This window comes from Mustelus asterias, chromosome 20 (assembly GCF_964213995.1).
Source record: "Mustelus asterias chromosome 20, sMusAst1.hap1.1, whole genome shotgun sequence".
In the NCBI taxonomy this organism is placed as follows: domain Eukaryota; kingdom Metazoa; phylum Chordata; class Chondrichthyes; order Carcharhiniformes; family Triakidae; genus Mustelus; species Mustelus asterias.
The window spans coordinates 11,896,393-12,040,571 of NC_135820.1; positions in this window are offsets into that span (position 1 = coordinate 11,896,393).

Below are 144,179 nucleotides of genomic sequence, written 5' to 3' on the forward strand. Positions count from 1 at the left end.
ACTTGCTCTCAGGTATTTTGCCTCCGTTCGGCGTGTGTGACCTCTAACGTTAACAACAATACATCTGCCGTTTTTTTTTCCTTTGCAATTGAGTCCAGAAACTTTGGAACAAAACTTTTTGCTATGTTTGACCCCCCTTTTAAAGTATTTATTTTTTCTCAACGGACGCACTTTGCCTTAGGTACAAGGCTAGCTGACATTTTTCTTACAAAGAACAAAGAACAATACAGCACAGGAACAGGCCCTTCGGCCCTCCAAGCCCGCGCCGCTCCCCGGTCCAGGATTGAATCCTGATTCCAGGATCCCCGCCCAATTTTCCAGCCTATCTACATACTATCATATCCTGTCCACCGAGCTGTCCCTCACAGCTATGATGCTTTGTTCATCACAACCTATTAACTCACCCCCACCCACCATTCCAGACCATGTGATCTCCAGGGAGAGGCGAAAACCCAGAGTGAAAACCCCAGGGCCAATATGGGGAAAAGAAAATCTGGGAAATTCCTCTCCGACCCCCTGAGGCGATCGAAACGAGTCCAGGAGATCACACTGGCCCTGATCGGAAAATGCTTCCCAACCCTATTCATTTCCATTTCCACGAACGCCATATGAATTCTCTGCCCCGAGACAGGTTCCCAACTATCCGCAGTCTCGCTCTGTACTGGCACCAGCAAGATGATCATAGAATGGAGCCTTGAAACGAGAAACAAAGAACAATTAGCCCGCGCCGCTCCCTGGTCCAAACTAGACCACTCTTTTGTATCCCTCCATTCCCACTCCGTTCATATAGCTGTCTAGATAAGTCTTAAACGTTCCCATTGTGTCCGCCTCCACCACCTTGCCCGGCAACCCATTCCAGGCCCCCACGACCCTCTGTGTAAAATATGTCCTTCTGATATCTGTGTTAAACCTCCCCCCCTTCACCTTGAACCTATGACCCCTCGTGAACGTCACCACTGACTCGGGGAAAAGCTTCCCACCATTCACCCTATCTATGCCTTTCATAATTTTATACACCTCTATTAAGTCTCCCCTCATCCTCCGTCTTTCCAAGGAGAACAACCCCAGTTTCCCCAATCTCTCCTCATAACCAAGCCCCTCCATACCAGGCAACATCCTGGTAAACCTCCTCTGTACTCTCTCCAAAGCCTCCACGACCTTCTGGTAGTGTGGCGACCAGAACTGGACGCAGTATTCCAAATGCGGCCGAACCAACGTTCTATACATCTGCAACATCAGACCCCAACTTTTATACTCTATGCCCCGTCCGATAAAGGCAAGCATGCCATATGCCTTCTTCACCACCTTCTCCACCTGTGACGTCACCTTCAAAGATCTGTGGACTTGCACACCCAGGTCCCTCTGCGTCTCTACACCCTTTATGGTTCTTCCATTTATCGTGTAGCTCCTCCCTACATTATTACCACCAAAATGCATCACTTCGCATTGATCAGGATTGAACTCCATCTGCCATTTCTTTGCCCAAATTTCCAGCCTATCTATATCCTTCTGTAGCCTCTGACAATGTTCCTCACTATCTGCAAGTCCTGCCAGTTTTGTGTCGTCCGCAAACTTACTGATCACCCCAGTTAATCCTTCTTCACGATCATTTATGTAAATCACAAACAGCAGAGGTCCCAATACAGAGCCCTGCGGTACACCACTAGTCACAGGCCTCCAGCCGGAAAAAGACCCTTCCACTACCACCCTCTGTCTTCTATGACCAAGCCAGTTATCCACCCATCTAGCCACCTCCCCCTTTATCCCATGAGATCCAACCTTTTTCACTAGCCTACCATGAGGGACTTTGTCAAACGCTTTACTGAAGTCCATATAGACAACATCCACGGCCCTTCCTTCGTCAACCATTTTGGTCACTTCTTCAAAAAACACCACCAGGTAAGTGAGGCATGACCTCCCTCTCACAAAACCATGCTGACTATCGTTAATGAGTTTATTCCTTTCTAAATGCGCATACATCCTATCTCTAAGAATCTTCTCCAACAACTTCCCCACCACGGACGTCAAGCTCACCGGCCTATAATTACCCGGGTTATCCTTCCTACCCTTCTTAAATAACGGGACCACATTGGCTATCCTCCAATCCTCTGGGACCTCACCTGCGTCCAGTGACGAGACAAAGATTTGCGTCAGAGGCCCAACGATTTCACATTTTGTCTTCATCGGTCCCTGACCTCCTACAGTCAAGGCAGTCTGCGACATTACGTTCATGTAAATATCAGAGACGAGCTTACTATTTAACACAATGCATTCGGATTCATTTCCAACAGTGTCCATATCATGCTTGGCAAATATTCCTAGTTGCCAATTATCATTGGCAGTACCTCCTGCTCCCGCTGCTCCAGCACCTATTTAAACTACAAAATGGAGTGCAGTCTCAAATTTTAAGGTTGAAACAGCAATCTGGATTGCCTCTTTAGCTATGAGTATTCTTGCACAGCTACCTCCAAAAATGCTTTATTTTCCAGCATTTTCGCTTTCATTTCAGACTTCCAGAATCAGTTGTATATTGTAATAAGTATGGTGTAATTTGCATGTGCAAAGTAAAAAAAAACATTGCTATCATTTGGGCAGAACCTGTTTCCGTCTAAATATAGACTCTTTTTCTCAAAACAAAACTTAATGACATTCATTTTCTGATTGTGATTGTATACAAAACTGCGAAAATGAATGCAACAATGTCAATCATAATGGGATTTGGAGACAACTATTCCTGAAGTCGACGAATAGACATCTGCTTGGAAATCGCAGCATCATTTTCCGCTGGCACAGTTTCTAAAAGTGCACGTCCCATACTTCTAAACGACTGTGCAAAAAGGGAGAGCATTTTCAAAAATGTTCGCTCAGCTGAATCCTTCATCTCATAAATTAATTATCTGTAAACGGAGACGAATGCTACTGTATGTATATTCCCTTACGGTGACAAATACTGCAGGCAACACACGGGGTCTGGTCTCAGTAAGGGCGTGCATAACTTTCATAAATTCTCAAACATTGCATTCCATTTCATTTGTTATATGAAACACTGTTCAGAAAGCATATTTTCTAAATTTGCGTTCTTTATTGGCGATTCCTTCACAAGGTTGACAAGATCTGTCATGGTTGTTCCATTTACGATCCCAGTAGTCTCCCCTCATTCAGCAGAAAAGAAATTCAAGGTATGTTGGGATGAGATATTAGCCGACTCTTGCTCCTCAATGATCAGTTGTGTTGGCCCAGATATGCTCAGCACGATCAAGGAGTTGCCCAAATGTAAATGGAAGAGCTATATTCCGCAGATGAACAAAGAGTGATTGAAGAATGAATGCACATTCATTATTTTATATCTTATTTTTTGCGAACTAAATATTTACATTATATGTGTTTCCTTCTTGACGCCATAGCCAAAGTGTTGGATGATTGTAAAAACGGTAAATATGTTATATTACTCTGGTATTTGTTTTTAATTTGCCCTATAGAATATCGTGCAATTTGATTTTGCAATTAAAATGAAACGGTGGATATTAAGGCACCAAAAACAAAACTTCATGCGATCGGTCCTGGGCCAATTTGCAAAACGTGGCCCGTCTGACATCGAAATTAAAAATGGAACGAATGTCACTTGGTTCTATGGATCAATTAATCAAGTCGGATTTTGAAAGCTTGATCTGACGGAAATGGACATTCCATGCATGCAACTGAAAATATTTAGAGATCTGAAACACATTATGTGGTAACGAATAGCCAACTTTGCTCTGGCACAAAATTGCATTCTGTTAGTTATCGTCAAAGCTACTTTGTACTTCTTTCCATTTTACGTGACTTATCAAATCACTTCTTCCTTACAAGGCCCATATAATAACAGGCAGGCTTGATTGTGAGTGACTGCAATCCCTCAACATTTTAGAGCCTGTAATATTTTGAGTGGCCGCTGACTTGTTTGATGAATCTCCCCAGAATCTGCTGGAACTGGATAATATTCGCGGTAGGACGCTTCTCATATTGCTGCGCTGAATAAAATGCTGGATGTCCTTCGAGCAAACGAATATTTTAATGCTGATGACGAAATATAGTATGTCAATTCACATTGGATTTTGCTCAGGAGTTCAACACGGCGAAATTGTTCTGGAAATTTTCATGGTGAACTCTGTTCGGCTGTATTGAGGACAACTCGTCAAAATATGAAGAAAGAAGGAGGCCATGGTGGCAGCCCCCATGCTGCGCCCAGCCGACCTATCTGATAACTTTGTCTCCCTTCAGTCAAGTACAGCAAAAGGAAGGGCAGATAAGTCAGGACTGTTCTCTAGAGAAGTTACATGACTGGATTTAATTATTTTATTCTTAATGCATTATCTAAGACAGCCACATCGTGTGATCACATGTATAGCTTACAGATGACCATGATGAAGCACTTCACCAACGACATTTGAAACAGTTCTGAGTAACGAGTACAAGATAAACTGAGAAGGTTGATTGTATTGTTTCAGAATTTGAAAACATGCAACAAGATCGTTTGGCTAAGGGTAAGAAAATACATTACCTTTCTAAGAGCAAGCACATGATTGCTGCCAATGCTTATATTCGTGAAAAGCAGTAAATATCATTCATCTATTAGTGCCTCAAAGAAATGGAACGGTCACCTATAAATCGGGCAGAGCATCGGGCGGCACGGTAGCACAGTGGTTAGCACTGCTGCTTCACAGCTCCAGGGTCCCGGGTTCGATTCCCGGCTCGGGTCACTGTCTGTGTGGAGTTTGCACATTCTCCTCGTGTTTGCGTGGGTTTCCTCCAGGTGCTCCGGTTTCCTCCCACAGTCCAAAGATGTGCGGGTTAGGTTGATTGGCCAGGTAAAAAAAAAAAATTGCCCCTTAGAGTCCTGAGATGCGTAGGTTAGTGGGATTAGCGGGAAAATATGTGGGGGTAGGGCCTGGGTGGGATTGTGGTCGGTACAGACTCGATGGGCCGAATGGCGTCCTTCTGCACTGTAGGGTTTCTATTATTTCTATGATCAACTGCAGATTCTGGTCAAATAGTTTATTTGCCAAAATATTGTCTGTCATCGTAATAACTTCCAAGCTAACACAGTAGCTCTTTGCCGTGCTGCACACCTGCCTATACTGTACTTATATTTGCGCCGCTGCAACATTGGAGTGCAGCACACCAGGACTCACGTGGCCTTTCACGTCTCACGATTCCTTTCGAACATTCAGTTTCAATTCAGGTTTTTCACCTTGCTTTTGCGCTTCCTAACTAACAAGTAATTGCGTTCTCCCTTATCGACGAACGACAACTGTGTAGTAGCGTGCATTCATGGATTGCTGCGACAGTTCTCAGTAAATACTTCTGATTCCTGATTTCAGTCTTGGTCCTCAAAGAGACATGTTTATTGTTGCTCCGACATTGACGTTTCCAGTTATTGTGTTTTAAATATGACAACATTAAGCGGAATTGCATAAGTACTTGATTAGCAGATAGGTCTCAGATTATATTTGCAATATTAACTGCAAGCATGTCTGGCTCAGAAACACACATCAGACGAGATTATGTCGACATGTGCAAAGGGAGGAAAATAGGCCTATTTATTTACTTTCAAGATCAAGACATTGTTCATTACTTCCAGGAAACAGTTTTTAAAAATTTAGAACAAATTACTTTTTTAAAATATTGCTCCCTGTTAACACAGTAACCAACATTACCTGAATTAACGCAGGAAGTTTTTAATTGCCTGGCAAGAAATCGTGAAATACAGGATCAGCTGTTCCACTCATATCGTGCTGGCTCAAAAAAATTAAATATATATAGTTTAATTTTGGAAATGAGAAACAGCACAATTATAACTGCTGTCCGAACATTATTGACAGAGTGCGATCTTCCATTAATCATTGTGTAGCTCAGGCTCCAACTCAAATCCATCTTCAAATAACGGTTATACTATTTTCTTCCAGGGAGCATTCCACATTTCGGACCACGAGGTGAGAAGCTTCAACTCTTGTTTAACACATATCTGTCTGTTTGCAATCTCCGAAATACCTGGTACTCACGTAATATGTCAGAATGAGAAACAATAATATTTTCAATCGATTTTACGTTGACGGGTTGTTATGGCAGATTCGTAAATTTCACAAAGCTTCAAATGCATTGCTCCTCAGTATTCATATATTAACACGCTATTGTCAGACAAGGGATGAATGCGGACTGTTTAAACTTCCACGTGGAGTACAAAAATGTTCGTGGCACGAAACTGCATTGGACACCAGCAATTATTTCAATCTATCTAACTGAAACACTCACCACCAGATGACCCGACCTCAACAATTTCTGCACTAATACCGAAACAAGTGTGACATTGGACGGAGTGAAATGCAACGCAACACAAGGGATGAATTAATGACTCTCGATGGCTTGCACCACGTGTGGTCAGTTGAGGAACTGCCGCTTGGTAAACTGTTCATTTGAGCTGTGTTGCAACTTGAGAATGACTCCCTGACGGCGCCCCTTCGCTTTGGGAGAGGAGTATGGCAGAGCTGCCCCTTGTCCGGCCAACTGTATTCCGTATGCGTGGAGCCATTCCTGCGCCTCTTGCGGAGGAGGTTGTCAGTTTTGGCCCTGCGCGGACCGGACGTAGGGGTGGTCCTGTCAGCTTATGCCGACGACGTGCCCCTCATGTTCACGGACGCGGCTGACCTGCGGAGGATGCGAGAATACTAGGTGGTGTACTCCGCCGCATCCTCCGCCAGGATCAACTGGGCCAAGTGCTCCAGACTCCTTGTCGGTCCTTGGGAGACGGACCCCCTTCCGGACGAGCTCAGGCCTTTCACCTGGAGCAGGACCAACCTCCTCTACTTGGGGGCCCATCTCTGCCCAGCCGAGGAATCCTGGCCGGCGAACTGGCGGGAGCTGGAGGCCAAAGTCTCCGCCCACCTGAGTCGCTGGACAGGACTGCTCCGAGTGCTGTCCTACGGGGTTCGCGTCATAAACCAGCTGGTCACCTCCATGCTGTGGTACCGGCTGGTTCCTTTGACCCCTCCCCCTGGCTTTGTCGCCGATATCCAGAAAACCCTCCTGCAGTTCTTCTGGGACAATCGACTGCACTGGGTCCCTGCTGCGGTCCTGTATCTCCCGCTTGAGGAGGGCGGACAAGGTCTGGTGTGCCTCCGCACTCAGATAGCGACCTTCCGCCTCCAGGCCCTGCAGACGTAACTTTACGTTGAGCCCCCTCCACAGTGGTGTGCCATGGCGACGTATTTCTTCCGCCAGTGGCACGGCCTCAATTATGACGTGCAGCTCCTGCATATCGAACTGGGGCGTGTTCCGACCGCCCTGCAGGAGTTGCCCGTCTTTTACCAGGACCTCCTCACTGTCTGGAACAAGGTCGCCTCGCGACGCAGCTCTCCCCCGTCAGGAGTAGCGGCTCTCGTGTGAGAGCCGCTGCTCAGGAATCCACTCCTCCAGCCGGAAAACTTCAGGTGGCTGGCGGAGAGGAGGGCTGTTGACGCCGGGGTGACCAGAATCGGGGACGTGCTCGATGGCGGAGGGGCGGGCTGGATGAGTCCCCGCGTGCTGGCTGAACGCGCGGGGACGTCCGTCTGGCTCGCGGCCAAAGCCATCCTAGATCTTAGGACGGTCGTGCTCGGCCCCGAAACTGCACGCAAACTTGAGACGGCGCAGGCGTGCAGTGGGATCCCGCCCGAGCGTTCCCCTGTTCGGGCGGAATTCCACATTGGCCCAAAGCCTCAGCCCCCTCCCCTGGGTGAGGTGCCCCACAGCCTGAGCCGCCTCGCGGAAATGCCCTCCTTGCCTTTTTCTACCGCGCGGAGGCGTTTCCTGTGCGGGCTGCTGCTGCACACCTTCCATCACTGCCTCCTCGCCTGTCGCCCGGATACACCTTGGCGGGCCTTGTTGCCGCCGGGCGGCGGAGGTCCCCGCTGGAGGTCCCTCTACGGAGGGATCTCCCCCAATTACGTCGGGGACCTGGGGTGGAGGGTGATGCATGCAGCAGTTCCGCACAACCGTAGGGTTCACTGGTTCACGGGCTCCGAAGACTGCCCTTTCTGCGGCCTTGTGGAGTCCGTGGACCATGTCTATGTTGAGTGTCTTAGGCTGCACTCCCTTTATGTTTTCCTGAAGAACCTTTTGTTGATGTTTTGTCTGCACTTCAGTCCCACACTCCTGATCTACGGACACCCGGTGCGGAGAGGGGAGGGTCGGGATGGCGACCTCCTCGTGAGCCTGCTCCTGGGCCTGGCGAAACGCGCCATTTACCGGTCCAGGCTGCGGGCGATCGAGGGGACCGTCCATCCTGACTGTCTTCCCCTCTACCGCGGCTACGTTCGCGGCCAGGTGTCCCTGGAGAGGGAGCATGCGGTGTCCACGGGCGAGGTTGACGCTTTCCGCGCCCGCTGGGCACCGCAGGGGTTGGGGTGCATTATTGACCCCAATAATCACATTTTAATTTGATGTTTTTAAGTTTCCTTTGTACTTTGATTTCTGTTCGGGCTGTTCCTCCTCCTTTTTGGGGAGCTGCCCCTTTTACTTTGTCCTGATTTAATCTGAGTTTGTTTACTTGTTTTGGTTTGACCTAAAAAGAGGGCAGCAGTTCCGCACAACCGTAGGATTTACTGGTTCACGGGCTCCGAAGACTGCCCTTTCTGCAGCCTTGTGGAGTCCGTGGACCATGTCTATGTTGTGTGTCTTAGGCTGCACTCCCTTTATGTTTTTGTGAAGAACCTTTTGTTGATGTTTTGTCTGCACTTCAGTCCCACGCTCCTGCTCTACGGACACCCGGTGCGGAGAGGGGAGGGTCGGGATGGCGACCTCCTCGTGAACCTGCTGCTGGGCCTGGCGAAACGCGCCATTTACCTGTCCAGGCAGCGGGCGATCGAGGGGGCCGTCCATACTGACTGTCTGCCCCTCTACCGCGGCTACGTTCGCGGCCAGGTGTCCCTGGAGAGGGAGCATGCAGTGTCCACGGGCGGGGTTGACGCCTTCCGCGCCCGCTGGGCACCGCAGGTTTTGGGGTGCGTTATCGACCCTAATAATCATATTTTAATTTGATGTTTTTAAGTTTCCTTTGTACTTTGATTTCTGTTCGGGCTGTTCCCCCTCCTTTTTGGGGAGCTGCCCCTTTTACTTTGTCCTGACTTAATTTGAGTTTGTTTATTTGGTTTGACCTAAAACGAGGGCAACTTGAGAATGACGCGATCAGAGCACTGTTGCTTGGGCATCACAGGATCATTTTTACTGATACAGGATTCTGCGCTCTGAAGTAAGGTGGTGAATTGAATTGGAAAGCGGCTGGAAGTTCGGCTCTATGGTTGCAGACTGATCGAAAGTGTTCAAACAAGTTACCAGAAATTCCTTGCTTTGGACCATGTAAGTTCGAAAATACAAGGTTTTGTACAGCAAATGGCAGTAGACTAAAATTAAGTGGGTGCAGGCAGATGTACACTTCATTCGGAAGGGAAGGACCCGTTTTCTCAGAATTTGCTTTCTCCTCGAAATTATACGATATGATTACACTTCTCGTGTTGCAAGCGTTAATAATGACTGTACTTCGCAGTATTAGGCCGAGCTGATGTTGAACACGAGAAAAGTGAGAACACTTAAACGTTATCACCTCGAATTTCCCAACAAATAACTGAGGCAAAGTTTCATATTTGTACACTTCGTTTAGCTGCAGTAGATTGAGTTCACCAAGGGCTAATATGTGGGGAGATTGGATCACGAATTGATATGTGTCAATAAGAGGGTCTCCCGATGGCGCCGCCCAAAAAAATGGCTCCTGCCATGGCTATGCCTCGTAAAAGGCAAAAACAAGAATGTTATAAATCTAAAATATTAGCAGCCAGCAGAGCATTATAAACCATCTGACAGGACGTGAGTTTCAATGACGAAACTTATAGGTCTATAAGTGTGGAGGCTGGGGACGAGCTTGGGGTTGGAACAAGGCTGGCAACGAAGAAGAGCACTCTGGGGAAGGACGACCTCACTGGGCCTGGAGGTCTGGAGTGCTTATACTTCAATGCAAGGAGCGCAGCAGGTAAGACAGACGAACTTGGGGCCTTAATGCGCACGAGGAATTTGGATGTGGTTGCGGTGACAGAGACTTGGTTGAAAGAGGGACAGGACTGGCAGCTGAATATTCCCGGGTGCAAGTGTTTTAGGCGAGACAGAGGAGGGGCCAAAAGAGGTGGGGGAGTAGCGGTATTAGTTGGAGCGCATATTACAGCGGTGCAGAGGGAGGACAATTCAGAGGGGTCGTGTAACGAGTCACTCTGGGTGGAGCTTAGAAACAGGAAAGGCGCCGTCACTATGTTGGGGGTGTACCACAGGCCCCCCAACAGCCCAAGGGAAGTGGAAGCATGGATATGTCAGGAGATACTGGATAGGTGCAGGAAAAATGGGGTTGTTGTAGTGGGAGACTTCAATTTCCCTGGTATAGACTGGAAATCGCTGAGGGCAGGGACTCTGGATGGGGAGGAATTTGTAAAATGTGTACAGGAGGGTTCGTTGGAACAATATGTAGACAGCCCGACGAGAGAGGGGGCTATACTGGACCTGGTACTGGGGAATGAGCCCGGTCAGGTCTTCAAAGTTTTGGTAGGGGAACATGTGGCAAATAGTGACCACAATTCTGTTAGCTTTAGGATAGTGATGGAAAAGGATGAGTGGTGTCCCAAGGGTAAGGTGTTGGATTGGGGGAAGGCTAACTTTATTGGGATCAGGCAGAAATTGGCAGCTCTTGATTGGGAGAGGCTGTTTGAGGGTAAACCCACATCTGGTATGTGGCAGTCTTTTAAGGAACGGTTGTTAGGGCTACAGGACAAGCATGTGCCTGTAAAAAAGAAGGATAGGAAGGGTAGGATTAGAGAACCGTGGATAACCAGGGAAATTGAGGGGCTGGTCAAAAAGAAAAGAGGCGTATGTTAGGTCCAAGCAGCTAAAAACGGAGGGAGCTCTGGAGGAGTACAAAGAAAGTAAGAAAGTACTCAAACGGGGAATTAAAAGAGCAAAAAGGGGTCAGGAAATGTTCTTGGCAGACAGGATTAAGGAGAATCCCAAGGCGTTTTATTCATACGTTAGGAACAAAAGGGTTGTTAGGTAAAAAATCGGACCTCTCAGGGACAAAAGTGGGGAATTATGCTTGGAGCCCAAAGAAGTAGGGGAGATCCTAAATGAATACTTTGCGTCGGTATTCACAAAGGAGAGGGATGTGTTGACTGGGAGTGTCTCTGAGGGGAGTGTTGAACCGTTGGAGAAAATCTCCATTACAAAGGAGGAAGTGTTAGGTTTGTTAGAGAATATAAAGACTGACAAATCCCCAGGGCCTGATGGAATCTATCCAAGGCTGCTCAGGGAGACGAGAGGTGAAATCGTTGGGCCTCTGACGCAAATCTTTGTCTCGTCACTGGACGCAGGTGAGGTCCCAGAGGATTGGAGGATAGCCAATGTGGTCCCGTTATTTAAGAAGGGTCGGAAGGATAACCCGGGTAATTATAGACCGGTGAGCTTGACGTCCGTGGTGGGGAAGTTGTTGGAGAAGATTCTTAGAGATAGGATGTATGCGCATTTAGAAAGGAATAAACACATTAACGATAGTGAGCATGGTTTTGTGAGAGGGAGGTCATGCCTCACTAACCTGGTGGTGTTTTTTGAAGAAGTGACCAAAATGGTTGACGAAGGAAGGGCCGTGGATGTTGTCTATATGGACTTTAGTAAAGCGTTTGACAAAGTCCCTCATGGTAGGCTAGTGAAAAAGGTTGGATCTCATGGGATAAAGGGGGAGGTGGCTAGATGGGTGGATAACTGGCTTGGTCATAGAAGACAGAGGGTGGTAGTGGAAGGGTCTTTTTCTGGCTGGAGGCCTGTGACTAGTGGTGTACCGCAGGGCTCTGTATTGGGACCTCTGCTGTTTGTGATTTATATAAATGATCGTGAAGAAGGAGTAACTGGGGTGATCAGTAAGTTTGCGGACGACACAAAACTGGCAGGACTTGCAGATAGTGAGGAACATTGTCAGAGGCTACAGAAGGATATAGATAGGCTGGAAATTTGGGCAAGGAAATGGCAGATGGAGTTCAATCCTGATAAATGCGAAGTGATGCATTTTGGTGGGAATAATGTAGGGAGGAGCTACACGATAAATGGAAGAACCATAAAGGGTGTAGAGACGCAGAGGGACCTGGGTGTGCAAGTCCACAGATCTTTGAATGTGACGTCACAGGTGGAGAAGGTGGTGAAGAAGGCATATGGCATGCTTGCCTTTATAGGACGGGGCATCGAGTATAAAAGTTGGGGTCTGATGTTGCAGATGTATAGAACGTTGGTTCGGCCGCATTTGGAATACTGCGTCCAGTTCTGGTCGCCACACTACCAGAAGGACGTGGAGGCTTTGGAGGGAGTACAGAGGAGGTTTACCAGGATGTTGCCTGGTATGGAGGGGCTTGGTTATGAGGAGAGATTGGGGAAACTGGGGTTGTTCTCCTTGGAAAGACGGAGGATGAGGGGAGACTTAATAGAGGTGTATAAAATTATGAAAGGCATAGATAGGGTGAACGGTGGGAAGCTTTTCCCCGGGTCAGTGGTGACGTTCACGAGGGGTCATAGGTTCAAGGTGACCCCTCGTGAACGTTTAATACAGATATCAGAAGGACATATTTTACACAGAGGGTCGTGGGGGCCTGGAATGTGTTGCCGGGCAAGGTGGTGGAGGCGGACACACTGGGAACGTTTAAGACTTATCTAGACAGCTATATGAACTGAGTGGGAATGGAGGGATACAAAAGAGTGGTCTAGTTTGGACCAGGGAGCGGCGCGGGCTAATTGTTCTTTGCTTCTCGTTTCAAGGCTTCATTCTATGATCATCTTGCTGGTGCCAGTCCAGAGCGAGACTGCGGATAGTTGGGAACCTGTCTCGGGGGCAGGGAATTCATATGGTGTTCGTGGAAGTGGAAATGAATAGGGTTGGGAAGCATTTTCCGATCAGGGCCAGTGTGATCTCCTGGACTCGTTTCGATCGCCTCAGGGGGTCGGAGAGGAATTTCCCAGATTTTTTTCCCCATATTGGCCCTGGGGTTTTTTCACTCTGGGTTTTCGCCTCTCCCTGGAGATCACATGGTCTGGAATGGTGGGGGGGGGGTGAGTTAATAGGTTGTGATGAACAAAGCATCGTAGCTGTGAGGGACAGCTCGGTGGATAGGATATTAGTATGTAGATAGGCTGGAAAATTGGGCGGGGATCCTGGATTCAGGATTCAATCCTGGACCGGGGAGCGGCGCGGGCTTGGAGGGCCGAAGGGCCTGTTCCTGTGCTGTATTGTTCTTTGTTCTTTGTTCTTTGAAACCAGCAGCAATTGACAGACGGTAGGCATATGCCGTCCTGCAAATGGGAAACACCTTAGTCACATAATTTAATTTATCCAGGGGAGATATGAATATGATAATATTTTCGAGTCGCAGAAGTAAACACGAAGAAGACTTTGTTTTGATAACATCAAACATCTTAATTCGACCATTGAAACAATTAAGGAGAGGCATGCATATGTTAATCTATCAGCACTAGAGGTCCAATGCATATCAGTATTAAATCTTAATATTCCCGTTCGTGCAAGTGCCTTTTATTTATCGCATAGAAGGCTTTGGACAAGATCTCACATAACAGACGATTCGACGAAGTTAAAACACATGGAATTCAAGGTAATGTCTTGAGATGGAAAGAAAGCTGGTTAGAAAATTTGATTTGGCATAAATGGTTTCTTTTCTATTTGGCAGTATCGAACTAGTGGTGTACCGCAAGGATGTATGCTCGATCCCCATCTGTTCACGACATCCAGTAATGATTTGGAAGAGGAAACTGAATGCGTTATCTCAAAATTTGCACATGACACAAAGTTGGATGGGAGGGTTACATGTGAGAAGTATACAAAGATGCTTGACCGTGACCGGACAGGCTGCATATGTGGGCATCTGCATGGAAGGTGCAGTATAATGTGGATACATGTGAGGTTATGCACTTTGTTAGCAATAACAGGAAGACTGATTGCTTGAATGGGTATAGATTGAGAGAGGTGAGACTCAAATAAACTTGGACTCCTTCTGCATCAGTTGCTGAAAGTGCGGGCGCAGGTACAGCAGACAGTAAAGCAGGCCGAGGTTCTATTGGCCTTCGTATCGAGAGGATTTGAGTATGGGGATAACGATGTTTTGCTGCAAATATATAGAGCGTTGGAAAGAATAGATTTGGAGTAGTGTGTGCAGTATTGGTGTCCTCACCTGAAGAAAAATGTGGAGGGAATACAGCGACGGTTTGTTAGACTGATTCCTGGTATGGCAGGTCTAACATGTTCGGTGAGACTATGTCAGTCCGGATTATATTCACCGGAGTTTAGAGGAGTGAGAGAGGATCCCTTAAACGCTTATAACGTTCCAAGACGTTTATGCAGGGTAGATTCAGGAAGAACTTGCCCAATGATGGGGAGTCATGCTCCAAGGATCATAATTTAACGACAATAGGTAAACTTTTTAGAACGGAGTTGAGGAGAAATGTCTTCACTTCGAGGGTGGTGAATATGTGGAATTCACTGGCATAGAATGCAGTTGACGCCAAAATGTTGTCTGATTTCAAAATGAAATTAGATATAGCTCTTGAGGCCAAAGGGATATAGGGTGAATAGAGGAAGCGGGATACAGAATGTTGGAATCGATTATCAGCCATCATGAAGATGACAGGCGCAGCAGGCTCTGATGGCAGAATGGCCTATCCTGCTTTTAGTGTCTTTGTTCCGATGTTTTTTTTTCTGTTGCTTACAGCAAACATCACCTGCATTTTCCTTTTTTGCAAGTCCTGCGATGAATTTGTTTTTGCCCGATAAATCAACAAAATTGTTTTCATGAATGTTGAATTTTGTGATTAATATTTTTTTATTTTGAATTGAGTTTCCATTTCCATTGCAGATCTGTCGCAGATCGATGCAACTCTCGGTAAGATGTCCTGCAGTTTGAATGTCTCATTTATATATTACTAGCAGTCTGAAGTAAAGCACTGGGGGCATCTGAACAAATTTATATAAAATAAAAAAATCTTAAAGGTGAGCAAATTTTTCATAATTTCTGTTCCTTTTATTTTCTTTTTATTTAGCATGCTTATTCTTACTGTCGACTATATAATATGCAACGATTCAGTTTTTAAACGCCAGATAAAATATGCTTCACACCAAACTGAACGGACACGCAGCTTTATGCGATCATATTCGTGATGATGAAACGAAACATTTGGGTTGCCATTGGCTTGTGTTCAGTTTACCGGATTGCAACAGCTGAATCGAAAATAAGATATTCTGGCAAGTTCTCCTAACCTCGGTGTCCAACAATGGTCACAACGAAAATGATAGATTAAATTAAAAGATTTCAAAAGGCTTATTCAATAAATCCGTTCAAGAAAAATGTATTTCTGCTTCAAGGAATGTCCTACCTCTTGCACAAGAAGAACTGTGATTAATTAGTAACCTGTCCTGAAGTGGCCTTGCAAATCTGCAACACAGGAACATAGGAATTCCCAACTGGAATAGTCATTTCAGCCCTTCGAACCTGTTCCGCCATTTTATATAATCCTAGCTTGCTCCCTCTCATCCAAGCTCCACATCCCTGCCTTTTCACGATAGCCATTTAACCACACTTCGAATAAATATTTAACCATCACTTTCTCAAATTAATTCTCTATCCACTGCAATATGAGGAAGTGTGTCCTGAAGATTCACTACCCTTTGGAAGAACGAGCTGCTGCTAATCTCAGTCGTGACCCTACCCCACTTACTCTACAACTGTTACCTCTTTTCTGAGACTGTGTTAGAAGGGGGAACATTTGTACCTGCCCACGCTACTGAACTGCTCCTCATAAGACAGCCCCTTTAAATTTGGAATTAATCTGGTGAACCTCTTCTTACCCGCCTCCAGTGCCACCACAACCTTCCTCAAAGAAGGTGATCAAGACTGAACACAATACTTCAAGTTGGGATATCACAAATGCCCTGTGCAATTGTAACACGATATACATACTCGAGATCCTTTGCAAAAACTGTCAAGATTCCATTAGCCGTTATTATAACATTCTGCACGTTCATGTTCACTTTCTGAGACACATGCGCAAGGACATCCAAATCCCTCTACACAGACGCCTTTTGAATTTGATTCCCAAATAAATACTAACTTGCCCTTTGATTTGTTTTTTTTATCTGGCCAAAATTGACTACCTCGCATTTATCCACATTAAATCTCAGCCAAATCCTGGTCCATTTCACCTTCAAAATCACTTTATAAACATGTTATCTCCTCATCACAGCCTGTTGTCCCACCTAGTTTCGTGTGGTCAGCAAATTTTGCTCCGCTACAATTTGTCCCTGTTTGTAGATCATCGACAGAGAGTATAAATAATAGTAGTCCGATAACTGAATCGTGCAGGACCCCATTGGTTACAGATCGCCAACTGGCAAAGGACCCATCTTTCCAGCCCTCTGTTCTCTATCAGGCACCCAATCCTCAATGCAACTCAGCACTCTACTCCCGACCTCTTGGGATCTAACCTTATGGATCAGAATCTTGTGTGGCACCTACCAAATGCCTTATAGAAGTCCCGATAGATGACATCAGCAGGATTCCCATTAACTCCCTTCCTGCTTACATCCTCCATGAGTTCCAGGAGGTTTCTCAAGCAAAACAACACAAAACTATGCTGACACTGATTCATTGTATTTTGTTTCTCCAGATATTCAGTCACTTCCTCATTGATGATTGACTCCTGAAACTTTCCCACCACAAACTTACTGGTCTATAATTGCCCACTCTTTGCCTCTCTGATTGTCATAAATAAGGGTGTCATGTTAACAGTTGTCCAGTGCACCGGGACTTTTCCAGAACCCAGGAAGTTTTGGAATGTAATAACGAATACATCCAGTATCGCTGTGAACCTCTTTGATACTCGAGGGTGGAGGCCATCAGATACCCGCGACTTTTCTACTTTTGAACACTTCATTTTACTGACAAACTTCTCACTGCTTATGGTAATTTCACCAAGTTCCACTGTATTCATTTCAGTTTTTGGGACTGAGTTATTACCTTGTGTTATGACCACGTGACAAGTTAGTGCTACAGTGCGTCTGCCAGCTGCGAATTTAATATCGATAACCCATCAATTCTATTCTATTCTATCACTATTCACTTCCTCTTGAGGAATAGTGGGCGGCACAGTGCACATTCGTTAGCACTGCTGCCTTACAGTGACAGCGACCTGGGTTGCTCTCCTGGATTAGATCACTGTCTTTGTGCAGCTTGCAGGTTCTCCCTGTGACTGTGTGGGTTTGATGTAGATGTTCTGGATTCCTCGCACTGTCCACGAATATGCAGACTTGGTGCATTGGCCATGATAAATTGTATATTGTTTTCCCGCAATGTGTAGGTTGTAGGGAGTAGTGGGGTAGATATGTGGTCTGGTGGGGATTTGGCCGAGGTAGTGTTGTTCTCTGTGCAGGCTCGATGAGCCGAATGTCCTCCTTCTGCACTTCCAAGATTCTAATATGGTTATCGAAAGATTCAGAATTAATATGTGTGTATTCAGCTATATTCCTATCAGTGTTCATTTTTAGCATTTTCCATCTTGTATTTAGTCACCATTTGTTGCGTTTGAACTTCCCCAGTCCTCCCTGCTGCCACGAGCTTTTGCAGTACTATATGCGCCCATTTCTGCCCTCATTTTATCCTTGGTTTCCTTACTAAACTGGATGTTTTTTCACCCTTTTCAATTCGTTTTTCTCTCAGGAATGTACCTTTTTCGAGATGTCTTTAACATCTCCCTGAAAACAAATGCCACTGTATTTCAACACCTTTAATGCTTTTGCCCAATCGACATGAGACAACTCTTTTTCTGGGACCTGAAGACTTAATCTTACCCAATGCGATGACTCGAGTACGTGATTCTATCCTTTCCCTTCCAAACTGAACTTGAAAATCTGTCATACCGTGATTCATCCTTTCAAGTGTATCCTTAATTATAATACCATTAGTCGATTCTTCCTGATTCGGAAATACCTGATCTCAACTCGCCAGTTCTATGGTTGTCTCAGTAATATGCTACTCCAGGAAACAGTCCCTGATACACTCGATCAACACTTCCTCAAGGCCACTCTTGACAAGTTGTTTAACACAGTCAATATGCATGTTAAAGTCACCCATAATTGTTCTTGTGTTATTTTCTCAATCCGTCCTCACTTTCAGATTTTTGCCATGTCCTCATTCAAAGTACTGTTCGAAGGCCTGTAAATTGTTCCTGACAATATATTTCGTTCTGTGCTGCAATTTCTACCCAGAATGATTCAGCATTTTGTCCTCAATTGCCAATAGTGTTTCTGAATGCAGCCTTGATGAACCCTTGACCAATCGAACATCTCCATCTCCTATTCCGTTTTCGTCTGTACTTCTGGAATACTGAAAATCTTGGGGCATTCATCTCCCAGTCCTGATTATCTTGTTGTTACTTTTCAGTGGTCCCCACCGTCTTTCTCTTTGGCTACTATGTGTACTGTCAGCTCAACAACTGTGTTACAAATACTGCATGTATTTAGGCATAAGGTCTTCAGATGCGTCTTAATTTATTGGCTTTCTCTCTGTGCATCCATATTTGTTGATCCTTGATAACACTGAACTTCACCGCGAATAGCTAATGCAAATTTCTTTGTACATTTTGTCTTTTTACGTTTCCTCCCTCCTTCTACTTTTTGTTTCGATTGAATGTTACATCTGTTCACTTCTCTCTTTTGCTGACTTGCTGTCCTGCCACTTTGGATCTTACACCCTGCCTTATTCGTTTAAATCCACTCAAACTGCATGATTAAATCTTCCCACTTTCATGTCACTACCCTTTTCTGTTTGATGCAAACCTTCCTTTTTGTACATATCTCATATGCCCCGGAAAAGGTTTTGGTGGTCTAAACATTTGAAACCATTCGTACTGCACCATTTCCCAAGCCATTTGTTAAACTGTATTGTCTTCCCATCATTTGCCTGGCTATGACGTGGCACAGGGAGCATTACTGCGAATAAAACACTCGAGGGCATTTCAGCTGCCTTCCTAACTCCCTGAACTCATGTTGCAGAACCGCTTTTTCCTTTTCACCAATGTTTTTAGTTCCAAAATGGGCCAGGTCCATTGGCTTTTCACACTCCTGCTTCAGTATGTCCTGTGCCCGCTGATAGACATCCTTATCCGTGGCACTAAGGGGGCAACATAAAATGCAGGAGTCACTACCACGGTCTCAGGAAAGCATGACTGTGTCCCTACATATTCAAATGCAGACGACTGTGATGTGTCTATAGTTTTACTATCCCTGCTGTACAGCACAGCCAACACTGGTGCCACCGTCCTGGCTATTATTTCTTCATCCTCTGATATGATGTCCTCCCCAACAGCATCTAATCCGATTGATCTGTTTGGGAAAGGGAAGGTGACAGATTCAGGAAGCTCCTGCAGTGCCTGCCTTCTCATTGTGACTGTGAGCCATTTATCATACTCAACGTTGTGTGCGGTCACCTCCCTAAAACGTTTGCCTTTGACACTCTCCACCAAATGCATTATTCTATGTTCGCCCACTTGCCGCTCCAGTCGATATAAGTGATCTCTGAAGAGTTTATTTTGCAGGAAATTCCTGCAAATGTAGTCGTTTGTGATAGTTCCATTGTCCCAGATTAATCACATGTCACAGATGGAACATAGAACTTTTGTGACTGACATTACCCTCCGTTAGCGAATTCAATAACATATACATAAATTTGTATGGACCTACTATTTTATGTAATAACTAAATTAAGTTCGTTGGTCAACAAATGCAACATGCATTGCATGGATCAAAAGGAATCGACAGTATTTTGTCGAGGCAACTAACATTTGACTTCACAGTGGCAGTACATAAATGGATTACTGTGATCACCAACACCTTAGAAATGTTGAAACGATCATAAGCATGCATGTATAAATGCAAAAATGTGTTGACCCAATAAAGTATCGAACAAAATAAATATGGGAACGACCTGCTCACATAATTTGAAAGTGTGGCTTGCAGCTGCATAATAAAAATAGGATAATGGTTCCACATTATAAGATTCGCAGCCTCGAGAGATTGCACATATTGACATGATGCATACTAATCAATATAATATCATACTTAATACAAAATGGAAATCCAATTTTTTTAACTCTTCCATCGACAACGTGAGCAAAGCTTCAAAAGAACCCAGAAGTTTTACAATCAATTTGCAAAGTTGCATCATCAGAGTCTTGCTAATGTTGGTGGTGATAACGTTGCAAGATGGGAGGCATGGTGGCACAGTGCTTCGCACTGGTGCCTCATGCCGCTAGGGATGCAGGTCCAATTCCTCCCACAGTCCCAGATATGTATTGGTTAGGTTGATTGGCCATGCTGAATTATCCTTAAGCGGACCTGAACAGAAGCCGGAGTGTGGCGACGAGGGTATTTTCAAAGCAACTTCATTCCAGTGTTAATATACTTCTAATTGTGACACTGACAGAATAAACTTTAAACCAATTACATAAAGGGGTGTATTTAAGTTGCGAATGCAACGTCAAAATATATTCAGCAGGGAAAAGTAAATTCGCAGCTGAATCATAATTAATAGAAAAAAATAACATGGAGACCGTGAAATAAATCTATTTGACGAGTGAATAACGATTTTCTTTCCGTACAAATGACATACAAATAGATGCGAAGTGCCAAGACTCAGACAGATAATCTCATGAAATGCATCGCGACATCGAAGGGAATAGGACTATCACAGATCATTAACAGACACAAAGTTGACTGTCAGGTCTTGAAATTGCATGAGGTATAGGAATGTGTATATGTGTGTGTGGAGGAGAGAGAGAGAGCTATTAAAATAACGAAGGAAATTCTCCATACAAATTAAAATAATACATGTCGCATTTTTGATGAAAAATGTCGTGGATATAACAACGCAAGGCATTGTTTTTTTGGCAGGAGTAGGAGGTGGGGTGACAAATTGGGAGTGATGAAATTCCGCAAAAGTCTGTTAAATGTTTAATAAGTATATACGGTGCTTCAAGCAAAGACAAAAGAGAATTTTGTATACAATTCGGATGCAGCTACGAGAGAATGTGGGATTCTTGAAATCAATCCCAAGGAATACACGAGGTGAAATTAACATGGCAATAGTATAAACTTTAGAAGTTGTAACCTCAAGTGATTCCACGAAGTTAATGACTATGGTTTTGAACAAGAATGTGGATCTGCGATCGCATCATTATTCAACTTTCCCTGGAATGATGGCCGGTGAGAAGTAATGGAAGATTGCTAAACGCACAACTTTCCATATTCTATACATACATTTCCAATGGATTTCAGCATTGCTTTCCAGGTGATGTACATTCGTGACTGTCAGTGAGAAGGTGGGGACGTACAGCTTTCCTGGACAGTCCATTCCATGTCATAGATCACACAGCAATTAGTCTTTTTTTTATGTCCGGTATTTAGTGAGATAACGATTTCTGTTTTTTTTTTAATACTAGAATATAATTCTTTGTTTATCTTCTTCTTTTTGGCAGAGAATTCGGTACAAGCTCTAATTGTTACAGTTCACATCGGAAACTCGCAATTTTGAGGAAGGACGAACTGCCTCCCTCCCACCCCCATTTCATTCAACCCTATGTGATTGATGCAAACGAAATGCCTTTGCAAACAACATACACAAAGGTGCAATACATTTCATGTTTAAACAGGGTCCGAAGAAGCGTGACACATATACTTTATATTTAATCAGCCCAAAGTCTGTCGTTTTTAGAATGGCGGAGCTGTGGAGTCATGGGCGGCGATGTTCGTCTTGCGAAGGTACATTTGATGCAATATGATTGTTACTGTTAGAGTCAGACTACAATCGAAAGCATGTGATGCCAATTGTTTATTTCTTGAAATGACTTTCTACAGAAATGTGCTCCGATATCCTTGCCCTCTCTCCCGTTTTCACCCTCTCACTGAATTTTTGATGTCAGTTTACACAGAGCCATACCGACACGAACTTCAAGTTTCAAAAAAGATGCAAGAAAGCAGACAATAGCGAAACACGTTACAAAAAGTCAGTCTTATTTGTCTACATTTCTACCTCTTAAAAACACGTCTCTTCTGCATTCCAATATATCTCTATCTTTCCATGAAATGTATACAAATGCAGTAAGGATTGACATTGCAGTCAGTTGACTGAGTGACATGGACGGGGCAGCGATACACTTCCAAAGCAGATGATATGTGAATTGAGCAGAACATCTGAGTGATTGTTCTTGCATGCATCTTCTAGAGTTGTCCATCCTGCTTGTCGAGCATACTGATGCGGATTCTGCTTTAGAATTGGCATTCATGAGTTGTTGCAGTGCTTTATGATCGAACATTTCTCACTGTCTCTGGGAAGTGCAGGGAGTGATTGTTTATTGTGCTGTTTTCGTTGCTAATAGAATCGAAATTTCCCCATGTAAATTGCCCAGCGTTGTAATGCTGCAGCAGCTTCATTCACCCAGACAAACGGAAAGTTTTCCAAACATTGCCTCGGATGTACATTTTGGATTGAGAGCAGGGAACATCGAGTTAGGTAACGAGCGATTTCACAAGATATCCCAGATCCCGATCTGCCTTCGCAATCATTGCATTTGTACAGCTGGCTCAGTCGAGCTTCTGCTGAGCAGTGTCTGCCATGAGGTTGGCAAATGGATACTCAGCCATGGCAATGCGTTTTATTTTGAACGGTGATCGGAAAATTTTGTTTCACAGGCATGATCACTGCCTGTCAGTTACATGATGCAAATGTGACTCGTCAGTTATCATACACATTTGAAACTGTATGTGACATGTTGCATGTCGCAGATTGCTTCTTTGTCTGAGTAGAGGATTGTACTGAACATTGCGCTAGAATTGGCGGAAAAAAACACATTTTGACATGAGATTTGCGAGAATGTCATGAGTGAGGTTGATGAGTAAGAACCCAAGAGATTAGCCCGAGCAAATCTGCATGTATGCCACGTGGCTGACTGTTTGAGTTACAAAAGACTTAAATGCATTGCGTTGTGCTCAGCTTAAATCCAAAATATGGAAGATTGCACTGATTCCCTTTGAATTCTCATTCGTTGCAGCTCTTTATTGCTACATTTCGCCACATGCTGACTTGACTGATTCGGTAGTTTCATTCACCTCACACATTGTGCCCACCTCTTTACTCCATATTCGTTAAACATCTGCAATCTGCTCAGAGTTCGAATGCCCATAGTTGGCAGTAACAGAGTGTGAGTGAACAGGTTATGTGACTCATGAATAAATTTCTAATTTTCATGGAGACGTTTGCTCTCCATTCCAGACAACAATCCGCCAAACTGTTCCCGGTCAATATCAATAGACGCCGATTGCACTGCTTTCTCAGTATGAGAGTTGTAACTCACACAACCATGGGAGAGATAAAATACCTGTCGCACTGCTCTCTTAAAAGAATGACCACAATTCTTCATGGAATACAACATTTCTCACACACCACGTAAAGAGCATTCACAATGCAATGCAGTTAAAATAAACCAAGCCTCAACGTTTTGAACTCCAGTGGGAAGCAACATAAACTGCATCCCGTCGCCATATGAAAAGAACTAGGCTGACCTGCCTCCAAGTAGTTGACATGTTCCCTTCAATATGGAGAGTATCTATGCACCAAATGGCTGAAAAGATGACTCAGCATGTCCCATGTGACTGAAGTGGAATATATTTGTATTTGTTTTCAGGCCACTTAGAAGGAAGTGTACCGTTCATTTAGCTTGCTTTAGTTTATGTTGCAAATTTCTGTTGAAGATCAATGTAGCCGAGAAAAAATACAAATGCCGAGACACCTTTGTTATTCATATCTCTGCAAATTTCTCCTCTCATTGAAGTATTTTCTCTCCACACATTTCATCACTTGTCTTTTGGTGACAAGCCATGTTTATTTTTTCCTTGTTTGGAATTGGAAATATTTTTTGAAACATGATAGTATTCCATATTGCAATGGCGATGCCAGATGTGCAGTTGCACTAATCAGCTAACTTGCTTGCACGTATATTCTGGAACAGAAGACTGGGTTTTACTGTGCAAACTGTTTTTGTGCGAATGCCATGAGCCACCTTGGTCTGTTGCCATGTGAAGGAAAACCCAAGTTAACCCATCCCTACTTTTTAACATTGTGCTGTCACCGAATGTCGTTTGGTAACATTCATGCTTAGATGGCTGGAACACTGCCTGTGAGCCATGATTCTGTGCGTATGACAATGAAATGCTGTTGCTTCAATAACCCATTTTGCAGCTCTGCAGATGCCTGAAGAATTGCAGAGATATTTGGAGGGAGGACTGGGCAACATCAGCATGACTGTGTGCGTGCATCTGTTTCTTCGACGTTCACAACGTGCTTACCAAAACACTATTAGCGCGAGTGGGCGAACACGATCACTTCGGACTCAGAGTCAGATTCAACAGCGGGACATCTTTATTAATGTCGACGGAGGTGCAATCAGGAAATACAAACAGCACTGTCCCAAAAGCACCCTAAAATCCCGCCGCAATGGGCTACAGTTATACTCGAAATCTGACACGTTGTATGATTCAAATGTCAATGTTTTATTTACAGTATTTGAATCTGACCATTCTGTTTTGATGTTTTAAGTACAGTATCGACGTTTAAGTATTCTATTCTTTTCTGTCCGATGAGTTTATCAATGGACTAGAATCTCCGGGAATTCTTGACCAATGGGTGTTTGGCTGATCTCAGGAAGTCCTTTGAGGCCAAGAAGGCTTCTTAGTTATGTTAATCCTCTCCTTACGTGTTTCTATGGAGACATCCTGATAGCACTTGATTAGGTCAGTGGTGCTGATTTGATGAGATGAGGGAGTACTTTTAATTTAGTTTCCTTTGGTGCCACGCTGTCTGGCTCCCTTTTGTGTGTTAGACCTTATTTGCACTTTAAAAGCATGCCTTTTGCCTGCTTGTCTGGATCTGTCCATTTTAATCTTTAATGGAGGGGTTCTGAGTGCACTTTGGCCTTTTTCGTATTATATACGTAGCTTCATAAATTTGTTGTCCGCTAACAGTTCCCCCCTGTCGGTCGGGAGCGGACTTGTCTCGCTTCGCTGATACCGATTTTCCCCTTTGACATATTTTGTGTCTGGTGCTCCCTGCATTTGCACGCTGCAGTCATGCAGTTTAGGGGAGCCCCGAGGTTTGTCAGATTAGGTGGACGCGGGAGAAATCCTCCCGATTTGTCAGTCGCCCTACCTCGCCAATCGTTCTGATTAGGTTTCTTCGTGCTTTAGTTTTCTCACGTTGGCGGTATGCATAGCACGTCAATATTCCCCAAGATATTGCGAGGAGAAGTTGGATCGTGACTAGTGACTAGTAGTGAGATTATCCGGAACCAGGGGTGAATGTCCACGTTTAGGCCCCAGTCCCATACCCTCTGTGCCCATGTTTGACTCTGTCGGGCTCTGGGGTTTTGATATTTGACTGTAATTGGTGGTACAGCCGAACGGAGTGTCCTACTTTGAGGCGGAGCTCCCTCAGCACTTCGGCTAGGTGTGGGATGGGAGCCTGTTCTGGTTCTCGGTAGTATTTGAGGTCATGTCTCAGTGGGTCCATGGCATTAAGTATCAGAGTCTGCCTATTTCGACTGTTGGTGATGTGGGCCTGGCCAGTGGTGACTGGTCTGTGAGGGGTGAAGTAAAAGTTTGGGCTGTGGATCGGACACGTCAGCCCGTTATATACAAAGGGTGTCGTTGTTGTGGGTACGCAGTACCTGCCTCGTCCTCCATATCCTGCCCGGGCAAAGTGTGGATCTGTCGGTATGATTTCTAGAGTACAGCCCTGCGTTTGATTAAACCCACATTCAGCTGCCTCTCCATGTCCCAGTGGGTGAGGGCAAATGGTTATCTCTCCCCATTGTTTGCATCCCGAGAGGGAGGCGCTGGACATAACGCCATGCCTTGAGATCGCCATGACTTCGGTTAGGTGGTAGCAGAGGGAAGTATTGCCCCTGACAACGCCAATGTTCTCGGTCTGGAAGACAGGGAATTTTCCCCAGTCTGGAGTAACTATCGGAATAAATGGAACCATCCCTACTCCTGTGCCCTCGGTCACCTCGCAGTCGGGGATTAGTGGATACAACCGCGTCATTCCTTTCAGGGTGCGGTTATCCAGCACCACCTTCTGATCTGCGAGTTGTGCCAGCTGGGCGCTGTCAATCCAGTCGGGCACCTCCCCACTGTGTACCTGGTCCAAATTATGTCGTAATTGGGCTATCATCCACAGACCATACGCATCTCACAGCTGTCCCTGTTGTACCCGCTCAGTGTTCTCTCTCTCTCTATCTATGAGGCGGTTAATGGTACGGGGGTGCGCTTCCAATATCGTGATCCCATCTAGTTGGATATGGGCTCCCTCCTCCCCCAAGTGAGCCTGTTCGGCCTGTTGGTCTAGTGAACGCTGAAGATATCTTTCATCACGCCCTTTAATTGTTCGATTTTATCATTGAGGCCCTGTATGTCACTAGAGTTGACCACTGTGGATCCTGTGTTTATTCCTGTGAAGATGTCGTTGACTATGTCCCCTTTGCTTCTGTGTGTGCGTGTGTGTTGTCTCTATAGTGTGTTGCTTCCATTGCATCTATGGACAACTTTATGGTTTCCCTACCCAGCATCTGATACATATTTTGTGTCTGTTCTGAACAGTATCCCGGCACCTGGATTCCTGAGATATCGATCAGAACAGGCACGACTTCGTGTCTTACATTGTCGTACACAATTTCCCCCTCCTTCCACAGCACCAGTCCTCCCTCCGGCCCCGAGCTCTGCAATGGGCAGGGTAAGATTTCGGGTGCTGTTCTCGTGGGGGCCCGCGTTGTAGGAAGCGTCAAACATACATACAGTGAGACTGCAGGAGCCTCAGCTAGTCCGTAATCTCCGCAAATGTCAATGTCCGGTTTAAGAGTGTCACTTTGTAGTGGGGTCTTTGGATCTTCAGGGAGGGCGCAGATGGTCCGGAAGGTGCAGCGAGTGTTGCTCAGAGAGTCCGACAGTTGGATGTATGTTCGGAGCATATCTAGTGTGCAGGTGAGGCAGATCACATCAATGCCTGGATGGACATGCAGCCACGCGTTGAAATGCGTCCTACTGTCCTCCAGAAATGGTGCGGTCGGCACGCACATCGCCTCGGATGTGTTGAACATTATTCCGTGGGATTGTTGATCGGTGGCGTAGCCCCTGAAGGCGACACTCATTAGGAAGGTCGCAGTGAGGATCATCCACCAGGCGGTCCGCATTGTCCTGGCGACGGGGTGGGAAGTTTACACAAAACCTGGTGGCCGCCAGATATTAGGATTTCAGTATTAACAATATTTTTAACTTGCTTAAGCACACACACACAGCTATATATATATATATATATATATATATATATATATCAGAGCCATGGTTGGCGCGCGGCCCCCTCTGTGCTGGAAATGAAGGTTGTTTGCTTGACCTCCGCTGTGTGGACTCGGGGAAGTGTGGTGGTGTGACTGATATCCTGCTTCCGAGCCTGGTCCTTTATGGCTTGTTGGTCTTTGGCTGTGTGGTGCAACTCTGAGTTGGTGGTCTAACTGTTGCACATACCTCTTCATTTTATTCCGAAGGTGTGCCATTTCTTCCCCTCCAACAGCTAAGTTTTCTGGGAGTCGCATTACCCTCCCCGTCATCAATTCGAATGGTGTCAGTCCCATGGTGCGACATGGGGTGGCCCGTAGGCGCGGCAAGATGCAGGGGAGGACATCCAGCCACCCCTGACCTCTCTCAGCGATTGAGATTGCGATTGCGTTTTTGAGCGTTCGGTTCATTCGCTCAACCATCCCAAACCTCTGAGGACGTTACGGGATGTGGAATCGCCGTTGGATTCCCAAGGCTTTGCAAGCTTTTTTCATTATTTTGCCTGTTAAGTGTGTCCCCTGGTCGGAGTCTACTTGTAGTGGGACTCCCCATCTTGGGATGATCTCATATGTTAAGATGCGGGCTGCACTGACGGCTCCGCAATTCCGAGTTGGAAATGCTTCTCCCCAGCGCTTGAATTGATCAATGAAGACTCCGCAGCGTTTCTGCGCACGGCTAGTGGGTAGAGGGCCTATGAAGTTGATCTGGTGGTTCTCCCAGGGCCCCTTTGGTCTGGGTTGGTGGAGCAATTTGACTAGTTCGGTGTGTACAAATGAGGGGGCGGGTGCTTGGTGCCCTCTGCGCCACACCCCATCCTTGTCCCTGGATGTCCCTGCCTGTTCCCACATTCGCACTTCGTCTTTGTTTGTATTGCCCTGAAGATTGCAAATGTCACCTCTTCCAGGGGCGGCGTTGTGGTGACAGCTATTTGCGGGAGGGCTTCCTCGGCTGCAGCCTTGGTGGCAGTGTCTGCTAACTGGTTCCCCCTCTTTTCTGCAGTCCTCACCCTCTGGTGGGCTTTTATCTCAATTACGGCTGCTTCTGAAGGTAGCCTGGCCGCTGCTACCAGGTCTCAGACTATATTCTCATGTTTTATGCGGTACCCCCGCCCTGCTGCAATGAATCCGCGCCTTTTACAGGCCATCAAGTCGTCGTGGACCAATCCGAACGCATATTGGCTATCGGTGTACACGTTCACTCGTTTTTCCCTTCCCGCTTTTCGGGCTTCCGTGATGGCTCTGAGTTTGGCCACCTGGGCGTAGTATCCCCAATCATGGCGTCCCTTGTTATCAGTGTCCCCACTTGCTCTACTACTGCCCAGCCTGCGCGGTAATGTCCCTCCTCTTGTCGTCGGAACCCGTCTACATAGAGTGTGAGGTCGGGTTGTCTCGGGGTTGGTCGTTAATCCCTTCCTCCGCTTTTGCGTCTGGGTTCATCGGGCAGCGGCGTGGGCTCGCCTCTGAAAGGAATCCTTCTGCTGGGTTCTTTCCAGTCTCTCGCACGATCTGGATCGACTGATCCCGGGGGAGGAGCGCCGCTTCCGAATTGGCTCTTCGGGCGTCCGAAACAATGCGGAGTCGGCCTGCATTCAGTAACTCGACAACGTTACGTTTTGTGTGCAATATGATTTGGTCTGACATGGTGACCGGCTCGCACACCCTGATCGCCCAGGCGGCGCAATCTGGAGCCGCCACACATTTGTGCAGTCTGTGGCTACCGGGGACTGTCGGGTGGAGTAGTATGCTACCGGCCGCATGGTGCCCCCGCATTCCTGGGTTACCACGGAGCTATAGAATCCTTCTTCTGAGTCATAGAAGACGTGGAAGGGTTTAGTTATGTTGGGCCGGCGTACGGCTGGGGCTCCGAGTAGATACGATTTTAGGTAGATGCATGCTGCCTCTTGTTCGTGTCCCCACTCAATCCTTTCTGCCCCTGGTTTTCCTGCTTTGAACAGTCGCTGAATTGGTTCAGCAAGGGATGTGAACTGGTCAATGAAATTCCGGCAGTAGTTAAATACTCCGAAAGCTCTGCGATCCCGTTTGACTGTGCTTGGACGTGGCATATTTATAATCGCAGTCTTCCGATCGGAGTGAAGGGTTTTTTTCCCCTGGCTTATATTGTGCCCTAAATATCGGACTTCGGGTCGTGCGAGTTGAGCCTTGGTTGGGTTAATTTTAAATCCCGCGGCCTGCAAGGCACGCAGGATTACGGACAGGGCTCCTATGTGTCCCGTGGGGTGAGTCAAAGCGATGAGGATTACGTCCACATATTGGAGAAAGGTGCTCCGATAGGGGGACAGATTGCATTTTTCGAAGGCTTCACTCATATCTCGGTGGAAAATGTTGGGGCTGTTGTGGAACCCCTGGGGAAATCGTGTCCATGTATATTGTTTTCCCTCACAGGTAAAGGCAAAGTCTCTTGGGAGTCCGTGTAGTGTGGGATGGACCAGAATCCGTTTGCTACGTCTACCACGGAGAAGATGCAGTGTTCAGTTCATAGTCCATTGAAAATGGTGGACGGACTCGCGACTGTGGGATGTTCCTTTGGCGTTACTTTGTTTAGGGCAGTGTAGTCTATAGTCAGTCGGTAGCTTCCATCTGGCTTACGGACTGGCCACATCGGGGAGTTGGTGTTGGATGCTGTGGTTTTTAGGATACCCTGGGCGACCAAAGCCTGGACAATTTCTTCAGTGGTTTGTAGTGCCTCACGCTTTATGGGGTATTGGTTGTGGGGAGTGTGGACAGACACTTGTAGGTGTAGGGGAGGGATTCTTATGAGGCTGCAGTCTTGTTTTCCTGCCGCCCAGACTTGGGGCAGTGATTGGCATAGAAGCCCCACTACTCCCTCCCTTTTCCAATCCCGGGTTGCGTGGGTATGGGCTTCTGCACGGACCGGAGCCACACTTCTATTGGGGACCCAGTATCCCTGGACCCCACTCTTATGTCCCTTCCTCACTGTCCACGGCAGGTGCTTATTAAAAGCGTCCACCACTGACCCAAGCTCCTCCAGAAGGTCTATCCTCAGGATCGTTCCCTCCTGGTTTGGGCATAACCAGAAGTGTACTGGGAGTAAAATGATCTCGAGTAGGACTGCATCGCTCTGATAGGCTGTGGTCCTATTTCCCCCTACCCCTGCCAATAAAATGGAACGGTGGGTCGTAGGAAGTGAGGGGTATCGATGCCCACGTATGTATTAATATCTTGCACCGCTGGCCCCCTAACGATGCGTTAACCCAGATACGGCGGTCGGCTCCCGGCTCCCGGGGTGGGGCCGACGCAATCCATGTGTTCTTTTGTTCCGCGAGGTTCTGCAAAATGTCCAGCAACTGCTGGTGGCAGAGCTATGCGGTATCGGAGACGACTTCGCCCTCCCTTGTGTCAGGGGCGCTTGCCGCTTCTTCGTGTCTGAGGGGCGTTCTGTCCCTCCTTGGGAAATTCTTGCTCCGACAGAATGACTCATTATGTCCAGATTTGCCGCAATTGCGGAATGTATGGGAGGGATGGGGTGCCTGAGCTCTACAATCTTTTTTATAATGGCCAGGTTGCACACACATGTCGCCGCTCCCTCTGTCCGTTCCCAGGGCGGATACCCCTACCCTGGCGCTTTGGATCTTCCTTTGTTGGTTGCCTACAGTAATGGCCCATTTTCTAGCTCATCAAAAGTGTTAAAGTTCACCTGTCCGGTTTTTAGAACTGCTTGGTGTGTTGAGATCAGCCTGTCCCGATATAACTGGAGGAACGCGGTGTTCTGCCTATCTGCATCGGGCATTCCCCCATGGGCCATAAAAGCGTCGAATTTTCGTCGCCCGTATTCCTGGGCTCCTTCCTCCTTCCACTGCACGACCCCTACGATTGCGTTCCAGCTCACTGGATTCGCCCCATGGTTGGGTGATATCAATTTCAAAATCCGCGAGAGTCTTGCTCTCGGCGGTTCTAGCATCATGGAATCATAGAATCATAGAAACCCTGCAGTGCAGAAGGGGGCCATTCGGCCCATCGAGTCTGCACCGACCACAATCCCACCCAGCCCCCCCCCATATTTACCTGCTAACCCCTCTAACCTACGCATCTCAGGACTCTAAGGGGCAATTTTTTTTAACCTGGCCAATCAACCTAACCCGCACATCTTTGGACTGTGGGAGGAAAACGGAGCACCCAGAGGAAACCCACGCAGACACGAGGAGAATGTGCAAACTCCACAGAGACAGTGACCCGAGCCGGGAATCGAACCCAGGACCCTGGAGCTGTGAAGCAGCAGTGCTAACCACTGTGCTACCGTGCCGCCCTATTTTATTCTCATTCAGGTTCGCGCACCAGGCCCCGTTCTGGTGCTCTACCTGGTGGCGGGTCCAATAATTTTCTGGCATTTTGGCTCTTACGAGCCCTGCTATGTCTCGATTGTGTAGATTGTGACATATTTGCATCTCCTTGAGCTTTTGCCAGAATATTGCGTTGCGGTGTCTGGGCTGGAGGGTCGGGACTCTGTATATTAGTTTCATTGTGTCTCCCGGCGTGAGAGATACATAGGTCATTTTTATCCGTGCCTGAGCAGGTCGCCCTCGCCCGTCTCCCCCATGCCCCCTGGGGGCGTATTTAATTTTGATCGGAGCTGCCATGGCGCTCTGGGGCGGAGGGTTGGCGGGTAATGGGATGTTCCCCACGGTTGGGAATAGTGGAACTGTTTCGTCCACTGGACATTCCCAGTTAGAACACTCCTCACTCGGAGTTTCGCGTGAGAAGTCCGACAGAGCTGGCAGCACGGGGTTAGCAGTCATCTCAGCGGCGTGTTGTCGCTGTGTGGCTTGCTCCTGCTTGCCTTGTACGTAATTGTGAACTCGTCCTTCAAGGGTGACATGGCCCTTTAATATTAGGATCCAGGCCTTGGCGTCCTTGTTCCTTTTCTCTTTTGCCCACCACTCTCGCTGGGTTTCAAGCGGGTCGCGGGGCTTCCACCCTGCCTTTATCATGTTTTTAATGAGGTTCTTGTTTTTACCTGCTGGATAGCGGATGAGGGACCCTTCTGGTCCCCATTCGAAGGGTGGTATCATAGAATCATAGAAACCCTACAGTTCAGAAGGAGGCCATTCGGCCCATCGAGTCTGCACCGACCACAATCCCACCCAGGCCCTTCCCCCACATATTTACCTGCTAATCCCTCTAACCTACGCATCTCAGGACTCTAAGGGGCAATTTTTAACCTGGCCAATCAACCTAACCCGCACATCTTTGGACTGTGGGAGGAAACCGGAGCACCCGGAGGAAACCCACGCAGACACGAGGAGAATGTGCAAACTCCACACAGTGACCCGTGCCGGGAATCGAACCCGGGACCCTAGAGCTGTGAAGCAGCAGTGCTAACCACTCTGCAACCGTGCCGCCCCCGTGCCTCATTGCTATCCATGTCGGGTCTCTTAACAAGGACCAGTGATATACTAATCCTGACTCTGGTGCTTCTCACGGATACTTCTGTGGGTATCTCTGATTGGGTTACCGATTTGCTGTTCCCACTGTCAGGACGTTTAGACATTCAGTGGCAACACGCAGAGCGCGACCTGCGTGCAGCGGGGAGATTCCCGCTCTCAGAGGCAGGTGAGCTCTGTACAGCTTCTCCGCAGGGGCCGCAGCATACGGAGAGACTATCGACGACAGGGGCCGGGGCCGCTTCTCCTAACCAACTCTTAGCGCTAAGTCGACTCTCAGGGGCCCGCCGTTTCCCTATCTCCTCGCGAACTCGGTTGCGGACAGACGTGTAGTTGACCGCGTGTTAGAGTCTCCCCGGCGTGTAATAGTTTTTCACGCTCCCAGTGGTCTCCTGCTTGTCGTGTTCGAGGCACTCAAAGAGGTTCCAGACTTAGTAGCGCCCGGGACATGTAGCAAACTCCTCGCGGAATTTTCCCCCAGTGGCCCAATATTTCGTGCCTGCAGAGGCCCTCCCGACTTGCAGCGCCCGGACGTGCACCAAACTCCGCGGAGTCCGATCCCAGTGGCCCTAAGCTTGGACGTCCTGCCCGCCTTGATAACTACTGGTACGTATTTTGTCGCGTCCCCAGTGGGCAGTCGGTTTGTGGTCGGGTTCGTTGTCGGGAGTCAGCATTATGCAAAAACAAAACAACCAATCACAGTTCGCGACCCCGATCGCCCGCCCAATGATGAATTTAAACACTACTTTACCGCTGTCCAGCTATTGAACGGACTCTGTTCACAGGTTTAGATCGCGGCAGCCGAGAAACTTCGCTCAGACACTGGGAGGCGAATGTGACGCGCATTTAATAAAATGAGTAAAGATACTAACCCAGTGCCAGGGGACGGCGTTCCAGCGACGGACGCGATCCCGGACGAGCCCCCCGTTGTTAGCGCGAGTGGGCGAACACGACCACTTCGGACTCAGAGTCAGGTTCAACAGCGGTACAGCTTTATTAACGTCGACGGAGGTGCAATCAGGACATAGCAACAGCACTGTCCCAAAAACACTCTGAAAGCCCGCCGCGATGAGCTGCAGTTATACTCGAAGTTTGACACGTTGCATGATTCAAATATTCATGTTTGGTTTACAGTATTTGGCTCTGACCATTCTGTTTTGATGTTTTAAGTACAGTATCGATGTTTAAGTATGGTAATCATTTCTGTCCGATGGGTTTATCAATGGTCTAGAATCTCCGGGGTTTCTTGAACAATGGGTGTTTCGCTGACCTCAGGAAGTCTTTTGACGCCAAGAAGGCCTCCTTAGTTATGTTAATCCTCTCCTTAGGTGTTTCTATGGAGGCGTCCTGACATCACTTGCTTACGTCAGTGGTGCTGATTTGATTAGATGAATTTAGTTTCCTTTGGTGCCAACCTGTCTGGCTCCCTTTTGTGTGTTAGACCTTGTTTGCATTTTAAAAGCATGCCTTTTGCCTGCTTGTCTGGATCTGTCCCTTTTAATCTTTAATGGAGGGGTTCTGAGTGCAGTTTGGCCTGTTTCATATTGTATACGTAACTTCGTAAATTTGTTGTCCGCTAACAACACAGGGCAGTATCATTCCCTTCAAAATACTCAGCACAGAAGTTAAAAAGAGCACGTAAAGTAGTAACGGCAGTGTCAGTAATCCTAGTACCAGACAGATCAGGCAAAAGCAAGTCAGAGAACAAAGGAATTTGATAGTGTTGTATTATAGGCCCCAAAATAGTCAGCGGGAAATTGAGGATCATATTTGTGAGGAGATTGCAGGTAACTCCAAGAACAAATAGGGTGACAACAGTCGAGGATTTTAACTTTCCCAACATTCACTGTGATAGCCATGGTAGTAGAGGCTTAGACAAAGAGAAATGTGTTGAGTGTATTCAGGAGGTATTTCTCATTCAGCATCTAATTGGTGGACGAGAGAGGGGGCAAAACTTGACCTCCTCCTGGGAAATAAGGAAGGGCAGGTGACAGAAGTGTTAGTGAGCGATCACTTTGGGACCAGTGAACATAATCCTATTAGTTTTATGATGGCTATGGAGAATGATAAGCCTGACCTAAAAGTTACAATTCTGAATTGGGGCAAGGCCAATTTTGATGATATCAGGGAGGAATTTTGAAAAGTTAATTGGGAGAGTATGTGGGAAGACAAGGGACATCTGGTATGTGGGAGTCTTTCAAAGCTGTGTTAACCAGTGTTCAGGGCAAGCACATTTCTCTTAGAGTGAAGGGCAAGTCTGTTGGAATAGAGAACGCTGGATGACTCGGGATGTTGAGGCCTTGGTCAAGAAAGGAGGCACATGACATACATAGGCAGCTGGCTTCAGATAAATTCCTTGAAGACGATAGGGGGTGTAGGAGTAGAGTTGAGAGAGCAATCAGGAGGCCAAAAAAGGGGACACGAGATTCTTGTGGCAGTTAGTGCAAAGGGGAATACAAAGAGCTTCTGCAAATACACAAAGGGCAAAAGCGTAACAAGGGAGAGAATGTGGCCTCTTAAGGATCAACACGTTCATTTCTGTGCAGATCCACAATAGAAGGGTGAGATCCTAAATTAATATTTCTTATCAGTATTTACTGGTGAGAAAAACATGGATGTTTGAGAACTTGTGGAAGTAAATAGTGGTGTCTTCGGGAGTGTAAATATTACAGATAAGGAGATTCTGGAAGCCTTAAATCGCATCAACGTATCTAAATCACAGGGACCTAATGAAGTTTACCCCAGGGCATCGTGGGAGGCTAGGGAGGAAATTGCGGTTACCCTGGCAGAGATATTTGAAGAATCGATAGTCACAGTTGTGGTGCCTGAAGAGTGGAAGTTGGAAACAGTTGTGCCTTTGTTTTAAAAGGGCTGCAGGGACAACCTGGGAACTAAGAGCCAGTGAACCTCACATCTGTGGCGGGTAACATGTTGAAAGGCATTTTGAGAGACAGGATCTACAGAAATGTTTTTACAGAGAGTTACAGAACAAAGAGACGGAGTATATGTCCATAGCTTCTTGAAAGTGCAGTCACGGGTGAACGGAGTGGTGAAGAAGATATTCAGCACGCTTGGTCAGATCATTGAATACAGGATTTGGGACGTATTGTTGAAATTGTACAAGACATTGGTAAGGCCACACTTGGAATATTGTGCCCTGTTCTGGTCGCCCTATTATAGAAAGGATAATATTAAACTAGAAAGAGTGCAGATAAGATTTACTAGTATGCTACCAGGACTTGATGGTTTGAGCTATAAGGAGAGGCTGGATCGTCTGGGACATTTTTCTCTTCAGCGTAGAAAGCTGAGGGGTGATCTCACAGAGGTCTATAAAAACATGAGAGGCATAGATCAGCTAGATATTCAAGATCATTTCCCAAAGGCAGGGGAGTCTAAAACTAGATGGTATAGGTTTAAGGTGAGAGGGGAGAGATACAAAAGTGTCCAGAGGGGCATTTTTTTCACACAGATGGTGGTGAGTGTCTGGAACAAGCGGCCAGAGGTACAAGTAGAGGCGGGTACAATTTCGTGTTTTAAAAAAGCATTTAGACTGTTCCAGTGGTAAGATGGGTATAGCCTGTGTGGTGAACCATTGTTGGTTACCACCAGGAGTGCTGTGCCATGGTTTGGCCAGCAATATGAGTTTGTAGATATGTTACTGTTGGGGTTAGGGTTGGGCTGTTCTACCTGTTAATATAGTCCTTTGGTACACCCCAGTTGGCTCCGCCTTCCGGGAGAGGTATAAAGGTCACTGCTCTGCCTGGTGACCCTTTAGTCTGGGATTGTATATTGTATATAGTAGCTCCGTTATTGTTGGCAATAAAAGCCTTTATTTCCCGGGTACATCCAGCCTCATGTGTGATTTATCGCGCATCAATTTTATTGCCAACAATAAAAAAAATTTTGACCAAAAAAAAAGAAAAAAGGAAACCATGGAGCAAATGCTGAAACCCGAACGGCTTACGTTGGATCCACGTGCGGCGGGGGCATCGAACACTTTCGACCATTGGTTGAAGTGTTTCCAAGATTACCTCGACGCCTCCACAGTGGTCCACAACGACGCCGACAGACTGCGGGTCTTCCACGCGAGGGTAAGCGACGCTGTATACTTCGCAATCCGTGAGGCCCAAGACTACAAAGGGGCCATCGAGCTTCTCAAAAAGCGATACAACAAACCGCCGAATGAGATCCATGCTCGACACCTTCTAGCCACTCGACGGCGGCAGCCCGGCGAAATGACGGAACAGTAACTGTGTGAACTTAAGCGGCTAGCCAGAGCCGGCAACTGCAAGCCAGTGTCGGCAGCCCAGTATATGAGCGACCTCGTTCACGATGCGTTCGTGGCGGGAATCGGCTCGTCGTACATCTGCCTTCGGCTGCTGGAGCAAGGTAACCTCGACCTCACTAAAACCGTAGAATTAGCTGACGCTCTAGAAACGGCCTCCAAAAGTCTGGAGATGTACCCCGACGACCGCGTGGGGACATTGTGGCAGGTGCAGCCGCAGACTCCACTTTATTCAGCGGGTTCGAAAAACTGCGCGATTGCGTTTCCAGCCTCGGACCTGATGACGGTAGCAGCTCCAGGTGGCCCGCGGTGTTACTTCTGTGGAGGGGTGAAACACCCTCAGCAGCGATGTCCAGCTAAAGCGGTATTGTGCTCCACCTGTGGCAAGTAGGGACATTATTCCAAAGTATGCTGGACCAAACTACCCTCCAAACATTGTAGTGTAGCGTGTGATTCCCCGGAGCCGGCCTCCTTGTCTTCTGCATCTTCAAGGTCTTCCACCACGTGCGATTCCAGAGTGTTGCCATTCCTAACGACGGAGTCGCAAGACACGTGCGACCTGCAGGGGCCGCCGTTTTTGGCGCCATCGACCACGTGCGACCTATGGGGGCAGACATTTTGGTCGGCACCGACCTCAAATGACCAGCAGGGGCCGTCATCAACCATCTCAGCTGCCTGCAGTTGCACCCACGATCCAACGGTGGCGTCAATCATCCTGGACCAGGCCAAGCCTCACAGACTCGACAAGTCCATGATGGACATAGAGGTAAACGGACGCCAGATTTATTGTTTGTTTGACAGCGGGAGCACGGAGAGCTTGATTCACGCTGACACCGTGAAGGGGTGCGGACTCCAGATTTGGACTGTCAAGCAGACAAATTCGATGGCGTCAAGGTCCCGGTCTGTCACCGTGCTAGGGAGCTGCGTGGTCAACCTGACGGTGCAGAGCACGTTTTACTCGAACTTCAGACTCCTTGTGTTACCGCACCTGTGCGCGCCGATACTGCTAGGACTAGATTTTATGGTCCACCTGAAGAGTGTAACTCTGCAGTACGATGGGCCACTCCCTCAGTTTTCAGTTGGAGCACTGCAGCCTCTAAATTGCCCAACGCGCTCCACATGTAGTCTCTCGACGCTCAGGATTACCACACCCTCCCTCATAGATCATAGAAACCCTACAGTGCAGAAGGAGGCCATTCGGCCCATCGAGTCTGCACCGACCACAATCCCACCCAGGTCCTACTCCCACATATTTACCCGCTAATCCCTCAAACCTACGCATCCCAGAACTCTAAGGGGCAATTTATAACCTGGCCAATCAACCGAACCTGCACAACTTTGGACTGTGGGAGGAAACCGGAGCACCCGGAGGAAACCCACGCAGACACGAGGACAATGTGCAAACTCCACACAGATAGTGACCCGAGCCGGGAATCGAACCCGGGACCCTGGAGCTGTGAAGCAGCAGTGCTAACCACTGTGCTACCGTGCCGCCCTATTCCAGAATCTCGTGCCAGACTGCAAGCCCATCGCAACAAAGAGGAGGCGTTACAGTGCTGAGGATCGGATCTTCATTCGATCTGAATTTCAGCGGCTCCTAAAGGAAGGGATCATCCAACCTCGCGCTAGTCCATGGAGAGCGCAAGTCCTGGTGGTTAAGAATGGGAACAAACCCCGGATGGTCATAGACTATAATCAGACCATTAACAGATACATGCAGCTGGATGCGTATCCCCTCCCGCGCATATCAGACATGGTCAATCAGATTGCGCAGTACCGGGTGTTCCCCACCATCGACTTGAAGTCTGCTTACCACCAGCTCCCCATTCGCCCAGAGGACCGAAAATACACGGCCTTTGAGGCGGATGGTCGTCTGTACCACATTTTAAGAGTTCCCTTTGGTGTCACGTATGGGGTCTCGGTCTTCCAGCGTGCTATGGATCGAATGGTGGACCAGAACGGGCTGCGGGCTACCTTCCCGTACCTGGATAACGTCACCATCTGCAGCCATGACCAGCAGGACGTCGATGCCAACCTTCTTAGATTCTTACGCACTGCATCTCCCCTAAATCTGACCTACAACAAGGAGAAGTGTGTATTTCACACGCGCCGCCTAGCTATCCTCGGATACGTGGTGGAAAACGGGGTCCTTGGCCCTTATCCAGACCGTATGCGTCCCCTCCTCGAACTCCCCCTGCCCACTAGCATCAAAGCACTGAGAAGATGCTTAGGCTTCTTCTCATATTTTGCACAGTGGGTTCCCAATTACGCGGACAAAGCCCGTCCGCTCATCAAGCTACCTCCTTTCCCCTAACAACAGAGGCTCGCTTAGCCTTTGCAGGAATAAATGCCGACATCGCGACAGCCACGATGCACGCTATTGATGAGTCCATCCCCTTCCAGGTGGAGAGAGTGATGCATCTGATTTCGCCCTGGCCGCCACACTTAACCAGGCGGGCAGGCCCGTCGCCTTTTTCTCTCGCACCCTCCAAGGCCCTGAAATTCGGCATTCTGCGGTCGAAAAAGAGGCCCAGGCCATTGTGGAGGCCATTCGGCATCGGCGCCATTACTTCGCGGGAAAACGGTTCACTCTGCTCACGGACCAGCGGTCCGTGGCGTTCATGTTCAACAACACGTTACGGGGTAAGATCAGGAATGATAAAATCTTCAGCTGGAGAATCGAACTCTCCACCTACAATTATGATATCATGTACCGTCCAGGGAAGCTCAACGAGCCCTCGGACGCCCTGTCGCGTGGAACATGCGCTAGTGTGCAGGAGAATCGATTACAGGCTCTCCACAACGACCTCTGCCATCCGGGGGTCACTCGGCTCTTCCACTTTATAAAGGCTCGGAATCTACCCTACTCGGTGGAGGATGTCAGGTCCAGAACCAGAAGCTGCCAGGTATGCGCGGAATGCAAACCGCACTTCTACCGTCCTGACAGGGCACACCTCATTAAGGCCACTCGTCCTTTCGAAAGACTGAGTGTGGACTTCAAGGGCCCCCTTCCCTCGACAGATCGGAACGTGTACTTCCTCAATGTGATTGATGAGTACTCACGATTCCCTTTTGTCATTCCCTGTTCTGATATGACCGCTGCCACGGTTATCAAGGCATGACGGGAACTTTTCACCCTGTTCGGTTACCCCTGTTATATCCACAGCGATAGGGGCTCGTCGTTCAGGAGCGATGACTTGCGGCAATACCTGCTCTCATATGGGATTGCCTCTGGTAGAACCACGAGCTACAACCCAAGGGGTAAGGGACAGGTTGAACGAGAGAATGCTACAGTCTGGAAGGCTTTCTTACTGGCGTTGAGGTCTAAAGGTCTTCCAGTCTCCCGTTGGCAAGAGGTACTCCCTGATGCGCTCCACTCCATACACTCACTCCTGTGTACGGCAACCAACGCTACTCCTCATGAGAGAATGTTTTCATTCCCTAGGAAGTCTTCCTCTGGGACCTCATTACCGCCTTGGTTGACGTACTCAGGACCTGTCCTCCTGCGGCGGCATGTTAGGACTCGCAAGTCCGACCCTTTGTTTGAACAGGTCCATCTCCTCCACGCCAACCCTCAATATGACGATGTGGCATATCCTGACGGGCGAGAGGACACGGTCTCGATTAGAGATCTGGCGCCAGCAGGGGGCTTGGAAACCCCAGTCGCTCCCACACCCCCAGTTAGGGACCTCACGACCACTATCTCTTCTCCTGACACGGCGCGGGCAGTATCGGGACCACCACTTAACCCTCTTACTCCCAACTACAGCTTGCCTGAGTCCTGGACATTTTCGCCACCTCTAGGCGTGCTCGAGTCCAGCGGATTGTCACCACCTCGTGGTCTACCGGCCCGTGAGGAACTGGAGGAGCCACTGGACACCACCTTGGAGAGAAGGTCACCGCGATTGCCTGAACCGGCGTCATCGCCGGTGTTGAGGAGGTCGCAGCGAACATGCGGTCCGCCAAAGCTTTTGAACTTATAGACAGATGAACAGTTGTTCTGTTTTTTTGTGCCCCGCCGGTCTTTGTTTTAAAAGGAGGGGTGAATGTGGTGAACCATTGTTGGTTAGCACCAGGAGTGCTGAGCCATGGTTTGGCCAGCACTATGAGTTTGTAGATATGTTACTGTTGGGGTTAGGGTTGGGCTGTTCTACCTGTTAATAGATTCCTATGGTACACCCCAGTTGGCTCCGCCTTCCGGGAGAGGTATAAAGGGCACTGCTCTGCTTGGTGACCCTTTAGTCTGGGATTGTATATTGTATATAGTAGCTCCGTTATTGTTGGCAATAAAAGCCTTTATTTCCCGGGTACATCCAGCCTCCCGTGTGATTTATCGCGCATCAGCGCGATATGGGCCAAATGCAGGCAATTGTTAGCTTCGGAGTTTTAAAAGAAGGGCGGCATGGACAAGTTAGGCCGACGGGCCCGTTTGCATGCTGTAAATCTCGATGCCTCTATGACTCTACAACTAAGCATGAGTGACCTGGCGGACCATTTCAAAGGGCTTTTGAAATCCTACCCAAACCAGTTGGGTCTGGAGTAGCATTTGGACCAAACAGGCAGGGTCATTCCTTGGAAGACCTTGATACATGCTTTGATCAGCCACACATGGCAATGCTTTGATTTGATTTAACTTCCTAGTGTCACATGTCTTGGCACACAGTGAAATCTATTGTTTCTTGTGCACTATACACAGCTTGCCGTAAATTAAGAGTGTATAATTTAGTGCTGCAGTCATAACTGGTATATTTATCCATCAAACGTAGGCTTACCTTCACACTGCAATGAAGTTATTGTGAAAATCACCCAGTCACCACACTCCAGCGTCTGTTCACTGAGGAGAATTTTGAATGGCCACTTCAGATAAACTGCACATTTTTGAACGGTGGGAGAAACTGGAGCAACCGGTGGAAACCCACGCAGCCGGAGGAAACCCACGCAGACACGGGAAGAATGTGCTAACTCCACACAGACAGTAACGCAAGCCGGAAATCGAACCGGGGTTGCAACCGCTGTGAAGCAGTAGCGCTAAATGCTGTGCCAACGTGCCACTCCAGGTAGAAAGCTGGGGTACCAAGAGAGATGAATGTAATGCAAGAGATTGAATTAAAGCATTGCCAGAGTGTTTAAAGGAGTTCGGATGAAAGTTTGTGGAACATTGAATAAGGGCAGAAAATAGAACTAGAATTTATGCTTGGCTCAGCTTAGAACATAGAACATAGAACAGTACAGCACAGAACAGGCCCTTCGGCCCACGATGTTGTGCCGAGCTTTATCTGAAACCAAGATCAAGCTATCCCACTCCCTATCATCCTGGTGTGCTCCATGTGCCTATCCAATAACCGCTTAAATGTTTCTCAAGTGTCTGACTCCACTATCACTGCAGGCAGTCCATTCCACACCCCAACCACTCTCTGCGTAAAGAACCTACCTCTGATATCCGTCCTGTATCTCCCACCACGAACCCTATAGTTATGCCCCCTTGTAATAGCTCCATCCACCCGAGGAAATAGTCTTTGAACGTTCACTCTATCTATCCCCTTCATCATTTTATACACCTCTATTAAGTCTCCCCTCAGCCTCCTCCGCTCCAGAGAGAATAGCCCAAGCTCCCTCAAACTTTCCTCATATGACCTACCCTCCAAACCAGGCAGCATCCAGGTAAATCTCCTCTGCACTCCTTCCAGCGCTTCCACATCCTTCCTATAGTGAGGTGACCAGAACTGCACACAATATTCCAAATGTGGTCTCACCAAGGTCCTGTACAGTTGCAGCATAACCCCACGGCTCTTAAACTCCAACCCCCTGTTAATAAAAGCTAACACACTACAGGCCTTCTTCACAGCTCTATCCACTTGAGTGGCAACCTTTAGAGATCTGTGGATATGGACCCCAAGATCTCTCTGTTCCTCCACAGTCTTCAGAACCCTACCTTTGACCCTGTAATCCATATTTAAATTTGTCCTACCAAAATGAATCACCTCACATTTATCAGGGTTAAACTCCATTTGCCATTTTTCAGCCCAGCTTTGCATCCTATTTATGTCTCTTTGCAGCCTACAACAGCCCTCCACCTCATCCACTACTCCACCAATCTTGGTGTCATCAGCAAATTTACTGATCCACCCTTTAGCCCCCTCCTCTAAGTCATTAATAAAAATCACAAAGAGCAGAGGACCAAGCACTGATCCCTGCGGCACACCGCTAGCAACCTGCCTCCAATCCGAAAATTTTCCATCGACCACCACCCTCTGTCTTCGGTCAGACAGCCAGTTACCTATCCAATCGGCCAACTTTCCCTCTATCCCACACCTCCTCACTTTCATCATAAGCCGACCATGGGGGACCTTATCAAACGCCTTACTAAAATCCATGTATATGACATCAACTGCCCTACCTTCATCAACACACTTAGTTACCTCCTCAAAAAATTCTATCAAATTTGTGAGGCACGACTTGCCCTTCACGAATCCGTGCTGACTATCTCGGATTAATCCGCATCTTTCTAAATGGTCGTAAATCCCATCCCTAAGGACCCTTTCCATCAATTTACCTACCACCGAAGTAAGACTAACCGGTCTATAATTACCAGGGTCATTTCTATTCCCTTTCTTAAACAGAGGAACAACATTCGCCATTCTCCAGTCCTCTGGCACCATCCCCTTGGACAGCGAGGACCCAAAGATCAACGCCAAAGGCTCTGCAATCTCATCCCTTGCCTCCCAAAGAATCCTAGGATACATTTCATCAGGCCCAGGGGACTTATCGACCTTCAGTTTATTCAAAACTGCCAGGACATCCTCCCTCCGAACATCTATTTCCTCCAGCCTATTAGCCTGTAACACCTTCTCTTCCTCAAAAACATGGCCCCTCTCCTTGGTGAACACTGAAGAAAAGTATTCATTCATCACCTCGCCTATCTCTACTGACTCCATACACAAGTTCCCACTACTGTCCTTGACCGGCCCTAACCTCACCCTGGTCATTCTTTTATTCCTCACATAAGAGTAAAAAGCCTTGGGGTTTTCCTTGATCCGACCCGCCAAGGACTTCTCATGTCCCCTCCTAGCTCTCCTAAGCCCCTTTTTCAGCTCATTCCTTGCTAATTTGTAACCCTCAATCGAGCCATCTGAACCTTGTTTCCTCATCCCGACATAAGCTTCCCTCTTCCTTTTCACAAGACATTCCACCTCTTTTGTGAACCATGGTTCCCTCACTCGGCCATTTCCTCCCTGCCTGACAGGAACATACCTATCAAGGACATCCAGTATTTGTTCCTTGAAAAAATTCCACTTTTCATTAGTTCCTTTCTCTGACAGTTTCTGTTCCCACCTTATGCCCCCTAATTCTTGCCTAATCGCATCATAATTACCCCTCCCCCAATTGTAAACCTTGCCCTGCCGTACGGCCCTATCCCTCTCCCTTGCAATAACAAAAGACACCGAATTGTGGTCACTATCTCCAAATTGCTCTCCCACAACCAAATCTAACACTTGGCCCGGTTCATTTCCCAGTACCAAATCCAATGTGGCCTCACCTCTAGTCGGCCCATCCACATATTGTGTCAGGAAACCCTCCCGCACACACTGCACAAAAACTGCCCCATCCAAACTATTTGACCTGCAAAGGTTCCAATCAATATTTGGAAAGTTAAAGTCCCCCATGACAACTACCCTGTGACCCCCACACATATCCATAATCTGCTTAGCAATTTCTTCCTCCACATCTCTATTACTATTTGGGGGCCTATAGTAAACTCCTAGCAACGTGACCGCTCCTTTCCTATTTCTAACTTCAGCCCATATTACCTCAGTGTGCAGATCCCCCACGAAGTGCCTTTCCGCAGCCGTTAAACTATCCTTGATTAACAATGCCACTCCTCCACCTCTTTTACCAGCTTCCCTACACTTAGTGAAACATCTAAACCCCGGAACGTCCAACAACCATTCCTGTCCTTGTTCTACCCACGTCTCCGTAATGGCCACAACATCGTAGTCCCAAGTACCAATCCACGCCCCAAGTTCATCTACCTTGTTCCGGATGCTCCTTGCATTGAAGTAGACACACTTCAACCCACCTTCCTGTCTACCAGTACCCACCCTTGACCCTGATACCTTCAAAGTGTTCCGCAAGCCCCAGCGACATCTTATTTTCCTGGGTTTTATTAGGACTGAAAATGAGTCATCAACTTCAGATATATTGGTTGAATATCAATTCCACCAGCTGCAATTGAAGTATTTTGACACTGTTCCCTCATAACAATGATATTTGCCTCTATGTTCCTCGTGGAGCAAGATTGTGGCAATGTATATCTGCAACACGAGAAAATTATATGCCAAGTAAATTTCGGCAGTGAAACCAAATTAGGTTGGAAATTAATTCTGTATCACAACGTTAAAAACAAACGAGATATATCCTCATTTGCAAAGACACAGAATATTGCAGCTCAGCTACTAATGACTCGTTAAGTGATATTTGTGCCGGGCAAACGCATGGCAGAATGTATAAAGAAGTGAAATTGAGGATCAATGTAGTTTTTGCTGCATTTACACACATGAATGATGCAACATCATATATATATATATATGCATTTTATTTCATTTATTTATATATATATGTATTTTATTTAATTTATTCTTGTTACATGTATTAGCATGAAATGAAAAATCTGCAGACGAAACATTCCATACATTGGAAAGGAGAGGGCAGGAAATGAATGGGAAGGAAAGGAAACGGAAGGGAAAGGAAAGGAACGAAATAGGGCAGAATATAGTGTTACAGTCATCACTAGCGTGCACAGAAAGTTGAACTTAATGCGAAGTAGGCCCACTCAAATATTTGATGTCAGCATGGAAGAAACTGTTCTTGAGTCGGTTGTTACGCGGCCTCAGAATTTTCATTTTCCCGATGGAACAAGGCCGAAGCGAGTTTGCCCGGGTTGCGTGGGGTCCTTGATTATGCTGGTTTCTTTTCCGAGGCAGCGGGAAGTGTAATCAATGCCAACGATGCGACTTTTTTTTAATTTTGAGTGACAGACTGGACTTCATTCATGACCCTCTGTAGTTCATTAGGACTAGGACAAAGAAGGAGTCATACGATGTTGTGGAGCAACCAGAAAGAATGGGTTCTGTGATGCATCTGTTGAAGTTGGTGAAAGTCGTAACGGATATGAAAAATTTCCTTTGCGTCTTGAGAATGTAATGGCGTTAGATACCTTTCATGCAGCTTCCTCATCTGTGTCGAGGTTAGTTTCGCCGCCTGTCAACAGGGGGACCTGGGCGAGCTGCCAAGTTCCACAACACCGCCATGGCCGTGTTTGATGATAGGGGGCATGGTGGCACATTTGTTAGCACTGCTCCCTCACAGAGCCAGGGACCCGAGTTCGATTCCCGGCTTGGTCACTTTCTGTGAGGAGTTTGCACGTTATCCCCGTGTGTGTGTGGGTTTCCTCCGGGTGATCCAGTTTCCTCTGGCAGTCTGAGAGATGTACTGGTTAGGTGCATTGATCAGAACAGGCGTTGGAGTGTGGCGACGAGGGCAATTTCATAATAACTTCATTGCAGTGTCAATGAAAACCTTACTTGTGACTAATAAAAATAATTTACTTATTTATCAATAGCGTCCACATAAAAGATCAGGATAAGTTGTTGGTGATCTGGACACGTCCACCTCTCAACGATTTGCACTTCATCCCCATTGATTTGGACATGGACATAGCCGCCTCCCTGCCTCCTGAAGTCGATGACTGTCTCATTATGCTGTTGACATGGAAGGAGAGCTAAGTGTCGTTGCACCAGTTCACCAGATTATCTCCTTCCTGTGTTCCTTCTCGTCATTGTTTGAGATTCGACCCACAACGGTGACCTAATCAGGAAACTTAAATATCGAATTGGATCGGAATTTGGCCAGAAAGTCATAGGAGTAGATTATGGGACTCAAGACACAGCATTATGGAGCACCAGTTTTGAGGATGAATGTGGAGCACGTGTTTTGCCTAACGTTACTGATTGTGGTCTGTGGGTTAGGAATTCTAGGATCCACTCTCAGGGGAGGGCGCCGAGCCCGAGGCAATGAAGTTTGGAGATAAGCCTCTTCATGGTTATGAAGGCTATGCTGTGATCTATACTTTTGAGCCTGACATGCGTGTTTTTGAAATCTGAGTTTGAGTGTCGGGCCAGGGAGTGGGCTGTGGATCTGGTGTGGTGATAGACGAACTGTCGTGGATCCAGGCAGCCTGGGAGGTCAAATTCGGTTTTGTCATGACGAACCTTTCGAATAACTTCATAACGATGGATGTCAGAGCCAGCATATGTTCTTCATGAAGGCATCCTGCCTGGAATTTCTTTGGTAGCGGGATGACTTTCGTGTTGTTGAGCAGATTGGGACCTCAGATTGGTACAGAGATGGGTTTAAGATGTCTGTGAAAACCATCGCCGGTCTGTCCGTGCAGGGCCTGAGCATTCGTCCAGGGACCCCATCCACGCCAGTCGTTTTACATTCGTTGACTTTCGGGAAGGCTTCTCTGGTTTCTGCACTGGTTATCTCGCATAAAGATTAGTCCGAGGTTTCCGAATTGGAGGACGTGTTCTCGCTGAACTTTTGCTCAAAACGGACATAGAATGAATTGAGATCATCCTGGAGCGTGCCTCGGTGCCAGCGGTTCTACAAGCTTTCCACTTGTCGCCTTTTCTAGGTCAGGATCGCCTGGCCTGAACGCCTCAGACCTGGAATTTGCATCAATTGTTTCAATTGTATTGAAGTTTGCATAGAACAGAACACAACTAATGTGATGGCTGAAAAAAGTGCAAGTTGTGTCAAAATTCTTGCCAAGACATAGTTAAAAAAACAACTTTCCATGAAGACGTGGTGCACGGAAGAGTGTTTCAGGTGAAGCTTGATGCAATTCTATGTTCAACGTTTTCGCCGAGAAAAAGTATTACAGCATACAAATATTGAATAACAATTGAGGCGTTTCATAAAGGGAAAAAATGTACAATAACTGGCATTGGGTAAATAGAAGCAAAATATAAAAGAACCTCCTCATATTCAAAAGTCATTACACCTTGAGTCTCGTTAAACAAATGTACAATTTGGTAAAAAACAACATATCAAATCAAGAAATTCCTCTTTTATACAAGGCATATGATTGGCCAACACCAACAATATGGCAGGCCGATTCAAAATATGGGTTAGGCCAGCGTTAGAAAAGATTTTGCAGTTCCATTCACATTACAGAATGGCATAATTTAAATCGTTACGGAGATAAAAGACGAAATTTAGTCGACTGTCACCTGTCGTGCTGAACATGAAATATTATCAAACATAATGAGATTCTGCTGATTTCATTAAGAACCAATAGGCGGGGAAAGACGCTGATCCGAAAAGTCGAAAATGGTGTGTTTGCTGAAAGAAAATGCCACGACATCTGATACACTTGCTTCAGGGATAATTGTGGGTTGTTTTTTTTTTTGTCTGCCAGAGTTCTGGTGCCTTCGTCATAAATTCATGAACATTTTCAGAACAGAAAATCTTTGCATTACTTCATTGCACATGCATATTGACTGAAGAGGCATAGCGTCCATAGCTGCACTAAAGCCTATAAATGTGTTCAGCCCAGGTAGGTTCTCGGTGGGCTGCGCACTGTTTACGTGATAAGTGTTCCACGTTATGCTATAAGAGTACTTGCATTCATGATTGCTTCTCGAAGTCGAGAGAAAAATGTCGAAATTCCTATGGAGTGGGCATTGTAAACAGGTATATTGTATTCAGTCTTTTTATCTTCAGGATGGGCGAAACGGTACAGAAAGATGCAACAAAGGGGTTCTGCAGTTTTTTTAGCTTGATGAATATGAAGGGGAAACAATATAGCAGCAAGTATTTACTGGCCGAAACAGAAAAGGAACCTCAAAACAATGACATCTGCTTTCAGAACGAAAAACACTTGCAAATGACCTCAAAGAGGCAGGTGAGGTGGTCAAGTTGTTTTTAATGATTAATTATTTTGCAAAATGGAGGATATCTGATTCTCTGTTAATTTCACCTGTACATGCTTTTCCTTTCCAATCATGTTAATTCGAAGGAAACCGCGATTACTGTTGGCATGGACGATTAATGCATTCACTTCTGTGTTGTAAGAAAACTAAAATTAAAATAACAAAGTTATTTTGCATCAATTCATGCATTATGCATCACTGTATCCAGTATTGCAAAGCAATGAAAGATGATAACATTGGAGCTAACTGCATTATCTTCATTAAATACAGATGTTGGGAAAAGTTAATATTACATTGCTTCATGTCTACCTGGATCCACAAAAAAATGTTTCAACATGAAAATAATAGTCCCGCAGGCCAGCTTCTATTACGGTCATATTCCAGCAGGATGTTTTGAAGTTTTAAGTTCGATCATTATGTAATGCAAATATTGATTCAGTTACATTATCTGGATTGTTCTAAACGGGCTACTGTATTTATATTTTGACAATGAACTTGACCTTGGATGATATGTAGCCATGCAGGCAAGAGACTGAGAATCGATGAAGCCATTTCCAAATATTAACTGGGTTGAATCGATATAATGAACAAAAACATGTCGTTACTGAAAATAGTTGATGCCAGAACATTGAATGTATTCAAGAGGCGGCTGGATATAGCACTTCGGGAGAATGGAATCAAAGATTGCTGGGGCCTTGAGATAAATCTTTGTATCCTCACTTGCTACAGGGGAGGCCCCAGAGGATTGGAGAATAGCCAATGTTACTCCTTTGTTTAAGAAGGGTAGCAAGAATAATCCAGGCAATTAAAGGCCAGTGAGCCTCACATCAGTGGTAGGGAAATTATTGGCGAGGATTCTTCGAGACAGGGTTTATTCCCACTTGGAAATAAGTGGACGTATTAGTGAGAGACAACAAGGTTTTGTGAAGGGGAGCTCGTGTCTCACGAACTGGATCGACTTCTTTGAGAAAGTGACGAAGACGATTGATGAGGATAGAGCAGTGGATGTTGTCGACATGGAATTCAATAAGGCCTTTGAGAAGGTCCCTCATAGCAGCCTGGTGCAGAAGGTGATATCACATGGGATCAGAGGTGAGCTGGCAAGTTGGATACAAAACTGGCTTAGTCAAAGAAGAGAGAGGGTAGCAGTGGAAAGGTGCATTACTGAATGGAGGGCTGTGACAACTTACGTTCCTCAGGAATCAGTGCTGGGACCATTGCTGTTTGTAATATATATATAAATGATTTGGAGGAAAATGTAACTGGTTTGATTAATAAGTTTGTGGAAGACACAAAGATTGGTGGATTTGCGGATAGTGATGAAGACCATCAGAGGACTGAGTAGGATATAGATCAGTTGGAAACTTGGGCAGAGAGATGGCAGATGGAATTTAATCCGGACAAATGTGAGGTAATGCATTTTGGGAGGTCGAATACAGATAGGATTCATACAGCAAATGGCAGAACCATTTAAAGTATTGATAGGCAAAGAGAACTGGGCGTACAGGTACACAGGTCACTCAAAGTGGCAATGCAGGTGGAGAAGGTAGTCAAAAAGGCATACAGCATGCTTGTGTTCATCGGCCAGGGCATTGAGTTTAAGAATTGGCAAGTCATGTGGCAGTTTTGTGGAACCTTAGTTATGCCGCACTTGGAAAATGGTTTTCAATTCTGGTCGCCACACGACCAGAAGAATGTCGAGGCTTTGGAGAGGGTACAGAAAACATTTACCAGGATGTTGCCTAGTATGGAGGGCATTAGCTGTGAGGAGAGGTAGGAGAAACTTGGTTTGTTCTCACTGGAACGATGGAGGTGGAGGGGCGACCTGATAAAATTCGACAAGATTATGAGAGGCATGGACAGCGTGGATACTTAGAAGCTTTTCCTCAGGGTGGAAAAGTCAATTTTTAGGGGGCACAGGTTTAAGTTGCAAGGGGCAAGTTTTAAAGGAGATGTACGAGGCAGATTTTTTACACAGAGAGTAGTGGGTGCCTGGAAAGCGCTGCCGGGGGAAGTAGTGGAATCTGACATGATAGTGACTTTTAAGGGGCATCTTCACAAATACACGACTGGGATGGGAATAGAGGGATATGGTACCCGAAAGGGTAGCGCGTTTTAGTTAATTCGTGCAGCATGGGCGGTGCAGGATTGGAGTGCCGAAGGGCCTGTTTCTGCGCTGTAATTTTCTTTGTTTTTTTTCCATTATGGGGAAAAGCAGGATTAGAGTCGGATTGAGTACTGAGTTGGATGATTATCCATTATCAGAATGAATCGTGGAGCATGCTCAAAGGGCCAAATGGCCTCCTCCTTCTCGTGTTTTCTAAGTTTCTATGAAATGAATTGTTTTCAAATTATGGTCTTATAATCGTTTGGATATCCATATGTCTGAATGTGTGATCTATCTTTCTGCTTGCTTATGTCGAGTCCAAGTTAAACAAATTGAAGAGGATGTCATAGTCCAAATCAATCTGACGTGTATTTATGGTTGTTGTAACAAACAAATTTAGAATCGAAATTGGAGGCCTGTTTACAAGGTAAGGGAGGTCAACATCACAAATCTAAATAATTGCAAATATTTTGAGTAATTTTATAATAATGCTCTAATTATTATCTCAGAGCTGAAAGAATGTAAAAAGATTGACCGTGAGTGCATGTAAATTCCTTTAGTAGCTCTGTTCCATAGTAAAACGAAAGACTGTTCGACTGAATCAGAGGTATGTTCTTATTTCAAATAACAAAAGTATATACTGCAGGAAAAAAATCCTGAAAAGCAACATTCATCAAAGTCTGGGAAGTTGATGACAATACAATTTAAACTTAAACAGAATAGAAAATTATAGTGATGCCTAAAATGCTCAATGATGATCATCTGGGAATGGAGGGATACAAAGGAATGGTCGAGTTGGACCAATGAGCGGCACAGACGTGGAGGGCCGAGGGGCCTGTTTCCTGTGCTGTGCTGTTCTTTGTTCTTTGTTCTATTTCTCGAAATTCCTGCTTCTTGTTTATTTGATGCTGATGTCCATATTTACTGTTTCTTGTTGAACAATGCAGTTTTAAAAATAAAACAAAACAAAGATGTTCGTATTTTTTCACTTTTCAGAAGTTAGAAATATGCAAAAACTTCTGGGAGATTCAGGTGAGTTTTACTGTTGAATGCAGCTCATGTGTATCGTGCTTCGCTCAGAAATGTCACATTCTGCTCAAGGGAGCCAAATGTCGCACCAGGGCCGCGATTGGCCACAAAATACTAAATTGGCTGGAAAGCTCTTCTAGTTCCCGACTGTTTTGTTAGTTCAACTTCTCAGCCGAATATCCCCACTCTGTACACTGCAGAGGTCCCAATCGTAAATCTCATTAAAATCCCAGGGGCGACTTTTCGAGCCCGGGTCTGACAGTTCTGGACCCCTGCGCATGCACAGTGGCCCTGATCGATCAGACTCCCCGCTTGCTGACCAGCTCGGTTGCTGGCCAGCCGGGGACCCGCGGGGTGCTGCCCCTCCAGCCGCAAACCTCATCCCCCCTCCCCGCCCGGAAGCGGCCCCCGCAACAATTTCGGGCCACATCTGACCGCCCAGACCCCCGCCCCCAAATCCACCCCAGCGCACGGTGCACCCCGATGTCCAGCCCACACCCCCCAGCAGTGGCAAATACCCCTCCCCCCCGGCAGGCAGCCCCCCACTCCTCCCCGCACAACACCCCCAGCCCGACGCAATCCCTGCCTTCCCGCCATCCCAGACCGATCCATTGCCGAGTGGCAGCGAGAACCCCCAACCCCACCGATTCCTCCTACGCCCTGTCCACAACAGTGCCCGGTGGAACCAACCGATGCCCGATGGGCATGCGCACTTAACCCCTTGGGCAGTGGTAGGGGACACAGGCTGGCACTGCCACGTTGCCCATGCCCAGGCGGCGCCAACTCTCCGTCGCCCCTCCCCACGGGGGCCCCGTTTGCCACCCGCCCCCCTTCATTCGTGTGTGGTCTGCCGCTAGTTTCCCAAACGTGGGGAGCTACTCGAAAACCCGACGGAATGAAGTACACCTGCGGCGTGGGAGATTGAATCGAGACCGGTAAGTTCCCGAGTATTACATTTAAAAGACATTTAAAACATATGAAAAACAAATGACTGTTCTCCGGCACTGGGAGGTGCGCATGCGTTCCCGGCGCATGCGCAAATCCAGGACAAAAACCGGCCACTGACATCTCCCACTCTGACCCACCAGAAAATTTGCGGGTCGCAGGTTTCGAAATCTTTTGAAATGTGTTGAGCTGTTATCAAGGAAAGCACGTTGTTCACTGGGCAACACAATCAGGGCATTTATTTCCTACATTTTGTAAAGTTTACGTTGCCATTGCCCAACAAATGTGCTTCCTCAGCATCTAGAGGAATAAAATAATAATTACAAATGATTGCTTACATCAATTTTATTCATAATCGCGTTGAATAATATAAAGCTAAACTGATTTGAGACATTATTTGCAAGTCGTATTCACTGGAGTTCAGTGACTAACCCAGTGTTAATCAGGCAGCGGCAACAATAAATGGAGTAGAGCGGAGAAGGCCCTGGAATGATTTGTTATCATCCGTCAAAATAATAATGTATTGGATTAATCGGACTCGAATTAACTACAGGACTCGTTCCTTAGAACATACCTTTGATTTGGAAAGGTTTGAATTCATATTTCACTCAGGGACGAAATCAAATGATCACGGTTGCCATACTTTGAAGTAATGGCGAGGTGTTAAACTATTCCAGAAGATGCATTTTTTTCAACTTTCTCTAAAGTTAAGGCCTTCCTCGACTTCCTTTTTAGATGCAAAATATTATGCCCTTCAGTGGAGCTAGTGTTGCCTTTGTTTCTAAATTTTGTCCCGCAGGAAGTGCACATTTTAATTAACATGACTGAATGGGATCAACTGCTAACCTATGTAACACATTCTGATTGCCGGTCATCAAAGTGCAGAAATAATTTGTTTCAATTCCCTACAAGACGAAAATTCCCTGGACTGACACTGATCATTGACAACGGTGTGACAAGTTGGCATAAAGAAAGATGGAAACAAGACAAAAATATACTGCAAATTTAGTATTTAATTTCCAGTAAGCAATAGGTTACAAACAAAATGACTATTTATGATTAAGAGATCGAAATCACATTTTATTATTGCCATATTTAAGGGATAATTGAATAGCCATTTTTTTTGTTCCTCTGAGATCTTCACAATTATGCTCTTTTAATTTGGATTGTTCTTCATTTCAACCTATGAGCTAACGTTAATAGGACCTAGTCTTTGGCATCTTCACAGGTTGGCGCGAATATTGATAAATTTCACAAATGGATATCGGCCAGAAACTGGGATGCCTGACGCGCAAGAGGGCTCTTGAAATTCAATTGACATGTACCGCACAACCGAATCGGCTGTTGGCCGAGAATGGACGAGACACAATAATTAAGCAATTCAGGTCTTTGAATGAAATTAGCGGATTTTAAAACAAGCTTCCATGATGGCATGGCAGAGAGAAAGTCAGCAGGTGGTTTTATAGCTGCTACCCTCAAATGTACACCCAGGGAAGCAACATCGACACCTCAGAAAAGAGAGACATAAATTACCAGCCGTCACACGACACCACCACCCCCACCATACATAATTACACAAACACACACCGAAACACTCACATCCACGCACACAGCATGCAGGCTTGTGGATTGCAGAACCCGAACCCCAGAACCCGTTCTTGTACTGACAACGCGCCAAACGCCCCACTCCCCCGCCGCCCCCCCCTCCCCCCCCGCCACCCCCCCCCCCCCCCTCCCACACACACACACACACACACACACGCACTTCCTCCTGCAGATCCACACATTCTCCAATCAGACCAGCAGATTTGGAATTAACCCAGGCATCCGGGAGCCCTGCCATGAAATCCATGAACTGTTATATTGGATCATGAGTGGGTTCAAGCAGATAGGTCGATAGGCCAATTGACTCTCAGCTGCTGCGCGGCTTCAGAGTGAGGTCCTGCGTGTTGCGTGGGCTTGGACAGGTTTCCGAGAACTAACCTTGCCACTATACGCAATGATTGTGTTTTCCTGGCTGGACGTCCACTTCTGGCAGAGACCGTGGTATCTCGTAGTTTGGCGATCTCAGCAGTCCTGTGTTCAATATCTGCATAATTCCTGTCAGCGATGGAGACGAAGGATGTTTCGGTAATTTTAACATCAAAATACGTACAGGTTTGGTGGATTGCCCACAGTTTATTTTGAGTTTTTTGAGGTGCTCTGGAAAGTGGATCGTTTTTAAACATTTTGGATTCAAAATTAACCCTTTGCGTGGATTCTACACTGTCAGTGAAAATCAAGAATTAGGCACACATCCAGAATTCCTTTCACGCTTCCCCCCTCCCCCCACAGGACAAGCAAATCCTTGCATCACAGAACCACAGCCAACAGGGAAGTGAAATAAAACGCTCCCGCATAAATTTGATGGGATGCCAAAATGGTTACAGTTGGAATTCATCAGAGGAACACAGTCAATAATAACAGCACATTCCACTATCCAGTCAAGCTGAGCTTCGTATTGATATTGGCTGTGCTTTTGTTATGGAATGTCCGAAATGTATTTCCACTTTTTAAAAAAAGCTAGAGGACGCTCAAGTTTGACATAATGGCCGTGTGACCAGATGCTTAACAATGCAGTTATTGTTGCAAAAGTCGCAGATTTTGGTTAGCCATGTCAGTATTGAGTATAAACTTGGACGTGTGGTTTGACGGCTGGCAGGCAGTGAAACAAAAACAAAATCACCAGTTGTTTCGTTGTGCCGGAATATCCTCATTTCTGCATCAAAAGAGGAATGTAGGCCACTTGTAAGCACATCTGGGTCTGAATCAGACATTGCCAAAACATTTTTTTACGTCGGAAGTAGTCAGAAAACAAATCAGGCAGAACGTCTTGCAAATCTGTTGATGAAGGGAATCTAAGGTGTATGGACACTGACAAAATATGATCACACTATTTGTTTTTCAAATGATAGTTAAACAAGTACCTTCCCGGCTTCTCTGCTGAAGGGAAGTATTAATCATGGAATAGCGATGTTCTGCATAAAAAAACCCTCAAACCATATCAAAGAATCAACGTCAGGGAATTTATTAATGTGGTCGACACGAGTTCTTTTTTTTAAACACTCTGCCATCTTATTAGATTCTAATCTTTCAGCGTAATGTTTTTATTTTCATATGAACCAATGCTTGTTATTTAACTAACTCTTTTAATTTCTGATTGGAATGTAACATTGATATGTCTTAATTCATAGTGGCTAAACATTTTTTCTCGTGTAATTTTTTCCAGTGGAAAATTCATTTTGCTGTAGGCAGTTTCATCTAATTTTCCATGTTAAAGTAAACTGGCGTGTCAATCACACTGAAATTCAATAAATGGTGATTACAAATTGCAAAGCATAACAATCGTTCGTCGGCTGAAAAATGTTTGACAATTAACGCAATGCATCAGTTGCAAACTGATTAAATTATACAATCCCTATGCGCAGATTCCTCAGAGCAAATTGATTACTTTTCAAAGAGACTTCACTTCATTATCTTTCAAAATATTGGGAAGGAAAATTTAGCAAACGTTTCCGAAATGTCATCTGTCATTCTTAACTGTTATGGCGCAATGTACACAGCAATACCTTTGGCTTGTTAAAAAGCCCTCTGATATGCCCAGACATTCACTTCAGTTCAAAAGCAATCAGGGGTGGGCTACTGATGCTGATTCGAAATAACAAATTGCCTCTTTTGCAGAGTGATTTTAGCTCACTAAATACTGAGGTATACAGGGTGGAAACCATGAAGGCAAGGAAATAATTTACTTTCCTGCCGAGTGCACCAGCACGCGCTGAATCACGCAAATTATATTACAATTCCATATAATTTCGGTTCCGTTTTATTATTATGTTATTACGATGTTCGATTATTTATTTATTTTGTTTTATTCCTAACAGAAACTAATCTGATTAAGTGCCAATTGGGTAATATGAATTTAATTCTAAAATTAAAATATAGTACATGAACAATTCTGTACAATCTTCATATTTATTATGATTTTACGGTAGAATTTTAATGATTATTCTGAAATAAGAGCCTCAAAGTAGCTGTTTGAATCTGCATCCATTGGTCACGTGGACAAGGTGTTCAGAGGGCATTGAACGCCTCCAAAGGGATATGTATATATAGTATTAGTAAGTGAGCACGGGTTTGGCAGATGGAATACGATGTTGTTAAATTTGAAGTCATCCATTTTGACAGGAATGACATCAAAATCGACTGTAAACTAAATGGTAAAAATCTGCAGCACGCTGCTTTGCAGCGGGACATGGGCGTCCTTGAGCATGAATCACAAAAAGTTGGTTTGCATGGTGCAGCAGCTAATTAAAAAAAATAGTTTTGTCATTTATTGCGAGAGGGAATAACTTTAAAAACACGCAGGTTATTTTGCAGGTGTATAACCTGCAGTTGAGGCCATCTGCAGTACTGTGCACAGTTTTTGTCTCCTTCCTTGAGAAAGGATACAGTGGAACTGGAGAGGGTGCAGAGGAGATTCACTCGGCTGATTCCGGAGTTGAGCGGTTTGGCTTATGTGGAGAGGCTTTGTCGACGGGGATATATTCATTGGAAGTTCGAAGAAGAAAGTAGATCTTATAGAAAAACATAAAATTATGAAAGGAATAGATTGGATATAAGCAGGGAGGTTGATTGTGTTCTGGGTGAAAGGGGAACAAGGGGGCATTGAACGGTAGCATAATGGTTAGAGGTGGCACGGTAGCACAATGGTGAGTACTGCTGCTTTACAGCGGCGGGGACCCGGGTTTGATTCCCGGCTTGGGTCACTGCCTTTGTGGAGTGTGCACGTTGTCCCCGCGTCTGCGTGAGTTTCCGCCGGGTGCTCCGTTTTCCTTCCACATTCCGAAAGTCGTGCTGGTTAGGCGCTTTGACTCGAACAGGGGCCGGAATGTAAGCTTTACTTGTGACTAATAAATAAACTTTCCCTCGAAATGAGGTTGGCAGATTTTGGACTGAGATGATGAGGGCACTTTTCACCCAGATGGTTGTGAGTCTGTGGAATTCCTTGTCCAGTGAAGCAGTTGAGGCCACCTTATTTCATTTTTTAAGGCAACGATTGATAACTTTTTAACAGTAAAGGAATTAAGAATCATGGGAACGGGTCGTTAAGTGGAGCTGACTCCACAAAACCATCAGCCATGATTTTATTAAATAATGGAGCAGGTTCCAAGGGCGTAATAACCTACTCCTTCTGCTGGCTCTTATGTTCTTATGACATTTCTCACGTCAGGTTATTTGTAACATAATTTGACGTGGCCACAGTTATTCAGCATCCTTTGATGGCCTTGACAAGAATTAAGGAGGCGGCGCGGGGGGTGGGGATGGGGGGGGGGGGGTGCGTTGGGGGGGGGGGGGTGGGAGGAGCAAGCCATTCTTCTGTATCTTTATTTGATTCTTAATTGTTCTTTGCAAAGCTGAACAGCAGAGAGAGTGGTTTAATAGTAGTGTCACTGGACTAGTAATAGAATGACGCAGGACATTCTTTTGGGAACCTAGGAACAAAATGTTCCCTGGGAGTTGTTGTACATTGAATGCAATAAAATGAATAAAACCTAATGATAGCCACAAAGCCATTGACAATTGTCGTAAAAAGGAAATCTGCCACGCTTAGCTCGTCTGGCCCAATGGTGTGCTTTGTACCCAGCAATATTTAAGATTTATGAAAGATTTATGGAAAGCAGCAGTACTCAAAGATTGTTCATCGGTGGTGTAGCCCCGGAAGGCGACACTGATAAGGAAGGTCGCAGTGAGGATCATTCTCCAGGCGGTCCGCATTGTCCTGGACAGGGGCTGGGGAGGGTAAACAAAACCTGGTGGCCGCCTGATATTCGGTTCTCAGTATTAACAATATTGTTAACTTGCCTAAGCATGGACATACATCGATATACATATATATATATATATATATATATATATATATATACATGGGGCATGGTTGGCGCGCAGCCCCCTCTGTGCTGGAAATGATGGTGGTTAGCTCGACCACCGCTGTGTGGACAAAGGGGATTAGCTAGGGACGATGCGTGGCTCGTTTGGTATCGTCGGATTATCCTCGTCCCCGCAGTCGGTCTGTCCTGTCTACCCCCGCCCCCCTCACCCCCCCCCCCACCCCCACCGCCCCGCCCTGCCTGGGTGGTATGCCTTCAACTGTGACCAGTGTTTCCAGCGGCACTTCCTCCTGATATCGACACAGGCACATGTGTCGCTGTTGAGGATGATCTCATGGGGTCCTGTCCGTTTTGGTGAAAATTCTGTTTGATCGGGAGCAACTTGGATTCGGACTTCCTCCCCTAATCCGGGAAGTGTGGTGGTGTGACTGATATCCTGCTTCCTCGCCTGGTCCTTTATGGCTTGTTGGTCTCTGGCTGTTTGGTGCAACTCTCTGAGTTGGTGGTCTAACTGTTGCTCATACCTGTTCATTTTATCCCGAAGGGGTGGCATTTCTTCCCCTCCAACAGTTATGTTTTCTGGGAGTCGCATTGTCCTCCCCGTCATCAATTCGAATGGTGTGAGTCCTATCGTGCGACTTGGAGCGGCCCGTAGGCGCATGAAGATGCAGGGGAGGACATCTACCCACCCCTACCTGTCTCAGCGAGTGACTTTGAGATTGCGTTTTTGAGTGTGCTCTTCATTCGCTCGACCATCCCAGAACTCTGAGGGCGGTACGGGCAGATGGAATCGCTGTTGGATTCCCAAGGCTTTGCAAGCTTGTTTCATTATTTTGCCTGTAAAGTGTGTTCCCTGGTCGGGGTCCAGTTGTAATGGGAGTTGCGATCTTGGGATGATCTCATATGCTCGGATGCGGGCTACAGTGGCGGCTCCGCAATCCCGAGTTGCGAATGCTTCTACCCAGCGCGTGAATTGATCAATGAGGACCAGGCAGTATTTCTTCCCACGGCTAGTGGGTAGAGGGCCTATTAAGTCGATCTGGAGGATCTCCCAGGGCCCCTTTGGTCTGCGTTGGTGGGTCAATTTGACTCTAAGGGGTCGGCCGGGGTTATGTTGGGCGCATATGATACAGTGCTGGCAGTGTTTGGCGACATCCCGCCCCGTCCCTGGCCACCACCAATCGGCTGATAGTCGGGCCAGGGTCCCATCCCGGCCGGAGTCGTCCGGCTCGTGGTGGAGACGGAGTAGTTCGGTGTGGACAAATGAGGGGGCGGCTATTTGGTGCCCTCTGCGCCACACCTCATCCCTGTCCCTGGATGCCCCTGCCTGTTCGCAGTGTGTCACTTCGTCTGGGTTTGTATTGCCCTGAAGCTTGCAAATGTCCACCACTTCCAGGGGTGGCGTTGTGATTACAGCTCTTTGTGGGAGGGCTTCCCCGGCTGCAGCCTTGGCGACAGCGTCTGCTAACTGGTTCCCCCTCTGTTCTGCAGTGCTCACCCTCTGGTGGGCTTTTCTCTCAATTACGGCTGCTTGAGAGGGTAGCCTGGCCGCTGCTACCAGGTTTCGGACTATATTCTCATGTTTTATGCGGTCCCCCCCTGTGGTGATGAACCCGCGCCCTTTCCAGGCCATGCATTCGTGGAACTCCCCGAACGTATATTGGCTATCGGTGTACACGTTCATTCGTTTTTCACTTCCCGCTTTTAGGGCTTCCGTGAGGGCAATTAGTTTGACCACCTGGGCGGAAGTGTCCCCATTCATGGAGTCCCTTGCTATCAGTCTCCCCTCTTGGTATACTACTGCCCAGCCTGTGCGGTAATTTCCCTCCACTTGTCGTCGGGACCCGTCCACATATAGTGTGAGGTCGGGGTTGTCTCGGGGTTGGTCGTTAATCCCTTCCTCCGCTTCAGCGTCTGGTTTAATCGGGCAGTGGTGTGGGCTCCCCTCTGAAAGGAATCCTTCTGCCGGGTTCTTTCTGGTGTCTCGCACAATCTGGATCGACTGATCCCAGGGGAGGATCACCGCTTCCCAATTGCCTCTTCGGGCCTCCGTAACAGCCCGGAGTCGGCCTGTATTCAAGAGCTCGACAATGGTGTGTTTCGTGTGTAATATGATTTCGTCTGCATGGTGACCCGTCCGCAAACTCTGACCGCCCCGGCGGCGCAATCTAGAGCTGCGACACATTTGTGCAGTCCCTTGGCTACCGGGGACTGTCGGGTGGAGTAGTATGCCCCCGCATTCTTGGGTTAATACGGAGCTACAAAATCCCTCTTCTGAGTCATAGAAGCGGTGGAAAGGTTTCGTTATGTTGGGCAGGCGTAGGGCTGGGGCTGCTAGTAGTTCCGATTTTAGGTGAGTGTATGCTGCCTCTTGTTCTGGTCCCCGCTCAATCGTTTTTGGCCCCATGGTATTCCTCCTTCGACCAGTCGCTGAATTGGTACAGCAAGGGATGCGAACTGGTCAATGAAATTCAGGCAGTAGTTAAAGAGTCCCATAACTCTGCGAACCCCTTTGACTGTGCTTGGACTGGGCATATTTACAATCATGTTCTTCCGATCGGAGGGGAGGGTTTTCTTCCCCTGGCTTATATTGTGCCCTAAATATCTGACTTCGGGTTGTGCAAGGTGTGCCTTGGTTTGGTTGATTTTAAATCCCGTGACCTGCAAGGCACGCAGGACGACGGACAGGGCTCCTATGTGTGCCGTGAGGTTAGTGGAAGCGATGAGGATATCGTCCACATATTGGAGAAAGGTGCTCTTGTAGTGGGACAGATCGCATTTTTCGAGGGCTTCACTCATAACTCGGTGGATAATGTTGGGGCTGTTGTGGAACCCCTGGGGAAAGCCTTTCCATGTATATTGTTTTCCTCCACAGGTAAAGGCGAACCTCATCTGGGAGTCCGTGTGGAGTGGGATGGACCAGAATCCTCTTGCTATGTCTAGCACAGAGAAGATGCAGTGTTCAGGTCGTAGTCCGTTGAAAATGGTGGACGGACTCGCGACTATGGGATTTTCCTTTGGCATTACTTTGTTTAGGGCAGTGTAGTCTATAGTCAGTCGGTAGCTTCCGTCTGGCTTACGGACTGGCCACATCGGGGAGTTGGTGTTGGATACTGTGGTTTTAGGATACCCTGGGCGACGAAAGCCTGCACAATTTCCTCAGTGGCTTGTTGTGCCTCAGGCTTTAAGGGGTATTGTTTGTGGGGAGTCTGGACTGGGCCTTGTATGTGTAGGGGAATGATCCTTATGAGGCTGCAGTCTTGTTTTCCTGCTGCTCAGACTTGGGGCAGTGATTGACATAGAAGCCCCAGTACTCCCTTCCTTTTCCAATCCCGGTTTGCGTGGATATGGGCTCTTGCATGGACCATAGCCACATTTTTATTGGGGACCCAGTAACCCTGGACCCCACTCTTATTCCCTTCCTCACGGTTCACAGCAGGCGCTTATGAAAAGCGTCCACCACTGCCCCTTTCTCCCCGAGAAGGTCTATCCCCAGGATCGTTCCCTCCTGGTTTGGGCATACACAGAAGTGTACTGGGAGTAAAATGTTCTCGATCTCGTGGAGGACTGCCTCGCTCTGATAGGCTGTGCTCCTATTTTCCCCTCCCCCTACCAGTACAATGGAACGGAGGCTCGTAGGAAGTGCCATATTGGTGAGGGATATCGAGCCTCCCGGACCTATTAATATCTTGCACTGCCGGCCCCCTAACGATGCGTGAACCCAGATACGGGGCTCGGCTCTATGGGTGGGGGCTGACGCAATTCATGTGGTCTTTTGTGCCGCTGGGGTCTGTATAATGTCCAGCCACTGCTGGTGGCTGAGGTGTGCGGTATCGGACACGACTTTGCCCTCCCTTGTGTCAGCGGCGCTTGCCGGGTTTTGGTCGTATCTGGGGGGTGTTCTCTCCCTCCTTGGGAACTTCTTGCTACGACAGACTGACTCATTACGTCCAAATATGCCGGAATTGTGGCATGTATGGGAGGAATGGGGCGCCTGAGTTCGGCAATCTTTCCTATCATGGACAGGCTCCCCACACCTGTAGCAGCTCCCTCTGTCGGTTCCCAGGGCGGGCACCCCTACCCTGGCGCTTTGGATCTTCCTTTCTTGGTTGTCTACAGTAATGGCCCAGTTTTCTAGCTGATCAAAAGTTCACCAGTCCTGTTTTTAGAACTGCTTACTGTGCTGAGTTCAGCCTGTCCCTATTTCACTGGCGGAACGCGGGGTTCTGCCTATCTGCATCGGGCATTCCCCCATGGGCCATAATAGCGTCGAAGTTCCGTCGCCCGTCTTGCTGGGCTCCTTCCCCTGCATTACCCCTACGATTGCGTTCCACCTCACGGGGATTCACCCCCTGGTTTGTTTGATATCATTTTTAAAATCCGCCAGAGCTTGGTCTTCCTCTGGCCGGTTCACGTTCAGGTTCGCTCACCAGGTCCCGTTTTGGTGTTCAACCTGGAGCCGGGTCCAAGAATTATCTGGCATTTTGGCTCTTATGAGGCCTGCTATGACCTGATTGTGTAGATTGTGACGCATTTGCATCTCGTTGAGCTTTTGCCAGAAGATTGCGTTGGTGCTGTGTCTGGGCTGGAGGGTCGGGAATTTGTTTCGTCGTTTCGTTGTGTCTCCCGGGCTGAGAGATATATAGGTCCTTTTTATCCGAGCCTGGGCAGTTCTCCCTCGACCGTCTCACCCTTGTCCCCCCCCCCCCCTCCCCCCCGCCCCGCGGACGTACTCAATATTGATGGGAGCTGCCATGGCGTTCTGGGGCGGAGGGTTGGCGGTCAATGGGATGTTCCCCGCGGTCGGGCATAGTGGACCTGTTTCGTCCACTAGAAATTCCCAGTCGGAACACTCCTCACTCGGAGGTACGCGTGAGATGTCGGACAGAGCTGGCAGCACGGGGTTAGCGGCCATCACAGTGGCGTGTTGTCGCTGAGTGGCTTGTTCCTGTTTGCCTTGTACGTAATTGTGAACTCGTCCTGCAAGGGTGAAATGGGCCATTAATGTTAGGATCCACGCCTTGTCGTCCTTGTTCCTTTTCTCTTTTGCCCACGACTCTCGCTGGGCTTCAAGCGGGTTGTGGGGCTTCCACCCTGCCTTCGTCATGTTTTTAATGAGATTCTTCTTTTTACCTGCTAGATAGCGGGTGAGGGACCCTTCTGGTCCCCATTCGAAGGTTGTATCATTCCTATCCATGTCGGGTCTCTTGACTAGGACCAGTGATATACTAATCCTGGCTCTGGTGCTTCACACAGATACGTGTGTGGGTATCTCTGATTGGGTTACCGATTTGTTGCTCCCACTGTCAGTACGTTTAAACCTTCAGTGGCAACACGCTGATCCCGACCTGCGTGCAGCGGGGAGATTACTGCTCTCAGAGGCAGCTGAGCTCTGTACAGCCTCTCCGCATGGGCCGCAGCATACGGAGAGACTATCGACGACAGGGGCCGGGGCCGCTTCTCCTAACCAAATCTTAGCGTCCACTCGACTCTCAGGAGCCCGCCGTTTCCCTATCTTCTAGGGAACCACCCTCACCAGGCGTGTAGTTGACCGGGGGTCAGAGTCTCCCCGGCATGTAGAAGTTTTTCGCGCGACCAGAGGTCTCCTGCTTGGAGTGTTCGAGGCACTCACAGAGGCTCCAGGCTTAGTGGCGCCCGGACATGTAGCAAACGCCTCGCGGAATTTGCCCCCAGTGGCTCAATCTTTCGACCCTGCAGAGGTCCTCCCGACTTGCAGCGCCCGGACGTGTACCGAACTCCGCGGAGTCCGATCCCAGTGGCTCCTTGGACGTCCTCCCCGGCTTTATAACTCCTCGTGCGTGTTTTGTCGGGTCCCCAGTGGGCAGTCGGTTTGTGGTCGGGTTCGTTGTCGGGAGTCAGCGTAATGCAAAAACAACACAATCAATCACGGTTCATGACACCAGTCGCCCTCCCAAAGAGGAATATAAACTCTAATTTACCGCTGTTCATCTATCGAACGGAATCTGTTCGCAGGTTCAGATTGCGGCAGCCGTGAAACGCCACTCAGACACTGGGAGGTGAACGTTACGCGGATTTAATAAAATGAATAAAGATACTCACCCAGTGCCCGGGGTCGGCTTTCCAGTGATGGTCGCGATCCCAGACGAGCCCCCAGTTGTTAGCGCGAGTGGGCGAACACGACCACTTTGGACTCAGAGTCAGGTTCAACAGCGGTACATCTTTATTAACGTCGACGGAGGTGCAATCAGGACATAGCAACAGCACTGTCCCAAAAGCACTCTAAAAGCCCGCCAGAATGGGCGACAGTTATACTTCAACTTTCACACGTTGTATGATACAAATTTTAATATTTTGTTTACAATATTTGGCTCTGACCATTCTGTTTTGATGTTTTAAGTACAGTATCTATGTTTAAGTATGGTAATCGTTTCTGTCCGATGGGTTTATCAATGGTCTAGAATCTCTGGGGTTTCTTGAACAATGGGTGTTTGGCTGATTTCAGGAAGTTTTTGAAGCCAAGAAGGCTTCCTTAGTTATGTTAATCCTCTCCTTAGGTGTTTCTATGGAGACTTCCTGATATCACTCGATTAGGTCAGTGGTGCTGATTTGATTAGATGAGTGTGTACTTTTAATTTAGTTTCCTTTGATGCTACCCTGTCTGGCTCCCTTTCGTGTGTTAGACCTTGTTTGCATTTTAAAAGCATGCCTTTTGCCTGCTTGTCTGGATCTGTCCCTTTTAATCTTTAATGGAGGGGTTCTGAGTGCAGTTTGGCCTGTTTCATATTATATACGTAACTTCATAAATTTGTTGTCCGCTAGCAGCACAAGGAATGGCACATCTCTTTAAAAAAAAGAATGGGAACAGAAATAAATTACTGCTTTAAAAAAAGAGCTTTGGAAAATGCACTTTCCTCTGATGCAGAGTTGTGTACATTGGTGGGGTAATTGTAAAATTGGGAGACTGAATAAAGAAAGAAACAAAATCTCCAAAAAATGCTTATATAAAGTTATAAACACAATTACAATTGATTCAGGAAACACAGTCTAAATTATTTGACATGCATTCCCGAATTTCTAATTGTCCATTGTCAATGAAGTTGTTTTCTGGGAAACTACATGTTTTTAAAAATCACTTAATGGTACTTACAAAAAAAAGATCACAACGTCTTTCTGGTTTCAATTTGCTTTCATTTTACATCATTGAATTCATTTTGTCCGTGCAAAAGGGGTGAAATTATTCTTGTTTTCGTTTGGTGGTCCTTGCTGCATCAATGATAATGTTCTTAACCTTACAGGAGCATTTCTGGGGGTTTTGTTTCTTCCTTTCTTCAGACTCCCAATTTCACAATTATTTCACCAATGGACATAAATCTACATTAGATGGAAATGCTTTTCCGAAGCTTCTTTTAAACACTAATTCATTTTCTTTCCCATTCCTTTTTATGAAAAGAGATTCTTTGGTTAGGGTTTCGATTGTCGAGTAATTTTTGCATATTCAGCATTAATTATTCAAATTCTCCTCGCTTAAATTCGCCTTATGTTTTACACAAAACAAGTGAGCCTAAACTCTCGCCAGTAATTGCAAAAACATCGTTTGGCAAGACAGCTGCAAAGCAGATCATTTAACGTCAGTGGATTATTCGGCGAAATATACTGCTCGTGTACAGGTTATAGTCTGTATTACGTCAACATGTCAAGTATACTAACTAACCATTGTTGTTTTCGTGAATAACGCTGGCTTTTCAATCAGGAGCTTGACGTTTTCATGTCTGCTTTTATCAAACAGATAATGAAAAACTGAAGCAAGAACTGATAAAAAGAGGTGAAGGATGAAAAAACAATATTAAGGAAATTAGCATTAACATTTCTCACACCTTTTTTCTGCGCCAAATTAACATTTGATGAAACATGCAGCAGCTCAATTAACCGGATTGGGTATGAAGGGAACTTTGCTTAATATGAATAATTTATAATCGAACACACTGCGATAATTCAAGCTTAGATATGCTTTATTGACAACGAATTCTGGAATCAACAAAGGTACAGTTCTTGTCACCACAGTACACAGCGATAGCATTATCTTTTGCACGCCGTCGACGAGAAAATATAGCATACGTTACTGGTGTGTTTAGGTGAACAGAGCAGGATGGCAGTGACATGAATCTTGCCAATAAGTGCTTCAGAGATCGGATTGATAGGAAGACGTGTTTCACTTTAGCTGAAGGATCAGGTTTCTGGAAATTTCGATTCATGTTAATTTTTCGAATGATGAGAATGGGTTTTAGGAAAGGAAAACATTTTTTTTGCGGTCAGACTGTTGCAGTATTCTTCAATTTGTTACGAAGGATCGTGTTTGGCAGTAAAATAAACAACGGCACTTAGAATTGCATTTGAAATGTTGCAACTTGCGAAACGTTCCGCGAAGGCACTGGGGACTGGAACAAGTTGAGAGGCTAGTTTGGTGTTCTGTTCTTCAACTGATACCCACAGGATGGGCAGGGTTTTATGGTCTTACTCGACCTGAGACCGTAAAATCGCGCCTGAGGTTTACGGACACTTCCTTTGTCCGCACCTTGCCTGCTCCGTTACGCTGGCGGGTGGGGCAGTAGAATGCTTCTGCAACATAGCTATAACGTGGTGCAATGGTTTGATAGTTTTGAAACCCTCTCATGAACAGCAATAACTTTGAAAATGCATCCTACTTCATCTGGCACCCTGCATCATGGAGCTTCATCCATTATCAACTACGCAAACTTCTATGATCGAAATGATCGTGTAATTGTTGCTATCTTATAATGCCTAAATATTTCATTGTTAATGTCACCACTCAAAAGGTGTGGAAGGCTTCCAGCACGATCAAACCGGAAGATGTCCAAAAACTGAATTTTCACTAAACGGGGCGTGTCTTCTCAGTATGAATGGTCGCTGTGCCGGTGTTTCTGTGTGTGTGTGTGTGTTTGGGGGAGGGGGCATTGGTTGCAAAGCGGAGCTGTGCAAACAATGGTTGAACATTATATTATTAACATGGTTGTAAATCTGGGGACATGTCTGTTTGATTTCAAAGATCATCAGGTGCAGTTTTAAAGTTTTGCGGTTGTGGTGGTCGAATGTCAGCTGGTGGCATCGAAAGTCGGCATATGGGATGTGGGGTTTGACTGAGATGTCAGGGAGCGAATTTTCACGTGCCCGTGTGTTTGATCACAAGTGGAATGGAGACTAATTGTTTAATTTGGCCGTTCAGTTATGGTTCGAAATGTGAAGGAATACCTCGCAGTGGGAACGTAATTAGGCAAATTGTCGTCGATTTATAGAATTATTCCCCAAACCAAAACGGCATTTAAATTATCCAACCTTCCCTCATTCACTGCTGGTGGATGCAATGCTGGTGGAATTATCCGTTCTTCATGCTTTAATTTGCAATGTTGTATGTTTCAGGATCTGGTGCAATGAGCGTGAGGATAGTTGCAGTTTTTCACCAATTGGCTTGCAAAGTTTTACCTGTGAAGATCCGATGGGTGCTTCGCAGTGCCGTTTTGGGAGAGTGTCATAACTCCGTGACGCAGAAGCTCAGAGCTTATGGGTTAATACATTTTCATGAATTTGCGTTTGAACATATACCTCGTGCAGCAGCTTAGAAATGCATTTGACTGTTACATTCTTGGAAAGTTGTGTAAAAAAAAACACAAGTTATGGTGATCGTGAATTATGACATACAAAGATTTGACATTTCGAAAATGTTGTCCTCTGCACAGGCGTTGATTTGAGAACGTTATTCCCAGGTAATGTCAAAGTAGTTGTGTTGCCAGTACGTCACTGAGATATCAATACAGCAATCATAGAACAGTAGAGCGGAACTGCATGGAAGTCGTACATTATGCTGCATAGAAAACACCCATGTTTGAGTCCTGTTTTTTTTCAATTAACTGTGTTTTTCATGTCATTACGTTTCCTGTAAATTTTTTGACACAACAAAGTGTTAGAGAAATGCAAGACAAAACACGCTTTCTTTTTTCCAATTCACCTTTCATGCAATAGCTTCTTGGAATTACAGTATCGGAGGCACTGGAAATTTTGATCAACCGTTCATTTTATTTGTATATTCAGAGGTTCTGGCATTCGTTGGGTAGGCCATTATATATTAAACATCCCTAATTTGTCATCAAACAATGTTTGTGAACTGAATGGAAGTTGTGTCGAGGCTGCGCTGTTGAACTCTCTTCTTTCCCTTTCCTCAAATGTTCCCAGATTAAAATTCTGCAGTAAATTAATCTAACTCGACTGCTTCAGTTATCAAAATGTATCTGTTTTGCTGCAGCCTTTTTCATATCTGAGAATATTTCGTAACCCTTCCTGTCCTGTTTGAAAGAAAATGGAACGTTATTTTTGGCAGCACGAAACTTTTCCCACTCGATGATGAATCTATGACGGGCCAGAATCATCGAAAAAGAAATGATTTGAATCAGACCTTTAATTGTAAATAATTATGCCACACATATCAAACAATTAAGACCAGGAACATTGTTTTGAAATTCGCACGTAAATTTGCGACAACTAAATATTGAAATCTAATTTTAATTGTTTATTTGTTTTGTTATTATTGTAATCAATCATATTATTAGCTTGCATGCATTTTTCGTTGATTTGTTGAATATTGTTGATTCGACATAAACTTAGAATTTGATAAACTCTTACTTTACGGAATGAAAGACGAGCCTCTTGACAGAAACGAATTTATTCAAATCACATCATTACAAATATACGTGACTCTGCGACAGTATGGCATGCCACATACAATATGGGAGACAGAGACAGCCGGCAATTCAGTTTGAATTTAAAAAATGCAAATTGTGTATTTGTTTCTTACAATTTTAATATATCTGTGGAGACATTTACAACGTGTAGAATTCATGTATACCTTCAAGAATATAAGCATGTCTCTACGTTGATGTGTCTTGATGTGGAGATGCCTGCGTTGGACTTGGGGTAAACACAGTAAGAAGTCTCACAACACCAGGTTAAAGTCCAACAGTTTTATTTGGTAGCACAAGCCACTAGCTTTTGGAGCGCTGCACTTCTCCAGCTTCCGCCCTAAACACGTTAAAGAAGCCATCCCCTACCGATAAGCCCTCCGTATACACAGGATCTGCTCAGATGAGGAGGATCGCAACAGACACCTTCAGACGCTGAAAGGTGCCCTCATGAGAACAGGATATGGCGCTCGACTCATCAATCGACAGTTCCGAAACGCCACAGCGAAAAACCGCACTGTCCTCCTCAGAATTCCAACACGGGACACGGCGGGCAGAGTACCCTTCGTCGTCCAGTGCTTCCCCGGAGCGGAGAAGCTATGTCATCTTCCCTAGAGCCTTCAACATGTCATTGATGAAGACGAACATCTCACCAAGGCCATCCCCATACCCACACGTCTTGCCTTCAAACAACCGCACAACCTCAAACAGACCTTTGTCCGCAGCAAACTACCCAGCCTTCAGAGAACAGTGACCACGACACCACACAACCCTGCCACAGCAACCTCTGCAAGACGTGCCGGATCATCGACCCGGATGCCATCATCTCACGTGAGAGCACTCTCCACCAGGTACTCGGTACAAGACTTGCAACTCGGCCAACGTTGTCTACCTGATACGCTGCAGGAAAGGATATCCCGAGGCATGGCACATTGGGGAGACCATGCAGACGCTACGACAACGGATTAATGAATACCGCTCGTCTACCACCAGGCAAGCGTGTTCTCTTCCTGTTGGGGAACACTTAAGCGGTCGCGGGCGTTCAGCCTCTGGTCTTCGGTTGGGCATTCTCCGTGGCAGCCTTTACGACACGCGGCGACGCAGAGTCACTGGGCAGAGACTGAGGGCTTGGATCCGCACACGTGGGGACGGCCTCAGCCGGGATCTTGGGTTCGTGTCACGCTGTCTATGGCCCCCATGACTTGCCTGGGTTTGCAAAATCTCACTAACTCTCCCGGCTGGAGACAATACACATCTCTTTAACCTGTGTTTAACCCTCTCTCCACTCACATTGTCTGTACCTTTAAGACTTGGTTACCTGTAAAGACTCGCATTCCAATCATTATTTTGTAAATTGAGTTTGTTTCTTTATATGCCCTGTTTGTGAACAGAACTCCCACTTACATGTTTAAGGAGCAGCGCTCCGAAAGCGACTGGCTTGTGCGACCAAATAAACCTGTTGGACTTTTAGCTCGCGTTGTGAGACTTGATGTGTCTTGCCATAGCTTTGGGAACATTTTCATTGATTTTGACGTACCACTTATTTGTTCCACCGATCAATTAGACCGAACATTAAGATTCAGATTTAAAGAAAAACGTCATGGTTTCATGATGGAAAATTAATGATTTACGAGTATGGTACAAGGACGATTGATTCCAGTTATTAGCTGGATGGTATTATGTGTGATTATTGTAATGGAATAGGGACGTCTGTGTGGCAGCACAATTCGCCTCACAGTTGTTTGAAAGGTTTTACCCGTGTAAGGTGAAGAGAGTTATCGATTAGAAGATGAACCTCATGGCAGAGAATATAAATTTTACACTTTTGCCAATGATAAGAGCCGCAAGCTCAGGAAAATATTTACAGCGGGGTCAGCACAAAGTGGAAGATTCTACAATGCAACCAACGATGAAAGTAATGTCTAATTATTATGTTGAAAATATTAGCATATGCCTCGACATAAATGATACGCAAAATGCAGTTTTGGAGTGCTTGAAAATGGCCGTACATGAGAGACTGATTGTATTGTTTCATTTGTGATCTGCCACATTAACAGTGGTTGAAATGACGGACAGCCGTGTTGTCGCAGGAAATTACTTGACTTTAGAATGTCATGGTCAGCATTTACATTTCTAGCTGTCAAAACACTGGACCAGTCTACACATAGTTTGTTATATGGGAACATGCGTGATACCTGACATCCATCCAGCTGACATCTATATATTTAAAACGTTCAATTTTCCACTGGAATGTGATTAAAATGTCATTCAACACAGCACTTCGATCGGTCCATGAAAATAAATAACTGTGGGAATTCACAACAATCTTCAGGTCAACAACTTAAACCCATATGCAATTAAACTCTTCACCATTTATTTTGAACTTCCAGTTCTTTTTTATGTAGTTTGATATGTAGGTCCCATTAAAATGTTTTTTGCAGAATTAAGGATTGCAGAATCGAAAACAATATTTTAACTTAGATCGTCCTCTAATTTTCTGTCAATCCTGTGTAGCTATGTCAGTCTTGGTCTCAATCTCTTATTACATAGTGACGATCATAGGACAATAGTCAACATGTGATATATGTAGAACTGGATTTGAAGGTTATGATGACCATGCCATCCTGTTGTTTGATCTAATTGCTCACATATTTCAAGGTTCCTTGGTGCTTACGGCTCCAGTAAGCATCACCATGCAAATATTCATGAAACCAGTTTGGATATTATTATCTCGGTCATAGCATCGATTTGGTTAATTTACATATTTCGCATATCATTTCCAAATGAGGTCGAAACATCCGTGAGGCATTAGTGGCCACAAAGTCCCTCGAAAGCTGCAGCCTATCTCAAAGTGCAAGTCCATGGCCCGACATGAACTGCACCCGCCCATTAACATCACAATACAGGACGAAAAGCCTGCCAATGGTTAATGTAACAGGCTGAACCGTAAGGAATTTTTTTTAAAAGCACGACCAAAAGACAATTGATTAGGTGCTGTTACCTCAGCTAACTGGCCATTTATCAGGTTTTTTTTACCGTCCATTTTCATACCACAAAGGCAATTGTACTGCCATGATATCACAGCATTGTTCTTCAAATGGAAGAACTCTTGTCATGTTTGTGACATCGTGTACGTGGAGCTCTTCTGTTTAACATTTATTTGATGAGTTAACATTAAGTGTTTTTTTTTGCATTAGTAGCTTCTGTTTCAGTGTACTTGTTAACTATTTAATGCCGTGTCTCACTTTAAATAGGGACATTTACGAATGTGCTATGTACACATGTTAGCCTCGTTACGCATCTGAAAGTAATTTAGCCTGGCTCAAACGATCAGTAAGAAGTTTAACACCACCAGGTTAAAGTCCAACAGGTTTATTTGGTCGGAAAAGCCACAAGCTTTCGGAGCCTTAAGCTCCTTCTTCAGGTGAGTGGGAATTCTTTTCACAAACAGGGCGTATAAAGACAAGTGGAGAGGATCTCCAAGAAGATCGCGGATTTCGACACAGACATCAAGTCTTTTTACTGTGTTTTCCCCAGTCTAACGCCGGCATCGCCACATCAATCGATCAGCCCATGCTTTGTTTTGGAAAAATCATCTGCACAATCCACTTTTGCAAATGTTTCTGTTCGGTAGACCAGTCCCGCTCCGCCTGTCTCTTTTGAAAATGAACATTTATCCTTACATGGCCTTTAATTTAATATTCCTTTGATTTTGATTGTGGTGCATCATTTTTTTCTGCATTCACGTCAGAATTGCTTACGGGCTACGAACGCTTAATAAATCTTTTACCAGCAGAAATCAGTTTCATATTCTTTTTTTTTTAATATATGCGACCCGAAGAGCATCAGCAGTACAGCAGCGGGTTTCACTGGCTGCCCACTGATATTCAAACGTTTTATACGGGTTTTAGAAGCTATTGATATTGCAGGCAATGTAGTTAGGCCGAAATTATGCACTATTCGTTTTATTTCCAGTGAAATCATACAGTAGTTCGATCTCTTTTACGATAAATATTACATGTTGAGTAAATTCATGCCCTGAATGCGTTGATCCAGACGCATTATAGAAGCTATTTTAAGAGCTTGCAGCCAGGAAACGAAAAAACACAGCATTATTTAGTATACAGTATCATTTTGCACCCTCTTATCTCGGCAAAAATACTGTTTGATGTCTTTTTCATTGACTGAGAGTGATATTTTTCTGTCACAAAACTGTTCCGGGAAGGCATTCAAAAGATTTTCTTCAGAATTCGATCAGCGATGATGAAATTGATTCGACGGAGCATCACGAGGACTGTAATGATTTTCCACTATGCTTCTTGATCAACGCACTCAGAGCATTAATTCATTCAACATGGAATGTTGACCGTAAAAGAGATCCCACTGCTGTATACTTTCGCAGGAAATAAATTGAATAGTGGACAATTTCGGCCTAACTACGTTCATTGCAATTTCAATAGCTGCTCAAACCCATGTAAAAAATATCAGTGGGCAATCGCGGAAACCCACTGTTGTCCGGCTGATGCTGTTAAGGTCACATTTATTTAAAGAAACAAACTTCCCAAATGTGTTCATTACAGATGGTCATAATACCGAGGGAGCGTTTTCCGAACGTGACATCGCCACTGCAGACAGGACGGCAAGATATTACAGCTGATCAAAGAAATGACAAGGATATTGTAATGAGTGACCAATTTCAGCCAGGATGAGAGGCAAGATATTTTTTGTCGCTCCCTATAGAATGGACTAGCTTGAGGCAAATGCACTTGCAATGTTCATAACAATGGAAGATATCGAGGTATAGCGGTACACATGAGATATGATTGCACATGCGCCCTTTCAAACATTTTACCAACGTAAGTTTATTCTTGAATTACGCAGAACAACGCTAAGCTGCACATGTTTGAAAGTACGCATCGACAGTCACATCTCATTTCTGTCTGGATAGCTCGATGCGTATTTCCAAACATTTTACAAATGCACATGTATTCGTGAAATAAGCAAAACCACACTAAGCTGATTTTTTTCCTGTAAGTCAGTTGAACCAGCTAATGTAGTTGAAGTCTGAAGGAAGCACATGCCATACCAATATGCACAAATGAGTCGAATAATTACTTTTGAGACATTTTTATCGGATGCAAGAACAATTCAAGACTTTTGCTTTGGTAGAGCTAACAGTTTTTTTCAAGCTGACCCGGTCCATGTTCTTCGATTGACTGTAACTGTATTGCGTGATTTTGTGATTTGACCGCAATCTTTCAATGCAAGTGTTATGCTTTACTCTCTCCAGCATTCCCGGAAATTGACTTCATTGAGAAGGAGAACGGCACCCATTGTTTACTGTGCCATTTCCAAACTCAGTTTCCCCCACTACCTGCAATCACAATCGCAATTTATTTGTTTGGCATTCTAAATTGAATCATAGACGGCAAGATGTTTTTGGTAATCTGTTGAATCCAGTTGGGAAGACCCTCGCAGCTTGCAATTCTGCTTTTCCATTTCTTTTACAAATAATTGAGATCTCCAAAGACATTATGCTTCCATGCACGAGAATTAAACCATGAAGTAAATGGCAGGCTAATCTATTAAAGGTATTAGATACTCCATGCACGTTGAATAACTTTCCTTGAAAACGAGGTGATCGTTCAGAACAACAAGCATAAAGCCACTGCATCTTTAACAATATGATGGCAAGGAAAGACAGTGTCTAGTTTGGTCTCATGTCTTTATTTCATGTGAAATAAAGCAAATGATTAATTTAGTCGTACTTTCATATCTGAAGATGTTTTGTAGATTGAGAGGATATTCTTCACAATTTACAAATATAAACTACACGTAACATTGAGCAACATGTGCAGATACGTACAAGAACAATGAGGAGATATTCTGCTTCGAAGTGTGTGGTAGAATATGCAGTCGTGGATGTAATTTCGGTGACAGAATCAGATAATTTCGATGTCTTTAAGGGAAAATAGTTTATCATTCGAAGTGAGTAATTGAATGAAAATAAAAACTGCTTGATGAAGAACCATATGAAGATTGCAGATCATGATCTCGAGCGACCCTCGCAAATATCAGAGAAAAAAAACTATGAACAGTCCACTTTCTCTGGTACAAAGTACACGCACCACATTGTGCAAAGACCTGTAGGCTGATAATCATATTATGCTTGTATGCACATACTTGTTGCGGATGAATGCATAAACGTAAAGGTGATGGAAGCTGGGTGATGTGCAGAAGGGAAATGCACCTGAACTCCCTTCCATTTCCAAGATTAACTGAATTGATAAGCAGCATTCTTGCCTTGTCAGTCTGAAAATATCATAACATTAACGTGTCCTGAAGGCTCAAGAGCCTGGCTTCGTTTAACAAGCGAATGTGAATCTTCACTATTACATGAAGAAGGCAAATACTTCCCCGTTTTCTTAGTGCTAGCGCGCTGGAACGTTGGCATTCTATATAATATGCAGTCCGTGCCCAAACCTCGTTGTATCATTTCCTCGTCAACTTTTGTTTCTTCCAGTTTACGTTTTTCCAACGTCCACCCAAATAAACTTCCTTACGGGTCGTGCAGTAAATTCCAGCTTCTTGAAAATTCTCCTGCCCCCACGCAAATTCGTGCCATGTTTTATTTAATCGTCACTACTGTGATCGTTGACAACATACTGTAACACACTGCCGTGCTAGCTTATTTAGAAAACGCAATTCTGGTTTCCAGATCTTCAGCGGCGGTCCATCCTGACTTGCGGAAAAAATGTTTCATGGATATGTGGAATGCGCGCTTCACTGGATTTTCAGCATGCACTTCCCTTCGCGACCTGTCCACGTAAAATAATTTGCGAGCTCTCTTCTTCCACCGTCGCATTCATGTGGTTCATGTGGACCCGCAATGTTCTTCCATGTACATCTTGAATTAAGCTTCCCTTCCATTTCAGTATGATGAGGGACTTGCAGGGGAAGTTCACGTGTTTGTTAATCCCATGTGCCTGATATCCTCGATTGTGGATGATGCCGGCTTGCGAGGTAATGCGACCATTGCTGATATTGTGCAGTACATAGTGCAGGGGATGCACAATGTGGCCAATCTCCATCAGTACAGGGCACCCTGCGTGTTATTCATTTTCAGTGTGGCACGAAGCAAACAGGGTATTATTTGTTAATTTCTGCAGCAGATGAAAGCTGAAGGCTCAAAGGTGCACGCAACTTGAATATTTGTTGCGTGAGCCTTCAACGTATGTATCAAACAACAACTGATAACTGTACTTTTGGTTGTCTGGGAAATATTTCTTGGAATAACCAGAAAAATCTTCTCTTCCAGCAGCTCTCGTCTCCCTATCCAAAACAAAACTCCCATGCTCTGTCTTTGATTTGTTTACTCAACCCAGCACGACTGTTAACTCACTAAACTGCCTATTTTCAATGTTGGTTTCAGTTATACCTTTGTGGACAAATGCCGACTGAAATAATTTAATATATATATTTTTTTTTAGATGACAAATTGGCAAATGTTGTTACTGGTAACGAAAAGATTAATATTTCATTTGTTTGAAATTACCCCTGATGATATATTCACGGTTGCAATTGAACGATCACTAAAGCTCGGAATGATTTAAAACAGAAAGAATATTTGCTGCTGCTTCTCTAACCTGTGCTATGTTTTCCGCTGTGCCATGTTATTCATCTAATTTCGTTAATTTCCTTTCACACATCTCTCCTTAATTTCTAATATTTATTTGCTGCTTACATAAATTTTCTGTCCAACTTTCACAACCCACTGAGCAAAAACAAAATAAAGAAATTGTATGGCCTGTCTGGCTATGGCTTTGCTTTACTAGTCCCGCAGATAGACCAGTTCATGCCATCAGAGATGCCTGTATAATCTTTTTTTTACTTTTTCGGATCCAGCCAAAACTACCATAATTAATGTTGTCTGCCTCCATCCCTCAAAACAATATCTCTTTATTTCAGTTTCGATTTATTGGGCTGATAATTGTGATCCTTCTTCTATATATTGTCTGTTGCGGTCAACGAGGTTCATGTCCATCGAAATCATCAACCAATACTTTCATCCCAGAACCTAACTCGCCGAAATGTGGCATTAAGGGAAAGGGACTGAATTTAAGACATAGTCACACCACATATTCATAGCGCCATAGAGGTTTACAGCATGGAAACAGGCCCTTCGGCCCAACTTGTCCGTGCCACCCTTTTTCTTATAACACTTCAGCGAGTCCCAATTGCCCGCATTTGGCCCATATACCTCGATTCCCATCTTAACCATTTAACTGTAAAATGCTTTTTAAAAGACAAAATTGTACCCGTGTCTACGACTACATCTGGCAGATTGTTCCAGACACGCACCACCCTCAGTCTAAATAAAATGTCCCTCTGTATCCTTTTGTATCTCTCCCCTCTCACCGTAAACCTACGCCTCCAAATTTCAGACTCCCTTACCTTTGAAAAAAGATATTGACTATCTGGCTGTTTTATGCCCCTCATTATTTTATAGACCTCTTTAAGATCACCCCTCAGCCTCCTACGCTCCAGAGAAAACAAACCCAGTTCATCCAGCCTCTCCTGTTAACAAAAACCATCAAGTCTCGGTAGCATCCTGGTAAGTCTTTTCTGCACCCATTCTAGTTTATTAATACCCTATCTACAATAAGGTGTCCAGAACTGTACACAGTCTTTCAAGTGTGGCCTTACCAACGTTTTGTACAACTTCAACTACATGTCCCAACTCCTGCATTCAATGTTCTGACCAAGGAAATCAAGCATGCTGAATGCCTTCTTCACCACACTGTCCACCTGTGACTCCACTTTCAAGGAACCTGTACCCCGTGATCTCTTTGTTCTGTAACTCTCCCCAGCGCATTGCCATTACCAGAGTAAATCCTGTCCTGGTTCGATTGACCAAAATGCATCACCTCGCATTGATCAAAATGAAACACCATCTGCCATTCGTCAGTCCACTGGCCCAATTATTCACGATCCCGTTGCAATGCGAGATAACCTTCTTCACTGTCCACTATGCCACCGATCTTGATGTCATCTGCAAACTTACCAATCATCTCTCCGATATTCTCATCTATATATTAAATATAAATGACAAATAACAGTGGACTCAGCACTGATTCCTGAGGCACAACGCTGATCAAAGGAATCTAGTTGGAAAAACATCCCTCAAAAACCACCCTTTGGTTTCTATCATCAAGCCAATTTTTTATCCATTTAGCTACCTCTTCCTGGATGCCATGAGACCTATCCTTGTGCAACAACTTACCATGTGGTATCTTGTCAAGCGCCTTGTATAGTCCAAAAGGAAAACAACAACAGCACTGTCCTCATCTGCCTTCTTGGTTACCCCTTCAAAAATCTCAATCAAATTTGAGAGACACGATTTTCCACTCACAAAGCCATCCTGATCTCCTCTATATATTCAGTCCTTGAGTCTGTAAATGCCTGTAGATGCTGTCTCTCAAAATACCTTGCAACAACTTACCCATTACAGATATAAGTCTCACCGGCCTGCAGTACCCAGGTTTTTCCCTGCAGCCCTTTTTAAACAAACGCATCACATTTGCCACCCTCCAATCTTCAGGAACCTCACCTGTGACTATCGATGATTCAAATATCTCTGATGTGGGAGGCGCAATTTCCTCCCTAGCCGCCCAAAATGTCCTGGGATACCCTTCATTAGATCCCGGGAATTTATCTACGTTGATGGGCTTTCAGACTTACAGCATGTCCTTCTCGCTAATATATGCATCGTTCTCAAGACTTCACTGTGCATTTCCCCAAGGTCTCTTTCATCTGCGCTTTCCTCAACAGTGAATACTGATGAGAAATTTTCATGAAGGATCTCACCCATCACGAGTGGATCCGCACATAGATGGCCTTGTTGATCCTGAAGAGATCCTATTCTCTCCCTCGTTACTTATTTGGCATTCATGCATTTGCAGATGCTCTTTGGATTCTCCTTTGCCTTATCTGTCAAAACAATCTCGGGTCTACTTTTTGCTCTCCTGATGTCACTCTTAACTTCACTCTTACACCCCCTATACTCTTAGAGGGATTCACTTGATCCCAGCTGCCGATGTTGTCCTGTGCCCCCTTCTTCTTCTTAAACAGGGCCTCAACATCCCGAGGCATCCTGGATTCCCTACTTCTGCCAGCCTTGTCCTTCACCATTAGAGCAATGTGCTTACCCTGAACCCCGGTTGACACACTTTTGAAAGCCTCCCACTTACCAGATTCCCTTTGCATTCCCACAGACTCCCCCAATCGACTGTTTAAATTTCCTGCGTAATACCACAAAAATTGGTCTTGCCCCAGTTTAGAACTTTAACTTTTGGGTCAGACCTGTCATTCTTTATAGCTATCTTAAAACTAATAGAGCTATGGTCACTGGTCCCAAAGTGATCCCTCATTAATAGTTCTGTCACCTGCCCGTCTCTATTTCCCAAGAGGATATCAAGTTTTGCACCCTCTCTCTTCTGGCCATTCACATACCGAATGAAAAATTCCTCCAGAACACACTCAACACATTTCTCTCCATGCAACCTTCCAATAATCTGGCTGCCCCAGTCAAAGTTGGGAAAGGTAAAACCCCCGACTGTTACTACCCTTTGTTTTTCTTAGAGCTATCTGTAATCTTTTTACATGTTTGCTCCAAAATTTCCCGCTGACTATTTGAGGGCCTATAGTACAACCCTACCAAAGTGATTTTCCCCTTCTTGTTTCGCAGTTTTATCCATATAGACTCAATGGCCGATACCTCGGATATAACCCCTCTCAGTATTACCGTGATGTATTCCCTAATCAGAAGTGCAACTCCCCCACCTCTCTTACCCCCTGTTCTATCTTTCCTACAGCATATGAACCCTGGAACTTTGAGTTGCCTGTGCTGTCCCTCCCTGTGGAACACTTGTGTCTCAAATTATTAAACACGCCTTTAAACATAGAGTGAGGGGTATTAACTCGTTTTATATGCTCAGGCTCATCGTGAGTCTACTTGATCAGCACATCTCCCATGGAACTTATCAGCGTGTTCCGTTTGCTTGTGACATTCCTGCACATGGCTTGATGACTGCAAGACGAAAAATATCTAAACATCTGATGTTCAGCCATTTAAGTGTTTTGTCCTTCTAAATGGTAGGAGGAAAAAAAATAATTAAAAAAACTTCGTAATGCTCTGCAATTCTGCAGCACCAATTCTAATATTGCCTGTATCAACATGCAGTTCAGTTCTAACGCGACTTGCCAGTGGCTTGCACAGGAGAAGAAACACGATGAATTCGCTCAACACGATAACTGAGATTAATTTACACAAGATATCTATTGTGAGAGGTTTTACGTTTTTGTTATGTTTACTTTACATTAGATCCGTGCAAACTCTTCGAAGAAACGGGTAAGCAAAATTCTGTTTTGAATGTTTTCTTCTTCGATTTTCCGACGAGGCAACATTAAAATGAATGTAATTTTCGAGAGACTGAACTTCCATGTGCCACTATTTACCCCTGTTTTTTACACCAAGACAAAATATTGTCTGTGTCAAGTGAAATAAAGAGTGCATGCAGAAGACTGCAGTATAATGAAGATTAATAAGGACATCGAATTTAATTAACATAGCTGCTGCGAACTCTGAAATTTAGCCTCTACCAGATTCAATTACTGTAAAACTACCAGTTGAAGTATACGTGATGGAAATCACGAAACTTTATCTTTATGGCAAATATGACCTGCTGGCGGTGACAACAGTTCTTTGTAAGTTATTTGTAGGATAATGTATCCTTGCTGTTTCTGAGATTATCAGCCTTTCGGGGACAGGTTATCTATCTGCTATCTATCGGCTGCTCGCTATCTTAAGAGCTCTGTCTGAGTGGAAATACAAAATTTGGATGTAGAGGCCATCCATTTAATAATGGGTTTTGTAGGAAGTATTTCAATCAGAATGCAGCCAATCGTTCACTATCCTTTATTTATATGGTTTGAACATGAACAGAGCAGGATGTAATTCATACCTGGAATCTAACTTCATTAACAACCAATACGATGTATGAGGATCCTAAACTATCATCATCATTTAGATTGTTGGGACAGCGTTAAGCGGCCGAATGCCTACTCCTGCAGATTTTCTTATTTCATAATGTTTCATTTTATTTTTTTCTACATAAGCTGTTAGTTATAGGGAACTCGAACTTACCCTTGACATTGAACTTGATTCAGAGAGAATGTACACACACAGTGCAGGACAAAAAAACATAATAAGCTGGCAGATACATGGATTTGGAACAGGAATATTCGCTTTATCCAGCCTGTTCTGACGTTTAATATGTTCTTCACTAATTTTTACCACAATGCTACCTGCCTTCCTCACCCCATGACACGTACCCTGGTTAAGGAAGAACTTATTTTGTTCTGACTTCAGGAAAAACAAATGAACATTATGGTTCCACTCTTTTTTAAGGCCAGCATCGCAGAGACCCACAACCTTCTTCCAAATATAATTGTCTTCGCCTCCGTTTCACGTGAGCTAAAAGAGTGACCCCTCGTTACAGATTAATTGGTGAGAGGAAACATCGCTCTGCATTCACCTTTTGAAAGTCCCTCAGGATCAGAAATGTGACTATCAACGTCATTTTACTATTTCAATTCCTATTGCACGCACAACTGACCTCTCCAACATTACCTCAAAAGGAAAATCGCCCGTTCGTGCAATTGCTGTTTTTAAAAAAAACTTGTCTGGAATGATTATGACACTTTACTATTTTCCTCATTGAACAAGGCCTCAACTGCACATAGTGTTCCATTTCTGTTCTTATCAAAGTCCTATATTGTGGGAATGCAAATTGTGTACTTCGGTAGTCAATTCTCATTGCAGTAAATTATGCCATTCTATGATCGTGTCTAGTTGCTTGCTGCAACTGTAACCTATCAGTCTAGGATTCATGCACAGGGACACACTAATAGAGCTGCCCCCTCCCCCGCCCCCCTCCCACCCCATAGCCCTGCAATTTCTGAAAATTTAGATGGTATGCCACTCTTTCATTCAGACTGTTGAAATATTCAATTTGACCTTTTTGCTCATTATGCAATTTTTGCCAGATTTTTACCCCCCACACTTGTTCTGTTTGTGTTTCTTCAAGGCCTCCTGATCTCCTCTTCAAAAATTGCATTACCGTCAGCAAAATTAGCAACCCTTTTTTCACTTCACTCATGTCACTTATATCAACAGAAGTAAGAAAAAACATAACACGAGGCTCCAGCTCTGCTATCTGCTCACAAACTCCTGCGAAGCATAAGAAAACATTGATAAAACTGATCTGCTTAATTTTACCTAGAACATCTTCACACTCTGCAATTAAGCTACGTAATCCACAGGAATTGCTAGTCAATAACCTTTAATGCTGCAAGTAACAATTGCTTCTGAAAATTTAACTCTCGTGAATTCCCCAGTGACCACTGATGCACAGCGCATCTGTCTCTTTCGAACGGCGCCAGTAAAGTGCAGAAACGTGATTTTCCCTGCAGACGATCACACTAACACAACATGATTGCCATGCAAATTGCTAAGTGCCTCAGTTCAGGAAAGTATGACGAATGTATGATGAAGCTGATTGCAATGACCTTCAGCTGAACGTAAAACATATAACATCTGTTCAGGGTGAACATACCTTTCATATATTTAGCACTACATTTTATTAAGTGAATGGCTGAAGCTTGACACCAAAAGGAAAATGAGCAAAGTGAATGTGTGCATCACAGAAATATTGGATTCCCCAGCTCTCTTTGATGAAGAATTGATTCATCTTATTTCTATCATATTGTGTGCCTCTCACATCGATGCCAATGTTTTTCACAACTAGAAGAAATTTCACAGCCTCAGTTCATAGTTAAGCAAACAAATCTGATGACCGAGCAAGCCAATATATCTCATCCTAGTATTCGAGACTCGGCCCTTCGTGAGCCATTTCCTGTCTCTGATCTGTTGCACAAAAAAGAACAGGAAGAAGTCACGAGCTTTCGGAGCGCTGCTCCTTCCTCAGATGAGTGGAGAGTTGGGTTCACAGACAGGGCATATATAGACACAGACTCAATTGCAAAACAATGGTTGGAATGCAAGTCTTTACAGATAATCAAGTCTTCACGGATATAGAGTGGAGAGAGGGATAATCAAGGTTAAAGATGTGTGAATTGTCTCAGCCAGAACATTTAATAAACTTTTGCAAGCCCAGGTCAAATGGTGGGGTTACATACAGTGTGACATTAACATGTCCTCATGTGTGCAGTACTTGGCTATCACTTTTTGCTCGGATATTCTTTGCCTACGCTCACGTGATGAAGGACGAAATAAACCTTGTGGAGCTTGGTGTTGTGTGCCTTCTTACTGTGCCCACCCCAGTCCAATGCCGGCATCTCCACAACATAAAAGAACAAGGAAGCTGCATCTCATGAAGCGGGTCCGGACAGATATTCCCCGATAGAAACATATTGATGCCAGTGCTGCACGGCCATGCTGTTATCAGACAAATGAGATCGTTAGCGCCCTCATTCGTTGACTTTTATCACAGTTCCATATTAGAAAATCATAATCCGAGATCATAGAATCATAGAAACCCTATAGTGCAGAAGGAGGCCATTCGGCCCATCGAGTCTGCACCGACCACAATCCCACCCAGGCCCTACCCGCTAATCCCTTTTTTTTACCCGCTAATTTACCCGCTAATCCCTGTAACCTACGCATCCCAGGACTCTAAGGGGCAATTTCTAACCTGGCCAATCAACCTAACCCGCACATCTTTGGACCGTGGGAGGAAACCGGAGCACCCGGAGGAAACCCACGCAGACACGAGGAGAATGTGCAAACTCCAAACAGACACTGACCCGAGCCGGGAATCGAACCCAGGACCCTGGAGCTGTGAAGCAGCAGTGCTAACCACTGTGCTACTAAACATAGAAACATAGAAACCCTACAGTGCAGAAGGAGGCCATTCGGCCCATCGAGTCTGCACCGAACACAATCCCACCCAGGCCCCACCCCCACATATTTTACCCGCTAATCCCTCTAACCTACACATCCCAGGACTATAAGGGACAATTTTTAACCTGGCCAATCAACCTAACCCGCACATCTTTGGACTGTGGGAGGAAACCGGAGCACCCGGAGGAAACCCACGCAGACACGAGGAGAATGTGCAAACTCCACACAGACAGTGACCCGAGCCGGGAATCGAACCCAGGACCCTCGAGCTGTGAAGCAGCAGTGCTAACCACTCTGCTACCGTGCCGCCCAACTATGAGCTGCCATTTTCTCCATCACATACTGCATAGTATTTTGGTTCTCGCAGAATGCACCAGGCAGCCAGTTATGAATCCATAAGCTAAAGAAAAGGTGATGTAGGAAGTAGATCACTGTGGGGTGAATTAGAGATATATCTCTTTCGTTCTAGAATAAATAACAATTTACGAAAACTGTAAAACAAAGCCCATATTATTTTGGACATCTCCAGTCCCACAATACTTATCTTTTCTCCATTCGTTACGATGAAATGTTTTCTTTCCTCACTGTATGGATGTGAAATCCAGGACGTGGATGACCGTGTTCATTGGTTTAGCAATCTATGCAGAATTGGGAACACAATAATGTGAATCGCTGTCATTCTTAACAATAATAGATATTACTCGTCCTTGTCATGTCTCTTCTGTGTATTGTTAATTATCGAATCAACACAGCAGAAATCTTCTTCGGTGTCAAAATATGTTAACAGTCTTCCTTCCGGCTTCATGTGGAATTATTCTTGCAGGGAGTTTTCGATGTTGTCTGTCCTGAGAAAAGCAGTATTTTCTGTTTGGAAATTATGAGTTGAACAAATACGCTTTGAGTGACTTGCCTGGGAAGAGTGATTTCGATACCGTCACCATAAACAACAGCTCTGTACACCAGAGAAACGCAACGCAATTTGCCATGACTCCGGTACATGGTGCTTCATTTCAGCAACTGCAATTAGTAGGGATACACGATTATTTCCAATGGAACTGTGGAAGAAAAATGTGTAATCTCAATTTGACCTTCCACTGCCAGGCACATCCATTTTTTGATGCTCATTATCTTCTCATTGAATCAACTGCTCAGTTAATAGACACTGCATCAAGTTTTGCTTTAAATAGATAGGATCCGAATCTTCATTTCAATTTTGCTGCCCTCCATCACATGCTGCTATCTTGTACTTTCGTCAGAACGTTCTTGTTCACCGTGTTCTGTATTTTTCTTGTTCTTGCCCTTACCTTTCTCCTTCTTCTTCAAACTCTTCTTTTTTCTTCTTTACCTCAAAGCTGATTGATCTTGCGTTTCCTCTGATGCATTGATTTCAGCAATGAATTCCCTGTGTTGCAGCATTGTTGGAAGCAATCTTATTACCTTGTAAATGGTGTACCAATTTCCCAAAGTGTGCATAGTTGATGGAAAACATTTTAAATAAAACATCTACTGATACTAAATTTGTAAATCACTGATTTTTCTTCACAGCGAAAGCACTGTTGGATAAGGATAAAGGTAAAGTCGAACATCAGTATACAATATCCAGGTTCAATACACCATTAATAATATACACATGCATATTTTTGATATTGTTGACTATAGGCATATTTCCCAAAGGTTGCGAATGATTTTTGTCATGGCGAGGAAGATGACAGTTCAGGAATCTGTCATGGAATGATAATGTGATGTTAATGAGCCACACATTTTTCAGAGATATGTCATGTTGGGGAGGTAGAATCGTTTTTATGCTTACCAGAGTCTATTCATTTAAGAGCGAGCTGCATTTTCCTGCCAGAAATAAACATAGTACATTCAGTGTGACTTCAAATCATAGCGGAATAGCACTGATCAGGTTTACCACTTACATATGTGCTTTTGGAAATATTTAACATCGCTGAAGTGAATTGCATTCTGTGAATGGAAAACAAAGGAATTTGACAAAATAGAAACACAGAGATAAACGCTGAACGAAATGAATGAGGAAAATTGTGCCAAACTAATCCAGGGAAATACCAAAATAAGTCATGTCGGCTGAAAATGCTGATTAATAGAAGCAGTGTGAATTGATCATGGTTGCATTCTGAGCAATGCCGTCGGTTAAAAGACATATCAAGTTTCATTAAAGTAAAATATTATGATGACTCACTCCATGCCAAGAGCAGTGAGTATTCCGTTTTGGAAAGCTGCATGTACTATTTTCTTAACAGTGCAGAAAAGGCAATGGAGAACAATTTTGATTGAAAGAATGACAGATGGTGTCAGTTAAGTGGAAGAACTGCAAAGATTCAGCGATAATTATCTTCTAATAAGTCCACTTAAGGGCGGATTTCACAGACTTTTGCGAAACCACCGTTTGTTCATTGAATTATGCGGATATTTAGTGATTGGAGTGGCAGAATATACAATAAACAGGGGACACTGTATGTCATCAATTACCAAATTGGAAAAAAAAGGTCGAACGTGTTGAACGAAATAGCGCCTTTTCAGTCACAGGCGCTGTAAGGCTGTGCTAAACAAAGACAAATGGCGCGTTCAAATGTTCTTTGGTGCACATATGGAAATTCATTTGTTCGCGCTACGATTTTAAAACATTAAAGGGTGAAAGAATAGTATATGCTGTTTAAATCAAAAATCGAAATTGCAGTCGGACTTGTGTGTACTGCAGGTTCAGTCAATTTCTGTTCAGTGAATTAATCCATTTCATTGAACAGTGCATTTAAATGCTTGAAGATCCAGTCGCGATTCGAAGGATCACCAATGGCATAGTTTACAGGGTGCGCTTAATTTCAGGAAGTTACAAGAAAAAAGTCCGGTGAAAATATTTCAATCAAGGAACTTAAAGAGCAAAGTGCATTATTTCGTGGGAACGTGGAAATAATGATATGCCTGTCGACATTGAGCCATAAATTCGGTCATATTCATTCGAATGCAAGATAATTTACCCTGTGCTGATTTGAATGTCGACTAGAATGTCATGGGTTTCAAACAGAGATACCTGATAACATTTGTTCCCTCTGTCTGAGGTAAATATATTTCCACGAATGGATGTTTAATGGTAAATTCGGATTTCAGAAATACGCAAATTGAAAGAGGCACTGACCAATGCAGGTGAGAGAAAACATCGAGTGATATCCTTTATTTTAAACAAAAATATTGTTGAAGATGCCTGAAGTTGGATTTGATCAACGAATAAATGGTAGTCTTACCTTATGAGGCTGGCACTGTTTCTTCACTGCATCTGAGATAAGGGTTTGATTCCGGTTTTGCGTGCCTGTATTTGTGGAACTTTTGCATCATCCTCGTAACTTCAAATTCCTCTCCCGACAAAACAAAATGTGCACTTTAGGTGGATTGACCATGCTAAATTACCCCTTCATGTCTGAAGATTTGAAGAGTAGGGGGTTAGGACATTGTAAATGCAACGGATTATGCGGAGCAACTCGCAGGAAGGATTCTCTGAAAGTAAACTTGCAGGTTGAGTCCGTAATTAAGAAAGCAAATGTAATGTTGTCATTTATCTCAAGAGGCTTGGAATACAAAAGCAGGGATGTACTTCTGAGGCTTTATAAAGCACTGGTTCGGCCCCATTTGGAGTACTGTGAGCAATTTTGGGCCCCACACCTCAGGAAGGACATACTGGCACTGGAGCGGGTCCAGCGGAGATTCACACGGATGATCCCAGGAATGGTAGGCCTGACATACGATGAACGTCTGAGGATCGTGGGATTATATTCATTGGAGTTTAGGAGGTTGAGGGGAGATCTAATAGAAACTTACAAGATAACGAACGGCTTAGATAGGATGGACGTAGGGAAGTTGTTTCCATTAGCAGGGGAGACTAGGACGCGGGGGCGCAGCCTTAGAATAAAAGGGAGTCACTTTAGAACAGAGATGAGGAGAAATTTCTTCAGCCAGAGAGTGGTAGGTCTGTGGAATTCATTGCCACAGAGGGCTGTGGAGGCCGAGACGTTGAGCGTCTTCAAGACAGAAATTGATAAATTCTTGATTTCTCGAGGAATTAAGGGCTATGGGGAGAGAGCGGGTAAATGGAGTTGAAATCAACCATGATTGAACGGTGGAGTGGACACGATGGGCCGAATGGCCTTACTTCCACTCCTATGTCTTATGGTCTTATGGATGCATGAACAAATGTGCTACTGAATTCCTGAGCCGCAGAAAAACAAAACATAGATTATTTGAAGCAGAAGAGTGCAATTGAAAGAATGCGGACATGTCTCCTGGTCGTGACGACATGAATAAGGGAATTTCATCATGGATGATACTCATGCCGAATGTCTGCCAAAAAGATGTTGCCATTAAGGAGGCAATTCTGAAAATTCCACCTGCGAATGGGATGAGCAAAATAGATAAAGCATCTGTCGTGCAATATTGTTGGTACAGTGAACGTACTCTCACAGCATTGAGGGTGGGGAAAATGACAATTTTCAACCTAAAATTAGCACAATACACTTGGGGAAAAAACTGTTAAGAATGGATGTGAAACAACATAACGAGATGGTAGCGACTGTCCCTGAAATTTGGCCCGATGCCGTATGTAAGAAACAGAAAAATGCATTGATTGCATTGTTCATCAACTTGTAGCGAAAGACTCGCAGGAAATGAACTGTAGATTTGTGTAAGCGTCTCTGATGAAAATCAGAGATACTTTTATTTTTACTTTGAAATATACAATGGCTTTATGAATGGTTGTTTACTTTTACATGGAATATGTAAAGCGTGAACTTACAATGTCCTGAACAGTTTACTATTCGTTTTTTTTCATGACAAAACATTCCCCGTATTTGCGTGCAGTATGTATTTCATAATACAGAAGCCTATTTACAAATTATATTACGAAATTGAAAAGTAGATAATAAAGAGGTAACCCCATTAAAATGATTTTTGCATCTTTTTTGGAGTAGCGTTCTCCCACAAACCCAAAAAATAAAGAAAAAGTAAAGTGCACGACAGCATCACGATCAATAGCTATGATTTCATCATTGCACACTAATTAATTTAATATCCTTTCAACACAATACTATGTGTATGGTCGTGTTAGCTGAATTAAGGGCAAGTCAACACGTGGCCTAGCTGAGCAGTGCTCATATTTGTTCTATGGTCACCATGTTTGAAGGCATACAAAACTTATTTGATCATAATAATGTGTAAATTTATCAGTGAAAATGACGATTAGCTGAGAGGAATCAAAAGAACTCGACGGAAATATTGCCATTTAATTTGGAAAGTGAATTAATTAGATGGAGATTTGCGAAAAGGCTGAGGATGCTCTCCTTCAAATAAATTAATGTAGAGAGAAATAGAACACGCTAATTGTTGTAACGGCTTGCGAAAACATGCGCATATTTTTTTGTTTTGTTTGCACCCTGGAAAATAAGCTTGGCACAAAACTAATCATCCATATTTAAGGATTTTAGCTGAAGTACGAGAGGGTAGGTAAAACTTGTTTCATTAATACAACTAGATTTCAATTCCGAAAGCTGGAATAAAACACCTTTAATACGAATTTCCGAAACATGTTAATTGCTTAATTGTGCTGGACATATTGCAATGCCCTAAATAGGGATGGCGGTTGATGTCATTAACTGGATAGCGTTTACTTACAGAGAGCTCAGTGATCCCTGTAGCTATGGTTGCGCAATTCAAGATCAAATTGAGTTCAAATTATAATGGGACTCATTTTCTTTACATAGATGAAAAGCTTCGCATATGCCAAGAAGGTAAGGAAAAGCACGATTTTTACTTAGCATCAAAATACGAAAAACCGATACTATCATTTAAAATTAAACTACCTTAAATTGAAACTGAAACAAGAATATAACCTTTTTATTACAATCTGCTATATTCCATAAGCTCCCTGATGACTTAATATTGGAAGGAACTGCACATTAATGCAAGTTCATTCAAACTTTTTCACAGTTTTGCTGTCTTGCAATCCATGTACCTCGACCTTCAGAACGTCATACAGCAGATATTTCAAAAGTTATAAACCCTCTGTGAGACAGCAAAATATGCTTCGGATATCCGTTTTGAATAAACAGTCAGTTTTACTGAAAAGTCCATTAATTCTGATTGTGTACTAAGTAAAATGGTCTCTCAGAGCAAAATGTTTCATGACCACTACAATCGAATATTGGAAAATAAGACACTTTCTTACATATGATCCATGACCATTATGAGCAAATGAACTCTGATAATTATATTCCCAAAATGATTACCTTTGTTTTAAGAAAAAAATCCTGTCATTTATGCAGTGTTTGTTTTTGTTCCAAATAGAACTGGAGGACTATGCGAATAGTGACGGTGAGTAAACTAGGACAATTTAAAATGAGAAACTATATAGACACGTAGAAACATAGAAAAACTAGAGCACAAAACAGGCCCTTCGGCCCAACAGGTTCTGCCGAACACATCCCTACGTTCTAGACCTACCTATAACCCTCCATCCTATTAAGCTCCATGCCCTCATCCAGGAGTCTCTTAAAATACCCTATTGCGTTCGCCTCCACCACCACTGACGGCAGCCGATTCCAGTCGCCCAACACCCTCTGTGTGAAAAACTTACCCCTGACATCTCCCCTGTACCTACCCCCCAGCACCTTAAACCTGTGTGCTCTCGCAGCAGACATTTCAACCCTGGGAAAAAGCCTCTGAGATTCCAACCGATCTATGCCTCTCAACATCTTATACACCTCTATTAGGTCTCCTCTCATCATTCGTCTCTCCATGGAGAAAAGACTGGGATCCCTCAACCTGTCTTCATAAGGCATGCCACTCAATCCAGGCAACATCCTTGTAAATCTCCTCTGCACCCTTTCAATCTTTTCCACATCTTTCCTATAGTGAGGCGACCGGAACTGAGCACAGTATTCCAAGTGGGGTCTGACGAGGGTCTTATATAGCTGCTTCATTATCCCCAGACTCCTAAACTCAATCCTTCGATTGATAAAGGCCAGCACACCATACGCCTTCTTAACCACCTCCTCCACCTGCGGGGCCGTTTCTAGAGTCCTATGAACCCGGTCCCCAAGTTCCTTATGATCCTGTACCGCGCGAAGAGTCTTTCCCTTTATATTGTACTCCTTCATCCCATTTGTCCCACCAAAATGGACCACGACGCATTTATCTGGGTTGAAGTCCATCTGCCACTTCTCCGCCCAGTCTTGCATCCTATCTATGTCCCTATGTAACTTCTGACATCCCTCCAGACTATCCACAACCCCAACCAACCTTCGTGTCGTCGGCAAACTTACCAACCCATCCCTCCGCTTCCTCATCCAGGTCATTTATGAAAATGACAAACAGCAAGGGTCCCAGAAAAGATCCTTGGGGCACACCACTGGTGACCGACCTCCATTTAGGAAAAGACCCACCGATACCCACTCTCTGCCTCCTTTGGGCAAGCCAGTTCTGGATCCACCGGACAGCAGCCCCTTGGATCCCATGCCCTCTCACTTTTTCTAGAAGTCTGGAATATGGGTCCATTTCGAACGCCTTGCTAAAATCCATATAAACCATATCTACCGCCTTCCCTTCGTCAATGTGTTTAGTCACATTTTCGAAGAAATCCACCAGGCTCGTAAGGCACGATCTGCCCTTGACAAAGCCATGCTGAGTATTTTTGAGCATACTAAACCTCTCTAAATGCTCATATATCCTGTCCCTCAGGATCTTCTCCATCACTTTACCAACCACTGAGGTTAGACTCACCGGTCGGTAATTACCGGGGCTATCTCTATTGCCCTTCTTCAACATAGGAACCACATCCGCAATCCTCCAATCCTCTGGCACCTCTCCCGTCTCCATCGACGAAGCAAAGAGGCTCTGCAATGTCCTCCCTCGCCTCCCACAGTAACCAGGGGTACGTCCCATCCGGACCTGGCGACTTATCTATCTTGATGCCATTCAAAGATTCCAGCACAACCTCTTTCTTAAAGTCCACACACTCAATCGTTTCAGTCCACCGCACGCCCGCAGTACATCCACCCAGGTCCTTCTCCTCTGTGAAAACCGAGGCAAAATACTTATTGAACACCTCTACCATTTCTACTGGTTCCATACAGACTTTCCCGCCTTCACCTTTTATAGGCCCTATTCAGTCACGTCTCATCCTTTTACTCTTCACATATTTATAGAACGCCTTAGGGTTCTCCTTAATCCTACCTGCCAGGGCCTTCTCGTGACCCCTTCTGAATCTCCTAATTTCCTTCTTTAGTCCCTTCCTACAAGCCGTATACTCTTCTAAATCCCTATCTTCGCCAAGCTCTCTGAGCCTTCTGTACGCTTTCCTTTTCTTCTCGACTAGGTCCCACACAGCTTTCGTGCACCACGGTTCCTTAAACCGACCAACACCTCCCTGTCTGCTCGGAACGTTGTCCTGTAGAACTCGAGACAGACGTGATCTGTCAACAGATCATGATGATCGGACAACATCTCATAAAAGCCAACAATTCTTTGTCCGCCAGAGGAATTTGGTTAACTTTTCAATTTCAGGAGAAGAAACGAAGACTTTGATTCCATTCGATTTGATTCGATTTTTGATTTGGTTTATTATTGTCACATATATTAGTATACAGTGAAAAGTATAGTTTCTTCTGCGCTAGACAGACAAAACATAAGGTTCATAGAATATGGGGGAGTTGGGAATGAAAGTTTGCAGAATATAATGTTAACTTCATAGCTAGAATGTAGAAATAAATAACTCTGATGCAAAAGAGGTTCCTTGAGAAGTCTTATGGCAGCACGTACAGGTTTGTTTTGAGTCGATTGGGACATGACCACAGATTTTTGAATATTTTTTCCGACGGACGAAAGTGGAAAGATTGATATCCGGGGTGTGCGTGGTTGTCATATACGCTGGATGTTTGTTTGGAGCAGTGAGAAGTTTAGGCAGAGCAAATAGGGTTGAAATGGTTTGTGTGATGGACTGGGCTCCGTTCACACAACTTTGTAGTTTATTGTGGGCTTGGACAGAGCTGGCTCCTTGCAAGCTGTTGTATATCCAGAAATGATGCTTTCTATTGCGCAACTGTAATATGTGCTTTACATTACATCGAATATATTCAGGATCTGAAACATACATGGCATTTTTTGGTTCCACTTGTGCAAGTGCAGTCCTTAACACATAGATTCGTTCAATGCTGACGGCCAATCGACAGATCCCAGCAAATTCAAATTGATTGAAAATCCAGTAGCATCGTGGACGAAGATATTATGCACATTATTCGAGTGATGAATGATCATAAACTGAACACAGCAATGCATATAAATACCGTGGCGGCAGGTGTAGAAAAACATGGTTGAAAATTGTGTGCCAAGAAATAACACCCTGACCAATCAAAAGTATCCACAAGATAAGAGTTGAAATTTTGAATGCATTTTGCCCAACTCCTTTTATCAGCTCTGTTTGAACATCAGTCGAGAAGCATCACAATATCATTGACAAATCTGATGGAATGAATTACATACTTTCTCTACAATTGACATCAAGTCCATCCACCACACATACCCACACACACATTACACAGACTCATAATATTTACCAGACATTGCAGCATTTTCCCAAGTTATCTTTGACTCACATTTTCAAATTTCGAATTAAAGCAGCTGGAAGAAAAAGAACAGGTGAAAAGGGGACGCAAATAAAACGGCAAATTGCCTTCCAAGCCAGACAACATCCTGAGTTGGAGGTACATTTCCACTGCTTAACTGTCAATCGGTCTGAAATCTGGAATCCAAGAATTCCCCACCCCCAGGACACTGCAGATGGACTCAGTTCACAAAGACTGCCACACCTGTAAAATATAGCTCAGCAGAACCTTCTCCTTGGGACTTACCATTTGGAAATTAGTGGTGATCTTGCCAGCGATAAGTGTATCATATGTAATAGTTTTTTAAAAATGTATACGTTTTGTTCTCCCAATTACTGACCATTAATACTAATTTCTATGTGCTCAGGTAACCATCTGATGAATAAACGTTTATTGTACTCAGTTAAAATTCACTAATGCAACTAACTCGTGTCTGATTGTTCTGAGAAATGAGCTTTTAACGTGCATGGACGTACTTTGCTGTTCCAGAGCATTATCACTGTTCATTTGATTGGAACTATGCATGGAAACACATGCTTTGGTGCTTCTCCGCTGTTGGTTTCAAAATTGTAAGCTACGACGGTTTTCTGCCTTTTGACATCTGCCATTCATACGGTTGAATGCCATTTAAAAAAGAAATCTGATTAAGACCATCACTTTTCGTCCACCACTGAACCTCCTTGAAATTCTGCATCTGAACTATCTTTTGATAGTCTGCCATTAATTAGGTTGTTATGCAGCGAGAATTAAATACAAGTTTTTCCAATAAGCGTAGCGCATGCCTTGGCTGTGAACGAATGGAGTTTAATGTGTCTTTCTGTCTGCATTATCATAAGATTCGAAAGTAATCTCGAATAAGTTTTGGTGATTTTCTGCAGTGATTCTTGTTTATTTTGCATTTTGTTTTCACTGCGTGCCGTGTTGGATAAAATTAACACTGCAGGTTCTGAACTGAATGCCAACTATTACGGGAACATCAAAAAAGTTTGCAGTTCATTGATTATTCTTGGAGCAGCCCCGATTGAATTCAGTGCAGAGTGTGCTATGACTCTGCAAAAGTGAGTCCTTATAATCCCAGTGGTAATTATGCTGGCAGGAGTTGAGATGTTCATTGCCGAATTTCCTGCTCAGAGGTGTGCCCTGGTGCGTGCCCGGCTTATGTTTGGCAGGTATGTTTTTACTGAATGGTTGCCCAAAGAAGGACACTTTCTTCAGTGCTATTCGCGTTGACTAATATAAAGCGAGCTCTTTTGATTTCCATTTAATGGTGTTGGGGGTTGGGCTGGATTGTAACTGGGTGGATGGGTGGAGGGGTGCATTGCTCCCCAGTTACTCGTGAAATTGTTCACGAGAATTGAGATATTGAAGATAATTCAAGAATTCCACACGAGCTCTTTGTCCGATAGATACGTCCTTTGAGTCGGCAATACATTTTACAGCTATATATTCTTCATATAAATTCACCGTCAGTCATGGATTATGCCAATCAGCTTTGATCACACATTAGTTTTAATCATCTGTAATGTTCTCTCTAAAGACAAAACAATACAATAGGGAGCAACGCAGCACATAAAAAAGAAGGAAAGCATCCCGACAGAACGTGAACTTATGTAGAAATAAGTGCTATATGAAAAATATATATACAAAGAAAATCCTGAACATATTGAGCAAACTGGATTGGTCAGAACAACATGAATACAGCCACTCTGCAGATTGATGAAAATATCAATTTCAAATCAAAATTAGAAAAGTGTTTTTATGAGTGTTTGTCATCATTTACAGAACATGGTAAGATTATTCACATCAACGTGAAGAAAGAGCTAAATATATGCAGAGAGTATGAAATTGGTGAATGCAATGCTGCATAGGTGACATATATAAGTTGAAATTATTGATAATAAATCACCAAGGACTAGTCGTTTCCAGCCAAAACCAATCAGATCACGACGTCTGAAAATTGCAATTGCTTTCTAAATACGTTGTTAGTCTTTTCAGAATTCACAATTAAAATATTAACAAAGTAGCAATATCCCAAAGGGGAAGAATTGTTCATTAACGATCACGTCTCAGGGGTTGATTTGTTGTCCACTTTTGACATAAGTTTGTTTAAAAGGTTGCATATTGCTTTCAAAACACGGCACAGGATTGTGCTTTTTAAGTAGCACTACTGCAGAAGCGGCATTTGGAACATTTGACATACAAAATCTGCTTAAAAGTCTGTAAAGCAACACAAAAGAAACATAAAACAAAATAATTGGTACGATTAATCTGAAACAAAAGTTAGAGAAGGCTGGAAAATCTGCACAGGTCTGACAGCATCGGTGGAGAGAGAACAGAGTTAAGGTATTGAGTTTAAATGAACGTTTGTTAATATATGTTGAAACCCTCAAATGTCTCAATCAAATCCAATGCCAACGGCGGACCTGTTCCAATGAAACTACCCAAACTTCCAGATTGGCCTTAATCTTTGGTTGTTTGAGTGGTTTATTTTAGATGTTTTAAATGATTCACTCAAACAAATGTAATGATCTGTTTTTCATTTTGAAAAAAAATCCAACCATTTTCATTACGATGCATTCCATAGTTTTTAATTAATAGATTGCCAATATCTGTTGCGTGTTCAAGCAATAATCGGAACATCATTGCAGCATCAAAAGCAATTAAACATTGTGGACAAAATAAACTCAGTCGACTGTATTTAAGATCCGAGATTAAAACGAACATCGTAAAAAAAAAGATGTTCATTGTCCTACTGCTATCGGTGGCATGGAAAAATGCATCAGCGAAGTTAATTGCTTCCACAAGCAGGATGTATCTGTGGCACCTCTGGACCTCCCCATTATCCCTCGCTATTTCGTAGAGGGATGGTTAGTCTGAGCCTGCAAAGCGATTCTTAACTTCCGAAATGTAAAAACAAAATTGCTAGGTTGAACTTTAATCATGGTCGTTGATGTGTTCCTAAGCTTCGCAGATTACTGGGCACCTAGTGTTTTTTTTTTAAGAGTGAACGAGTCAGAAATGAGAAAGGAAATCAATATTGCCTGAAGTTGTTTTCCAGTCAGTTGGGCAAGTTTTCGGACGAAAGTAAAATACCCATCCGTGGGTGCTTGTAATCTTTTGATTTAGCATTGTCATCGGGACCATTCAATAGGAGGCTCCCAGTACTGACCAGCAATATAACAGGTTTTTTTTTTCAGTAACATAACATTATATTGCGTTTATCAGTATATAACTCATGTATTATGAAATAAAATCTTATTTTTGAGCGCTATTATTCCTCTACGTTTGAAGTGATATCAACATTTGGCCGATACTCAGGTGTTTTTTTTCGATCAGAAGCTACACATGCCTGCACTGCCTTCAGTTTTGCTACCCGTGCTGGCTCTATTCCCAACATTTCTGGATGGCGGATTGAAGAGTCAATTCACAATCAAAATGGTGACATTGAATTCCATTCGAAAAGTAACAGGTATATATTTTATCTGAATAATTGAATCAGTCTGTCGTTCCACCAGTTACAATTTTGTTCTTCTTTCAGAGGATCGCATCAGAGACTTGAAAGCAGGTACAATGATTTTCAGTTTTTCTTCGTTTGAGGGAAACCATGTTAAATATGTCGTGCCAATGAATAGATAATTAGGCTGAGGCGATGATGCCGCTGTTGAGACTCAACATAAGCATGCTCTCAGAATTCTACACATCTTTCAGTTATTTTAACATTGTCCCACATTCCGATTGTCCACATAATTTTATGATTCCATCTGTTCAAATACTTATTTTCACAACAGAAAATAACATTCACAATTATTATTTATTGAGGAGTCATATTATTGTCTGTGTGTGTGTTTGTGTTTGCGTGTCTGTGTGTGTTTATGTGTGTACGTAAGTGACTGTGCTTGTTTGTGTGATTGTGTAAGGGAGAGAGGACATTTATCTCTAGTGCATTTGCGCCACGAATTTCAAAATGTTTATTTCCAAATTTCAGCACTTTTCTAAGCAGGTACTACAAATAGTTAATCAAACACATGTTCCGGTATTAAGGAAAGATAAATTACAGCGCAGCAACAATACAGGTTTTCAGTGGGAATGACAATGGTAACTTTTCAATGAGTGAGTCTACACTGAATCACAAAGGAATCAATTTCCCCTTGAGGAACCTGCAACTGCTGCTTACCAAAATGCAGAATGGCTCTCCTCACCTTCCGCAACGAAACCATGCCCCGTCACCCAGGCCACCGATTCCTCGCCCTGACACACGCACCCATGCAGTGGTAAATGAAATCACCCATAAAGAGTTGGTTGAACCGGCTGCAAAAGACTGGAACGGCATAGAGAAGGCGAAGGTTTATCAAGTGTGAATAATGGTATACTTGCATAAGTGAGAAAGAAGCTGATTTTAGAAGGGCAGGAACAGTAATTAATATAGATACAGCATAGGAAGGCACATGACTCAGCAAGGCTGGTGAGAACATTTTTAAACACCGAACCATATTCAATCCAGACAATGGAACATTCGGCCATCATTAAAAATGGATTAAAAGAAAGGCGATGTTATAATTAAGGGAGAGATATAATATCACATAAACTGGTGGAAGTCAAATTGGCAAAAAAAACGGGTTTGGAAGATGCATCATCAGAATGATTTATTCAATAATATATGTGTACAATTCGAGATAAAGATATATAAGGTTGAGCATTATTGGAACAAATTTGTATTTAGCCATCTCAGAGAAATATGTTCAGAGCCTCAATGCAATTATTTCAAAGTGCTGTTGCTTTCTTGTTCTACCACTTCTTGTTTGTGGTTTGTGTCTGCATTACTTTCAGTTTCCAGCTCTGTCTGTCTTTTTTTTCACTTTCCTTGGATGCTCCAATATAAATTTACTCTGAAGGGGCGAAAAGTGGTTCTGATCATTTTGACACATGTTCAGTCAAATGTAGCAGTGGGCAACACGTTTTCAAAGGTAAATAGAAGGGAGGCACAAAAATTCAAAATGAATATTTACAACAAACAACCTTAGATAACGAAATGGGTGAGAAGTTTCAAAAAATGTATATATTACGAATTGCTGCGAAAAGAAATGGAAACATTTCAATGTCCATTATTTTCGATGGTCAATTCTGGAGGCCTTTAATTTTAGTTTATATATTTATGTCACACGGTGCGGGAACTTAAAACAGTGAAGTAGTTGCTGTTAAAATTCCGTGGTCGGCATACTCTGCCACCAGCACAGGGACTATGAGTGAGAATTTAGCATACTCAATGCACCTAACCTGCACGTCCTTGGGACTGTGGGAGGAAACAGGTGTACCTGAAGGAAAACAACCTGGGTCCTTGGCACTGTGACACAGCAATGGCAACCACAGTATCACCATTAAGAACAATGTGTAACCTGTTGTAATTTGTTTCATGTTATTTTTAAAAATATAGACTATGGATGCAATGTTTTCCCAATTAAACACAGTTGCACAGCTCTGAAATGATTAGACCACTTCAAATGGTGTCACATTTTCGGAAGTGGCAATCAATATGTGAATTTATACCATCATAAATAAGGAATAAATCGAATGTCCTTTCCAATTAAACACAAAAGTGATTGTTTTTTGTTGATCCGCAGCATTCCCCAGCAGTTCACGTTCATGGCACATGATTATTTCTATTTCAAAATCAATGAAACTTTTTTATTTTAATTTTGTAACTCTTTTCTTCACTTCACATTTTTTCTTTTCATCTTCCTTCTTCTCCTTTTTACTCATCTTAACCTTGCCACTTCTGCTGAAGACTGGTTTTGCCAACTCCATTCTACTTAATGCAAACTGCATAATTCGCATTAAGTTCTTAGCTTTAAAATGCACTGAAATGGTCAAGTAATTCCTTCAAGAAATCAACATGGGCACTGCTCGTTTCGGCCTCAATTCATAGTCCAAAGGTGATCGACTAATCCTGATGCAGCGCAAAGATTCACCTCAAAACACGCCCTCTGTTGTTATGGATTTGTCATCATAGGTATAATCCCCCAGATATTTATTTTGATGTCTTCAAATACTTTGAGTAACAATATATTCTCTGCCGCTAAACCTGTAATTTATAGCTGTATTAATCATAATGAAGAAGAGATAGGGAATTATAGTTTTGTATTCGTGTGTTTGGAAAGCGAAAGAACAATGCAACATTTGAGAATTATGTAAAGATTCTGGGAAGTGATATGAATGTAAGTAAAGATTGCACTACTGGAAATAATGTGCTGTTCAATCTGTAGTTCGGTTTACTGGCAAGAATAGAAATAACACATAATTTTCTTAAACTGAAGAACACGTGACCCTTGCAATTTCTGTTGTTCTCGGGGATGTAATTTGAGTTGACATTAGTAAAGAAATATCTCTTGCAGGTCCAACATAAGTTATGATTGCAAACGTTGTTCTGCATTTAGTGCAGGCAGGATATTGGCGTGCGAAGGCTCTGCTATAACTGTATAAAAAAGGCTCACAATCCGTCAGGAGCAAGGTTGGCATCCTTTCTTTTACTCTTAGGTAACGATACACTTGTATTTCAGAAAATTATTTGCGAACAGAGTAGCGTTCCTTCATTTGAGACAGAAGCTCTGTATTCTTTCAAATTCCTCTCCAGCAGTGAATGGCGAAGCATGTTGTAATCAACATGCAGCCCAGCTATTTGAGCATCAACCTCTAAATCGATTCAGCATACACTAATGCAAGTGTAAAATCTTGCGTTGGAACGGCAAGCAGAAACTTTGTCATTAATACACATATCACCTGACAAACAAATTCGAAGTAAAAGAGTAAACAACCACATCGACTCAGCCACGTTTCTTTACGGTGAGCTGAATGCCCGATGTGTTCAAAATTGGTGACAACAACGTTGAATCATTGTTCTGGCTGGAATGAATTTTTTAGTTCCCTCCTTCACCCGTGTTCCCTGCAAGTCGTCATACATTTTCTCATACAGTTCTGCGGTCCAGGAGTTGAAGAGAAACGATAAATGTACCTCGGATGTGGTGCAGAAATTGTTCACTATAATTTAAGGTGCAAGGAGAAGATGCATGGCAGCCAACCTTTTGCTCATATTCTGTGGACCTCAGAGGGATCGGCGGTGATCCCACTGAACCATGTATGATGATTGAAATATATGAGTCGGAGAAAATAAGCGAACTGCAAGAGAAATCCAAAACACAGCTGTGCAATTTTGGAACAGAAGACTTATCAGTTGGCAATTAAGTGAGGAGAAACATATAGATTCTGAGGTTTGTTAAAGAGTACCGAAAGTCAGCAGTGCATCTTTACTGCTTGTGTATATTTACATCGGTGATAATCAGATTTTAAATCTCTCTATGCCTCAAGCATAGGGAAGGAGGCTTGAAAAGCATTGAAATACTTGAAATGCAAGAAAAACTTGGACGGGTTCATGGATGATAGGATTGTGGAGGGATATGGTCCAAGTGCAGATCAGTGGGACGAGGCAAAAAATGGTTCGGCACAGACAAGAAGGGCCAAAAGGCCTGTCTCTGAGTTGTAGTTTTCTATGGTTCTAAGAGTTTTTGAGAACTGTTGGCAGACTACAGGTGAGACATCCAATCAGTTCTCATCGCAGTGAATTCAGCAGCCAAGTTTAGAGCACACGTGATCGAATTATTGGCCCTGTTCCCTATGTTATCAAGAGGCAGGAATGAAAGAGTGATCTTTCTTTAAAAAATATTTTGCATCTGTTTTTTTTCAGAAATCAAACAGCTCAAAGATGACCTCATAAATAAAGGTTTCAAAATATATTGTTAAATACGATAATATTTATGATCTGCTGGCAATTATTGAACCTCATTTTAGCATGTTCCTGATGCACACAATGAGAATTTGTAATGATGAACGATAATAATTGTCCATATTTTCCACACAGACCTGTAACATTCATGGCAATTGATCATCTATCTTCTAACGAAGGAATTGAAATCTCCCATCTGATGATCCAGGGTTCATTTTGCTGAACAATGGGAAAAGAGCATTCTTGTGCAAAGCGTGATTGATATTTTGAAACTTCTAATGCAATGTAAATAATTTGGGGACTATCCCTTATTCTCTTAGATAACAATTCAATTAATTCCACCTCCGAAAAGGTGGCATTGTTCCCATATATATTGAGCCTAATGAAAGCCTCACTTACGACATATCAAACATTCCTGTTTCAACTTCCCGCTAACATCACTCTTATCCATACCTGAACGACTCCAGGGAACACTGCTGCATTTTCTGACATTCGATTTGTCACAAATCCATCATCGAACATTACTTGATTCATTGTGCGAAGTATCAAAGCATTATCTGTGCTTCAACGTATTATTTAGTTATCCAACTCTGGAATTTGGCAAACCAGATGTCAATGTTTCTAAAGCAATTTTCTGTCCAAAAAAAAGTGTGACAATTTCCAGAACAACTCGTCATAATCTAAACATGTAGGATTGCAAACTGTTTTCTAGGTCAGTTCCACGGAACTATTTAGTTAAATTATGCTGTGAGGTATTTTGCTTCTACTTGGAAAGCAGGATAAGTGTCAAAACACTTTCATCCGTAAGTGATGGCAGCACAATTTGGACAATGCCAGATCAGATCATTGCAGCTCTTTATGCGACAAGGTCTTTAAACTGCCGTCGAGCAGCTAGTGTAAAATTTGAATTTACATATTAAAAGAAAAATCTAAATCAGCGGTTAAAACTTTCTATGCCGATGCTCACCAGGTTAAATTTATGTTCCAATATTTAATGTGGTTGATATAATAGATTATCACATTGCTGTACGCACGTTTGGATGTGCTTATCTTATTGTTGATTGAATGAAAAAAGTGTATATATATATAACTCAAACCAATTTATCTCGTGTGCATGGATCAGTTAAACTCCACGTGTGAAATCTGTCATTTACTTTGATACATTATTACATGCATAATAATTGATTCCAGAGAACGAACTAACTCGTTGTGAACCAGGTAAGTAGTTGCACATTATTGATCTTGGACGGTTCGTTTTGATTTAGAAATGCATAAATATATCCGTTTTGCGTTTGCTTCAATTTATAATGGGAGTGCTTGGATTTCAAGAATTATAATTTTTCACAGATGAAAGCTTGGCAAATAAAAATAAAGGTGAGAACACACAAATTCTGATAATCTGCTTTGTGCTCTGTAATTTTGTTTATATATTCATAGGTATGTACGTGCCATTGAGACATGATAATATCCATGTCCTATTATATTAGTTAATCCTCCTGCACAGTTCAAATCAGATGGAATGTTATTGTGGATCTCTTCGAAATAAAGACAATAAGTAATCAAATTTGAGTAGATACTTGGTCATCATGGATTGCTGATTATGCAATTAGAAACATGGAGTTAGAATGATTGAGTCTTAAACATGTACATAACTACTCAAGTCCATCATCCCATCGTGCGTCTGAAATAGTATATGGCATAATGAATAATCGTCGCAATGCAGTGCAGCACTTGATTATTGCTGATAAAGACGCAACTTGTTGAATATGTGTGTATTTTAGTCAATTGGTCAGTCCAGTAAAACTACCAAAAATGGTTAGGAAAATAAAACTTTGAATAGGCATCGTCTATCGGATGAAAAATGCACCCTGATTTGTAAGGACGAGAGATAGCGCAAAATATGGCCACACAATAGTTTATATATGAAAGAGGAGGTCGATTCTGGTTGCCCAAGGTATCACAGTGGTGAAGGCAGCAGAAATCACTGTTCATGAAGCTTGGCTTTCGTTCAAACATATCGGCATAAGATGGCGGGGCACTGTGTATGATACATATAGCTCTAACAATTATGTCAGCCACACTCTAACTCTGATTGACAATCCATAATTGGTCGTCAGCTTACTTCTTAGCACGATGGAGATTGATTATAAAATGTTGTGCAATAAATGCGCTGCCTGAAGTAGTACTGTCCCGCACTGGTACGTTGGAGGTCAGGGACATGCTCGGGGATCATGTCTTTTTGGCTCACGGTAGGTAGCACAAGTTCAATTAACAAAATGTCTGTATTAGCAGTCAGATGGTTGTCATAAAAATAGTGCCTGTTGATTGTGGAAATTTCAGCTCGTTGCTAACGTTCTTCAGGAACGGGTATCTGAAAGCCGGCAATCACTGGCTGACTCACAACAACGCGAATAACTCTGAAGTGCTCTCTGAAATCACATAATATTCGTCTTTGCACAGTCAACAACAATAACTTTAAATCTGAAATGAAAGAAAGAGAATGTAGCACCAGGCAGAAAATTACATGTTAACTTTGTTCTGTTTGAAACCAATAAAAAACCTCCTTACGACAATCTGCGGACGGATACTGAAATTAGGAGCTTTAAAAATACAGTCTTATTTAATGATGCTCCTGCACAGGGCACACAAGGCACCGGCCTGATTGCGCGCGATGCTTCTTTTGTCAGCAGTCGTGCTTTGAATGACAGACCAGACATGTCGCGGGAGCCGATCATAGTCACGAACCGTCGCTCATCCTACTACATGTGATGATGGAATTGTAGGGGCCTGGTACATTTTCTCCATATAGATGATATCCCAAGAACCTTCTTCACCGTCCCCAGTAGTGCCACATCGCAACAGTAGGACAGGAAGTGGAGCATTTGTGGATCAAGTTTAAACATTTGGTTGGGAACGAAATTCGCACACCTAACATTGAATCTTTGCCGATTGAATTTTCATTGCACCAGATCAAACACACACAATGTTACATTTGGCTGATTAGCACGCTCAGGTCAATACCCTCAGGTGAAATACTTTGTCGTCCGCTTCATGAACGCCACTTGGAGCAGGTACTGAGGATTAAAATGGCGGAAGTTATGTCCTGGGTGTGTGGCTTATACGTCCGCTCACATGTATTGGTCCCTAGCGCCAGTACTGATCGAACAGTTGCGTCCTGGAGGGCATAGATGCCCGACTGAGAGGACCGGCAGCAATTAAATAATTAATTGATCCATCCTCACCACCGTGTTTTCTGCAGTTCTACATGTCCTCGAAAATATCGGTCGCAGTCAACACGACACAATGCAACAAAGCCCCATCTTCAAGTTTAACATACGTTCAATCGGGCCCCCGTCTTCAAATAGAATTGTTGCGCAGGGCGACTGGACCACCATGATACATTTGATGTATTCGAACCGGCTATCAAATCACGACAAATAAACCATAATACAGTTTCGGCCATCAGTAGCAACAATGTTCGACACTACCTTAAACGGGAATATTACGGCCTCTCATGTCGCCCAACCTATTTGCATTAAGCCATGATGCAGAGCTGATTCACTGAAGTGAGTAGGAGTGCTGGTCAGGAAAGGGATTAGCTAAAACTGTGAACGAAGTGTTAGCATTGTTAAGTTATATTGAAGTGCTGAATAACACAAGCAGCACATTAAAAGCAGACCGAAGGGATTTCACAAGAAACAATTCATGTTGGACGTCCTGTGACTTCCAATAACAAATGTCGGTATGTAGCGAAATGAGAGAATGGATTCATGAAGTTGTCGAATTGTATAGTGGAGTAAAGCTCCTTCAGTCTCATCGAATATGCAATGACAATAGCTACCGTTTAAGTTTGAGCTAAATTCACGTAGACAGCACTTGTGCCATATCTTTAAATTCTATGATGTTTCAAGTGCTCATCCAAATACCTGTCGCAGGCTATAATGCTAATGGCCTCCTTTACTGTTCGTTCTCGACTCACAGGCTGTTCATTCCGAATTCCGACCAACCTCTCAAAAAAAACCTTAAATCCCCTCTGTAGGATGGGATTTTAGATCACTCCACATGGAAAGGGATCAGGTGCTTTCCATGGAAGATGAGGATCCACAGATATTACACTTTACATTGTAGGGCGGGACTGTTAGTGCAGGTGGGGGGCCATGCTGGAACAAAGGTAGAAACAAATGGAAGGATTGTTTTTTTTTCATCTACAAGAAGCGTTCATGTCATTTAATACGCTCAGCTGGTTGGACAGCTGGTTGTTTTGCTGCAGATTGACGCGAAACTCATCAATTCGATGTCTGTACTGCCTGAGGTTAGTGATGGAGGCCTGCCTTCTCAAACATGTTCCTCGTCAGAGCTGTTGTGATCCGCATGTGAAATGTTCATCAGACAACTCCTCATTTCAACGGGGAGAGCAAAATATGTTCCTCTAGGACTACATAATCTTTAGTTTAACAATGCTCATTAGATTCATTGATCAACACAATACTTTCAATTTTGTCTCACGAGTGCACTTCACAACTGTTGCATGAAGTCCTGCCTGTTTAATTCAATTCCCTTCGGGAAAAGAAATGACAACTCCATGTTTGCTTCCCTGCACCTGCTCCGCCAATGTTCAAACTTCTGTAAACGTTTATATCACGATAACTCTCCACGAAAATGTGAACGTAATGGCTGGAACGTTTGCTTCATTTTTCAGCCAGAAGTACGAAGATAATGATCCACTTCTGCCTGTTTCGGAAGACATCGGCATCACTGATTCATCAATTTCACCACTTACACACACGCCACACGAAACCCAGAAACGGCTGAATGCACTGGAACACACAAGGACAATGGGCACTGCAATATTCTGGCAAAAGTAAATATTCATCTCCTCCAGAAAATATGCCACAGCTGGAGAAACTGTTGCTTTGCAGCTGCAGCATGAACGCAGATATATGCACAATTGACCATGTTTGACCTCTGCAGGCAAAGCAGGGGAAATCTGCAAAGGCCAATCAGGCTTTCTGTGACCGTTATTAAATTAACTGAACTAGTTACTCGCCGTGCATTAAATCGACAATGGTTAACAATAACCTGCTTTAGAGCGCACTGTGTTCGTTTCGAATTCACTACTCAGCCTCCTGACGTCATTACAACCTCGAATCAAAAATGGTCAATGTAGCTGAAAACCGGTCGTGCGGTGAGGTGACTGCTCTTGTCATCAATATCGCCTTAACAGAGTGTGCCATTCAGTAGCCCCAGAAAGATTGGAGTCAACGGGAGCATAACAAAAAATCTCTAACACATGATTCAGAGTCAGAACAAAATAAATTGTTCCTTGATGTATGAGGTCAGTCAACTGAATGCCGGACTGCAGGAGTTCCGCATAATAACGTCCTATGTCTTATAATTTCCAGCTGCTTCATAATTTACTGTATGCCAAATATAATTTCACAATTTGAGGTGCTCGCTGATGACTATAAAATTCTCTGAACGTTTTGTGAGTGCTCAGAGACGGACATAGCAAATATTCAAGTGCACCAAGACTGGCACAATATCAAGGCTTGGACTGACATGAAGTAAGTCACATTCACGTCAGACAAAGACAAGCGAAACACAATCTGCAACAGCACAACATTCAACCAGAGGCATTTGAGAATTAGTGGGAGCACAATCTCGGAGCATCTGTAATTAAAATAATTGAAGTAATCATTGTCAAGAAAATTACATGAAATTAGAATATGAAAATGCTTGCCTCAAAAACTCGTCAGAGGGTTGGAATATGCCAAAAAGTAATTCAAATCATGATTTGTGCAGCCTCCTCTCATTCAACACTTCAGAAGCCAGGATTATGATGGCAAACTCCCCAGTTGTCTACTTGTGTGCCGTTCCAAAATATTCAACAACCTTGACAACATCCCGAACAAAGTGGACATTTTGATTTGGATTCTAGTCACAGAAAAACATTGCCTCACCATCTACCGCACAATACCGGCAACGTCCATTATCATGAAGCTGCATTTCAGCAACGCACCAAAGATCCTTTGATAGTACACTTCAAAACCCATGACTATGAACATCTCAAAAGAATAGACTCGCAGACACAGGAGAACATCAACAGCTGTATTGACAAGTCCAAGACATACAAGATGGAATTGCATACCGCCGTATCGGTAGAAACCAAGCTCTCTGCCAGTCCAAATGACGGAAATGAACCATATAATATGTTTGGGAACGCATCGCATGTTGCTCTTTGTCCCTCCATGTCTGGATCAGATAATGTTTGAACACCTTCCGGTTTTATGTCTCATGGTGCATTCGTATGGGTGTGTTTCAAATATAGGGGGGTACTCGCAATCTGATTGAACTCACGCGTCACCGATGAGTCTCAGAGCAACCGCATCCAATTAACTTAAGCGTTCAGGCCACATAGCCAATCATAATTATTTTTCGATGTTTGACTTTCGATTTCATTCAAACCCACGGTTCTTTTTTCTTCATCTTCAGAACTCCAAGAGCGTACAGAACAATTATGTGAGCGATTTTCCTTGATTTGATTTCTGGACCAATTTGTGCCGTGCATTGTTACAAATAATGCGTTCCGCAAACAAAACAATTTTCTGTTTTTACCGGTAAAGTTTGCAAGCAAGTGTTAAAGAAACATATGCTGGGTCGAGAGAGTTCTGGAACATAAAGGCCAGGATCCAAATGAAGAAAACTACTCCGTTTGGCGCGTTTGAACGACAATGTCTTATTCACATTCTTTCGTTATCGTTCAAAGTGCGATCCATGTAATATAAAATGTATTCAAATGTAGCATTGACTTTGCATCATCTACATTGAAACAGGGGTCTCGCTTGTGTCAAATACGAGGAGCATATAATACGAAGAGTAAACATTTGAGAAAAAATATCATTATCACAAATGACATCGCTGTGTTGCAGAATCTGACCTATAATATGTTACAATTATTAATTTTAAATCTCGACATGCATGCTTACCTTCAGATACATATATCTATCCATGCAGGATTCAGCCTAATGCAAGTATGACAGTCGCAGTAACAGGGGACGAAAATGAGGAAGACACGTTATTTTGCGCGATTTGAAATTTCTAAATCTAAAGCAGAATGATTTTCACTTAATATCCATTCATCATGCTTGCCCAGTAAGAAACCTTGATGCATGGATCATCATGTCGTAAAAGACTTGAAACTGAAACAGAGATTGAATGCCAGAGCAAAAGGATACACGTTTTGCTGTTTGCTTAGTCCAACTGCCTGAACTAACCAGCATTCGTAAAATAAATTTGTTTGCAGCAGCCGAACTATTAAATCAAGCATTATGCGCTCAATTTTTCTGAATTATCGGTGCTGGTAATTCAGACTTCACGCGCCTGCATTGAGAAACCGTGCTGTATTAATTAGTATAAGAAATTCTAACTGAACAAGCACAAAGATTGCATGGATAGCCTGACAACATAAAAAAAACTAAACGAATAGTAGCTGACCAGCTCTACGTCAGAAAGCCTTTTGATTGGACCGTTCCTTTGCATCAGTCGATTTATTCATTTGCATCTGTTTGTCACCAGGCCCTCTCAATTCTACAATTCATAACATGCTATCGTAATTAAAAATGAAGAAAATAGACATGGTAGCCGCATATTCATTAATGCACGAAGTGCTATAAATTTCCAGAGGAAAATTGCAGGGCATTGTTTCCTCACATTTTGAAACTTAAGTGGAGACATTTTAAGTCAAACTTGCATTACACATAGTACAATATTGAAACGCGCTGATATTCAATGAACACCTGCTTAAGGAAAAACTGGATGGCTATGCATTGCTGATTGTTGCTTCAATGGGGTATTCTGTCCTCCAGCGTCTTTCCATCAGGAAACCAAAAATGAAACTGGCTAAATTGGAGAATGTGCAAAACATGTTGACATGGTTTTTTACAAGCTATCAGATTGGGAAATTTGAAGTCGGCGTGCTAAGGTGAAAGATGAAACACAAACTGTGCAAGACGACCAGGAATGCATTCCTTGTTGAAAATAGACATAATCTCCGGAGTAATCAGAAACTTAACGATCGTGTTTTATCCAAATGAGATGTTTATGGTGTCTCAAAGTGGCATACGGAAATCGAGGATTAGTGTGGAAAAATGTGCATGGAAATACCAACAAGCGGTTTATTACCTTAAAAGGGGTAAAGGATAGTAATAAACCCAGGTTAGAACACAAATAAAATTTAAAATACCGATATAGCCAATGATGTTGTCAAGGTTGTTGAATATTTTGTTGTGATTAGTCTTCATGACAAAACGCAGGAAAGGAAACATTATTCGGTAATATTAAGGTCTGTCAGCAGAATTTAATGGAACTTTGTCCGTCTTTGCGAAGCAGTATATTTCATATTCTTCAAAAAAATAGAGACTTTGGAAATTAAAACATCTAATATTGTCAGGACAATAACGTTGTATTAAAGTAATGGGGATGACATCTGTCAGAAATCTGAGGCTGGGTGCACGAGAGCATAGAATTCAGAAAGCAGTATTTGCAAAGGTCGGCATAAGTGTGGGCTTGGTTTTCCTGTCTTCTTGCGATTTCGTCCAAATTAAATCATCTTGGAAGTTGATAAAAGTATGAACGCTTTCAAAAAATGAGCGGGAACGAGAATTCATGGCACTTACTGTTAAGTTAGAATCAAAAATAATGAATCGTATCAACCAACTTGAAGAAGCATGTGTTGGGGTGTGCACTCTGTTCCATGATAAGCAATAATGTGATGATAATTTGGAGAGAGACGAGACAAAAATGGTCAATCGATCAAGACTTCCATTCTAAGAATTTGCTCGATATAACGTGTTGGATAAATTATACACCCGATCCGCATCCTGGCCTCCTACTCGTCAGGACAGGCATTTATACAATGCAGTAACATGATTGCAGGGCTTTCCGCTTCATCCCGGACGCCAGGAATAAAATGCGGGTGAGATTCTGAACCTACATAGATAGGATAGCAAGTAGGAATGCAGAGCAAGCACCATTGCGGGAAGTTATTTCGAGGAACACCAAAACTACAGTGCATACAATATAACTTGTTCACCAATACATATGACTTGAGGTTGTGCAAAGTGAAAATTCATTGAGTTAGAGGGTCTCAAGCTGATCAGATAGTCAATTTACTATCAAACTAGGAAATACCGAAGTTTTCAGAATGTACGGCTCAAGCAAGAAATAGGGTAAGGGAGCAACAATGAAAGTTACGGCCAATTATCTTAGTATCTGGCACAGGGAAATCTTACGTGCAAGTATAAAAGACGATGACTGAGCACATCGTCTAATTTCAAAAATAAAATGGCGGAGAGTCTTTGCATTTGCTGTTATGGAGGAAAATGTCACCCTCCAAAAAAATCCCGTGGATATTAAACAACATGTTATTGGAAATTATGAAAGGAAAACACTTGCTTTTAGCAAAGAACAAAACAACTATGAAGTTTAAAATCTACTTGAACTGAACCACGATGGAAAACTTCAAACAAGATATTGCTCCAGAGTATGAGAATGTATTTGTGGACGATGCATCATCAAGAGTGCTAACTGTAACAGTTGTATACTACCAGGAGGGAAGAAGAGCACTATTTTGACTGCAAAATCTGGAGCGATGGAAACCACAGTTGGCGAATCAAATCTGCTCAACAACATGTGAGGCTCAATTCAGGGCACTCTTGACTTCGTGCGGGGATGCAGCTCCAGAAATGCACTATGTGCTAGAAAACACCCAATACAAATCATCCCTGTTGAATGGCAATAGATCAGTCACCTTCTATTTGCAGACATTGATTCACCGATGCAGAATGTGGGCATTGTGCACGAGGGGAGCCAGCGATAGGGTTGGCCCACTCAAGGACAGGGGAGACAATCTATGCGTGGAGCCAGAGGAAATGGGCGAGGTATTAAATAAATACTTTGCGTTACCATTCAGCAAAGAGAAATGGTAGATGATGAGTCTGAGAAAGGGTGTGTCGGTAGCTTGAGTCATGTTGAGATCAAAAAAGAGGAGGCATTCAGGTTCTTGAGAAACATGAAAGTAGATTAGTCCCCAGAGCCTGATGGGATGTACCCCAGAATACAGAAAGGAGCAAGGGAGGAAATAACTGGGGAGTTGACATAAATCTTTACGCTCTCACTGGCTACAGGGCAGCTTCCACCCTAAACACGTTAAAGAAGCCATCCCCTACGGACAAGCCTTCCGTATACACAGGATCTGCTCGGATGAGGGGGATCGCAACATACACCTCCAGACGCTGAAATATGCCCTCATCAGTCCAGGATATGGCGCTCGACTCATCGATCGACAGTTCCGACGTGCCAGAGCGAAAAACCGCACCGACTTCCTCAGAAGACAGACACGGGACACGGTGGACAGCGTCCCCTTCGTCGTCCAGTCCTCCCCGGAACGGAGAAGCTACGACATCTCCTCCAGAGCCTTCAACATGTCATCGATGAAGACGAACATCTCGCCAAGGCCATCCGCACACCCCCACTACTTGCCTTCAAACAGCTGCACAACCTCAAACAGACCATTGTCCGCAGTAAACTACCCAGCCTTCAGGTGAACAGTGACCACGACCCTGCCACAGCATCCTCTGCAAGACGTGCCGGATCATCAACACGGATGCCATCATCTCACGTGAGAATACCATCCACCAGGTACACGGTACATACACTTGCAACTCGGCCAAGGTTGTCTCCCTGATATGCTGCAGTAAAGGATGTCCGGAGGCATGGTCCACTGGGGAAACCATGCAGACGTGACGACAACGGATGAATGAATACCGTTCGATAATCACCAGGCAAGACTGTTCTCTTCCTGTTGGGGAGCACTTCAGCGGTCACCGGCATTCAGCCTCTTGTCTTCGGGTCAGCGTTCTCCAAGCGGCCTTCACGAGACATAACACCGCAGGGTCGCTGAGCAGAAACTGATAGCCAAGATCCGCACATGTGAGGACGGCCTCAACCAGGATCTTGGGTTCATGTCACACTATCTCTAACCCCCACAACTTGCCTGGACTTGCAAAATCTCACGAGCTGTCCGGCCTGGAGACAATATACATCTCTTTAACCTGTGCTTAACGCTCTCTCCACTCACATTGTCTGTACCTTTAAGACTTGATTAGCTGTATTAGCATTGATTAGCTTGATTAGCATTCCAGTCATTATTCTGTAAATTGTGTTTGCCCTGTTTGTGAGCACACCTCCCACTCCACCTGACGAAGGGGCAGCGCTCCGAAAGCTAGTGGCATTTGTTTCCAAATAAACCTGTTGGACTTTAACCTGGTGTTGTTAGACGTCTTGCAGGGTAGGTCCCAGAGGATTGGAAATTAGCCATAGTTACTCCTTTGTTTAAGAAGGGTAGCAAGAATAATCCAGTTAATTACAGGCAGTTGAGTCTTATGCCAGTGGTCGGGGAATTTTGGAGAGAATTCTTCGAGACAGGATTTACTCTCACTTGAATATAAGTGGACCTTTCAGCGAGAGGCAGCATGGTTTTGTGGAGAGGAGGTCGTGGCTCACTAACTTGATTGAGCTTTTCGAGGGAGTGACAAAGATGATTGACGAGGGTAACGCAGCAGATGTTGTCCACATGGACTCACAGTACGGACTATGACAAGGTCCCTCGTGACAGACTGGTGCAGAAGGTGAGGTCGCATGGAATCAGAGGTGAGCTGCCAATTTGGATACAGAACTGGCAATGTCATCGAAGACAGAGGGGAGCAGTTCAAGGGTGCTTTTCTGAATGGAGGGCTGTGACAAGTGACGTTCCTCAGGGATCATGCTGGAAAATTGCTGTTTGTAATATATATATATATATATATCTAAGTGATTTGGAGGAAAATGTAACTGCTTTGATTAGTGAGTTTCCAGAAGACACAAAGTTTCATGGATTTGTGGATAGTGATGGGGACCGTCAGATGATAGAGCAGGATATAAATCGGTTGAAGAATAGAATGGAGAGAAGGCAGATGGTGTTTAATCCAGACAAATGTGGGGTAATGTTGGAAGATCTAATGCAGTTGGGGAAATATACAGTAAATGGCAGAATCCTAAGGAATACTGGTAGGCAGATAAATCTCCGTGGACAGTTAGACGGGTCACTGAGAGTGTCAACGCAGGTGGAGTAGGTAGTCAAGAAGGGATAGGGCATGCTTGCCTTCATAAAATCCCTCCAGTACAACAGGAGTCCATTCGGCCATAGAACCTGTACCAATCGCAATCTCACCCCGGCCCTAACCCCGTAACCCCACATATTTACATTTTTGTTCCCCCGACAATAAGGGCAATTTACCTTGGCCAATCAACCTAACCTGCACATCATTGGGCTGTGGGAGGAACCCGGAGCATCAGGAGGAAACCCACGCAGAAAAGGCGAGAATATGCAAACGCCACACAGACCGGAATTGGACACGGGTGCTGTGAGGCAGTAGTGCGAATCAATGTGCCACGATGGCAGCGCACTGTGTGATAATACTGGGTCTTTAATAAATGCATTTCATTTTTTTTCTGGTAAAGAGTGTGGTTATCAGACAGCTCATTTAACAACCTCGATCTCTCTACTGCAGACAGGCATCTCACTGGGGATGCAGTACAATAATTGTCTGTATATAGCAAGATGCTTGTTTTATTCTGAGCGAATTCATGTTTGCATATTTCAGGTTTTACCCTGGGGTTCCAAAGTAGGATTTAATTTTGTTGATTGACAAGAAACAGTCTTTTTTCTTGGGGTGCAGAACTGAGCTCACAGAGATAAGCCGGTAATTTCAGCTCGGGACCTCAAAATTTAAAAAAACGTCCAGCTTTCGCTGGCTGAATATCTGCTCTTTGAAGACACGTGTTTAACTGTGGGCTGCAGTCTGAGATTAGACTTCAGTTGTTTCCTCATATATCTAACCAGGGGTTTTTAAGGCCGAGGCCCAGTAACAGGAAAAAAACAAACAATATTACTTGGTTACTGACTTTTGATTTGATTTGATTTATTACTGTCACATGTATGAACATAAAGCGAAAGGAATTGTTTGTTGCTCGCTGCACAGATAAACATCTCGTTCATAGAGAAGGAAACGAGAGAGAGCCGAATATAGTGTTGGAGTCATAGCTTGGCTGCAGAGAAAGATAATCTTAATGCAAGATAAGTCCATTCAAAAATCTGATGGCAGCAGGGAAGAAGTTGTTCTTGAGTCGGTTGGTACGTGACCTCAGGCTTTTGTATCTTTTTCCCGAAGGAAGCAGGTGGAAGAGAGAATGCCCGGGGTGCGTGCGGTCCTTAATTATGCTGGCTGCTTTGCTGAGGCAGCGGGAAGTGTGGACATGAGTCAATGGATGGCAGGCTGATTTGAGTAATGGATTGGACTACATTCCCTCTCTTGTGTCGTTCCTTGCGGTCTTGGGCAGGGCGGGAGCCATACCAAGCTCGGATACAACCAGAAAGAAGGCTTTATAGGGTGCATCTGTGAAAGTTGGTGAGTGTCGCAGCTGACATGCCAAATTTCCTTCGATTTCTGAGAAAGTACAAGCGTTACTGAGCTTTCTTCAACATAGTGTCGGCATGGGGGGACCAGGACAGGTTGTTGGTGATCTGGACACCTAAAAGCTTGAAACTATCGACCCTTTCTACTTTGTCTCCATTCATGTGACAGGGGCATGTTCGTCTTTACGCTTGCTGAGGTCGATGACAATCTCCTTCATTTTGTTGACATTGAGGGAGAAATTATTGTTGCTGCACCAGTTCACCAGATTTTCTATCTCATTCTTTGAAGCGGAGATTTATTGGAGGATACATTTTGCTTAGATTGGAATTAATACAGATAGATTCGCAGTTAAGAAAGTGACCACAATATGGTCGAACTTCTGATTCAGATGGAAGAGGAGAAAGTTTGGTCTCAAACCAGTGTCCTCTGTTTGAACAGAGGGAAATATGATAGGATGAGGGATGAATTGGCTAAGGTAGACTGGGAGAGCAGGCTGGCAGGTAGGATAGCTGAGGAACAGTGGAGGATTTTTAAGGAGATCCTTTTCAGTTCTCAGCAAAAATATATTCCAGCAAAAAACAAGGATTGTAAGAAAAGGGAGAACCAGCCGTGGATAACGAAGGAAATAAAGGAGAGTATTAAAATAAAAACAGCTGCGTACAGAGTGGCCAAAAATAGTGGAGAAACAAGTGATTGGGAAAAATTTAAGAAACAACAAAGAGAGACTAAGAAAGCGATAAAGAAAGGAAGGATAGACTATGAAGCTAGGCAAGCAATTAATATAAAAAATGATAGTAAAAGTTTTTATAAATATATAAAAAGGAATAGAGTGGCTAGAGTGAATGTTGGACCCTTGGAGGACGAGAGGGGGGAGTTAATAGTGGGAAATGAGGATATGGCTGAGTCTTTAAATAAGTTTTTTGTGTCGGTCTTCACGGTGGAGGACACAAATAGTTTGCCAAATATTAACGATAGAGGGTTGGCAGCAGGAGAAATACTTAATACGATTAATGTTACCAGAGAGGCAGTGCTGGGTAGACTAATGGGACTGAAGGTGGACAAGTCCCCGGGTCCGGATGGAATGCATCCCAGGGTATTGAAAGAAATGTCAGAGGTAATAGTGGATGCGTTAGTGATTATTTATCAAAACTCGTTGCATTCTGGGGTAGTGCCGGTTGATTGGAAAACGGCTAATGTTATGCCGCTGTTTAAAAAAGGAAGGAGACAAAAGGCGGGTAACTATAGGCCGGTCAGCTTAACGTCTGTAGTAGGGAAAATGCTGGAATCCATTATTAAAGAGGAGATAGCAGGGCATCTGGATAGAAATGGTTCGATCAATCAGACGCAGCATGGATTCATGAGGGGAAAGTCGTGCTTGACGAACATGGTGGATTTTTATGAAGATGTGACGAGGGTGGTTGATGGAGGAGAACCGGTGGATGCGGTGTTTTTGGATTTCCAAAAGGCGTTTGATAAGGTGCCCCATAAAAGGCTGCTGAAGAAGATTAGGGCACACGGAGTTGGGGGTAGTGTGTTAAAGTGGATTGGGGACTGGCTATCCGACAGGAAACAAAGAGTCGGAATAAATGGGTGTTTTTCCGGTTGGAGGAAGGTAACTAGTGGCGTGCTGCAGGGATCGGTACTCGGGCCGCAAATGTTTACCATTTATATAGATGATCTGGAGGAGGGGACGGAGTGTAGGGTAACGAAGTTTGCAGACGACACAAAGATAAGTGGAAAAGTGAATCGTGTGGAGGACGGAGAAGATCTGCAGAGAGATTTGGACAGGCTGAGTGAGTGGGCGAGGATATGGCAAATGGAGTATAACGTTGAGAAATGCGAGTTTATACACTTTGGATGAAATAATAACAAATGGGATTACTATCTCAATGGAAACAAATTAAAACATGCGACCGTGCAAAGGGACCTGGGGGTCCTTGTGCATGAGACGCAAAAGCCCAGTCTGCAGGTACAACAGGTGATCAAGAAGGCAAATGGGATGTTGGCCTATATTGCGAGGGGGATAGAATATAAAAGCAGGGATGTCTTGATGCACCTGTACAGGGCATTGGTGAGGCCGCAGCTGGAATACTGTGTGCAGTATTCGTCCCCTTATATGAGGAAGGATATATTGGCATTGGAGGGAGTGCAGAGAAGGTTCACCAGGTTGATACCGGAGATGAGGGGTTTGGATTATGAGGAGAGGCTGAGGAGATTGGGTTTGTACTCGTTGGAGTTTAGAAGGATGAGGGGGGATCTTATGGAGACTTATAAGATAATGCGGGGGCTGGATAGGGTGGAGGCGGAGAGATTCTTTCCACTTAGTAAGGAAGTTAAAACTAGAGGACACAGCCTCAAAATAAAGGGGGGTCGGTTTAAGACAGAGTTGAGGAGGAACTTCTTCTCCCAGAGGGTGGTGAATCTCTGGAATTCTCTGCCCACTGAGGTGGTGGAGGCTACCTCGCTGAATATGTTTAAAGCGCGGATGGATGGATTCCTGAGCGGTAAGGGAATTAAGGGTTATGGGGATCAGGTGGGTAAGTGGTACTGATCCACGTCAGATCAGCCATGATCTTATTGAATGGCGGGGCAGGCTCGAGGGGCTAGATGGCCTACTCCTGCTCCTATTTCTTATGTTCTTATGTTCTTATGTATCTAGTCTTATGTGAGTATTTCAAAAGTTTAAAATAAGTGAATTAGTTCATTTCAGTGAGATAGCATGGTAAAAATAAAGATTATTTAGAAAACAAAACTTCCTAATTTGCTAATACTGTCCCATCTGCAGTGAACCTCCGACCTTCAACCTAATGCCAATGGGAATGAAAATTACTTGGGGGTCTCAGAACTTCATAATATACCCAGGGGTTTCTGATCTGGTCCCTGAAATAATATGTTTTATTTGCGATATTCAGTCTATATTTCTTTGTTTTTGGCTTATAATGATCCAACTCAAGGCATCGGATGCTGTGCATTGATTGTTTCTTTTCAGACGTTTAATACGCTTTCAATAAGTTTAAATATGAAGTGTCATGTGGAACAAGGAATCATTCTGTAGCTAAACTTTTCTTGGGGATGGGAACAGTTACTTGGGGTCGTTCGCAGACAGTGTGTAAAGGGAATCTTCAGGAATTGACAAGCAATCTGCATTTGATATTATCAGAAGTAGTGAGGATGTTGGCGATATATTTTGTGAGTAATTATAGTTGCCAGAAAAAAAACAGCCTGCATTGAAATAGGAAAAGTAAAACTGGGAACTTGAAATTCGGAAAACTGTAACCGGAAAATGAAAATATATTCAAAATGGCGAAGGGAAGACAGAGCTCGAATTATTGATGAACACACTAAGGAATCAGGAACATCTTGTTTTCAAAGAGCTGCTGGGATCGGTTTAAATGTCGTCTCGTACCACCAATCTGTAACGAGAATGATGAAGAAGCCTTTCTTTCATTTCATTTGAGAAAGTACCTAAACGAACAAAATGCCCGCATATGTGTGTTGTTGATTCACTGGAAGTTGGTAGGCAGAGCTCGTGAACTGATTGTGTCACCATCGGGTGAGCTATTTACGGATTATGACGAGTGAATAATACGATTTATGTGCCAGATGTTACAGGCAAAACTTTCGAAATCTGAGGGCGGAGCCAGGGGAAATGTACACAGGATTTGACCGCATCAAATACAGTAACTTTGGCAGGTTAATAAGGTTATTCAAAATTTCCGACAGACATGATGCCTTTAGGGAAACGATTATTTTTGTGACGATTAGAAATAACTTCTTGAAGTATTCAGAACTCAAGTGGAAGAACAGAGAGCTGAAACTACACGATGAGGAGCCGAAATGATAGATGATTAGACGTTAATGCATCAATTAACGTGTATTAATTTGTGCAGAATAGGAAATAGGGAAAGATAATTTCTCAGGTGGTAGAGGCAAGGCAGATGATATGCAGGATGCTGGCACAGACATGGATACCCACTGAAATTGTACTGTTCATATGTGTTGCAGCTGTATATTAAAACGTTTCTTTTTCAATGCAGCAAAACACAATGATCACTGAAATTATAATTAGAAGATATTCTCACACGAAATACGAAATTCTGCTCTGTGTATTTCCGAAAGAATGTGCACCCCGAGATAATAAGGACTCAGAACATTCATAGGAGTTGATAAACATTTTTGAAACATAAAAATATGTAATTGGAGACCCTGGAATAACGGCGAGACTATCATTTTGCAATGGAAAGTGATATTCGAAAGCTGGAATGAGGACCTGAGGCCAGGCAAAAAGAAAGGGCATCGAGATAAATCTATTTCTCTGGTTTGCCCTGAATACAAACATGATAATTCATGACAACGTAAAATGGGACAGGTTCTTTTTTCTGAAAAATTCTGTGAGCAACTCAATTTCCTGGCGGTAGATTACCTGGTTTTCATGTTTCGGTACGCAGGAAATTATGTTTGACTCACAGAAAAAAAAACACAAATCCGATGTGGTGTGTGCCATTTTGCATGTAAAGTCCAATTTTACACTTCAAATCCTGTCTAGCTCTGAATACTTTGCCAGAATTAACGTACGACCACGAGAAAGAAATAGGACATTAGATCCAAGCAAGATGCAAAAATGAAGGAGTTATGTGAAAAAAAATGGAGGAAACAGATGGACAATAGCAGAGTGTCGGAAAAGTAAGAAGAAAGAAGGTGATTGACGGTTCTTTTTCATTACTTTGAAGAAATAAGAAGAATGTTCAATAGTGTATGAAAATAACAACATGAATGAGCTCGACTATACTCTTGTTATATTTGCATGCTTCGAGTTTAGACATCTTTTATATATTATCAAGTACTTAAAGTGTGATTCCAAATGTTTTGAAACATAAAGCCATATTTTAACATCGTTGCTTTTTTAAGGAGGACGTGGGGTGACACTGTGCCTTCAAGAAATGTATTTTTTGTCACGTTTTTCTTGAAAGGATTGTTAAAATTCCGGCTTTGTTTGAGCCATGCTGAACTGTTTGTTCCGTGAGGCCTACATTCTGAGGATACTCAATGACAATTGTTCCTCGATAGCGAGGTATTTGTATTACTCTGAGCTGATATATATACATTTTCTAATTAGGATTTTCCCGAGGAGTTTCACTGCAGCATGTGATTAGATTGGTGACTCTCTCGTTCAATCTATCTCTCTCACTCTCCGCTGACCACCCCCCCCCCCAGCCCCCCCCCCCTCTCCCCACCCCCCCCCCCACCCCTCTCTCTCTCTCTCTCTGTATCTCACTCTTTTCTGTGACTGTAATTCTGTCCACGGTTGTTCAACGGATAGGACTCAGAAAAAGTAATCAATCACATCAACCTATTTCATTTGCTCAGTGATCTTAATGAGGAGACTGAATCTTGCAGGGATATTTTTTACTTTGGAACTAATAAAGATAAATTAGCAGTTAAGAAATAAAAATTGACTTTTTATCATTCAAATTGTTCAAAGACAGCTATCCCATTCATTATATTTCAACTCCACTGTTACAAAAACGAAACTGTGTTTTGAAATGACATTTTCATCGTGTGTGAATGGATTTAGAACTGGGGTGAAACGACTCATACTCCCACGAATGAGAAGCTAAAACAAACTTTTTTTTGGCCCAATGTACCTGAATAATATACGTTGGAGTTTCTGATCTGAACCGCGGGCATAGGTTAAAAGAGACAACCGATTTACTGCTCCAAGATCTGTGTATTGGAGTAAATATGTGCTTGGACAGATCTTTGGAGTCATTGCACCAAGGGTATTGTGTGCAGATCTAGACTCCATACGGATGGACAGAACTGCATGTATATAGATTTAAATGATATATCTGTGTCAACACCTACAATGGCATGATTGTCCGGGGGAAAGAAAGGAGGCTGTCACATGAGGAATGAGAGGTGAACTCCTTGAAACATATAAAGATCAGACCGTATTCTATAGCCCAGGAAGTTGAAGGATCATTTCCTCTTTTGGGTGGCCCAAATGCAGGGACGAACTTCTCTGAATCAGATATGCGCATGACATGACAGAGCAAAGGAGACATCAATTTTCACTCAGATATTGCAGTTTTCTACTTGCACAGCTCTGAATGCAAGGTCATTGATCATATCCAGGCAGAAATGTACTCCTGGTGTTAAAGTTAGCATGGAATACGGGGACGGGCGCGCAACTAAAATTACATTCACGGAGTAGTTATGTCATAATCTACGTGAACGATGGAGCAGAATGTGAGCACTAAGCCTTCCACTCCGAATGTCTCTAACTAAAATAAACAAACTATTTTACAAATGAAAAGTTAAAAGACGGGAGATAAATACAAATATTAATTAGCAAATGTTAATTAATATTAAAATTTATCTATAAATACTAATAAAATTACTATTACCAAACAGGATGTTGTCAGTATTTCTGAAAAGTTGTCTAAAATAATTTTAATTTTGTTTCCTACAGTAATCCAGTGGTGTTGTGCAATCTCATTTGATGATTTCAAGCTACAGTGAAATAAAGAAAAATCCATAAATGAGGATGAGACGAAACAATCATCCAAACAGCCGAGATTGTCAGCATTGTCGGACTATAACATTCTGTCCTCTAATTATCTTGTATAGCTACCTGCCATGAGTATCCGAAATTTTACAGATTACTTCGCTCGGCATGGCTTGTCTTTTTCATAGAATTATATAGCAATACGTAAACAGATTTATTTTTGTTCACAAAACTATACTGTGACATTTTGCAGATTCATATTTCAACCATACATAAATGTATCGCTTGGTGAACATGTTTCGTTTAATTTCTGCATATTTTCACACTTTTGCTTTTTGCATAACGAGCTCGAGGCTTCTTCGTGCTCTTATGGTTCTGTTTTATTTCTTTGTTTTTTACTTTATTTTATTGTTATTTCCATGTTTCATTCCAGCCGCAGCAATGCTGGCAAAGGATGGAGGTAAATAATAATCACGTTCAATGCAAGCAAAGATGTGATTTCAAAAATCGTTGTAATCTGCTGTTGTGATTTTACATGTTGAGTTGCTGGCATGGTCGAGACTAACCAAAGAAAATGGCTGCTTGTGTATCTTTTTGCAGCTGAACTGCTGAATATAGTGTCAGAATGGTGGTATGCTGTCACAAACTTATACTTCAGGTATTAATTGTTTCAGTGAATAAATGTTAATATGTGTCGTGAAACAAGAAACCAATATGACGTGCTGTTATTAAATCACACGACATCTCACTTTTTCTCAAAATTTGGATACTGTTGGCCTGGCTAACGGGAGGAGAAGTATGTGTCAACATCTGGGAAAACACAATGGGACATTTGTAAAAGTTTTGACATGTCTGCTTCTTTGTTGTTCATGGACTTCGCAGACGTTTGCATTATGTTGGCCAACATGTCATTAGATTCCCATTTCTCCTGTAAATTAGTAATTTATTCGATATTTTTTTCTTCTGTACACAGATGAAGGGAAACATATGAAAGTTGGTCTTAAACTGTAGTTCCATCGATGACATTATCAAATCATGGTTCAACAGGGATGCTTCGATGTCCCAGATATGTGTGAAAAATCGTTCCCTGCTGCTTTTGTCCACGATGTGGACATGCCAGTGTTGGACTGGGGTAAACACAGTAAGAGTTTTAACAACACCGAGTTAAAGTCCAACAGGTTTATTTGGGAGCAAATGCCATTAGCTTTCGGAACGCTGCTCCTCCGTCAGATGGAATAGAAATCTGCTCTCAAACAGTGGACTCTCTGTGCCCTGTTTGAGAGCAGATTTCGGTCCATCTGACGAAGGAGCATCGCTCTGAAAGCTAATGGGATTTGCTACCAAATAGACCTGTTGGACTTTAACCTGGTGTTGTTAAAACTCTTACTGTATCCAATATCCCATGGTCACAACATGAGACATCACTGAGGGTTGATGTGTCGATTTCAGTTAATTAACGAATAGAAAACTCCACCCCCATGCGAGCTCGCATTTAACTGACTGTTTCTATTCAATCGTCACATTTGGGATTTGGTGGCGAAGTCATCATGCAGTTTTCGAATGTATATGGTCTCATGGAAGAGTTTGTGAGCTGCACTTTTTAACCCTGCCGCCTGTACCCCAACGCCCACTCCAACCCGCTCCCCTCAGCCCATGAAACAAACGCCGTCCCACCTCCTCCCCACTGGTCCCATCCCCGACCAACCCCTAGTACTGATACGGATGTTGTTCCATGATATAACCTAAGCAGAAGCGAAGTCAATGTGATGCACAACTTTGTGAGATAAATCAGGATAACTTCCAGACGACGTTGTTCCCGTGAGCAGATTTGATGTTTTCTTCGACTTTGCAGTGGCCTTGACGATGGAGCGTTCCGCCTCTGAAGTCAAGGTCTGTTCATGCAGTGTGTGTTGGGGATGATGCACATTGCTGCATCAACGAGTGTGTGACAGAATGAATCAATATTTGTAGGTGATACAAATCATATCTCGAGAACTTTGATCCAACTGCACGCCTGCTACCAGTCAGCAGCATTGGACCACAATTCTGAACAACGCCTTGCAGCTGCTGGGCAGCCTTCCAAAAGGAAGCGAGATATTGGTTGCATGTAAGGCAGTATGGTGGCACAGTGTTTAGCTCTGCTTCCTCGCAGTACCTGGGAACCAGATTCGGATTCCCAGCTTGGGTCATTGCTTGTGCGGCATCTGTACGTTCTCCCGTGTGTTTGTTGGTTTGCTCCACTTTCTTCCCACCGTCCAAAAGCCATACTGCCTCAGTGTATGCGAACAGGCGCCAGAGTGTGGGGATCAGGGGATTTTCACTGTCACTTCATTGCAATTTTAATATGTGCCTAATTGTGATGTTAATAAATAAACGGTATACTTTATTTTGGAGCCTCTGATCAGCTCCTGTAACCATACTGTGCACATAGAAAACACAGATAACTTTCTTTTCGTTGGTAATCATCTGGGTTTTGATGATGTAAGATTGTGGAATGATATAGTTTTTCAAGCAGAAGCGTCACAAATTAGATGATCCCCTTTATGAGATGGAGTTAGGAAGTTGCAATTATTATTTTTTTTAATGAACGTTAAATAGAGGCCTGAAGTTGCTCTGAGGAATTCTGAGAGAGAGAGATTAGTTCAGTCGCAGGGTGACATAGATTATTCTGTTGTTTATCATCGGTTATTTCGATACTCCTTTGTCATGCAAACATTTTCACGTTTGGAAACAACAAAACTGGCGCGCAGGAATAAGAATAAGCTGTCTGTGGTAGAAACCAGGAATGCGACACTCTTTTGGAAGAGAGATGCCGAAAGAAAGACAACATATCCTGTCTGGTAATCACTTGCTGGATTCAAGTCATTTATTTAAAATCTATGGATCTTCCTTTGACGAAGCTGCGTTTCTTTTCAACGAGAAAAGTTTATAGATTAGATAGGGTGAATGATTGAAATATTATCTCTGGCTAACTGTTATTGTACTTAATTGGAGATGATAATATTTTCCTTTTGTTGTTGTGCGCTTTAAGTTTATGTTTATTTAATTTCATGTATAATTTGCAACAAGGATGGATCTTTGCTCACAGACCTTCATCTTCTTTCTCGCAATTGCTCGCATTATACAAAGAAACTGTGAAGAATAAGTGCTTCAAGTTTCCTATCAGGAATGAAAGCCAGGTTTGGAACAAAGGGATCTTTATTTTCGTTGTGCGGCGCGAACGTTAAATGCCACTTGTCAGATCCAGGTGGGAAAATGTCCAAGAGTTGCTGCATTTGTGCATGAAATTTAATTAGCAAATGATTCCCCAATGACACTGAGATTTTGCAATATTTAGCGATCCTCAATTATCATGAATTCATGATAGGATGATGGTGTTAATTAACCGTCTGAAGATAGTTTTGCAGAGTGCATTATCCGAAGAAAGTATTGTGTTGACTTAATGGATTGAAAGTATTGCATGAACCATCTTGGACTTCACGGTATTTTGATTCCATTTCTTCTTCATTGCATGCTACGTAAAACATTTTATTCATGAAAAGACGGTCACTTTCCACAGCACGCAAGCAATTTAGAGGATAAGTTAGAGAAACAAAAATAACCTGTTCTGTCCCTGGAGTCTGCTGCACCATTCCGCAAGATCATGGCTGATCCAACGTTACTTACTGACACTTTTTTGCTCTTCCATGCAGCGTGTGATCCTCTTCCCAATCAAAAGAAAATGTCTCTCACAGCTGTAATATACACAAGAACTCTGCCCACACAGCTCCCTGTGGCAATGAGTTCAAAGAGAAACAACTCTCAGCGAGACAGAATTGCTACTCATTGCAATTTTTAATTGATGCCACATTGTCCTCAGATATGTTCTCTCCTCCTGGACTCTTCCGTGAGGGGAGATATCCTTTCAGCATTTCCCGCTTGAATCCTTAAAAATCAGATATTATTCAATTAGATGACCTTTTATTATTGTAACTCACAATGAGTAGTCTGCCAAACTGTATAAAGTTTCTGCATTAGATTGTCCTGGTTCAGCTTACCAAAACTGCTTCTAATGAAATAACATTTCCCTTCAAATAAACGGAACCAAAATGTTCACTGTAAGCCACATATGGCCTTACATGTATCTTGTACATTTGCAGGAAAATGCCGCTTGTCCACGAATCCAATCAAATAACGGTGAACATTCCATTAGCCTTACAAATTACCTACTGCACCGAACTGTTTGATTAATGTGTTTCATGCACTGGTGACCCCAAGTCCATTTGTTATCCAGCTTTCAGTATCTTTTGCAATGAAATTTAACTATTTTGTTTTGTGGTGTATTGCAATATTAAGGCACAGTGGCTGGCACTGGTGCCTCACAACTTCAGGGACCGGGGTTCAATTCTGGCCTTCGGTGACTGTGTGTATGTAGTTTGCATGTTCGCCACGTGTCTGCGTGGGTGTCACCTGGGTGCTTCTGTTTCCTACCACAGTCCAAAAATGTACAGGTTCGGTGGATTGCTCATGCCAAAATGCTACTTAATGGCGCAAGATTTATTATACATGACAAACAGTAGCGTTATGGGCATAGGGTGGTGCAGGGAGCTTGGATAAGCCACCCTGTCAAAGAGTCGGTGCACACTCAAGGGCCCGAATGGCCTCTTCAGCACTGTTGAAAAGCTGTGAAAATGTACAATTCTACTTTTTCCCCAACTCCATTTCCCATCATTTTGCCCGCTTACAGAAACGAGCAATAAATATTTCCATTCCACTCGTATCCGTCTGACAACATTCCACATCATATATTAGTGTTCAGTACCCAGATATGGGTGCAGTAGATTCGGTTCTTTCCTCGAATTCATTCATATACTTTCCAAAAAGTTGTTATGTCAGCTCTGATCCCGTTGTAAGTTCTTGCAAAGTCACCTGCCTGAAAAAATAACCCATTATCATCGCTCAGTTCAGTTTCCTGTCCATTATCCAATTCTCTATCTTCTGACTCCAACATCACGGGCTCTTCTCTTATTACTTAACCTGATGTGATATGCCTTGTTAAAAACTTTTCCAAAGTCCAAATAAAACAGATTTACTGGTTTATCGCCTTGCACATTATTTGGGGATTCCATGGGGAAAAAAAAAAACACCAACGAAACAGTGAGACACAAATCAACTCACATGAAGCCGTTTGTCATTTTCATAAATGACCTGGATGAGGAAGCGGAGGGATGGGTTGGTAAGTTTGCCGACGACACGAAGGTTGGTGGGGGTTGTGGATTGTCTGGAGGGATGTCAGAAGTTACAGAGGGACATAGATAGGATGCAAGACTGGGCGGAGAAGTGCCATATGGACATCAACCCAGATTAATGCGTCATGGTCCATTTTGGGAGGTCAAATGGGATGAAGGAGTACAATATAAAGGGAAAGACTCTTAGTATGGTAGAGGATCAGAAGGACCTTGGGGTCCGGGTCCATAGGACTCTAAACTCGGCCCCGCAGGTGGAGGAGGTGTTTAAGAAGGCGTATGGTGTGCTGGCCTTTATCAATCGAGGGATTGAGTTTCGGAGTCCGGGGATAATGATGCAGTTATATAAGACTCTCGTCAGACCCCACTTGGAGTACTGTGCTCAGTTCTGGTCGCCTCACTATAGGAAGGATTTGGAAAAGATTGAAAGGGTGCAGAGGAGAATTACAAGGATGTTGCCTGGATTGAGTGGCATGTCTTATGAGGATAGGCTGAGGGAGCTCGGTCTTTTCTCCTTGGAGAGACGAAGGATGAGAGGAGACCTAATAGAGGTATATAAGATGTTGAGAGGCATAGATCGGGTGGACTCTCAGAGGCTTTTTCCCAGGGTTGAAATGTCTGCTCCGAGAGGACACAGGTTTAAGGTGCTGGGGGGTAGGTACAGGGGAGATGTTAGGGGTACGTTTTTCACACAGAGGGTGTTGGGCGAGTGGAATCGGCTGCCGTCAGTGGTGGTGGAGGCTTACTCAATAGGGTCTTTTAAGAGACTCCTGGATCAGTGCATGGAGCTGAATAGGATGGAGGGTTATAGGTAGGTCTGGAAGGTAGAGACGTGTTCGGCACAACTTGTGGCTCGAAGGGCCTGTTTGTGCTGTACTTTTTCTGTTTCTATGTTTCTAAGCCTTTCTGAATCTGCTTGTATTATTTATGTTGCTATGAATTACTTAATAAATGATCCTAACATGTTTCCAAAAATTGCTTTTCGGTTAATCGGCCTAAATGAACTTTCTTTTTGCTTCCGTGTCTTTTTCAATATACTTGTCACTCCTGCAAACTTCGTTGGCTTCCAGCAACCCTTCCATTATCGCTCCAAATATTTATTTTAGGTTAATAGCGTGCAAGACATCAGCGCCAGTTGGGTCATATGGTTTCAGGCACTTCCAGATGACGAATATTATGTCCCCATTCATGGTGGTGGTACTTTATTCCAATTACTGTGAAGAAGTTTGCACTCCCTGTTTTTCTAATCGCCCCATTTATTTCGTTTTTCTTTTGCGGAATTTTGAATTTACCGCAGCCTTCCAGGTTATCGGTAACTTTTGTCTCTTTGTGGGCATTTCATTTCTATTTAATAATCTCCTTACTTTCCATGGACCACGATCTCTATTGTTGGCTTCTGCTTTTCTCACAACTTTTCCTGCTTACGGTGATATATTTGTGCTGTGATGCATGAACTATCGTCACAAATATCTGTCATTGCTTGATTACTGCATTTCCTGCTAATCTATCCCGCCAGTCTATTTTAGCTATCTCTAGCCTCCTTTCGTTGTAATTCTTTGAAATTAAACACAGGTGTTTCAGATCATTCTCAATCTAAACCTGGGTACCAAGTCCTACCATTCAATCATCGCTTTTCTCTGGGTGATTTTTTACTCTCCAGTTATTAATTCATCTGTCTGCGTACCCATTGCCAGAGAGCGAGATCAAAAGAAAAGATGCTGGAATATCTCGGCAGATCTGGCAGCATCTGTAAGAAGAAAAAGAACAAACAACAAAGAACAAAGAACAATACAGCACTGGAAAATGCCCTTCGGCTCTCCAACCCTCCGCCGCTCATGTGCCCACTCGACCATTCTTTTGTATCCCTCTATTCCCAGTCTGTTGATGTGACTATCTAGATAAGTCTTACACGATCCCAGTGTGTTTGCCTCAATAACCTTGCTTGGCAGTGCATTCCAGGCCCTCACCACCCTCTGTGTAAAATACGTCCCTCTGACATCTGTTTTGAACCTTGCCCCCCGCATCTTGAACCCATGACCCCTTGTGTTCGTCACCTCCGACCTGGGAAAATGCTTCCCACTGTTCACCCTATCTGTGCCCTTCATAATTGTATACGCCTCTAATAGTTCGTCCTTCATCCTCCGTCTTTCCAGGCAGAACAACGGCAGTTTACCCAATCTCTCCTCTTAGCTAAGACGCTCCATACAAGGCAACATCCTGGGAAACATTCTCTGTACTCTCTGCAAAGCCTCCACGTCATTCTGGTAGTGTTGCGACCAGAACTGGATGCAGTATTCCAAATGTTGCCCAACCATCATTCTATACAGCTGCAACATCATATGGCAACTTTTATATTCTCTGCCCCATCCAATGAAGGCAAGCATGCCATATGCCTTCTTCACCACTCTCTCCACCTGTGCTGCCACCATTAAGGATCTGTGGACTTGTACACCCAGGTCCCTCTGTGTGTCTATACTCCTGATGGTTCTGCCATTTACTGTATAGCTCCCCCTTATATTAGATCTACCGAAATGCATCACTTCGCATTTATCTGGATTAAATTCCATCTGCAGTTTCTCCGCCCAATGTTCCAGCCTATCTATATCCTACTGTATTTTCTGACGATGTTCATCACTATCCACAACCCCAACAATCTTCGTGTCATCCTCAAACTTACTGATCACACCAGCTACATCTTCCTCCAAATCATTTATATAAATATATGTCACAAACAGCAGATTTCCCAGTACAGAGCCCTGCGGAACACCACCAGTCACAGACCTCCAACCAGAAAAAAGGCCCCTCCACTGCTACCCTCTGTCTTCTTTGGCTGAGCCAGTTCTCCACCCATCTAGATAGCTCACCTTTTATCCCATGTGATTTAAACTTTTGCACCAGCCTGCCATGAGGGTCCTTGTCAAACGCTTTTCTAAGATCCATATAGACGAAATCCATGGCCCTTCCCTCGTCAATCGTTTTTTCACGTCCTCAAAAACCTCAACCAAACTTGTGAGGCATGACCTCCCTCGTACAAAACCATGCTGTCTATTGCGAATGAGATTATTCAGTTCTACGTGTGCATATATCCTATCTCTAAGAATCTTCTCCAACAGCTTCCCAACCAGAGACATCAAGCTCACCGGCCTATAATTACCCGCGTTATCCTTGCTACACTTCTTAAATAACGGGATCACATTTGCTATCCTCCAATCCTCTGGGACCTCACCTGTGTCCAGTGAAGAGATAAAGATTTCTGTTAGAGGCCCAGCAATTGCATGTCTCGCCTCCCTGAGGAGTATAAGATGCCATCTGGCCCTGGGGATTTGACTGTTGTAATGTTTCCTAAAAAAAACTAACACCTCCTCCATTGTAATTGAGATTTTTTCTAACGGGTCAACACATCTCTCTGAGACAATATCAGTCAAAATGTCCCTCCCCTTTGTCAATACTGATGCAAAGTATTCGTTTAGGATCTCACCTACTTCCTTTGGTTCTAAGCATAATTCCCCTCCTTTGTCCCTGAGAGGTCCGATTTATCCTTCAACGCAAACTGGAGAAACAGCATCTCATCTTCGAACTCGGCACTTTACAGCCTTTCGGTCTCAACATTGAATGCAATAACTTCAGATGATTGGCTCTGGCCCACCTCAACCCCTTTGTTTACATTCGATTTTATTTACTTTTTTACTGTTCTCGACCTTTTATTTCTTTGTCTTTCTTCATTTTTCTTTGTCTAACTCCCCAGCCCCCAACTTTCCCCCTACTTTATCTCCCTTTCCTTAGCATACTTCCTCTTTGCTTCCCCTTTTCCAAATTTTACCTCTGTCCCATCCATTTCTCTCCCCCCCCCCCCCCACCCGCCCCCCCCCCCCCCCAACCCACCCTCCCAACATTTTGTTTTCTTTCTGTGGCAGCTTACCCTCTCATTTTATCTTCTCTGCTGTTGGGCCTTTCACATCCTTTATTCTCTCCGGGACTGCCATTCTCAGTCTTTTACATTGGTTTCTGTGGCTATGATTCATCTTTCATTCCCGCACCGTGCAGTATAAATATATCCCACATTCCATGCATTTTAGCTTTGACAAAGGGTCATCTCGTCTCCAAACGTCAGTTCTCTTCTTTCCTTACAGATGCTGCCCGTCCTGCTGAGATATTTTTTAAAAATTCTCATTTGGTTTCAGATTCCAGCTTCTGCAGTTATTTGCTTTTAACCAGAAACAAGATAACATATTAATCCATTGGTTTCATGTTATATTCCCCTCGGAAGCTTTTCCTAATTAACGACCTGACATAATTAATCTTTATGCATTTTCCACACCGAATCAACGTGAAGAATAAAGTCACACAATGTTGTTGCTCTTTTCTTCAGACGTGCAAATTTGCTTTGCCGATTTTACCCTTTCCTAACTTGCAGCTTCTGTTTCTGGTTCCATACACTACTCCCTCCAATGTCTTCCTTCTGCTGCATTTTTTACCCTCCAGCCATGATTATTCTACAACATCGGAGCAACATGTTTACTCACAGTTGACGTTATTTTGCGTTTTATTGAAAGTAGTATCGCATCAACTGTTCTTCCTTTCCAATGTTTCCAAGCGTTCAAACATTCCTGTTTTGATCTCCCTTTAAGTATGCTTTTACAGAGTGGCAATGAGATCAACTACATCTGGTGCAATCTGCACTGTCAGTCTGTGTACCTTAATCCAAATCCTTCGTGTGTTAAGATATAACATCTTTTGGCTTGCAAGCATTTAAATTTTAACCGTCCTCAAATTTCTCTGCACGGTTACAACGTTTATGGCTCGCCCTTGTTTAGAGTATTTACTGTCACTGCATTTTACTACTTTTGCTTTATTTTTGCTGTTGTTAGGGTACCAAACAGAACCCCTAATTGACTTAGCATGCCAGACGCACTATATTTTAACGTGGATTTGTGTAGATTGTTTTATTTTTCGCTGTAAATGAGATGAAAGGATAATTCCAAAAATTTCCTCTGACAAATTTGGGACGTTACATATTGAAACAATCTATAGATTAAATATAATTCCAACAACTTAAGAAGGAAAACTATTAAATGTTGAATAGCAGCTTAAATCCAGCATATGATTTAATTTCCTGTTCCAAATTTTCGTCAGAAACGTTGGGGAAAAAACTGTCACGTTATAAGAAGTTAGGGATCACGAATGCATTCGTCATTATTTGTGCTAACAGCCTTGAAATCTTCTCAGAGAAAACACGTTTTGGATAATTTGAGATATTTGTATTCAATAGATTTCCAGATCGGACTCCACTCTAAATGTACAGAAGCTCAATTTTCTCTGCCATAGACTCGGCATATTACACCATTAACTCATTCAAATTTCAACTGAAATACCACAGGAAATAATTGTTTGGCTCTCGCTTTCTTGGTACCAAATCCCTTGCTGAAAACGTGTCATTAAATGTCTTCATTGCTCTTGAGGTAAGCACACAATCACATGAGAACTATTTCACTGGTTGCCAGCAGCATACATCTGAAATGTTGAACATTCTAATTTAGCAAGTTAAAAACTTTCAATACATATTTCAGAATTGCACCTGCATTATCACTTATGCACTCTTAAAACTGAAGTAACGAATTGAAAACATGACTTTATTTTTGTCCACTACTAGTGCTCTAATATCTCTGTCAAAGCAGCCTTCATTTTCAAACGATAAACCATTGTAAAAAAAATAGTGGATTGTGATCTGGGTAAATATTTGTCTGCAATAAATGGTTGGTGGCAAAAAACTTTGACATCGTACATTTCTAAATTCAAACTCCATCCTTCTCCCTTTTCGAAATATAACGTGCGTCAATGGCCACACTGCATTGCTTAATATGGTTGAATGGCGTCAATATTGGTGTGGCGATTAACATATTTTTCAGGGTGCGCTGATGCCATCTGACATAAAACGTTCACTTGAAGCCTCTGTGTTCCCTTCTCCTGCAAGTTAGTCATTGGAGAAACCAGGCTGGTATAATTGTGCCGAATTTCATGGAATCATAGAATCCCTGGTGTGCAGAAGAAGCCACTTGGCCCATCGAGCCTGCACTGACAATAATCCCACCCAGGCCCTATTCCGGTAACTCCAATATTTAGCCTACTCGTCACACTGATAAGTAAAAGGCAAATTTGCACGTCCAGGCAACCTACCGGGACATCTTTGAACTGTGAGAATAAAGAGGAGCATCCGAAAGAAACTCACGTCGACAAAGGGAGAACATGCAAACTTCACATAGTCACACAAGGCTGGAAATGATCCCCAGTCCCTGGCGCTGTGAACCACTGTGCCGGCTTTCAACAAAAATAAACAAGCCAGAGGGTGTGCTGCTGTATTGAGTTTCAAGGGAGTAAGGCCGAGCTGGATGTCCACTGTTTTAACACCAGGAATACTGCAGAGAAAACGGCTGATTGGTGGGCAATGATTGACACGTTGAAGTCTGATATAGTCGCCAGAACTGAGACATGGCTGAAGGCAGGACACGATTGGCAACGCAACATTAGGAATACAGTGTCTTCAAGCAAGAGAGAAGAGGATGTAAAAGAGGAGGGGACATTGCATTATTAGTTAAGGAGAGAGTTACTGCGGAAAAATAGAGATGATGTCTTGGAGGGGTCATCAACGGATGTATTTTTTGGGTAGAGTTTATGAATCAAAAATGCCACATTGTTAGGTAGTATTTATAGGCCTACAAATAAGCAATGGAATATTGCAGATCAAATATGTGCTCTATTTGTGGAGGTGAGCAAAGATAATACCAAAACGTTATTATGTTAGGTGATTTCAACTTTCCCAACATTTACTAAATTATAAATTGTGTCAAGATATTGGATTTCGTAAATTTCTTGAAATTTTAAATGAAACATTTAAAACCAATATGTAGAAGATCCAAGAAAGGAGGCAGCTGTGCTGGACATAATTTTGTGGAATGATCTGGATAATTGGTTGAAGTGGTGGTGGGGGAGCATTTTCCTGATAGCGATCACAACATGGTACAATTTAAACTTTGTTATGGAAATAGGGAAGCTTGGAAAAATTACCTTTTGATTTGGGAGAGCGGATTTTAGAAAAATAAGGCAGAATCTTGCCAAGGCAGAGAACGAATACGCCACTAATGAAAACACCTGCAGGAGAGCATTTGGGATACTCAAAAAGGTACATGGGGAGCGTACAAGCCCAGTATGTTCTCCCTGGGCTGATAGTTTGGAACACCAAGCTCAGAGAACCAAGGATGACCAGGTATATACAGGATGCAATGAGAAGAAAAATAAAGTTTGTTTTTAAGTACAAAATGAGACAATCAGTGGGGGCATTGGTGAGGGATAGTACGTGCACGCAGCAGCTTCGGAAATCAATTAGGAATGCAAAGAGAGGATATGAGAAAGTTCTAGCTGGTAAAAAAGGGGAAAATCCAAATAGATTTTATAAGTACATCAATGGGAAGACGATAACCACGAAATGCATAAGTTCCATTAGGGACCAAGGGGGCAATCTATGGTTGGATCCAGAGGGCACTGATAGAATGTTGAATGGATATTTTACATGTTTCTTCACCCCAGAGAATGAGGACGATGTTTTCGAATTCAGGGAGAAGGACTGTGACGTTGTTGACCAAATTGACATGGGAAACGACAAGGTATATGAGGTGTTCGCATCATTTAAGTGGATAAATTTCCTGGTCCAGATGAATTGTCCCCGAGGGTGCTGTAGGAGACATAGGTAGGCGATTGGAGGGGCACTGACACAAAAAATCAATTGCCCCCTTGCCACAGGGCACGTCATGATGTGTAGTTGCCGGCGTTGGACTGGGGTGAACACAGTAAGAGTTTTAACAACAACAAGTTAAAGTCCAACAGGTTTATTTGGTAGCAAATACCATTAGCTTTCGGAGCGCTGCTCCTTCGTCAGATGGAGTGGAAATGAGCTCTCAAACAGAGCACAGAGACACAAAAATCAAGTGACAGAATACTGATTAGAATGTGAATCTCTACAGCCAGCCAGATCTCTACCCACATTGTCTGTATCTTTAAGACCTGGCTGGCTGTAGGGATTCGCATTCTAATCAGTATTCTGTAACTTGATTTTTGTGTCTCTGTGCCCTGTTTGAGAGCACATTTCCACTCCATCTGACGAAGGAGCAGCGCTCCAAAAGCTAATGGTATTTGCTAACAAATAAACCTGTTGGACTTTAACCTGGTGTTGTTAAGACCCGTACTGTGTTCACAGGGGATGTGCCAGACAGCTGGAGAACAACAAATGTGCTTCCACCTTTTCAGAAGGGTTGTACAGGCAAACCATTCAACTACAGACAGTGAGTCTCACATCAGGGAAACTTTACGAGAATGTTCTGAATAAGAGCATCTGTCTGCACTTGTAGAGGCAAAGCTTGAATAGGGATAGTAAGCTGCGTCAGAGAGAGGGCAAGACTCAGAAATTTAACTGATTTTTTTGAGCAGGTGACCAGGTGTGTGGGCGAGGTTAGTGCAGTCGATGTAGTTTATATGGATTCCTGCAAAACCATTGACAAAGTCCTACATGGGAGAATTGTAAAGAACGTAAATGCATGCGGGATAAGGGTAATTTAATAAAGAGGATACCAAATAGTCTCCGTTGCAGGGTGACGACTGAAGTCTGCTTGAGTGACTGAAAGGCAGTGTCCAGCGGTGTACCACAAGGATTTATGTTGGGCCCCCTGTTATTTTCCATTTGTATAAATGACATTAATAACTAGGTGGAGGGTTGGATTCACAAATTTGGGGGTGACATACAGATTAATATTGAGGTGGAGTGTCGTGCACTCCAAGAACTCACAAGCAGAATGGTCAAATGGGCTGATAAGTGACAGATTGAATTTAAACGCGAAAAGTCTGAGGGGATAAATTTTGAAAGGAGCATTTTGACAAGAAAGTATTAAATGTATGGTCGGACAATAGGCTGCTTTGTGGGACAAGTGAGATTAACCTTTTTGACCACAAATCTCTGATAGTGGAAGAACATTTTAGTAAGGTGACCAAAAATGCATGTGGCACACTTGTCTTTATCAGTCGATGCATAGATTTAAAAAAACAGGGAAGCCAGGGAGTTGCCTCGAACACGGTGGAGACCACAGTTTGAGTACCATGTGCAGTATTGGACACCACGTTATCAGAAGGATGTGATTGCACTGGAGGAATGCAGAGGAGTTTAACTAGGACGCTGCCTGGAATGGATACTTTAAGCTATGAAGAGAGACTGTATTGGTGGTTGTTTTCATTGGAGGAGTGAAGATTTAGGGGCAAACTCATCCAGGTGTACTATATTATGACGGACATGCACTAAGTGGAGAATGAGCATCTCTTCCCCGAGTTGATGAGTCCGTCAAGAAAGGGCATACATTCCTGGTGAGGGAGAGGATGTATAGGGGTGATATTTGGAAAGTTGTTTTTCAGCCGGAGGGTAGTGGAGGCCTGGAATGTGCTTCCGGGACAGTAGTAGAGACAGGTTGCCTCATACCAAATAAAAAGTATTTGGATGAGCACTTAGCACATCGTAACATTCAGGTCTATGGACAGCGTGCTGTGCATGTCAATCTGGTGGTTTTTCAGATGCTTCTAATGATCCGTTGCAGACTCGATGGGTCGAAAGGCCTCTTGTGCGCTGAATGATTCCATGGATTCCCACCCTCCAGTCTTCTGGAACTTCGCCCGTCGAAATAAATGCAGCAAATAATTTTGTTTGTTTCTCTGCAATTTCTTCCCTTGCACACCCAAACGATCCAGTGATACTCTAGTTCATGTCCCTGAGAAGTATCTACCTTTATGCGCTTAAATGTTGCAAATATATCCTCCAGAGTAATTAGCATATGATCCAAGACATCACCTCTTTTTCGCCTTATTTCATTTGTGCCCTTGACTTTCTCCTCAGCAAACACTGAAGTGAAATTTTCACATTCATGAAAATCTTTTATATTCTGTATTAATAATGGCATGCACTGGCGCAGCCACAGGGTCACAAACAGAAAAAAATGAATGGAATTCGGAATATGGTATGGAGAATTGCGTAATGATAGTTTGTCAGAAGCGACGGTCAAAGAAGACAAATATTGCAGGGAACAAGCCAACATGTGCAGAGAAACGATGAAAATTGGATCACCTGTCTTTGAATAATAAATATCCGAATAAAGTTCTGGGAAATCATGTCAAATATTACTGGGTTGTGAATGTAATCACATGGGTAAAATCTACAAAAAGGTACGCTACATGATGCATATTTGAAGTCACGACTGTCGTTACACAACCAGTATGCAATCCAGTTCTGTCAATACAATTTTTGATCTATATGAGAGTTACTGAGAATGGAGAGTAAAAATAATCAAATTATACTTGGAATTAGTGGGTTCAAACACGAAGTTACATTGATGAGGCAAATACATTGTATTTGAAGAAATGGCAAATGTGCACAATTTTGATGCAAAAGAGAGCGACAGATGCGAACACTGTCGACGAGAATGATCGAATATGTCTATGTCTCTTTTGCTGAATGTGGAAGAGCTCGTGTCCAATTCTTAACCAGGGAATTTGGTATTATGGTGGGGGATGAAAATTAGTTTGTGCGAAAACGAGTGTGGTATTGGCCCAGACCCTGTGGCAACGTGAGATTTGGAAGCCGGGTGCATTTTTATTTTCAAAACAGAACGGACGTTTAATAAATTAAGTAAATTTGCGGAGAGAATTTGATCAGTCTGCCCTATTCTTTTGCCAAGCGCTGTCTTCATTCTGTAGAGAAATTAGCTTCTTTTTTTTTGTTATTTCCCTCCGAATGGCTTATTACCAGTATAAATCGACAAGAAAGACATGGAATAATGTATGACAAAGGTAGTCAAGCAGCAACGTGTACAATGCTTGAATTTGAGAGAGATGATGGTGAGGTCACACCAGCGATGTGAGGCAGGAAATACTGCAATCCATTCAAAAATAATGACAAGGTTTTCGGAACAAATTCTCGAAAAAACATAAAATGAACTAAAAGTTGTTTTTCAGGTTTCAATGCCAGGAACGAAAAATAAAGGAGAAATATCATGTATATTCCACATGATATTTTACCCCTCGGATCAGATTCAAACGTTTGATGAAAGTTAAGGATGAGGCATAAGGAATGGTTCTTCATCCTCTCGATCTGACTCGGCCAAAGAACAGGAAAATATCTGATCTGTAAGAGCATGGTGGACGCAAAACAGGATGCCAATTTTGAACACGTGGAATTTGTTTTCAGAAATTCGCAAATTGAAGCATACTCTCAACGAAAAATGTAAGTACTATATATTGTCTACATTTAAAAAGCTTAGACTCCAGTCGAAACTGAATGGTCGTGGGATTGTGTTACGAAATGTGATATGAAATGTTTTGACCAATATATACCACTCATGGCATTAGGGTTTGCAGGCCTGAGGTAATTGCACATAACTGATATATCCTTATTTTTCAAGTCTGTCATTGGCCTATGTTAAAATGCAATGCCTTCCGGTCGATGTTGATAACAGGACGAAAGTGTTGATCGAATTGCCTTTCCATTGAAATAATGCAGTAGCAAAATATGTCAATCAATTGTGAGCAAATTTGAACATACTTAGATCTACTTTCGAAAGCGACACCTTTCAATTCAGATGTATTTCGTTTTTAAGTGACTGAAATATGGAATTATTGATTTTACAGTTAGGAACACAGAACACGTCTAATTCGATGTTGTGAAACACGGTTATTTTGAACAATTGATGTTTACGATATATATTACATTATACTAGCTGTATGAAATCAGTTGCATCCGTTTAATTTATTGCGAGTGTCATCTTCTTATTAGTCCCCGATAAAGTCTTCGATAGTTCCGGTGAGTAGCATTTACAATTAAACTAGATGAAACTTCCAATTCTACCAAGACAATGTGCAGCAAAACTCTAAAAAATGTACAAAATGTGGTTGATCAACACACACAGAACACTGAAAAAAGACATGTGTTTGGCGAATCTGTTCCTGTTTATGTATGTTATGTCATTTCCTACATTGACTAAATACTAACTGCTATTGAAGCTGAATGCCTGCAGTCTTTGTACGATTTGTGAGAAAACATGAGATCATGGAAGGCTACCGTAAACCCGGAATAATCCCACAGCCAAGTTGGTAAATCATGCTCGTCTTCAGTTGGCAAGTGACGCATTACATTATGGTGCCGAGACCAATTCTCATTCCAAATCACAATGTTGGTAATTCATTCAAGCAACGTGATTAAACAACTTGACCAAATATAAAATTACTACACCTATTGAGTTCTTCAGTTTCTCACATAACAGAATATGATTTTAAGAAAAGCGACCAAAATAAAGGAGCAAATTACTTTCCTGACCATTGGGTCTTGCGATAAATATACTTTGAAAAGTGACATATGTTGTTGGGAGGTGTGTAAAAAGTGAAACAAAGGCATCTTGTTTCACAGGTAGGCAAATGCCTGTCGCAGTAAGAGCTGGTGAGGCCAACAAATGAACGCAGTTCTCCTCTGGATGCATGGAATTGAATGCAGGGATATATCGGAAAAAAAATCCTTGGGGTGCATCTGGTATGCAATCCACTATGATAAATAAGCTGTCGGAGAGGCAAGTGTGGAATGGGTAGGCGGATGGTTTGCACGATTGGACACATGTTGGGCCACGGATGTCGGTAGCTCGAAGGAGCACATGGTTTAAATTCACCATGTTTTTCTTTCGTGAATATCTTTGTATGTCAGTCGGGGCCACCTGAACGATGCATCGACCAGGTGCTCTTGCATACACTTTCCTGCAGCTCAAACGTTACACAACAAACCTTTCGACCGTTTGCATGTCTTGAGGTGACCAATGGTTGAATAATTGTAAATGGAACATTCCTTCCAATGTACTGCCAACTCCATATACACTTCACTTGAAAAACGTAAGGTTTGAAGTCAGGTTTGAGTGACATTGCACGCCACATAATGACATTCAATCGATCCGTATTTTCCAACAATGGGAAAGAATGAACTGCGAAACAGGAGATGGTCATACAAAGAACAAAGAACAATACAGCACAGGAACATGCCCTTCGGCCCTCCAAGCCCGCACCGCTCCCTGGTCCAAACGAGACCATTCTTTTGTATCCCTCCATTCCCACTCCGTTCATGTGGCTATCTAGATAAGTCTTAAACGTTCCCAGTGTGTCCGCCTCCAGCACCTTGCCCGGCAGCGCATTCCAGGACCCCACCACCCTTTGTGTAAAAAACGTCCTTCTGATATCCGTGTTAAACCTCCCCCCCCCCCCCCCCGCCCCGCCTCACCTTGAACCTATGACCCCTCGTGAACGTCACCACCGACCTGGAAAAAAGCTTCACAACGTTCATCCTATCTATGCCTTTCATAATTTTATACACCTCTATTAGGTCACCCTTCATCCTCTGTCTTTCCAGTGAGAACAACCCCAGTTTACCCAATCTCTCCTCATAACTAAGCCCTTCCATACCAGGCAACATCCTGGTAAACCTCCTCTGCATTCTCTATAAAGCGTCCACGTCCTTCTGGTAGTGTGGCGACCAGAACTGGTCATAATTGAACATTGGTGAAAGGAGGAAGGTAAAGCTCTTTCAGCATATTCAGAGCAATATTTAACAGATAAATTCGCCCTCAGAGAAAGAAAAGAGCCAATAATGAAAATGCTAAGCTTGTGGACAAAGTGCCGTCCAGCGAATTTAATGCACGCATTGAGAGCACATAATATTATTAACACTTAATGGGGCCCAAAAAGAAACAAAAGGCAAGGGGAAGTCTTCTGAGGCAATCACTTTGTTCACCTCATGTCTTGTTAGACTACATCATATCAGCAAAGTGTGATTCGCAATCATGAAGATATAGAATGGAAGAAGCTGCTGTAGTCTTTGAAACACTACAAACCATTTGTTCTCAGAGACTTCTCCGCAAGGACCATCGGCACAGATACCCTATAATCACACGTTGCCAATCACAATGAAAATACTTGTCATTCCGTTTTTCTTTTGCCAGCCTATTGATATGGTAGCGAGAAGAGCAAGTTAGATTTTCATTCAAAATTGAACAATTCAAATTGCATCATCCTAGTCTTTGTGTTCAGTATGATCCGCTCGGGCCTCTGACCCAGAGAGAAGGTTCTTGTGTGTTTGCCTGATGTGTTAATGAATGTGTACCTCGTACAGTTTGGGCGAAACGCTCACGTACGAAAATATTCATCAAATAAAATTGGATATTCATTTTTTCTTACATTAACACCAATCAACCGAAGGACATCAAATCATATGCCGTTTGAGCAGAAAGAAAATTTGTAACCTAGTTTATTTCAGTCCCCTTCAAGGGATGACATAACGTCCCCTGTGTCGGGGAAAGAAATAATTATGGAGGCTCAAAGGTAGCTACAAAAGCTCTAACAGTCTTCTAATGTTTCAATATTTAGGGAGGTAAATTGGAAAATCCAAGTCACCGTCCACTTCTGAGTACAAACAGAAAATATCGAAACACAAGTACGCAATGCAAAGTGAATTAAACCGAAGCATTTGGCTGTGATTTATCGCCAATAATGGTCACTGAATGTGTTGTAACATCAGTGATCTGACAGCCAATTTTCATTGAGCAGCCTTGCAGATGCAGCAAATTGTATAATGCGTTATAGTATTTTTGATTACGCTACTTGCATGATGAAATTGAGTGACATATCCAGCAAAATATACCTAACTCATGCTATCTCTTAGTTTTGGGATTTGCTGCGTTCACCAGGTGGAGAACGCTGTTCATTTCATCTGGTTCATTCTCAAGGCCAAAAAATAAAACTTCTGAATTTGACGTGTCTCCAGTGGAAGAAGAGAATACTATTTTCTTAATGTGTGATGAAGCAAATAACATCAATCTAACCGATTTGGCTGATGGCAACTATGCTGCAATATGAAGCTTCCAGATTCTGTAGGTTGTTCTATGTTGATCAGATTCCACAATACTGATGTTGTTGTCAAGAAACATGTGATAATGCTTTCAATTATTAGAATGATGGTAAAGTAAAAAAATATATATAAGCGTTCAGTGAGCAAATGTGTAAACCATTGTTATGGATCGCATTGAAGTGACGTAATCCTACATAAAATGACCATTTAATGAGAGCAAAGAAATTACCTGAAATTTTCTGCCCAATTAATCTTCATGAAACTAGCATATTAGCTTATTTTTAACCATATCAAATTCAAATGAAGATTTTTGTTTTACTCGGCAAAGACATAAAGAAAGCGAAGGAAGCTCTCAAAGAAACAGGTGAAAAAATTAACTACTGACAGATATGTACTTTTAATTGGGTGAAATGGTGGCACAGTGGTTAGCACTGCTGCCTCACAGCGCTAGTGACCCGGGTCCGATTCCCGGCATGCGTCTGCCTGTGTGAAGTTTGCACATTCTCCCCCTGTCTGCGTGGTTTCCTCCAGCTGCTCTGGATTCCTCCCACTATCCAAAGATGTGCAGATTAGGTGGATTGGCGATGTTAAATTGCCCCTTAGAATCAGGGGACGAGCTGAGGTAAAATTCATGGGGGCATGAAGATAGGGCCTGGGTGGGATCGTCGACGGAATGGCCTCCTTCTCCACTGTAAGTTCAATGCTAACTAAGAGCTATGAATTACAACGATAAATCCAAAGATGGTCTTGTTAAGTGGACTTGTCGTGTGTAAAGCGCCTGATTCCGGGAATTGGACAGGGTTGAGTGGAACTGCACTTTGAGAGCATCGGTGCACACGTGATGGAGAAAATACATCCTTCTTCACTGCAGCGGTTCTGTTGTTTTATGCTCGTAAATTATGTGTACTCACATATTCATCTTAAATTTCAATTAAAGAAGCAACATAATATTTTGCTGCTTTCAGTGCATCAAACAACATATCATCGTTCCCCGTCATGTTTTTTTTTATAATATAGCAAAAGCAAACGAAATTTGGTGGCGAAATCTCGTGAAGACGCTGATGGCGTTTTTCAAAATGGTGACGTGTAAGGACAGACTCGAGACAGTAAACCTGCTCACAATGCTGAAAGGTAAGAGAATAAGAGACTTCGTGGGTAAATTAATGAGGAGAAAGATAAATAAATTGAAGAGTGGAGACATGAGTTTTATTTCCTGGGCACAGTAAGAAGTCTCACAACAGCAGGTTAAAGTCCAAAAGGGTCATTTGGTTGCACCCGCTTTCGGATCGCTGAATGGAGAGCAGGATTCACAAACAGGGCATATATAGACACATAATCCTTTACAAGACAATGGCTGGAATGCGAGTCTTAACATGTAATCAAGCCTTTACAGGTGCAGACAATGGGAGTGGAGAATGGGTTAGCACAGGTTATATAGGTGTGAATTGCCTCAAACCAGAAGAGTAAGATATTGCAAGTGCAGGCATATCGTGGGGGCTAAAGATAGTTTGACATAAACCCAAATCCCGGTTCAGGCCGCCCTCATTTGTGAAGAACTTGGGGGCTATCAGTTTTTGCTCGACGAAT